The sequence below is a fragment of the Geotrypetes seraphini genome, chromosome 18, assembly GCF_902459505.1.
Source record: "Geotrypetes seraphini chromosome 18, aGeoSer1.1, whole genome shotgun sequence".
In the NCBI taxonomy this organism is placed as follows: domain Eukaryota; kingdom Metazoa; phylum Chordata; class Amphibia; order Gymnophiona; family Dermophiidae; genus Geotrypetes; species Geotrypetes seraphini.
Genome location: NC_047101.1, coordinates 1059145 through 1169937, shown reverse-complemented (window position 1 = coordinate 1169937; position 110793 = coordinate 1059145). Strand labels below are relative to the sequence as shown.

General features: G+C 41.7%; 5 protein-coding genes across 12 annotated transcripts in view; 2 read left to right on the top strand and 3 right to left on the bottom strand.

The window, feature by feature from the left end:
- Positions 1-15703, bottom strand: part of PRR7 (proline rich 7, synaptic) — a 20656-nt gene extending 4953 nt beyond the window's left edge. The window contains exons 1-2 of one of the 2 annotated variants that reach the window (XM_033926920.1): positions 15574-15703; positions 1716-2649 (exon numbers count right to left, since the gene is read on the bottom strand). In XM_033926920.1, the coding sequence (XP_033782811.1) occupies positions 1716-2004 (289 nt within the window). In that variant the 5' untranslated portion in view covers positions 2005-2649; positions 15574-15703. Of the gene's footprint in view, positions 1-1715; positions 2738-15573 lie in introns of those variants that run through there. The other variant, XM_033926922.1, reaches the window with a different exon arrangement.
- An 18314-nt stretch (positions 15704-34017) lies between these two features.
- On the bottom strand, positions 34018-59515 carry GRK6 (G protein-coupled receptor kinase 6). 6 transcript variants are annotated; one of them, XM_033927633.1, is made up of 16 exons: positions 59423-59515; positions 50416-50511; positions 49724-49836; positions 49166-49243; positions 48294-48394; positions 45731-45823; positions 41678-41741; positions 40610-40750; positions 38136-38326; positions 36952-36989; positions 36742-36831; positions 36358-36566; positions 35789-35926; positions 35535-35672; positions 35072-35206; positions 34018-34229 (listed from the first exon to the last, which is right to left on the bottom strand). In XM_033927633.1, the coding sequence occupies exons 1-16, from the start codon at positions 59472-59474 to the stop codon at positions 34179-34181; spliced, it is 1728 nt and encodes a 575-aa protein (XP_033783524.1). In that variant the 5' UTR covers positions 59475-59515; the 3' UTR covers positions 34018-34178. The 6 variants fall into 6 exon arrangements, with proteins under 6 accessions (XP_033783524.1, XP_033783525.1, XP_033783526.1 ...); XM_033927634.1 differs by lacking the exon at positions 45731-45823; XM_033927635.1 differs by lacking the exons at positions 50416-50511; positions 59423-59515 and having other exon boundaries at positions 49162-49243; positions 49724-49758.
- Positions 59516-62144: 2629 nt separating this feature from the next.
- On the top strand, positions 62145-88387 carry F12 (coagulation factor XII). The gene is made up of 13 exons (XM_033927660.1): positions 62145-62157; positions 65541-65640; positions 68291-68361; positions 69883-69990; positions 73144-73275; positions 74399-74503; positions 76250-76424; positions 80467-80576; positions 81239-81476; positions 82923-83059; positions 84305-84448; positions 86416-86564; positions 88144-88387. The coding sequence occupies exons 1-13, from the start codon at positions 62145-62147 to the stop codon at positions 88297-88299; spliced, it is 1638 nt and encodes a 545-aa protein (XP_033783551.1). The 3' UTR covers positions 88300-88387.
- Positions 88388-88627: 240 nt separating this feature from the next.
- LOC117351771 (alpha-2Db adrenergic receptor-like) lies at positions 88628-106371 on the bottom strand. Of its 2 annotated transcripts, none has more exons than XM_033927573.1 (2): positions 104724-106371; positions 88628-88804 (listed from the first exon to the last, which is right to left on the bottom strand). In XM_033927573.1, the coding sequence occupies exons 1-2, from the start codon at positions 105813-105815 to the stop codon at positions 88781-88783; spliced, it is 1116 nt and encodes a 371-aa protein (XP_033783464.1). In that variant the 5' UTR covers positions 105816-106371; the 3' UTR covers positions 88628-88780. The 2 variants fall into 2 exon arrangements, with proteins under 2 accessions (XP_033783464.1, XP_033783463.1); XM_033927572.1 differs by lacking the exon at positions 88628-88804 and having other exon boundaries at positions 104161-105916; positions 106057-106371.
- PFN3 (profilin 3) lies at positions 92692-93105 on the top strand. The gene has a single exon (XM_033927574.1). It carries the CDS (start codon positions 92692-92694, stop codon positions 93103-93105), a length of 414 nt encoding a protein of 137 aa, XP_033783465.1.
- Positions 106372-110793: the final 4422 nt, after the last annotated feature.

Genomic DNA, 110793 nt, shown 5'->3' with positions numbered 1-110793 from the left:
GTGGCTGCCATGGGAAATAGAGGCAGCCATTTTGACTGGAAAAACTTGGAAACTTGGAAGATTTTAAAGGTAGGCCTGGGAAGAAAGAGGTAGGAAGAGGATGGAGTTTGTGGGTGGCCCAGCAGGATGGGTTTTCTGAGGAGAGGCAGTAGGGATTGGCTTTTTAGGGGCATGAGGTGAGTGATGTTTTTGGCCTTGTTTCCGACCAAAACCAAGCGGCATATTTCAGCCATAGATTCAGTTTTGGCCAGGCCCAAAAGCTCCCGTTTTGGTCATCCTCTAACAGAGAGCTTCATTCTGTAGTTCAAGTAATAAGAGCAACAGAATATTAAAAATAGTTGAGAAAAAAGCCTCAGTGTAAAGCCTACACCTCACACTCAATCACTGGCATTAAAAAAAACACCATTAATTCAATAGTTGCTTTTACATATTTTTAAAAATAAATGACAAAAACTCCCCCAATGTTTGGTGTGTCTAAGTTAAATCTGTTTTCAGTTAAGTACACACTTTTTGGAGTTTTGTATGCCAGTGATTGAGTGTGAGGTGTAGGCTTTACACGGAGGCTTTTATCTCCACTATTTTTAATATTCTGTCGCTGGGTATTGTTGCTTTTATTACTTGAACTGTGTGATTTATTCGTACAGATTTCCGAGGTGACCCATTTATGTTTTCTGGAAACTGTTACTACTGATTTGTGAATGTCTAACAGTTATATTGCATTGTGCTGTATTGTTTCATAAAGTTTATCTGTTGCATCTCTGCATGATGTGAGCCTGTATGACTGAGCAGGAATTATGCAGGAATAATTGGTGAATTGCATTAGTACAGAAAGAGCAGCTAAATGTCATCTTAAAGAACCCCAACATAAAAGGGAACAAGGTGGAAAGGTTTGCTTTTTGACAATGGCACTTGATTCGCTCTCTCACTTGTCCATCTGCAATCTTGGGGCACAGTGGGAACCGTTGTTTCATTCACTGTGAACTTTTAAAGTACACAATCAAACTCTATTTCTGGCTAGAGAATGACACAGGTTCAAATTTTTCCCCGTCCCATCCCCGCAGCTTCTTTTCCTGGCCCTAATCCATTCCTACAAGCTCCGTCCTCATCTGCACAAGCCTCAAACGCTTTAAAATCCTAAGTGTTTGAGGCTTGTGCGGTTAAGGCAGAGCTTACAGGAATAGGGCAGGGACAGGGAAAAACTTGTCCCCGTGTCATTCTCTCTTTCTGACCTCTTGGGTTGCAATGAGATCTGTTCTGTCTCTTTCTATTTGGTGGACCTGTTTCCCTCTTTCTGGAAACCAGTCACCTTTGCTTTTGGGTATGCCAGGGCTGTGTTCTTTCTCTTTTTGCTACTGGCTACTCTGCTGTGGGGTCCTTTTGGTTTTGCTCCTGGGATTCTGTTCTTTACTCTCTTTGCACTGGGGTTGAACTCTTTCTGTTCTTAGAGCCAATTTCGGGCTCTTCTAGTCTCTGCACCCTTGGGCTAGCTGGACTTTTATCGTTTTGCCCCTTTTCTCTGGTTGTTGTCTGCTGAAAGGGGGAAGGAAGCCTACAATTTTAACATCAGAAAAAGGGCAAGTGCTTTTTACAGCACAACACTGCTTGGTTTCTAGCTTAAGATCACAAAGGATTTGTCCTGTGATCCATGAACACTATCCTAGTCTTCCTTATTGATCACCATCCCCACCTGGCACTGCTCTAGCAGAGTCACTTACCTTGTCTGTAGGGCCAGGGTTGAACATGCAGCACAGGAGGGGGAGGGAGCAGCTGGCTGCGGAGCCGATGCGCCACTGCAGCCCTTGGGCTATTCAGATACTCCTCGTACTGAAGGGCTTCCAGCTCCACAGTGCGCAGGGTCTGCTCACGCAGCCTCTCCTCCTGCCTGCGTTTCACTCGCCGCCGAATAAAGCTGCAGATGCAGCACAGCAGAACAATGAAGCCCCAGATCAGCCAGAATCCAGCAAAGCAGGTGAGAAAGGTGTAAGTGCCAGGGGACATCACCATTTTCAGAGGCCAGAGCCAAGGAAACAGGGGGTTCCAGGGGCCACAGAAACAACGTGGAAAAAAGGGGCTGACACAATTTAGGAGGATGGGATTCAGTGCAGATCTCTTATTCTTGAGGCCTCTGCTGAGAGTACGAATCCAGCAGCCCAAATTACTAGCAACGCAAGTTTGGTTCTTTCTGTTTTATTGATTATTTGTACTCTCTGCTACTTGTATTTCACTCTCAGTTCTCTCAGCTGAGGTTTTCAGGTGCCCAGGGATCATTAAGTACTATGTGCAATAAATTCTCAACTGTTGCCAGTCAGCACATCCTCATCTGCTAGTGTTAGGCCTTCACAGGTCCTCTAGAAAAAGAGACACCTCACTGGAGAAGTTCTCAGGAGGGAAAGGAGGACTTCTGTACAGGCAAGTTCTGTCTCTTCTCAGTGTTCCTGATTTCTGGGTGTTGTCATCTCTGGCAGGGCTACAGTGTTCTTGGATGTGTAGGAAGGGAATGACCAGTGTTTGGAAAGGCTCCTTTTCTTCTGAGCATTGGCGCTTTCTCTGCTATCCCTCTGAAGCCAGGAACTTTCTCCTCCCACAGTCCTAGGTTGGCCATGTTGCTTCCTCAAACTTTAAACTTTTCTGTGCATCTTCCTTGAGACACTAAAAGTTAATAGGAACAAGGATGGGGGAGGGGTGTCAAAGTGATACTTTCTGAAATTAAAATCTTCAAAAAAGTACAGTCCACAAAATGTGAAATAATCCAGTGCTCCAGAACGACACAGACAAAACCTTACACATGCACCCTATACACAAAGCATGAAGCCTTCAGTATGCAACATTCCCACAAACGCTTTCAGCCAACATATCCAATATTTGTTTCTGACATATCTACTGAACAGGGACACACACACACACAAGCCTAGATCTCAATACGATGTGAGATACGAGGCCTTTTAAAGGCTCAGTGGAAGCTGTTGTACTGTTTGAGCTTTTGTGACCTATGAGGCTGAAGGAAATATTTCTAGCTAGAGAATTTCTGCAGTGTGTTAAGTGGAGACTGGATTAAAACAGTAGCTGTTAAATCACTGGGGGTGTTAGAAATAATGTGAATATAGTATTAAGGGAGGGAAGCCTAGCACTTAACAAATACTGGCTAAAAAAATCTGTTGATATCTATGATCCCTGATCGAGAGAGACCGAGGAGCTCTGTTTCCAAACACTTGAATTTTCCCATGCTGAATGTACAGTGCAGAGACCACTTATGGTCTAGAGATAATATAATCTTTAGATGTCAGAGAAATTGGTTGCGCTGGGAATAATTTGGATGCAAAAAGACGGAAGGGGTTTAGCAGGTTGCTAGAAGTTTCATGTCACAGGTGATTTGTTCTTATTTTTATGGAATGATATGTAATCTCTGTTTACAGTATTTGTAAAGAAGTTTTGTGTTAGTGAACCTTTACCTGTACAGTTGTAAATAAAAGAATATTAAGCTTAGTACAGAAATTGCCTTGAGGCCAACCCAAGAGCATCTGATGCCTTAGGTGAACCATCAGGCCATGCTACATGAGTGGAATAGTTTTGGGGTAGATCTTACTGCAGTAGTGACCGTGGTTCTTCACAGAGCAGCTGCCAGCTATCTCTGACTCTGAGCCTGCCTACAGCAGTTTGTCCAAAGTGGCATCTCCAGAGTTCCTGCAATCACTCGAAATGCAGTTTTCCAGCTGCAGTGTTGCCTTTTGCTCTTGAGCTTTTCACTCCACAGGAAATGGCATCATATGCAGCCACCACATTTCAGTTATGAAAAAAATCATTTATACCACTAGAACTTGCTGCAGGTTGTGAGCAGAATTTAGCATCATTGGTCCAGGCCCATCAGAGGATCCTAGCACTGAGGTCAATCTGAGGGAACAGATGAGACGGCACTTCCCATCCAAGGTACACAAAAGAGAGGGTCCCTCAGAGGGCTGGTTCGGGGCAGTAGGGAGGCTCTCCTCCTTCAGACCCCTGGGCGAGGAGTTGCTCCAAGAAAAAAAAATACAGCTTATTTCCTAGTCAGCAAGATGGTACCATAAGAAAATGGATCCTGTTTACTGGACCATTATGGTGTTAATTCTAAACACTTCTATTCTGTACCCATAGAAATTCTCCTCACCCAACAATGAGGGCAAAATAGACCGAGGACATTTTCCCCCAGGACTCACTATATTCTGATTTCCTCTTAGTAACAGCAACATAACCCCTCTCAAGTAACCAATCCTGGTGCTTTTTTTTCCTAACCCCCCCCCCCAAAAAAAAAAAAAAAAAAAAGATGCTGGTGCTCATTTTTTTTTCTAATTATTTTATATATATATATATATATATATATATATATATATATATATTCTATACCGTTCTCCCAGGGGAGCTCAGAACGGTTTACATGGTATTCAGGCACTCAAGCATTTTTCCCTGTCGGGCTCACAATCTGTCTAATGTACCTGGGGCAATGGGGGGATTAAGTGACTTGCCCAGGGCCACAAGGAGCAATGTAGGCTTGAAGCCACAACCTCAGGGTGCTGAGGCTATAGCTTTAACCACTGAGCCACACTCTCCCCTTAGCTTTGAGGGAGGGGTGGGTGGGCAGGTGACTGCTCCAGTACTGGAATGGCTTTTTTTTTTTTTTTGAGAGTGGATTTTTTCCTTTCAGAATTGGAAGTTCCTTTATGTCCTATATATTTTGGGATATTGTACACCTCTCAACCTTACCATGTGGACAGGTACGTCACATACTAAGGACATAAACACATGCAAAAGTGAGACGTCCACGAGAAGGCAGATTGCAAATATTACCCTGCCCTGTAGAACAATCTCCTGTTGGAAAAAAGGAGAGAAGCTGGACTGCAAGAAGCTGCACACTCACCAAATACCTCAGCAAATGGATAGAACCTCATCATATGCAGACATATTAGACATAAAAAATGCGCAGACAAAAACTGATCTGGACACCCCAAGAAGCTGAAGAAACAGAAATGCAAAATACAAAGAGGTCGATATTCACAGCGATTTCAACTGGCAAGTTAAGTTGCTTGTTTGGGGATAACAATCATATTTCAGCAGCTCCTCACTGGTCAGTGCTGCTATGACTAATTGGTTATTGTCTACTGCTATTTTGGGGCGGAATCGACACATGACTGGCTAAGTGCCAGTATTCAGCATTTACTGCTTAAAAGTCAGCCCTGTCTTTGTGTGGTGCTGAATAGCACAGTTCACCGGCTATAGTTTAGCCAGCTCCAGGAATCCAGAAATTCAATGCCAGACCCCTAATATGGCCCACCATTCATCACGCCAAGTTCCACCAGTCTCAAATTTATTAGAGATGTTGAACATTCAAATTTCATCACTGAACCAAAATTAAGGATTTTCCCCCCAACTTTTATTGTCTGGACATTTATCTTTATTTGAATCTGATACCGCTGATGGTCATCGAGACATCACAACAGTTGACATCAAATGTAGATACACATAATACAATTACAATATTAAAAACCAACCAACCCCAAAGACACAGACAGTACAGCGGTTTACAATGACTACCAACAAGGCAAGTACACATTTTCAACTAAAGCATGCAGCACATAGCTCCAATCTAATATCCCACTGAATCCTCATAAATCAGAGTTCTAGGCGGATTACAAGCAGTTCAACCCCTGTAGGTTGTATCTTCCCCAGTTTGCAGGAGCCAAGTTAGCTGCTGGCTCCAGCCTGTGCCTCCATATTCTCCCATGAGCCTGCAGGAATTGGCTGATGCTGCTTAGCATTACAAGCTTGGACTCTTATTAATATTTAGGGACCAAAGATGAATTTTAGAAGGAAAAAGAAAAGGTGCTGGTATTGCCAAAAAGTCACTTAGAACCAGATCTCACACAAGGAACTACCTAGAAATACTGTAATGGGCTCTAAAATATCATGAAAACTCATTACTATAGATTCCCACAAAGACACGACATGTTAAAATAGGTGCCAACATTTTAAAATGATTGAAGGGGCTGAGCACAATTCAAATGATCACTTACTGGACACAAATGAAGGAGCTAAATTAAGCTAAACTGATAACATTTGTCCGCTTCTGCTTGTCTACTTTCCTGCATTCAGTTTTCTGTCTGTATTTGTGACCCACTATGGCAGGCCGAGGCAGGCATTACGAGGAACGCTCTCTCCTCTCCTTCCAAAGAGCCCTCTACCTACTTGCTGGCCTCAGTCTGTTTCTGCTCCTCCACTGCTTTTAGTTACTTGTTGCAGTCAGGATTTAATTTCAGATTCTTCTTTGGGCCCATCAGGCTATTTACACAGTGAGACCATATTGTCTCACATCCTGACTGACACCATATACTCCTGACTGATATAGATCTGCCTTCATCAATTAAAATATGGTTTTTAAGGCCTCTGCCTTTGCTTTTGCCATGCTTTTCTGTTTTATCAATTGGGCAGTTAGGCAGGGCTTTGTTTTCCCCGTGTTCCTTTTCATTAATTAATTAGGATCTAACACCTTTTTTGACGATATTCACCCAAGGTGGTGTAGAGGAATCACAAGAAGCAAGGTGAAAGCAACAGCCATTGTAAGACCAAGGGTAAATTTTATTATGTCCAGTGTCTAGTGGCACAAATGAAAGGACCCAGAGGGACAAGGGTCATGGATCTCATATACTGCCTTTCTGTGGTACAACTAAAGCAGTTTATATTTATTATATGTAGGGACAGCAAGACCAACCCAGACATAGACAGTAAACGACAACATCTGTAAAACATTGAAACAGCTGCACACGCTATGGCATAGTATGATACTTACCAGGTCAACACAATGCACATTAAAGTATCTTAATATGCAACAGAGGGGGTCGGCAGAGGTGGAACATATAGACAGATAACACAGTGGAACAGCAGTTTTGACCTGAGTTGCTTGTTCAGTGTCAAAGGAGATTTTATGTTATCTTATGAATTTACCTGTTTTTCCTACAGAGAATATTATAATGCCTTTGTATTGTTCCATGGTGTGACCTCACCTTAAGCGTTGTATGCAATTCTAGTCATCACATCTCAAAAAAATATTTAGCAGAATTAGAAAAGGTACAGAGAAAGGCAGCCATACTGTTAAAAGGGATGGAACAACTTTCCTATGAGGAAAGGCTACAGAGGCCAGGCATTTTCATCTTGAAGGTCTATAATATACTGAGTGGAGAGAAACAGGTAGATGTAAATCACTTGTTTACTCTTTCCAAAAATACAAGGACTAGGGGCATGTAATGAAGTTACTAAAAGTTGCACATTTAGAACAAATTGGAGAAATCAATTCTTCGTTCCTCATGTGATTTGTTGCCAGAGAATGTGGCAAAAAAGTTGTTAGTGGAGTAGGATTGTAAAAAGTATGGATAAGTTCCTGGAAGAAAAGTCCATAAGCCATTATTAAGATGGACTTAGAGAAATCCACTGCTTATTCCTGGGATAAGCAACATGGAATCTATTTTACTCTTTTGGAATCTTGCCAAGAACTTTGACTTGCATTGGCCACTGTTGGAAACAGGATACTGGGCTTGATAGCAACTGTATACAAATAGAGAGGTGACCCCCCCCCCCCACCCCTGCAGAAAGCACAAGTCACCAAAATGGAACAGTGAGTCCATAAAATAACCAGAGTCTAGGATACAAATGAGAATTTACTACATTTCAAACTTCAAAGACCCAAATTTGGTTTTTTTTTTTATGATCTAAGGAAGAAAGGTTACCTTTGGAACTTAATCATTAAATGCATTGTTAGTTGAGTAAAAAAGGGTATCACCTCTATGATTTTGTTTTATTTCTATATATTACCTTTAAAAGTGGACTAACACAGCCACCACACCATTTCACTCAAGATGGTTTTAAGAGGAATTTGGACAACTTTCTAAAGGGAAAGTCTGCTTAGGTTATAAGCAGAACAGAAATTTTTTTTTAAATAAATAAAACATTTATTCACTAGGCAAATTGAGAAAGTTACCACTTAGCACTGGGAGTAAACTGCAAAAAATCGATCTACACTTTGGGATGTGCCTGCTACTTTCTACTGACCTGGACTGATCACTGTTAAAGACAGGATGCCAAGGCTGAGGGACCTTTATATTCTGATATAAAGATATCAAGTGAGAAAGCTGAAAGCTCTGAAGAAGGACCAAAATGACTAGTTTTCATGAAGGAGAACTGAGGAGTCCTTGCTAAGAGGACATTGAGAAAACTAGTAAAGTGGATAGTCAACGTTATCAGTAGGCTGGTACAAGGTCATTTGAGAGACAGATCTAAAAGTGGTCCAAGCATATCTTGGAGTCCTGCAAAAACTGGGCAGGCCATGGATTTAGCTCATATCTTTTCAAGGCAAGTTACATATGAACAGAAGCAATCTCCTATTCTTGTATGTTTAAGGATTCTTGAATACACACCAGGCAGATAAAATCACAGAAAGACTGAACAGGAAGAGTCAATAAAAAGTTATTCTCCTGAATAAAGGTAGAATCAGCTGTGCCTAAACCATATAAAAGGCAATTAGTACTTGACTATCCTTACAGTTAAAAAGATCATTGATCAATCACAGAAATTGCAGTTAGGAAGAATGGGAGTCACTCAAGTTTCAAAAAGACATAAACAGGATGGAGTCAGTCTAGAGAAAGGTTTACCAAAATGGTCAGTGGTCTACGCCATAAGACGTATGGGGAACAGACTCAAAGATCTCAATCTGTAGACTTTGGAGGAAAGGTGGGAGAGGGGAGCTATGATAGAGACGTTTAAATACCTATGTGGCGTAAATGCACATAGGGTGAGTTTCTTTCAATTGAAAGGAAACTCTGGAATGAGGGCATAGGATGAAGTTAAGAGGTGATAGGCTCAGGAGTACTCTAAGAAAATTATTTTTTTACAGAAAGGGTGGTAGATGCATGGAACGATCTCCCGGAAGAGGTGGTGGAGACAGACTGTGTCTGAATTCAAGAAAGCCTGAGATAGTCACATGAGATCTCTTAGAGGAAGAGATAAAGGTTATTGTGGATGGGTGGACTGGATTGGCCATTTGGCCTTTATCTGCCATCATGATACAATGTTTCTATAACCAAAAAGTTCTATGACATCACAATGTAGCTGTAAAGAGCTCTAGCCAATAGGGAGAAGAGGAGATAGTGGATGCTCCGGATAGACAGACTGGTCTGGCCATTTGACTTTTATCTGCCTCATGTTTCTAAGTTTATTAAAACTTGATGTACCAACCATAGAGAAATACATCTGAGCAGTTTACAAATACTACATATGGGGAGAAAGTAATAGACATAAAAAAGGAATAGTGAAAGGAAGAGGGGGGAAATTTGGAAATACAATAAATGATAGAAAAGAGGGGAGAAAGAAGTAATGAAGTTCAATAATTATACTATACTCTGCAGATGAATGCAAAATAATAGAGCATACAGGGGTTAGGAGAGGAGATGTCCTAATCATAGGCACCTATAAACAAAAAGGTCTTAAGGGCAGTCTTAAATTTAGCCAGAGGGACTTCCCAATGAAGAGAAGGGGGCAGTGAGTTCCATAGAGTAAGGCCTGGTCACGTGATATCTGCCTGGATGTTGGAACAACTACTAAGTTCCAATGCTGTGAATGGAGAACTCAGTTTGTCATGTATGGGATTAACAGATGGTTAAGAAAAGATCAGTAGTGAATCTGACAGATTTTGAAAACCAGCAATAAAAGTTTATATGTACGACTGCGAGTTTTTGGGAGCCAGTGAGCTACTTTGAGGAGCAGAGCAACATGTTCAAACTTACATGTGCCCGCAATCAGTTGGAGGTGATGCAATCCTTATACCTGATGCCTTGATAAAGGGCATTGCAATCATCTAAATGGCAGATGACTAGGGAATGGATCAAAATATTGAGGGCCGAGGGCTCATGAAGTGGTTTGATTGAACAAATCAGATGCAGTTTGTAAAAGCATCACTGAACCACCAAAGAGATCTGGGCTTTAATATTAAGGTGTGTATCGAGTAGGACATCTTCAAAGAGCTGAAAAAGGCAGTTTTCAACTTAGTGGGTTTGAGTCGTAGCTGATTGTCAGAAAGCCAGGAAGTGATATGAATTAGCTTACGATTGATATCAGAAATGCCAGAAGCACCTGTAGGATTCAGAGGAAAGAGAACTTGGATGTCATCCACAAGTAGACAGGACACAGGTTCCTGTTGAGGCCCAGGCCTGGATTTAAAGGCAACTGCCTACAGCACCAAGTAAAGTACCCAGGTTAAAAATAAACCTCCCATTTTAATTATGGCTACCTATCACAGCCACTTCAAAGCAGAACCACCATGGCAATGCTTTCCAGCCTTCAGGAGATCCCCCATCTTGCTATTTGAACAACATGAGAGGATTCATTCTCTCTCCCTCCAGCCCTGCCTATGATTGCCCATTTCTACCCTAAGCAGCAGTTGGTATGAGAAAGCCCTGAATGGCCCATGGAAGTCAAAACAAGCTCACTGCCACCCAGATCGAGAAGGGCAGAAAGGTGGAGGTATTGCCCTATATGTTAAGGAAGAAATAGATTCTGTTGGAATGAGTACAACAGACAGGAAAGAGAAGCTGGAGTCCCTCTGGATCAAAATTCCTGGTCGCAATGGCGCAGATATAAAAATTGGCCTTTACTATCGTCCCCCAGGACAGGCGGAAGTCACTGACTCAGAAATGATGGAGGAAATCAAACAAGTATGCAAGACAGACAATGTAGTTATATTGGGAGACTTCAATTTCCCAGGAATAGACTGGAAACTAGGAGCCTCCAACTGCGGCAAGGAGGCCAAGTTCCTGGAGGTGCTAGGGGATTGCTTCCTGGAGCAAATGGTAAAAGAGCCGACAAGAGGCGACGCCACCTTGGACTTGGTCCTAAATGGTCTCACTGGACCGATAACAGAAGTAGAAGTCATGGTTCCACTGGGAACGAGTGATCACAATGTAATCAACTTTAAACTTGACATCGGGAAAGGGAAACATGTCAAAACCTTAACCACCACCTTAAACTTTAAAAAGGGTAAATACGATTGCATGAGAGCCATGGTAACAAAACGACTCGAGAAGATGGTGGACAAACTTGAAACAGTAGATCAGGCATGGTGCCTATTGAAAAATACTATTGCAGAAGCACAAGATCTCTACATTCCGAGGATTTCCAAAGATCGGAGAACTAAAGGCAAAAGAGAACCGGCATGGCTTACCATACAGGTGAAGGAAGCCATAAAGGTAAAGAAGGACTCTTTCAAAAAATGGAAATGCACGAAGACAACCGAAGCCTGGAACAAACATAAAGATGAACAGAAGAAATGTCACAAGGCGGTGAGGGAAGCAAAACAGGACTATGAGGAAAAAATAGCCCGGGAGGCCAAAAACTTCAAGCCCTTCTTTAGATACGTGAAAGGGAAAAAACCTGCAAAAGAGGCAGTGGGACCCCTGGACGACAAGGGAAGAAAAGGGTACATCAAGGAAGATAAACAAATCGCAGACAAACTAAATTCCTTCTTTGCGTCCGTTTTTACGAAGGAGGACACCTCAACAATACCTGAAGCGGAGAAAGTGTTTGCAGGAGAAATAGAAGACAGCCTCACCACAGTTGAAGTGGACTTAGCCCAGATATACTATCAGATCGACAAACTTAAAAGTGACAAATCACCTGGACCGGATGAAATTCACCCGAGAGTCTTGAAGGAATTGAAGATTGAAATTGGAGAGTTATTGCAAAAACTTGCAAACCTGTCAATCAGAACTGGTCAGATACCAGACGACTGGAGGAAAGCGAACGTCACGCCAATTTTCAAAAAAGGATCGAGAGGAGAACCGGGCAACTATAGACCTGTGAGTCTTACGTCTGTCCCCGGCAAGATGATTGAATCACTGATCAAGGATAGCATAGTTCAGCACTTGGACACACACGACTTGATGAAACCCAGTCAACATGGATTCAGGAAAGGGAAATCGTGTCTGACGAATTTACTCCAATTCTTTGAGACCGTGAACGAGCAAATTGATAGTGGAAAGCCGGTGGACATAATATACTTGGACTTCCAGAAAGCATTTGACAAAGTTCCACACGAAAGACTTCTCAGGAAGCTACAAAGCCATGGCATAGAGGGAGATATACAAAGATGGATAGGCAAATGGCTGGAAAACCGAAAGCAGAGAGTGGGCATAAATGGGAAGTTCTCCGACTGGGAGAGAGTGACTAGTGGTGTGCCCCAGGGCTCGGTACTTGGGCCGATCCTTTTTAATATTTATATCAATGACCTGGAAAACGGAACATCCAGTGAGATCATCAAGTTTGCAGACGACACAAAACTCTGCCGGGCAATCAGATCGCAGGAGGACAGTGAGGAACTCCAGAGCGATTTGTGTCGGTTAGAAAAATGGGCGGAGAAATGGCAGATGAAGTTCAACGTGGAGAAATGCAAGGTAATGCATTTAGGCAGTAAAAATAAGGAATACGAGTACAGAATGTCAGGTGCAACTCTGGGGAAAAGTGAACAAGAAAGAGATCTGGGTGTACTGATAGATAGGACCCTGAAGCCGTCGGCACAATGCGTGGCAGCGGCAAATAAGGCAAATAGAATGTTGGGCATGATAAAGAAAGGAATCTCGAGTAGATCGGAGAAAGTTATAATGCCGCTTTATAGGGCAATGGTCAGACCCCACTTGGAATACTGCGTCCAACATTGGTCTCCCTACCTAAAGAAGGATATAAAACTGCTGGAGAGGGTGCAGAGACGAGCAACTAAACTAGTGAAGGGTATGGAGAAACTGGAATATGAGGATCGACTTAAAACACTGGGATTGTTCTCCCTTGAGAAAAGGAGACTGCGTGGGGATATGATCGAGACCTTCAAAATACTGAAAGGAATTGACAAAATAGAGCAGAGAAGATTATTTACAATGTCCAATTTGACACGGACAAGAGGACATGAAATGAAGCTAAGGGGGGGCAAGTTCAGGACTAATATCAGGAAGTTCTGCTTCACACAGAGAGTGGTTGACATCTGGAATACTCTCCCAGGGGAGATTATTGCGGAATCGACAGTCCTAGGTTTCAAAAGCAAACTAGATGCATATCTCCTTGAGATAGGCATATAAAGATATGGTTGGCTATAAAATAAGCCAGGTGAATACCTAGCAGGGCCTCCGCGTGTGCGGATCGCCGGACTTGATGGACCGAAGGTCTGATCCGGAGATGGCGCTTCTTATGTTCTTATGTTCTCCCTCCTCTGAAAGTCACCACAGCACAGACAAGGCATTACAGCCAGGACACAAATACAGTACAAGGGTGCAGCAGTTGTGTATCTCTTATTGAGAAAGACATGGGGGAAGCCACTGCTTGCCCTGGATTGGTAGCATAGAATATTGCTACTCCTTGGGTTTTGGCCAGGTACTAGTGACCTGTATTGGCTACCGTGAGAATGGGCTACTGGGCTTGACCCAGTAAGGCTATTCTTATGCTCTTATGAGTGACTAACACAATGTGTTTGCATGTATTTGAAGCTCAGTGTATATGAATATAAAATGGTCCTCAGCAGTCCCATAGGCTCCTGAGTATATTTTCAGCTCCACTGATTGAAATTGGTGTCTCTCTGACATAGTTTCCCCCCCCCCCTCCATTGGCAATAATCTGTCTGTTAATGAATCTCCAGTCCTCCACAGGTTGTGTTACCCAATTTCCCTTCCCCCCCAGCAAGCCTGAGTCATCCTCTCCCAGATCTGTTCATCCCTGTCTCCTCTCCCCATGTCTCTTGCTAGCTACCACTCATCAGTCTGTGTCTTTCAATTTCCTTTTCCATGACCTGTCTCTTCCACCCCAGTCTGGTCATATTGCTCATAGTCTCTCTCCCCTCCCCCCCCCCCACAATATTTTCCCCTTTCCCAATGTCACTTTCTCAGTCTACAACTGTTCAGTCTGTCTGTCTCTTCTGTCTGATCAGTCTCTCTTCTCCTTGCTCTTTCCTTTTGCTGCTTGCTCTCTTTCACAGACTCTCTCTGTTTCTTCCTAGGTCTTCCTTTCTTACTCTTGGTCCTCCAATTTTCTCTCCCTGTCCTTACGCAATCTACCTTTCTCATAATCTCCCCTACCCCATCATTCTCTGGCGTTTGTCTCTCCCCAGATCTAAGTCTTCCTCAGTCTTTCCTTCTTACCTTCGGTCCTCTGATTTTTCTCTTCCTTTCCTCACACACACAATCTATTTTTCTCATAATCTCCACTGCCCCATCACTCTCTCTCTCTCTCTCTCTTTCTCCACTTCCTTTGTGACTCTCCATTCACCTTTCACTATTCTCATGTATCTCTCCCTTCCTCTCTGTCTCCCCCATGTCTTTGTTTCTCCCTTTCTTTCTCAGAGCCAGACTCTCTCTCCTAGGTCTCTCCAGCCTAAATCTCTCCTTTCTGCATTATTTTCCTCTTTCCTGCATCTCCTGTTCTCTTCACACACCTATATAGAGCAAGCAGGAGGGGGTAGCGGGAGCAGTGACAATCTTTGTTAAATTATTTTATAAGACAAAGAGAATTTCTGTAAGTGGAGCAGAGCTGGCGAGAATCCCTTGCTAATAAATGCTCGACACCTGGCTGATTGGAATGGGGTAGGGGGCAGGCTCTTACCTGCATTCCTAGGCAGCAGTGGCCACAGCTGGTCCCAGGCAATAGCCAGCACTTTCCTCAGGGGATCGCCCTGTCCATGAAAGCCTGATCAAGAGAAAGGGTCTATGTTCCTGGGCTCCAAGCCAATGCTGTGTGTGTTAGAACAGCTCCCTCCTCTCCTCTCCTCCTCTTCCCTCCTCCCTTTGCTTCCCTTGGTTACTCTCTCTGTATTCTATCCCTCCTTCCTTCATCTGAATCCTGTCATTCCTTCCTTTCTATCTATCTGGCTTGTCTTTCTCTCTGAAGATTCCCCATGTAGGTGACCCTCTTGCTCTGTATAATTTTTCTCCCTCTCCGCTCTATATATGTTTTTCCTCTCTCTTGCACTGTATAATCTCCCCCTCCTCCTTCCCCCAAACCCTCTATGTTCCACAGCTTGCTCTTAGTAACAGCATCACAATTTAAGGCAGATCTAGTAGCTCTTTCTGGTCCTGGGTACATCTTTCTCATCTAGATGCAACTAATGTACCATTAAGGATCTTTCTGCACTCAGATATCTTGTCTCTCGCTCTCACTTGTACTGATACCAACCATGTTGCCTATCCTTCATATAAAATTTGTAGATATTCAAAGTTATAAATTATTTTAAAGGTAATACCAGAATCAGTGTAAGACAATTGAAATAAGGAGTGGAGAAAAGCTTGCACCTGCCTAAAACAAATGAATAACTGTTTTGTATAACTGCATAATTAATTTGTTTAATGACATTCTACAAAATGGAGTTCAGGGTGAGTTACAAAGTAAATTCTAACAAAACAATAAAACAACTCTGAAACTTTACTGAGGGTAACCCTATCAATCTCACCACCCTCCAAATTACAACCAAACCTTCACTGCTTTACAAAACTACAAATAAAGTTCAAGAGGCAAAGCCTGCAAGCTCACCAGAACAAACTAAATATATACTCTCATCCTGGTAGCAGCCAATCGAATCAACGATGGACCAGGAACTGTCCTGAAGGTCTGCTGAAAGAAGCATAAATGCCAACATCACTGAAGATTAAAAAAAAAACCAACACACCCAACTATTTAGATCCCCCATAATGCAATGCTTTAAACATCAAGTGCACAGTCTTAAAGATTCCAGCTCAACCGGGAGCCATTGGAGCTGGAAAAGCAAAGTAAAAGCTGAAACCCAAACATTTCTACCATATTCTGATTTACATGTAAGCACCACAGGGTTTTCTCTCTGATAAACCCTGAGTGTGCTACAATAGTGAATCCTAGTCATAACAAGGTAAAGAAAAATTTTTATTTGAAAGACATAGCTGGTGGAAACAGGGGAAGAATACAACACTTAGTCTGTATAACAAAAATCTGGTCAGTGGAAAGGGAAGCCTCAAGGAGGATCCCTAAGTTCCAGATGGGCTGAATAGAACACAAATGGCACCCTCTGAACAGAAATCCCCTCCTTAACCTTCAGCTTGAGTTCCACCGGGAACAGCATGAGACTAAATAAAATAACATCCATCCCCAGGCTTCTTACTTTTTGATGCTATGTGTGGCAAAATGTTGGTTGGCCATGGTCCCAGTGGCCCATCCCAGTTTGCTGTCAATGAGTGCCCCCAACCAACCCATCACCACTGATAAGCATTCATTAAGCTTCTGCACAGAGGAATGAAGTTGAATATCAAATGCAGAAAGGTAACATCCTATCTACAGCAAATGGGTTGAAGCAGATGTTAAACAGAACCTTGCAGAATGTCCTGCAGCCTGTGATTTGGCCTCAACAAACAAGAGCAGAACTTTGCATACCAGATTCCTCAGCTTCCTTATCTATACTGAGCTACGGCCTCAACACTCTTGCCCTCATCATGGACTATACTGGGGCATCATCCACTCCATTTTTTCTGCTGCTGGAAAAGAATCCCAAAGTCAAGTGTTCGACATTGCCTTTTTTTTTTAAATTTCTCTCCTCTTGAATTCAAGCTTACTTTTTTCTTCGTATCTTTTCTGAAGACATTCAGTAGTAAAATCCCCTTTTATTTTTCTAAGCCATTCAGACTGAGAATGGCTGCTGGAAGAGGAGGATAACCACAGGCCTTCGGCAGGGAAGTCAGTGTGGCATGGAATACCAGCCTCTGCCCACCTGGTACCTCAGGGTTACAGATTCACGGAGAAGAGATGGAAGGAGTGGCCTATGAAGGCATTAGAGCAGTGGCCCCCAAACCTAGTCTTGGAGGCACCCTAGCCAGTCGGGTTTTCAGGATATCCACAATGAATATTCATGAGAGATTTGCATATCCACTGCAGTTATCTTGAAAAGCAGGCTGGCTTGGTGTGTTTGTGGATTAGATTGAGAACTCCTGCCCGTAGCTAAAGTTTAAATGCTCTGTCATTCTCACAATAGCAGCAAACCGATAACCATTACTTCACACTCTTTTTCATTTTTCTCTGTTTCTATGTATTTAATAGCTGATGTGAAACTTCTGTATTAGTTGCTGCTATTTCTTTACCAGTACAACCTGTCCAGCCGAAGGGAGAGCACCTCGGATAGATTTACGCTACCTCCTAGAAACTGGAACCTGGGACCATCTAACAGCTGTAGACATAGTGTGGTGTCTCCTCTCAAAGCCCCCTCTATTCACTCAGTAGCAGAAAGGTTAGAGCAGGTGGTATCAGCCTCACGATCACAAACATACATCACGGCTTCAGCTCTATTCAATCCTTTATTGCTCATTTGGATCACATTACAACGACAGTAGTTCAGAGAAATTGAGCACCATCTCAGTAGAGGCTTCACAGATAAATAAAGTACAACACAACTAAGACAAAAGCAAATGCCTGCACTTAGGAAGTGGGTCAAGCGCAAAGTGGCACAATGTGAACTGAGGTAAAAGGAGGATTCTCAATCCAATCTTCAGCACAGCACACTTTTCACAATACCCACAATTAATACGCAGATCGATTTGCATACGATGGAAGCAGTACATGATCAAGACGTTCAAATATGTCATGGGCCGTATCGAGGTGGAAGAAGATATCTTTTTTCTTAAAGGTCCCAAGGCAACAAGAGGGCATCCGTTGAAGCTCAGGGGTGGGAAATTTCATGGTGACACCAGAAAATATTTCTTCACCGAAAGGGTGATTGATCGCTGGAATAGTCTTCCACTACAGGTAACTGAGGCCAGCAGCGTGCCAGATTTTAAGAAAAAATGGGATTGGCACATGGGATCTCTTCATGGAGGAAGTTAGGGGGTGGGCCATTAGTGTGGGCAGACTAGATGGGCTGTGGCCCTTTTCTGCCATCAGTTTCTATGTTTCTATGTTACATACAGAGTTATTTTGTGTATTCATCCTGGGTAACCTGATTATCTGACAAGCTGTCGTCCATGGACCAGATTGAGAATGACTGGCCCACATTATAGTACTTGTGGGCATAATTTTCATAATGACACCTGAAGGCAAAGAATCCAATTACTTTGAACATTCACCAACATATTGGCAGATGTGAGAGTCCCCTACACGTTGTAAATTTGTTAACGTGTTTACAATGGACACACAGGGTGATCTGTATTTTACTGACCCCTGCTTGTGGAGGAGAGTGTGGCCTAGTGGTTAGAGCTACAGCTTCAGCACCCCGAGGTTGTGGGTTCAAACCCCGTGCTACTTCTTGTGACACTGGGCAAGTCGCTTAATTCTCCACTTCCCCAGGTACATTAGATAGTTAGCCCACCGGGGACAGACAAGGAAAATGCTTGAAGTACCTGTATGTAAACCAAACCACTTTGAGTGTGGTTGTAAAACTACAGAAAATGTGGTGCACAAATACCAATCCCTTTCTATGGTGTCATAATGCCTGGCAGAAACCCAGAGTAGCAACATCCCAGTATGAAGCAACCTCATCAGTGATGTCATGATGGCTTCATTGTTCTATACTTAGCTCACTTCTAATATTGTATTGGAGGAGAGTGTGGTGCAGTGGTTAGAGCTATAACCTCAGCACCCTGAGGTTGTGGGTTCAAACCCTGTGCTTCTCCATGTGACCCTGGGCAAGTTGCTTAATCCTCTACTGCCCCAGGTACATTAGACAGATTGTGAGTCCACCAGATTGGGAAAATGTAAGTCTCAATCCCTTTCCATTAAAATCAGAAATTCAATGCAGTGCAACATTCAGCACTTACAGCTACAGGGCATTGTAAATAGGACAATCTGCCAGTGAGCCTGATGTGGACTTTATTATGCTTTTGTTGTTTAGTTAAACTGGGGGTTGGAGAATTGGTTTTGGCCAAGATCCTTGAAATAGCTGTTATGCAAAACAGAGCCACTGTTGGCTCTGGCTGAAGAAATCTGGTTGGTGGATTAACATTGAGGACAGTCCAACAGTGCTCTCATTCATTTGAATTTATATTTTGAGCTATTTTGTGAACTTTTATCAAGTTTGACTTTTGTCCTGCATGAGTACAAGAAGACAGCTTTTGTGAACATTTTGTTTTGTGGAGATTTTTTGAGACCAAATGAATGTGACTAGCTCCATTTGCATGATGGGGTTGTGCTAAGGTGTTTGGGCATATTTGTCTCTGAGGTCTTTTTTCTCCACAATTTAAATATGTTGCAGTAACCTTATCATTAGGATCCTAATTAACTATATCATTATTTTTTTTTCGTGTGGTTATTATCTTCTGTCACACCATCTCTGTTTCTACATTTACTTGAAACTAATACTATGTGCAAAGGATATTCAAATTCTTGGAACACTCAGTCCATCCAGCCCATCTGATGTGTCCCTTCTGAACAGAAAGCTTGTGACCACAGCACACAGGCCATCTTCAGTGCTAAAACTGAACCCAATGAAACCAAGGCTTGATTGTTTTCTAGGAAACTGACAGAGCTCCCACAAGCCCTCTTAGTTCCATACCTGGCATGATTAATGTTAGACGTCAGCTTCACATTTCATTCCCATATTTCTTTTTTGACAAGGAAATATTTCCTTAAAATGATATTAATTAGCTCAATCAAGAGAAGACATTCCTAATAAAAACTCATACACTGATGCTCAGGAACCTAGACTTTGCAGTGAGTCAAGGCATCGACCTTCTTATTAGGCACCATCGACTCGTGTTCCGAGTCCTGGCGACTTGATGAAGTACAGTTCAAAACAGAAATTGGGTTTCTGCTAGTCTGGTAAGGTCATCCAGCGTCATCCCCATGATTGTTTTCAACGGGTCCAGAAGCAGAACTCTAGCACCGCTTCAAGGCATCAAGCTTACATGGCAATTAAATGCAATTCAGGAGCTTGTAAGTATGAGTGGGTCATCCCACTTCTGAAGAAGTGGCTAGCTGCCAGTGTCTTTGTGGGCTGCCATTACAAACATTATCTTGGTGCATAAAATATACGACAGTGGTCTGTCTTTCTTCCATTACTCATTCCATATATCACTTGTACAGTGCTTAGATCACAGCAAGACCTCCTTCCTCCATAGAAGACTGGGCATGATGTTGTGGCATGGACTGTCCACAGCACTAGGGCTCCTTTTACCAAGCCACGGTACAGTTTCTAAGTACTCTGAAGGAATTCTATGAGCGTCTGAGCATTTAGTGCTCTGGGCCATAGAGGAAACTCTATCATGGCTTAGTAAAAGGGAGGGTAAGACAGGAATCTCATTTATTTTCCACAGCGTCTATACCGCAGTATCCATGGTACTAATCGGTTTAAGAGCCATAATAAAAACAAGAAAAAACAGTTATATAAAACAAAATGAAAGTAATAAAAAATTAACACACAAATTATTCTGCCTTATAAGATATCTCTTTAAAGTATGACACCAGAAATTTTAAAAAGCTTGTTGAAGCAAATATGCCTTAAGTAGTTTATGAACTATAAATGGTAAGTCTTTATATTGAACAAACCTTCCTTTTGGTGAAGTAATTTCTCATCTTTCCTCTCTTTGGCTTAGTATCATAAATAAACACAGAGCTCTTAGATAGATACAGTCGTGAAAAAATTAGGACACCCCATGAAATATTCAGTTCTTTCTTAAGAAATGTTCACATATCGATGTCAAATCTTTTTTTTTTTATCTCTGGAAAATAAAGTGATGTAATTGCAGGTAAACAACAAAACTTTTCCTTGATTTATTCATGAAACAAAAGATATCCACAAAAACGTGTATTTTAACTGAGGAATAAATTAGGACACTCTACACCCTAATAGCTAGTTACCCCCTTTGGCTGAAATAACGGCAGTGAGACACTTCTTGTAGCTATCTACCAGTCTCTGACATTGGTCTGAGGAAAGTTTGGCCCACTCCTCAATGCAGAATTCTTTCAGCTGTGAGATGTTTGAGGGGTTTCTTGCATGTACAGCCCATTTCAAATCACCCCACAGCATCTCAATGGGATTAAGATCAGAACTCTCCATTTCTTTGTTTTCAGCCAGTTAGGTAAATGTATTCAGCAAGCTATGTTATCCTATTGCACTTTTCGGAAATTAATTAAGACCACTTTGTTCAATAAGTTTATTACTTAGTGAGTTTTATTATTGAAATTCTATTTTACAAATATTTGTATTTTTTTGTACTGTATTATTGTATTTCGCTGATTGTCCAGCTCTTTTTAGTGTAAACCGCCTAGAGCTTTTGGTTAAGGCAATATAAAAGAATAAAGTTATTATTATTATCATGTTTCTAATTTTACCATTTTACCTTCTCTGGTAAAGATCTGCTTTTATACTTTTCAAGTATTTAAATGTCTTCATCATATTTCCCCTGTACCTCCGCTCCTCTAGATTATAGATATTCAGGTCTTCCAGTCTTTTCTACTATTATTTCTAGAGCATTAACAGGTGCTTCTCATATGTCTTTTGGTGCAAACCCCCTACCATTTTTGTCAACCTCCTATGGACGCTTCAAGTCTTATATCCCTTGCCAGATATGGCCCCCAAAACTGAACACAGTACTTCAAGTGTGGCCTCACCAATGACAGGTATAGGGGCATCAACACGGCCTTTCTTCTTCTGGTTATGCCTCTCTATATACAGCCCAACATCCTTCTGGCTACAGCCACTGCCCTGTCATACTGTTTCATCACCTATCATCCCAATTTTCCTCTCCCTTTCCTTGCATATTAGCCTTTCACATCCCAACACATACAGCTCTCTTGGATTCCTACTCCCCAAATGCATCATTCTGCATATCTTTGCATTGCATTTTATTTGCCAAACACTAGAGCATTCTAACTTTGGGCAAAGCTTTTTATTTTATTTATAAATTGTATTTAATCCTTTTTTTACTCCTTTTTCCCTGTTGTGTTTAATTGGTCAAAAGTTGTATTATTGTCTGGTGCAATTAATGTGTTTTTATTTACTCTGATTTTATTGTTATTTGTAAATCGCATTGGATTAAGATTTTGCAATTAAATAAAATTTTTAAATAAACTTGAACCTTGAAACATCATAGGCAGCCATGATACAAGAGGCAAAAGTCTGTTTGAGGGGCAGAGCCTCATCCAGCTGACGTTTGGGAGTTGAAGTGTATGGCTGGTAAATTTTGATGTGAGGGATGGGATTATAAAATCATAAGAACATAAGAATAGCCTTACTGGGTCAGACCAATGGTCCATCAAGCCCAGTAGCTCATACTCAAGGTGGCCAATCCAGGTCCCAAGTACCTGGCCAAACCCCAAGGAGAAGCAACATCCCATGCTACTGATCCAGGGCAAGCAGTGGCTTCCCCCAGGTCTTTCTCAATTACAGACTATGGACTTTTCTTCCAGGAAAATGTCCAAACCTTTCTTAAAACCAGCCATGTTATCCACTCTTACCACAACCTCGGGCAATGCATTCCAGAGCTTAACTATTCTCTGAGTGAAATTTTTTTTACTCCTATTGGTTTTAAAAGTATTTCTCTGTAACTTCATCGAGTGTTCCCTAGTATTTGTAATTTTTGATGGAGTGAAAAATCGATCCACTTGTACCCGTTCTACTTCAATCATATCTCCCCTCAGCCGTCTCTTTTCCAAGCTGAAGAGCCCTAACTTTTTTAGTCTTTCCTTATACAAGAGGAGTTCCATCTCCTTTATCATCTTGGTCGCTCTTCTTTTAACTTTTTTTAGTGCTGCTATATCTTTCTAGGATAAGAGCAGAATTCAACCCAATACTCCAGATGAGATCGCACTATGGAGTGATACAGAGGCATTATAACATTCTTAATCTTGTTAACCATCCCTTTTTTAATAATTCCTAGCATTTTGTTTGCTTTTTTGGCCGCCACCACACACTGAGCGGAAGGTTTTATCGTATTGTCTACAAGCACCCAGATGCTTTTCTTGGGCGCTAACTCCCAAGGTGGACCCTAGCATCCGGTAACTGTGATTTGGGTTATTCTTCCCAATGTGCATTACTTTGCTTTTGCCAATATGAAATTTCATCTGCCACTTGGACGCCCAGTCTTCCAATTTCCTAAGGTCTGCCTGCAATTTTTCACAATCCGCATGCATTTTAACAGTTTAGTGTCATCTGATACATTATGTTTTTACTCTGCAAATTATCAGCTTTGTGGTCTTAGCTCAGTGGTCTCAAACTTGCGGCCCGGGGGGGGCCACATGCGGTCCTCCAGGTACTATTTTGAGGCCCTCAATATGTTTATCCTAATCACAAAAGTAAAATAAAACAGTTTCTTGATCATATGTTTCTTTAGCTATGAATGACAATATTATTATTAAGACTTAGCCAAAAGGAAAGATTTTATCTCATGCAAAATTGTCATTTCTTTAATAAGACATTAACTATTTTTTTCTGAGGCCCTCCAAGTACCTACAAATCCAAAATGTGGCCCTGCAAAGGGTTTGAGTTTGAGACCACTGTCTTATCTTGTGCTACATGTAACATTTTAACAGTTTTATTCATGTATTTATAGGCCATATCTGTATAGGGATATAGGAACATTTTCTGAGTCTGACAACTGGCTTTCTAACCTGAATCTGGATGAAAATGACTTTTTTATACTACTTGGCTAGAGCAGCGAGTTGAAAACCAACCATGCCAGGGTTCAAGTGCCACCTGTCACACTCATTCTCTTTGTGACACTGGGCAAATTATTCACCCTCATTGCCTCAAGTACAAACTTGGACTGTCGGCTTTTTGGGGACAGGGCAAAGCTACTGCACCTGAAATATAACTTGCCTCGAGTTGAGGTTTGGAAAGACAAGTGATCCACAATTCCAGTAATCAAAAGACGACAGGGTCATTTTCATGGCAGCTGGTTCCAAGGGTTGATCAAATTATCAGTGATAGAGAAGACTGCCACACAAATTTACACCACTGCTCTGAGCATGACAGAGGAGTAGCTGCAAATGTGAAAGAGGAAATATATATCTACACAGATTCCAGATTAAACATAAAAATATCAGCATTAGAAGCATAAGGAAAATTAGGAAATCCAGTTTCAAAATGGCAGGAAGTGCACCCAAAACTCTGCATCTAGACTGAAGACTGGAGGGTAAGTGTGCAGAAAGCCACCCCTGCCTTTTGACTAAGTCCCATCAGTATCATACAGGGGAACATGCCTTTTTCAAGCGCTATCTTACTGCTTTCTTCAAAGCCGACTGTGAATGAAAATTCCTGGAATTTTATTTTAAGACAGATTGTCCTGGCAGCAGAATTCCCGTCTCAGCAGGCTGTCATGGCAACTGTAACCAGGAAAAGCGACTCTTACTGAGGCATTATCCGCACTTCAAAAAACAAGAGCCAAGCGCCCACACATCCTCCCTTCGGCACGTTCACCCACACACATGCGGCACTGACAATATACTGCCTTACCATTCTCATACAAAAGATGCTCACTGAAGGCATTTGGGACCGAGGTAACCCTGGAACAGGGAGAAAATCATCTGTAACATACACTCTTCTAGAATACATACATACATGCAAGAAACTATCACTCATGTAGCCGACAGCTCGAAGGCAACAGATTCAGGTATTCACAACACATATGTGGTATACGAGACTTCAGATTCAGAAGACAGACACTCTGAATGTTGCCAGCAGTCTTTGGAAAATGCAGAATAAACAGTGTACTCACGTACTTCTACTGTACCCTGGAGGACAGGTTTCTATAACCAGTTACAGAGGCAAAATAGGAGGGAACCCTTGGATCCGCTTCACGTAGACATATGAGAAAGACTGGAAGAGGTGCAGTCACAGCTCAGTCTGCAAGTTGCTTCCTGCTCAACATGGTTCCCAGCAATGGGGATGGATGCTGATTTTGAGCTGTGGCTTTCACTGTGTGGGATTCACAAGTAGCTATGGGGAAGACCAGACCGCGTAATGTGCACAGAGAAAGCCCAGCGTAATGAAACCTGCCCTTGAGTAAGAGGTAGAAAGAAAGCACAAACCTTCCAAACAAAAACAGCTCTGCAGAAATAGGCCTAAAACCCTGTACAGTCTGTCTCTTTGAAATGTACAAAATAGAGGATTTTCCTATAAGCTGTTTCATACCAAGATAGTGGATTCCTATGGGAGACTTTTCTGAGCAACCTCCCCTCTCACACCAGCACACAAGCCTTTGAAATTCCTTTTTAAACAAACCAGAATTAAGAACTTGTCTCTCCTGCTCATGGAAACAGAATGTTATCCTTTAGGACATAATTCGTATCTTTGAAAATTCCCCATATTAACTATTCAATCTCTGTGTTTACAACATGCCCTGCCCCAGGCAGCTACATTTAGGCCTATAAATTCACTGGTTGAGCTGCTGCCTCTGCATCCAGACGTTGTGCGATCAAATCCCGGTACTGCTCCTTGTGACCATGGGCAAGTCACTTAATCCTCCAGTGCCCACCACTTTGAAATGCCAAATCCACAAAAAGGCATTACACAAGTCCCCATTCCCCCAGGAATATGCTTACGAAGCGGTGCTGAAAGGTTCTCAGCTGAGCCCAACCAACCAGCTTCCTAAATTTGTTATTTTGCCACTATAGCTGAAGAAGACCATCTTATTTCATAGCTGAAGAGTGTTAAATGCCGATTTGCAGACACAAAATTCTCTGTTTTGACATTGTTTCAGACTGATTGAACCATATGCACCTCATTCTCTTCATTCTCAATATGTAGATGTTGAATAGGGTGGGTGATAGTGGTGAACCTTGTGGTACTCCCGAGGGGTTTTTCCAGGTGTTTGAGTACGTCTCACCACTAAATACCCGGTATGATCTCTTTGTTAAGAAACCCTGTATCCAGTTCCTTACTCTTCCCGTAATTCCAATTCCATCTAGGCAGCGTAGGCCTTTGCCTAGCACTTCCAGGCTACAATTGTGGAATACTGTGCGTTAGGTATGGTGTAAGCGGTGCAATTGTACACAGCTGTCAAAACAGCAGTCAGAGAAGCCAAACTCCGAATGGAGGAAGAGCTAGCACGGAAAATTAAGAAAGGGGATAAATCTTTCTTCAGCTATATTAGTGACAGGAAAAGAAACAAAGATGGGATAGTACGCCTGAAGCAATCGGACGGTAACTTTGCGGAATCAGATTCTGAGAAGGCAGAACTACTAAACAAATACTTCTGTTCAGTGTTCACCCGCGAAGCGCCGGGAGCTGGTCCACAGCTGCAGACGGGAGATAACCAGAAAGACCCGTTTCAAGATTTTGAATTTACACCCAGTAGCGTCTATGACAAACTATCAAGACTCAAGGTAAACAAAGCCATGGGACCGGATAACCTACACCCCAGAATGCTCAGGAAGTTAAGGGAAGTCCTGGCAGAACCATTATCTGTTCTTTTCAATCTTTCCCTAAGCACAGGAAGGGTCCCCTTGGACTGGAAAACCGCCAACGTAATCCCACTCCACAAAAAGGGCTGCAGGACAGAGACAGCAAACTACAGACCAGTGAGTCTTACGTCTATAGTGTGTAAACTCATGGAAACACTGATCAAACAGAATCTTGACACAATCCTAGACGAAGAAAAACTGCGTGATCCACACCAACACGGGTTCACCCAGGGCAGATCCTGCCAATCTAATCTGATTAGCTTTTTTGACTGGGTTACTAGACAACTGGACGCCAGAGAGTCACTGGACGTGGTATATTTGGACTTCAGTAAAGCATTTGATAGCGTCCCTCATCGAAGATTACTGAACAAGCTGAAATCGATAGGATTAGGAGACACTCTAACTACATGGGTTGGGGATTGGCTGAGCGGTAGACTTCAGAAGGTGATGGTGAACGGTACCCCATCCGAAGCATCGGACGTGATCAGTGGAGTGCCGCAGGGCTCGGTCCTGGGCCCGATTCTATTTAACTTATTCATAAGAGATATGACGCAAGGACTTAGAGGAAGGGTATCACTGTTCGCCGACGACACCAAACTTTGCAACATAGTAGGCAAAAGCTTATTACCTGATAATATGACACACGACCTACTGTTGCTGGAACAATGGTCAACTACTTGGCAGCTAGGCTTCAATGCTAAAAAATGCAAGATAATGTATCTGGGTAAGAGAAACCCGCGTAGAACTTATGTACTAAATGGTGAGACCTTGGTTAGGACCACGGCGAAACGCGACCTAGGGGTGTTCATTAGTGAGGACATGAAGGTTGCCAATCAAGTGGAGAAGGCTTCCTCCAGGGCAAGACAAATGATGGGGTGTATCCGCAGAGGTTTCGTCAGCAGAAGACCTGAAGTTATGATGCCGTTGTACAGAGCCATGGTGAGGCCTCACTTGGAGTACTGTGTTCAATTTTGGAGACCACACTACCGAAAGGACGTGCTGAGGATCGAGTCGGTTCAGCGAACGGCCACCAGGATGGTCTTGGGGCTCAAGGATCTCACGTATGAAGAAAGATTTAAAAAATTGCGGCTGTACTCACTTGAGGAAAGAAGAGAACGGGGAGATATAATTGAAACATATAAGTACATCACGGGACACATCGAGTCAGAAGATGATATCTTCTGGCTCATGGGACCCTCGACCACCAGAGGGCATCCGCTGAAAATCAGGGGAGGGAAGTTTCATGGCGACTCCAGGAAGTACTTCTTCACCGAAAGAGTAGTGGATCATTGGAACAGACTCCCACTCCAGGTGATAAAGGCCAGCAGCGTGACGGATTTTAAGAGAAAATGGGATACTCACGTGGGATCTTTAAGGGAGTAAATTCAGGGGAGGGGATACTTGGAATGGGCAGACTTGGTGGGCTATAGCCCTTTTCTGCTGCTTTTTTCTATGTTTCTATGTTTCTATAATGGCCGATGTATAATTTCCACTTAGCACCCTAGTGAGTTTACTTGGTAAGTGCCAGGTTTAGACACACTTAACACATTAGGCATGAGCCCTTTGGCTAGCCATAGAGCTGGTTTGCTTGATTCTTGCTGAAGCTCCACCCAAATGCCCACCCCCTACAAATACACAGTGTGGAAGTTCAGCAGAATTGTGGCCGCAGACAAGAAACGTGAATAGGGAGGGAGGAGTAATAGGCCCTGATCGATTTTCAGAGGGTTGTGTTCGTGAGGAGAAAGCTAAAATAAAAATAGACAAACCGATGGGGCCGGATGGTGTACATCCGAGGGTGATGAAGGAACTTAGGGAAGTTCTGGTGGCTCTGCTGACTGACCTTTTCAATGAGTCTCTAGAGTCGGGAGTGGTACCGGAGGACTGGAGAAGGGCAGATGTGGTCCCTCTCCACAAAAATGCAAGTAAGGAAGAAGTAGAGAATTACAGGCTGGTAAGTCTGACTTCTGTGGTAAGCAAATTAATGGAAATGCTTTTAAAACAGAGAATGGTCAAGTTTCTGGAATCCTGTGGATTACAGGACAGGAGGCAACATGGATTCCCTAGAGGTAGGTCTTGTCAGACAAATCTATTCAATTTCTTTGACTGGGTGACCAGAGAACTGGGTAGAGGGAGTGCGCTAGATGTGGTGTATTTAGATTTTAGCAAAGCCTTTGACAGTGTTCCACACAGACGTCTAATAAATAAACTGAGTGCCCTCAGGATGGGCCACAAAGTGACAGACTGGGTCAGGAATTGGTTGACTGGAAGGCAACAGAGGGTAGTAATCAATGGAAATCTCTTTGAGGAAAGAAATGTTACCAATGGTGTGCCACAAGGTTCTGTTCTTGGGCCTGTTCTTTAAAAAACAATATTGCTGAAGGGTTGTCGGGTAAGATTTGCCTTTTTGCGGATGATAACAAAATCTGCAATAGAGTAGATATGCCGAATGGTGTGAATAACATGAAGAAAGACCTGGCAAAGCTTGAAGAATGGTCTGAAATTTGGCAGCTAAAATTTAATGCTAAGAAATGCAAGGTCATGCATTTGGGCTGCAAAAACCTGAGGGAATGGTACAATTTAGGGGGTGAAGAACTTCTGTGCACTACGGAAGAGGGGACTTGAGTGTGATTGTATGTGATGATCTTAAGGTGTCCAAACAGGTTGAAAAAGTGACGGTGAAAGGTAGAAGGATGTTAGGTTGCTTAGGGAGCATTTAAAATATTGTGTAGAATTCTGGAGGCTGCACCTTCAAAAAGATACAAAAAGGATGGAATCGGTCCAGAGGAAGGCTACTAAAATGGTGTGTGGTCTTCGTGATAAGGCATATGTGGACAGACTTAAAGAACTCAATCTGTATACTTTGGAGGAAAGGTGGGAGAGGGGAGAAATGATAGAGTCATGTAAATTACATTACATAAGGAGTTATCTGGACAGTTTTGGTGGTATTACATAGTGGAGCGGGTTGCTATTGGGGATTGAGATGATTCTTGCTGTGTTAGTTTGTCTTTAAGGGTTTCTTGAATAGCAGGGTTTTTATACATAATATAAATGTGCATGAGTCGAGTCTCTTTAATTTGAAAGGAAACTCTGCAATGAGAGGGCATAGGATGAAGTTAAGAGGTGTTAGACTCCGGAGTAATCTGAGGAAATACTTTTTACGGAAAGAGTGGTAGATGTGTGGAACAGTCTCCCAGAAGAGGTGGTGGAAACAGAGACTGTGTCTGAATTCAAGAGGGCCTGGGATAGGCACGTGGGATCTCTCAGAGAGAGAAAGAGATAATGGTTACTGTGGATGGGCAGACTGGATGGGACATTTGGCCTTTATCTGCCATCATGTTTATATAAATGTAGAATTCTGTAAGCTGGGTGCTAACAAGTGGACATCCACAAAAGGAACAGAAGCACCTACTCTCCATCAGAGAACAGACCCTTACTCTAGGCACAAGCGCTTATGTCAGCCATAGAGCTGCTGAAAGTGTATGTGGCGAGATGCATGCAACATGGAGAATTACCCTCCATCTGCTGATTTTCAGTCTTACTGTGTTTCCCCAAAAATAAGCTCTACCCCAAAAATAAGCCCTAGTTCCTGGATTTGCCTGGATGCACGTCATTTGAACATCGATCGCCATTTTAAAATCAGACAATGAATCAACCCACAGTGATCCACTCGGCTTGAGCAACCATTTTTAGTGTATCCGGGCCTAAGTTCAGCTTGAAGAGCTATGAAGACACAGTTGCAGCACTCTTTACAGCCAAATACCACAATGCCCCTCACTTATGTCACAGTGCAGAGAAAAACAAGTTTCCACACTTGTGGGAAGGTAGGAGGCATACTGTACATAGCTGACTCTTTCACAGAGAACACTAGTCACAGGTAAGCAACTGCTTTCTCCATGAACAGACAGGATTAATTCAACCGACAGCTGGGAATCTCCACATTAAATGTTTGTCTTGAATTCTTTTAAAGACAACCAGCTTATGACAAACCCCCAGGCATTGAGGAGTTGCATAAACCTTTTGCATTTTTGAATAAATTTATTAAATTAAATTACTTATCAATTTAATACCATAGTGTGACTTAAATGGAGGCACTGATTGCTATAGTTTTACTACTCTGGAGATAAGATGAACAGTGGCTTGTATGTTTATGACCTTAAAAAGCTACAGCAAACAGATACATAGCTCAAGGTCCAATTTGCAAGCGCTTTTTCAGTAACTGCTGGATCAGGTCTGTTAGGGTCATAAGAGATGATGTGGCGTGCAGATTTTCTGTATAGACAGAAGAGAAGTATTCCTTTACAGTCTACAGCAGTTCTTCTCAAAAAAACAGGTCGGGATTTGGGATGACTACAATAAAAATGCATAGATAGATTTGTATACAATGGGTCTCCCAAGATATGCAAATTATCTCATGCATATTTTCATGTTAGCCCTGAACACTCGCCAGGAGAGATTGGCTCAGCCCATAGTCTGGGAAACAAGGTTTAAAAATGGACCAATTTTAAATGAAAAATCATAGCTTTTCATGAAGAAGCATCAGAGATCCATGGTTGTGAATGAAGGATAAGTCTACTAGTATTTCACAGTTCACTGACTCTTCTCACAGATGTGATGGTACAGCCATTCGAAGCCTGAAAGGATACTCCCATCAGGTCAGTGATATCCCAGGAAATGCAGACACTGGTACAGAAGAATTGCCCTACTGGGACACACCAAATATCCATCAAGCCCATTATCCTGTTTCCAACAGTGGCCAACCCAGGTCCCAAGTACCTAGCTAGATCCTAAGTAGTTAAACAGATTTTATGCTGTTTATTCTAGGAATCAGCAGTGGATTTCCCTAAGTCATCTCAATAATGGCCTATGGATTTTAGTTTAAATAGTAACTTAGTAGATGACGGCAGATAAAGACCCGAATGGTCCATTCAGTCTGCCCAACCTGATTCAATTTAAATTTTTTAATTTTTTCTTCTTAGCTATTTCTGGGCAAGAATCCAAAGCTTTACCCGGTACTGTGCTTGGGTTCCAACTGCCGAAATCTCTGTTAAGACTTATTCCAGCCCATCTACACCCTCCCAGCCATTGAAGCCCTCCCCAGCCCATCCTCCACTAAATGGCCATATACAGATACAGACCATACAAGTCTGCCCAGTACTGGCCTTAGTTCAATATTTAATATTATTATTATTATTAAAAAGCTTTCTTAAAACAGATTCCTACACACTAAGAAACAATTGGTTTGCAATTTTGGGGGATGTGGTTACAGCAAGATGAATTCTGACTGAATTTACCTTTAAGCCAGATTTGGAAAAATGAAGATAGCTTTATCATTTTAGTATAGGACAGCAGAAGAGATTTAAATTTCTGCTTGTATACCAGAGTGTACTATAAAGCACTTCCATTTCAATAAGAAGCTCCAGCTGATTATTTTCTTCATCAAAACAGCTAAGTGAAGAAACTACTGTTCGTTAAACATTCAAGCCGCTTGAGTGAAGCAAAGTGTCCCTGGTTGATAGAAGTTTGTGGTAAGAGAAGCACCAGGTTTCAAAGAGGTTTCATGAAGACTGGATATTTTTCCCTCTGGCCAGTTTTTTGCCTATGCAACCAATGTCCTACTGACTTTTCTGCCTCTTTGGCCACCTTAAGATCATCAGATATGATTATGCCAAGGGCCTATACTTCTTTCATGTACAGAAGTACTTCACACCCCTATACTATACCAATCCCTTGGGTTATTGCAGCCAAAATGCATGCTCCTATATTAAGCATCATCTTTAGATCATTCTTCAAGGTTCGTTAGACGCCTCATCCTGGATTCATGCCATGCAGGCTACTACTATATTGCAGATTTTGAGATCATTCACAATGAGTCAAACTTAAGTGACAACCCTTCTGCAATATCACTCACAGAAACATTAAAAAGGTCTCACTTAAGAACTGATCCCTGCTGCACACCACTGGACCATCCTGAGCCTCACAGTAACCACCACTTACCATGGCACTTGTTGCTTCCCAGTCAGTCACTTTGGAGTGAATTCCAAGGGAGCTCAGTTTGTTTATAAGTTACCAATGCAGAACTGTGTCAAAGGCTTTGCTGAAATCTACGTGAACTGCATCTAGTTCACTTCATCTATTTGACTCTCTGGTCAGTCAGTCAAATTAAAGACCTCTCTCTCATGAAACTACGGTGCTTACTGAGAGAACAGTTTTTGCCCTGACTAGTAAACCGTAAAAGAGTTGAAAATGTCCACTATTGTGCATACATCCGAAAGGAGAATGCATTCTTTCTATTGCTCCACTCTCCCTAGCCTATGTCAAGCTTATAAAAGGTACAAAGAATTGAAAGCAAAGTGGCTTACCTGTAACAGCTATTCTGCAAGGACAGCAGGATCTTGGCCCTTACAAGTAGCAATTTTGTTTTATTCTCTGCAAATCGTCACTATGTTCTGTTGAAAACATTGTGAAAAATCATCTAGTTTTTCAAAACTGGTCTTCTGTGAAATACAGGCCCAAACTCCACCATGCACAACTGGAAGGAGGAATTCCCAGGACTCGTGCATAAGTTATAGAATAGATGCAGTAACCATATATATTCAAATATAAGTTGATCCGAGTATAAGAAGCGGTACTCTTTTCCCCAAAAAAAGGAGGAAAAAAGGTTGACTTGAATATAAGATGAGGGTGGTGATGGTTATTATTCATGTGCCTTGCCAGGATCTGTGCTTTGCTACCCTCCCCACTCTCTCCTCTGCCCCTCAGCCCCCCTCACTCCCTGCTAGGCTCTGCACCCAGCCCCACTCCCTCCCTGTCAGGCTCTCCACCCTGTCTCTCCTCCCTCCCTGCTGGGCTCTGCACACAGTCCCTCTCCCTGACCTATACCCTGTCCCCCCCTCTTTCCCAATATCATATAGGCCTCCACTGAGCCTTCCTTATGACTTGGTGGGCCAGAACAGGAGGGATCCCTCTCATCTCCTGTCCTGGCCGACTGTCAATTTTTTTTTTTTTACTTCACTTCCACCTCCCCCTGCATACCTTTTTCAATCCCTGGTGGTCCAACAGTGTACCGGGCAGGAGCAAGCTTTCCATGAACCTCGGGTTCACAAAGCCCAGCGGTGTACTGAGCTTTTTGCGCTCCTGCTTGGCCCTGAGCCGCTCCCTGAATGGCTGCTGCCAGTTCTCATGAGTCCTGCGAGAACTCGCAGCAGCCATTCAGAGGGGCACAGCATGGGGCAGAAGCGCAGAAAGCTCACTCCTGCCTGATACATTGCTGGACCACCAGGGATTCAAAAAGGAGGGGGGCAGGTGTACATTACAACTCCGGAATGGAAGTTCCAAATAGGACTGCTGTTACACAAGGTTTGGCAGCATTGCTGGAATCTACCCAAATGTGTACCCAGGAATCAGCATCTGAATCTACGTCTAATTCATAGCGGGACGCATAGTATACAAAAAGTCTCCAAGACACCGATGATGAAGACTGTGAAGGGCACAGACTCTCTATTACAGATTGAAAGAGAAGATTTAAGATAAGAGCGCAGGTTTTCTTATGAAATAAAATGACTACAGAGGATTCTTCTGATTCCTCTTGACTGAATTCATATAAACTACTATGTAGGCAAAAGCTGGAAAATATTCCTATATTTATACATTTGAATTTATATGTACAGAAACATTTTAAAAATACAAATGTGCAAAATGTTATAACCGCCACTGCTGCTCCCTTATCCTCCAGGTCTCAAGCACTTGTGGGGTTGTTCCAAGGCCCCTGGCTGCTCCCGTTCACTCTAGAGGCGAGTTGGCTCCTCTTCACTCTCACTACAGTTCCCACAACAATCCTAAAGAAAGTTTGGAGAAGCGGAAGACAGGGAAAAGATGAAGAGGTGGGACAGAGGGAGCAGGGCAAAATGAGAAGCAGAGCTGCTGAGTCACAAATTTTGGGAGAAACATTACTTCTGCATATGCTGATGCATTTAAGTGATCCTTAATATAGCACAAAGGATCTTCCACCCAAATATGATCTAAACCAAACTAAGACTACCTGCTATCCCGATTGACTGAAATCTCATCAAGAGAAGGTCATGGTCTACTAAACCAAAGGCAGCCATTAAATCCAATGACACTGTCAAGACTAGGTGACCCCTATCCAGGGATTCCCAGATTGCCTCTGTGCTATGGCCTTTTTTAAACCCTAACAGTCTTGGGCGCACAATATTGGTCTTCTCTACAAAATCTACCAATTGTTTTTACACCACTTTTTCCTTTAATTTTGCTGGTAGGCATATCCTGCATAAGGGGATCTTTAATTTTTGCCTCCTCCCCATCCCCCCTTGCCAGACCAGCAACGCCTCTTGAAGTACCTTCCCCTTAAGAACAGCACCAATTTCCTCTCCCTCCGGCCTACCATCCTGTTTCCAGGTGGTCTAGCAGGTTTTTAGGGAAGGAGCGATACTGGCTCTGGCCTCTAAATGGTACAATGGTGGAGTAGGACTAATCTAGAGTATTTCAGAACAGAGAAAGCTTTCTTCTGATGTCGCCTGTTATCTGAACCTCACTTGATACGACAACAGCTCTCCTATGTCACACTGAGGCAGAGCATTTAAGATTCAAGCCAGGGCTTGCCCAGGCCGAATGACATCAAGATAGTGCGTGTCTAAGAGACAACTACAAAAACCAATACCTGTCGGCTGAACAGCCGCTGCAACAGTCCCTTCTTTGGCTGTGGGGGTGGTTGACCTCTCCAGTCGAGATCTGGTGGCACACTGCCATCTGCAGCCAACACATTTAGTTCTTTGAAACATTCTGTTTCAATCATCTAAACAAAAAAGAAAAACAAATGCTTACTCTCTCTCTTTAATCCTGCAACTCCCATGCATCCTGATTCTTTCCATCATGCTCAAGGACAGCCTGGCTGGTTTCTGCAGCCTACTTTACTTAACTGGCTTTTTAAAATACAGAGAAAGTCATCAGAAGATTGGCAAGAGGCACAGATGCACTGTCGTACTGTGAGCTAGCCCTTTGCTGGGGGAGATGCCAGTGTAGCACAGTGTCGCAGTCAGGCAGAGAGGAGAGAAGCACTGATGTAGCCCTGCTTTTTCTACTTTGGCCAAAAGCTGCCCTATAGGATGCCGAAGGCCACCTACCTCATTCTGCCATGGAATAGATACACTTCCCGTAGCAAACTTCTGGTAGAAGTCCTTGTCTTTGGCCTCAAGTTCCACCCCCTTCACTGTGGAGAACTGCTCAATATCCAGTACATCCTTACAGTATATGGCCTGTGGCTGTGCAGAGGAGATGTGTCATAAGAACATAAGATGTGGCAAAGTGGCTCAGAGCAAAGGTCCATCAAGCTCTGCATCTGGGCTCTTACACTGGCCATTTCAGCTCCAGCACTTACATCGGGTTTGAAGGGAGGATCCAGCATTCCTGCTTCCAGTCTCTTGAAGTTCAAGTGTCTGAATACAGGATGCTCCTTCACTTCCTGGGCACCTCGCCCTCTACATCCCAGACGCTCCGTTGGGTCTTTGCACAAGAGCTGTGAACACAGGAGGAAACATTAATGGCCTGCAGGATTAACTACATAACTGCCAAAAAATCACACTATAATTCTCTGATTGCTGCACTGCTTTAAAACCTTACAGGCACAGTCCAGACCAGAGACCTACAGGGCATAGGATGACATTAAGAGGTGATAGGCTCAGGAGCAAATCTAAGGAAATACTTTTTTACAGAAAGGGTGGTGGATGCGTGGAACAGTCTCCCGGAGGAGGTGGTGGAGACAAGAGACTGTCTGAATTCAAGAAAGCCTGGGATCTCTTAGAGAGAGGAAGAGATAATGGTTACTGCGGATGGGCAGACTGGATGGGCCATTTGGCCTTTATCTGCTGTCATGTTTCTATGTTAAACCTTTTCAGTCTTAAGCTGACAGTTTTCTAAGATGAAGAATGGAGAGGTGCCAGTTCCTACCATAGAACAAAGGCAGCGGGAGTCTGTGCAGAATTTGGCAGAGTAATCCTCCTGCACCTCCTTCACCAGGCGCTCCACCTCCTCTCTCTTCATCTTCTTCTTCCTTTGTTGAAAGGGGGACTGGCCCTCAATCATTTCATACAGCAGACAGCCAAGTGCCCACCAGTCAGGGCTGAATGTGTACCTTTCATTCTTGATCACCTCTGGAGCTGCAGGAGAAAAAATAGCCAGCGTCAGCAGACAGAAAAAAAAAAGTGAAGATCATCAACCCTATTCACTGCTCTTTCAGCTCAGTCAGTCCAAGTGGGCATGTTGAGGAGCAACTGACTAAGCCGAATACTCCTGCTGCAATGTGAGCCTTCAAAGAAAGGGCTCTGCACTTACCCATATATCCCACTGTGCCCACCCTGCCTTTGATATTTCGCCCTTCTGGAATGTGTATGGCCAGTCCAAGATCAGAGATCCGGATGTGACCTGTGGAAGGAGTCACAAGAAGACTGGATAATCAGTTCTCACACTTCATTAGAAACCCGTTTACAAGCTGAACGTGCTCACGCAGGGCATTCTAGCTCACTCTCAGTATCAGAGGCTCACCATGGTCATCCAGCAAGATGTTTTCAGGCTTCAGATCCCTGGGCAAAGGAGACAAAGTGGAAAAATGGATGTTTCCAGCATAAGAAAGGAAATACTGAACCACAAGACTACAGAAACTACTTTCTTTCGCTCTTTTGAACTATGCTCAAACAATCCTGTATATGGAGTGTGTGAGGGTGGTTAAGTTTGAAGCATGTTTTACATGCAAAATTAAGGCATTTAAAAAGATCAGTTGCAGTGGTACAAAAAGTACACTCATGGACCGTGTGTGCGTATTTAAGCGGTCTGATTATGTCTTCCTTCTCCTATCTGGATTTTAGCAATTACTGAAAACATATTTGTTTGATAAATGTGTATAATAATTTGTCAATTTTATTGAATTTCTGATTTTGATAATGTAAATTTGATGTACCATCGCTGTGTTTGTGCAGTTTCTTTCTTGTTGTAAACCACATTGAACTGCGAGGTATTGTGGTCTACAAATAAAGTTATTATTATTATTATTATGTTAAGGGGACCGGCAGGTAAACATTCCAAGAGGTGTATTTGTGACGTACATATGTATTTTATAAAATAGATCTACACCATTTTTGGAGCAGTTGAACAATTTGTACTCTGGGGATCGGATCTGGGAGCTTATTTTTTCAAAATGGTACACAGGCATTTATGTTGCTTTTCTAGAATGGGCTTAAGACAGACACTTTTTTGGACTTCTCACCTAGAAGACCTAAGAGAAAAATTAGAACCCATAAGTTCAAAGAGCACAGTACATAGTATAGGAAGACTGAGTGGAAGAGGCCGTTCTCAGCCTTGAGCAAATCAGTGAATTTTACAAGGACTAATATGGGCAATATTCTACATTTCCAAAATATTATTTTACCTATATTTCTGAACATAAAGAGTCTTATTTGGATTTTCATGCCTCTAAGGGTTTCTCTTATAAAGGAGGAGTGCAAATCTATTGAAACACAGAGCAAAGTAAAAAGACACCCATGAGCAAATTGCCAAAACCTAATGAAATGGGCCTAAAAACAAGCACATATACTTATACAGACAATACTAAGTTGTCCAAAACACGGAATAGCTCCCTGCTTGAGTGCTGGTGTTATACCAAAGCAATGCTCCTCCTGTTCAGATGGACGTGATGGTTCCAGCACCCAGGATTTCGGGACAGGCTCCATTACCTGTACACAATTCTTTCTTGATGGAGGTCTTGCAAGCCACAGCAGATCTCAGCAGCATAGAATATGGCTCGATTCATATCAAACCCTTCTTCTCCCATGTGGTAAATGTGGAATTTGAGGTCTCCTCCATTCATCAGCGTCAAAACTAGATATAGTGCCTCTTTACTTTCATAGGCATATGCCAAACTAACCTGCAGAAAGGTGATAGCATCATTCATCATGAAACGGCAGCAGATGGCAACATATTACTTCTCTTAAGAACTTCCAAAGTTCTGAAATTCAACAGCATGGACAAGAATACAATCCAGATAAAACAGACAATACTGTAAAGCTTTACATTGTTAATGAACCATTTGACCAGCTGAGAGTAAAGGAAAGAAAATTAGTAGGTAAGAAAGAATATCAAGCCTTTGACCCTTTTCCTTTCTTCTTCCCTTTTCCTTTTCCTCCCCTCACTCCTAGCTGTCTTGTCTGTTGTTGTTTTGTTTTTGTTTTTTAATTGATTTGTTATATGTCAAATAAAACTGAACCATAAAGCTGAAACTAGAGGAACATAAACCCTAGGCTCCCCAGATAATTTATTTATTTATTCACTAACTTTTCTATACCATTCTCTCAGGGGGCTCAGAATGGTTTACATAAATTTATTCAGAAACTCCTGGTCTGTCCTGGTGGGCTCACAATCTATCTAATGTACCTGGGACAATGGGGGAATTAAGTGACTGGCCCAGGGTCACAAGGAGCAGTGTGGGTTTGAACCCACACAACCTTAGGGTGCTGAGGCTGTAGCTCTAATCCCTGCGCCACACTCTCAAACATAGTAGGGTAGCAAACATTGTCCGACAGAGAGGGCAAAACATAGTTAAAGCTTAGAATGGTGAGCATAGTATGGCAAAACATAGCATGACACGACTTGGCAAAATTGGTAAGGCAAGCGTTCCTATCCCAAGCACTTTATCGATAGTTAGGGCATCTCCTTTCCAGCATTAGCCACATAAAAACAAAGGCATTATATGGACAAATATTTGCAAAATTATCTTCATGTGTTTGTATAGGACAAATATGAAAAATCATCACCTGAATCTGCAAAATAGGAAAGTTCCCTCTGCAATGAAAATTAAAGGATCTTCCAGAAGTGGCTCAGAAACACTTTTGTCTAAATAAAGATGCAATTAACTGAACTTGCACTTGTGCTGGCTGCTTATATTCTGAGGGTTTCATGTCTACAGCAGCACACTGCAATTTCACAGCCTCATTTTTCAAGAAGAGGCCTTGAGATGTGGATTCACTGCAGGGACTACCTCGGAACTGAAGCAGCAGCTCCACTAGCTAACTGCTAGTCCTCTTTCTATTCCTTCCAACCTGGCAGTCTTTGTTGAGCCAGAATTCAATTCAAACTATACTGTCTACTCTTCAAAGTAATTAACGGCACTGCACCTGCCTATCTAAACAATCGCCTAAATCGTAACCTTCCAACCAGAACAAGAACACTGACACCATTCTCATACCCACCACTCAAAGGCACTAATCGCAAAAAGCTATATGATAACCTCCTAGCAACGCATGCAGCAAAACTCGAACCCTCCATCACCAGATTGTTAACCACAACATCTGACCTCAAAGCATTCCGTAAAGAAATCAAAACACTTCTGTTCAAAAAGTATATACAATCTATCTAATCTCCCTCTCCTCTTCCCCTCTTACGCCGACCATGCTCTGCTCACTCCCTGGCACCATACCCTCAATCGACCAATTAATAACCCCCCCCCCAAAAATGCCAATAAAGCTGCCTGAAACCTAAATTATCCTACCGAAACCGACTATCTACCAATGTAAGGAAACAGAATACTTGCTATGTAATGTAACCTGATTTATCTTCCAATGTTATTAAGTCTATACCCTCAATCTGTATTCTCCAATGTAATGTACACTCCTGGAAATGTCCAGTTCTCTTCTTATGTAATCCGCTTTGAATCACAATGTACAAACGGAATAAAAATCACTAATGTAATGTAATGTAATGTAATATTCCCCATCTCTCTATGGATTCTTCAAGCTCTGAGTTTCCTACTAGAGAATGACACAGTGACAGAATTCATCACTGTTCATGTCCCCGTGGATAACCACAGGAACCATCCCCGTGTAATTCTTTAAAGAGAGAGGGAAGAATTTGAGTGTGAACGGGCACAACCACTGACCCCTCAAGCCTTGCATTGAAGAATGCTGGTGTATAAGTACTGAGGTTGAGATAGACACGAAAGAATGACACAGGATGGTTTCCTGTGGTTATCCGCAGGGACAGGAACGGCGATGAATTCTGTCACCCTGTCATTCTCTATTTCCTAAGTCTTTATTTAATTCCCCACCTGCATACAGCAATTCAAAACATGAAGCCAGAAGTAAGACAGTCCTAGCATCACAGCTCCCATCAACAGTCTGCATCCTTGAAAAGATTCTTAGCACAATGTACTTACTACAAACCTGCTGTTCACCTTCTCCAGGATGCACTTCTCATTCAGAGTCATGGATTCTCCTTTCCGTTTCTTGATGCGTTTCTTCTCTAGCTTCTTACAAGCGTACATCTTACCTGTTGCTCGTACCTGGCAAGCACACACCTGTGGTACAGAGGCAGAAACAATCCAGGGTCAAAAAATACTGCAGAAAATAGACACCATTGGTATAGGTCCAGATCAGGGATTATGCTGGAACACCACACACAGATCATTCACCTCCCAGCAACAGATATGTCTTTTTCTCAGGAGCACGTAAACAGCAATATTTCCAGGGCTGTGAAGATATTGGCTAACTGCTGTTCATTTCTGCGAGGGAAAAATACATCTCTCTCACGTCTTGCCAAGAACCTTAACACAGCTGTTTAAGCACTATAGGTAATTCTCAGCAAGGTGATCACTCCAAGTGAAGTATGGCGAAGAGGAGACAGAAGAATCCAGACTGGTCACCCACTGCCCAGAAAGACAAGCAGCTCAGTTTAGCTTTAGCACTAATGCTGAAGGCAGGGCAGATGCTTCACTTGTGAGTCATGTTGAGCCTGTTCTTGGACCCAGTGCAGGATACAGACCACAGAAAATGAAAAAGGTTAAGACTAGAACTTGAAGGTAAAAAGGAGAAAGAACTACTAACACTGTTATGCCATAAACCTTGCTTTTAGGTCTACAGAGGATATAAATTTAGTTAGTTAGTTAGTTCAATTTATATCCCATCTTCTCCGAGGAGCCCAGAATGGGTTACATGGGAACACAGATAAGAGTTAACAACAAGGAACAGAAGAGAAGACAAAGGCCCACCAAAAACCGGAAGAGCACAAATATCGCAGGGAAAGCTTTAAAAGGCAACCGAAAGAAATTTAAGGTATCTGAGTGATATTACTGAAAAAAAGCTGAGAGAAGATGAAGACAATCATTGAAAAGATCTGGACAGGAGAACCAGAGAGTGCAACTTCATTAAATTATAAAGATGGATGCTTTGTCACCCCCAACATTAAGATCCAGCAAAAACTATTTCAGGCAGAATCTTCTCCTCACCTCACCAAAGCCACCTTTCCCCAAGATTCGGTACAGTCGGAAGTTGTTCTTACACACTGGCTGCCTACGAGCAAAACAAAAATCAGAGGCTCAACAGAAAACTAAATTAAAGGAAGATTGGTTACTGAATAGGCATTTTCTGACGAGCCTAACAAGTCACACACGTGGGTCATGCGGCCCTCTCATGTCTAGGCTTACACACAATTAGAAGTAAGCAAATTTCCTCTCAGAAGCAGATTTAATTGAACCAAAGCCCACTAGACATGACAGCTAAGGGCAGTCTTCAAAAAAACAGGTTGGAGGCAATATTTAGCCAGCAGAGGTACGATTTTCAAAAAAACAAACACTGGCCACTAAGAATATAAGTAATGCCTCTGCTGGGTCAGACCTGAGGTCCATCGTGTCCAGCAGTCCGCTCACGCAGCAGCCCAACAGGTCCAGGACCTATGCAGTAATCCTCTATCTATATCCCTCTATCCCCTTTTCCAGCAGGAAATTGTCCAATCCTTTCTTGAACCCCAGTACCGTACTCTGCCCTATTACGCTCTCTGGAAGCGCATTCCAGGTGTCCACCACACGTTGGGTAAAGAAGAACTTCCTAGCATTCATTTTGAATCTGTCCCCTTTCAACTTTTCTGAATGCCCTCTTGTTCTTTTATTATTCAAAAGTTTGAAGAATCTGTCCCTCTCTACTCTCTCTATGCCCTTCATGATCTTGTAAGCCTCTATCATATCTCCTCTAAGTCTACTAGCTCAATTAGACCCAGATACGTATTCAGGACTTTTGCAGAGATACAGAAATGCTTCAAAGCTAGTCCACGTTCAGACCTTTCTACAGCATGAACAAAGGACGAGGGAGACCAAGTCAAACAAGGGAGATGCTGGCGGAGGAGGTGCAGACACCGATGACAGTTCTTGGCTGGGGCAATGCACCAGGTTTTTTCCAGGAACACAGCTCTGGTTGCCAAGTATCACTGCTGAATGAAGATGGAAACTTCTGGAGGCTCTAAATGCTGTCTTCATGACATACCTAGCTGATTAAAAAATCAAACCAAGGTCCCTCTATATGTCAATATACAGCAGTATCACAGAGCCAGTGGACCACACCCTTTAAAAAACCCAAAATGTTACTGAATGAACCTGTAGTTTTATTAGGAGATATTCACCTGTTCAACAGTAACAAAACACAATTATAAAATCAACTTTAGTGAGGAAGAAGTTGGGCTCTGCCTTCCAAAGAGGCATAGAGTAATGAAAGGCCCAGAACCAAAAATAAAAGCTTTACCTTTCAAATTTACCCCCACCCCCCTCCCTTTTACAAAGCTGTATTAGGTTTTTTTATCGCTGGCCACAGCAGTATTACCTCCAACACTCACAGGAATTCTATGACCATCTGAGCTAACACGAAAAGTTAAGGAGTCTTAATGTTATCTGGGTTTTAACTTGTCACAGTTTGATTGCTGAATGTTTAATTGATAAGATGTCTGTCTATTGTTTGTTCATATCCATGCGACTAAAGGGCGATTAGTATATTATATGTGCAACCAATATGCTAACTGCATAATTTTATGCGATATATAAATTTTTAAATAAATAAAATCTGCCTTTAACGTGCTTGTTAAACCAGTTCCAGCCAGATGAGATGCACCAGGGAGAAACCTAGGCCAATCAGAGCCTCAGGCTATTGCACTGGGGAGGAAAAGGCCCATCATTTTAAAGAGGTAGGCCTGCTGGCCGGAAGGAGTAGGCATCCCTCCGGCCAGCCATCTAAGGTACGGTAAGGGGGAGAGGGCAGGGGTTGTTGGAGGCATGGGGGGGAGGGTTGCTTGAAGGCGAGAGAGAGTGGACATGTCTCCCGCTGTTAGTTGGAGGGTTGCTCGACTTCAGTGGCTCGATTTGTTGTTGGGTTGTTTTGGGGGGTTTTTTTTTGGGGGGGGGTTGGGGGATGCGTTTATTTTGTGCATGTGCCCTTCCCTATCACCAGTGATGGGCACATGCAAATTTAGCAAATCTTCACCACTCTCTGCCAACTTCATTTGCATGAGCGTTTTTGGGAGAATGACTTATTTTAAAACTACTACTATAATGGCTACAATAGTGGCCCGTCGGTTTTTAACATGAATTTGAGAATCTAGCCCCTAGTGCCAAAAATCAGTGCTATGCACCTAAATCCCCACTCCATCCTAAATTTATCTGTTGCCACCCATTTTTTAGCAGCCTGAAATTAAGAGCCCAGAAAAACTATGAGCATATAACAAAGTCAGTGTTCTGAAGACAGCAGGACAAATCATCACTCACAGGTGACATCGCAGAGAGCCTGGCATGAGATACTATATTCCAGTTGTTCCCACCACTGTTCCCTCTAAGCTGAGCAGGAGTTCTCCTCAGTGTGGGGTGCTGTTTCATTATCACATGTTCAGTACTGAGGGACAGGTGGGAACCTGCCTGACCCATGGGGACTGAAAACACCATATTGAAGCAACACCTCCACACACACTGCCAGCAATGCATTGGCAGTCTCACTGCTCAGCTTAGAGGGAACAGTGGTTTCCCTCCGTCAGAGTTATGCCAAACCATGTCAGTTCATTACAAGCATCTGGCCTATCCAGTCTTCTTATTAATACCATCTACTCATTCTAGCCTTTCCTCTCCATCTGAGATCTTATGTGCTTCTCCCAAGCTTTCTTGAATTCTGAGATTCTTTTTTTCTACCACTTGCACCAGGACCACAAGATGAAAACAAGGACAAGCCCTTCCTCTCTTTGGACAGTGACCAATCCTGAGGGCTCTAGGTCAAAGGTGATGGAGACCATTTGATTCCACTGCAGCCCCAGCTTGCTGAACTGGTTTGAACAGCCTCTCCTCCTGCTTTTCTCTAAATTCCTCTCTGACATATAACAACAAACTACAATGAGGTTGCGGTCAGGTCTCAGGCACAGGTACCAACTATGAGTATCTGTTTTAATGCTGCTGACGGGGTCTTAGAAGTGCCACAGCTGCAAGTATAAAGCTTTGGACATGCAAGCTAAGGCAGTTATATTTATTTATTCATTCAGTTTTCTATCCCGTTCTCTTAGGGGAGCTCATAACAGTTTACATGAATTTATTCAGGTACTCAAGCATTTTTCCCTGTCTGTCCTGAATGGCTCTCAATCTATCTAATGTCCCTGGGGCAATGGTGGGATTAAGTGACTTGTTCAGGGTCACAGGGAACAGCGTGGGATTTGAACCCACAACCTCAGGGTGCCGAGGCTGTAGCTTTAACCACTGCACCACATATGGAAATAAAATGTCACCAAGAGGAACTTGGTTGCAAAGGGATAAATATTCATCTGGGCCAACAAAGAAACCGATTTATTAAGGTGTGAGTTTGAGAACCAGAGACCATTTTGGCAGATACAGTTCAGGAGCTGAATAAATGCACAGAAGGTGGAATGTCTGGATGAGTTCACAAAGCATCGAAATGCAGATAATCGAGTATAAAGTCAGTGTTAAAAGTACACAGCAAATATCGGCCGTCATCTTCCTTTCCCCTTCATGAACATTTTCCCACCTTTTGATGAAGTAGATATATCAATGGTTATATGTCTGGCATATAATCAAGCACAGGAAAAGGTTTCAGGAGGAGCAGAAACAGAGAGAGATGAATAGCAAGTGTTAGCCAGTATGACTGTAAAGAACCACACGGCAGCACCTCAGTCTGCAATAATTATGGACAGTATTCATCACGCTTTACAGATTAGTCTTCAGGAACAAGCATTCATTTCAGCGTTTAGTTAGTTCTTACCTTGGATGATACAATATTTTATTATTTTGCTTTTCCCAAATATAATTCCAGGGTGTCACGAGTAGATTGCATAAGGAATGATTCCAATCACATGCGTTTGGGGAGTCTTCACCTTGAAACCCAGGTATCTGCTTGCTCTTTGCACACAGTATGTGAGCACAGCTTCACTAAATAGCCTTTGATACATACTCGTAACCTTCAGAGCCATAGTTCAGGATTTGTAAAAATACCAGAGCACAATCCCTCACGGACATAGCAAGTATTACCTTTCCAGCCATTTCCACTGCAGGAAGCGGTTGAAGTAGACGCTGTCAAGATAATCTGCAAAGGGAGCCACACTCAAGTAGTCACGGATCAGCCTAGTTAGGGGGAGATGGTGGGAAAAAAAACCCTTCAATGTAAGGCCTGTCCATTCACTAACCAGAAATCCAAATAAAAACATAAGAACAAAGGTCCATCAAGCCCAGTATCCTGTTTTCAACAGTGGCCAACCCAGGTCCAAAGTACCTGGCAGAAACCCAAAGATTAGCAACATTCCACAGCTGAGATCGTGATATGGTGCCATTGTGGCACCGGTGTGAGTGCTTTAGGGCAATTGTTAGGTGAGGGCAAACAGAGCAGCTGCCCTGGGCCCCATAGCTCCAGGGGTTCCTCGCGGTCTGGGCATTTCTTCCTCCAGTTGGACCATCTCCCTCCCTCCCCTTCACCTTCGCGGTCACCTTTCCATTTCAAAATTGATGTTTTCTTTTTCAGACGGGATCTGGGATCGATGACAACCGTTCTCTTGCAAGCGGCTGCTCGGCCCAAAACTTCCCCTCTGATGCAGCTTCCTGTTTCCACCTTGTATGTGATGATTTTAAGGGGGCCAAACAGATTGAAAAGGTGACGGCGAAAACTAGAAGGATGCTACGGTGCATAGGGAGAGGTATGTTCAGTAGGAAAAAGGAGGTTTTGATGCCCTGTTTAAGACTTTCATGAGACCTCATTTAGAATATTGTGTACAATTCTGGAAGCCGCATCTTCAAAAAGATATAAAAAGGATGGAGTCGGTCCAGAGGAAGGATATTAAAATGGTGTGTGGCCTTCGTGATAAGGTATATGGGGATTGAGATTTAAAGATCTCAGTATGTATACTGTGGAGAAAAGCAGGAGAGGGGAGATATGATAGAGACAGTTAAATTCAATAAACAAATTGTTATTAGCCAAATGGTGGGGATACCTCAAAGAAAGCCTATTATGATGACACATCTAGTTACTTGTGAAACCATTGGGGTAGTTTACACAATACTCTGTCCTTGTGATTTATGCTACATAGGGTATACCACACGGAGTCTAAAAACGAGACTATTTGAGCACCGTTCAAACATCACACATAAAAGACAAGTGGATGTACTCACACGAAATTGCGTTGAAAAAAATCATTCCTTTGAGGAGTTTAGGTGCTTTGTATTCGACCACATTCCTCTTACAGCTCGTCGTGGTGACGTGAAGACGTTGCTGTATCAAAGTGAACAGCGATCCATTTTCTTTTTAAAGACCATCTGGCCTAATGGACTGAATCAGAAAGTAGAATGGTGTGCCTTTTATTAGTTTTGCGATGTTTGAAAGAGTGTCTCAATGAATAAAGTTTAATGGAAGTGACATTATGAAACCGGAAGTATAAATCCGAGTGCCAGGAGAGAATGTGAATTTCCCTGACGCAGCCATTGATTGGCGAAACAAGAGCCTTGGTGGACGGTAACATTCAGTTCCTTATCTTCATCCAGCATGAGAATTGCTAAAGCAGGAAGATCTATTCGCTGTAAGGAACATGATACGCTCCTAGTGACATCTACGAAGATAAGTGAACTGTGTTTCTTATTCTTTTTCTTGGTTCCCTGTGCACAGTGGTGGCTTTGTTCCCGTTTTGAAAAACTACATTTGAAAATTTGTGGAGTTTTTTGCCTATGATACAGAGCAGGACTGGCTTAAAAACTCATTGGGTTGCAGTCCGTACATTGTTGATAGTTGAGGCTTTTTCTTCACCGAGTATAAATGGTTTTCATGGGGTATCCCCACCACTTGGCTAATAACAGTTTGATTGTTTATTGAATTTATATTTTGTTATAACAACTTGTATTCTTGAGAGACATTTAAATACCTACGTGGTTTAAATGCACATGAGACGAGTCTCTATCATTTGAGAGGAAACTCTGGAATATGGGGCGTAGGACAATGGTGAATGGGGTTAGACTTAGAAGTAACCTCAGAAAATACTTTTTCACAGAAAGGGTGGTGAATGAACAGGCTCCTGGTGGAGGCGATGTAAATAAAAAAAGTGTATCTGAATTCAAGACAGCTTGGGATAAGGAAGAAGAGGAAATAGTAGATGGCATGGATTGGCAGACTAGACAAGCCGTATGGCCTTTATCTGACTTCATGTCCAATGCCTTTAAAAAACTAGATACAATGTACTGAATGGTGCTTCATTTCTGTTGCCTTCCAGTCTTCAAATAGTGCTAGATTTTAGAGAGAGAGTACAGATTAGGTACAGTCCCCTCGTTCTGTTGACATACAAGCATATATGCATACTCGTAAAACTGCCTTAGCATGTAAATGCAAGGGGTATACACATGGGCAAAGCATGGATGGGACACGGGATTTTTGTGTCTTAAGAAGAGCGATGTTCATGTGAAATTTTGAAGAATTTTAGGGTGTTGGTGATTTTTTTCTCAAGTTAAGTGACTCTTCTTTTTACATGAATGATGGCTTGGACATATTTTTTTGTTCTGAGACTTGATATGCAATTCAAAAACAAGTTATGACCAATGACTGAACACCGTCACTCACTTAGAACATTCTTTGAAGAGTTCCTTGCAGGCCTCCTGCTCCAGCCTTTCGGAACATACACCAGTCATCTGAGGAGGCACCAAAGACATGTAATCTTCACACTGCGAGAAAAAGACAAGCGTCATTTGTACACAGCATCAAACCTTCCATCTGTTTCTACTTCTGCCTTAGACTCGATCAGTCCCAACCCATTAATTCAACTCTAACCCTTCTCATGTCCCCAATATGTCCCAATTAGAGGCAATAGCTAGCTAGCTAGTTAGAGCAGCAGCCTCAGATATAAACTTTGATTGTAAGCCTTCTGCTTAACAGGAAATATGAGACAACCTGATAATTAAATGAATTGATAATTAACCATCAAGCCAATATTTTCTAAACAAAACTGTTTTAATTGCTCTTCTAAATGACAGAGTAAATATCTAATTTCAATAGGAAGGGAATCCCACACTAAAATAATTCTATACACGAATGAGGAGTTAGCATGTTTACGAGAACTAATCCCTTTGGCTGTCAGAAGACTTAACCTCATCCGGTTCCTAAGATAATAGCGAGAGTTACCACGAGATGTTAAAACAGAACCCACTAAATAGGCTGGAGTTGTACCATATAATATTTTGAAAATATTCATTACAGATCTTAAAATTTTATATGAGTTTCAATCAAGCGCCATTTCAACTGAACCAAGAAAAAAAGAGTTTCTCAATCAAATCTGTTAGCAGAAAAGATAAGTCTAACAGCTGTATTCTGAATTGTCTGAAGTTGTCCTTACATGTGAAAAAATTCTTCATATAATTTTCCACTTCACTACTCCATCAGTACAGAATTTCAGGCCTTGCCCCCCCCAAAGTGATCTACAGTGAAATACTACCTACAGAGGAGTTCAAATATGTATTGATCAGATGCTGTCCACAGTCCTTTCGTTTCTCATCTGGAGTCACTTCATATTCAGCCTGTATTAAGGAAGAATGTGAAAAAAAAGTAAAGATAACTCCTACAACCCCTTGAGGCATCTGAGCTGGGAACAAAGAGGGGAGAAGGCAATATCTGAAGATCAACGATGCTGGCAATAGTGATACATCAGAGAGACCAAGTTGGTTGCTAGCTGGAGAAAAAGCTCCAGAGCTCAACACCCTACTCTACCTGTATAAATACTAAAATAATAATAATAATTACGGAAGGGAGGGGAAGAGTGTTTCAGCACCATGCCAAGATGCCCACACTGTGTAGAAGGAGGCAGGGGGAGCGCATGGAAAGCAGACCAATCTTTTTACGCAATGAGAAATGCAAAGAAAAACTTCTGAATTTTAACTGCCTTTGATTTCTTCTATCAATTTCAATCCACATCATTTCAAGAATCTCCATAAAGTTAACCTGAAAAGTAACAAAAAAAAAGAGTTGACTTGTTTTCTGAAAATTCTTCCCTTACTTACTACAGCATCCAGGAACTTAACACATCGTGATAGCTCAGGCTGCGTTTCACAGAAATGACGGAAGAGCTTTTGCCCAATCGGCTGCCGCTCACACAGGGTCTGGTAATCTCTCTCTGTTAAAATACAATTACAACAGGTTTTTATGGGTTGGGAAAAAAAAATGGATGCCAGCGGAGCCTGCCCTAATGTCATGGATGGTTACTGCAAAATTAGAAACCAGATATTACAAACTCAGACAAGCATTTAATATTAAGCTATAATTTTTAAGAGAATACCGGAAAAAGACAAGGATCTGAAGCTCTTCCCCACACCTGATGATCTGAATGCAGCAGACAGCTGAAAACAGACGCAAGCATCACAATAGAAAACATGTAGGAAACAACTTTCCAACAGAGTGCATCACACCATAGCTTTTTAGCAGTCTCTGACACTAACATGCCGGGTTTTAAAACAGTGCAGTCACTTTACTGGCACCCCTGGACCAAGTGCCTGACGCGGGCAGCAAGTTCGTAATGCTGCTTGCACAGGGAAAATTAAAGAGATATGAGGGAAGGGGAGGAGCACATGTGCACGGCGAGGTGGGGTCGGGAAGGAGCAGGGGAAGCAGAGAGGAGGATACCCAAGGCGGACCACCCCCTCCTCTTACTATGCCCCTGATAAGAAGGGTTGCTGTTGAACTCCCCTGCACTCACCCATGGCAGATCGGAGGTCCTCGCAGAGGCTTATGTGGGGAAACTGCAGCATTTGACGCCATTTCTTGCTCTTCCCTTTCCTGTTCCCTTCACCACCTACAAAAGAAAAACGAGATTGCAAAAGTCTAGATTTACAACACAGCCAGAGCTATACATAAGAACACAAGAGGGGGCAGGTCTTCGCCAAAACGTCCTGGCAATCACAGCCAGCTGGGCTTTTAGTCCACCCAGTTAATATGCAAGAGACAGGACAATGCTGCAAATTTCTCTCCGTTTCTTCCCTCCTGAGCCAAACCCACCCCCACCTGCGGGACTAAAACTTTCATCTGAAGGAGGAATGGATGAAGGTGAAAGGGGATAGATTCAGAAATAACCTCAGAAAATACCTTTTCATGGAAATTGTGGTGTATCTGAATTCAAGACAGCTTGGGACAAATACGTTGGATCCCTGGAGGGGATTGTAGATGGCGTGGATAGGCAGGCTAGATAGAAATATTAAGGCAAAGAAAGACCCTATAGCCTAGAGGTCTTCACTAATTTTTAAGCGAGGGCCATTTTGGGTCCAAAAGGGCTGAAAGCCAACAAAAATCTTCCTACTTCCTATTGACATATTTCTATCACTAAATAGAAAATAAAATCATTTTTCCTACCTTTGTTGTCTGGTGATTTTATTTTTCTACTCATCTTTTCCCAGTCTGGTTGTACTTCCTTCTGTCTGTACTCTTAACTCTGCTTTGAGGGTTTTCTTATCCATTTGCTGTTTTTTCTCTCCTTCACTTTCTGTCCTACATCCATCTTTGGCATTAAGTTTTAACATTCAACTTTCTTCCAGTGTTCTGCTTCCTTCTCAAATCTATCTACTTTTCCATGTGTTCCCTTCCTTTCTATTCATGTGCACTCTCCTCCATCCCTCCCTCTGCCTTCCCCTCCATCCATGTAAGCTGTGTGCCATCTCTTCCCTCTTCTCCACTATTTTCATCTATTCATAAACATAATTTCTTTCATCTCTCTTCCCTTCTCATCCCTGGGCACCCTCACTCTGCCCTTCCCCTCCATCCCTGTGTACCATCTCCTCCCTCTCTTTCCCTCTCCCATGGTCTAACATCTGTCTTCCCCCCTCCTATGGTCTGGCATCTCTCGCCCTTCCTTCCCCTTCTGTGGTCTGACATCTCTATAATAATAATAATAACAGTTTATATACCACAAGGCTGTAAAGTTCTATGTGGTTTACAATAGTTAAAAATACAACAAATTGAATAAAACTAAAAAGGTAAAAGCCAATAACTAAAAACCCTAAAAAGATCTATCCGCGAAGGTGGTATGTACAGAAGATAAAGATGCGTTGGCTCAGCTGATTACTAGAGACACAAGTGGTTGATTCTTCTGTTCTCCTCCATGGACAGTTTGCTCTGTTATAGCCTATTTTGTGAGATGGCTTTTGTTTTCCTGTTATGCTATTGATTGCACTAACAATAAAAATTATTTTTTAAAAAAAAAGATCTGATTATTGCCTGATAAAATTCTACAAATCAGCTACCTAAGTATTTCAAAAACAGATATGTTTTTAGATGTCTCCTAAATTCCCCATAAGTATCAGTATGAAGAAACAATTGCTCTAGATCTTTGCCCCATAATGCTGCCTGATATGAAAAAAGATATTGATGATGTTTTTTAAGTTTACATCCTCTAACCGGCGGAAAAACAAAATTCAGGTGTGAGCTTCTCTTATGTTTGTTGGTTGCAAAAGATAAAAGCTCAGTTATGTATTTAGGAGCTAAACCAAATAAAACCTTAAAACAAAAACAACCAACTTAAACTTCACACGCACCTCCATCGGCAACCAGTGCAGCACTCAATAGAAAGGTGTTACATGATCGTATTTCTTCAACCTGAAAATTAACCTGACCGCCCTATTTTGCACTATTCGCAATCGCTGCATATTCTTCTGAAAAATTGCTAAGTAGGCAATATTGCAGTAATCAAGTTGACTTCCTTCAGCCCCCCTACCTTAGCCTGTAATCTCTCCCTTCTCTTTCCCTTGGCCTGGTCTGGAATCTGTCTCTCCTTTCCTCCCTCTCCAGTGGTCTGACACCTCTCTTTCCCTTCCCTCCTCTCCTTTCTGTGGTTTGGTATCTCTTTTCCCTCCTTCCCTTTCATCCCCTTGTCTAGCATCTCTCTCCTTCCCTCCCCCTCCCGTGATCTGGCATCTCTATCTGTCCCTTTCCTTTCCATTCTTCCCCTGAAGGTTTCACATCTTATGTTCCCTTTCTTTCCTATCCACACAGTCCAGCATCTCTCTATTACCCTCCACGTATCTCTCTTCCCTCCTTCCCTTTCATCACCTTGTCTGGCATTTTTCTCTTTCCCTCCCCCCTCCTGTGGTCCGGAATCTTTATTCCCCCTCCTTCCGTTTCTTCCTCTAGAGGTCTGGCATCTTTCTTTCTCTTTCCTCCCCATCCCCGCTATCCAGCATCTCTCTATTACCCTCCCCATATTTCTTTCCCTTCCTTCCCTTGCATCCCCTTGTCTGGCACCTCTCTCTCCTTCCATCCCCCCTCCTGTAGTCTGGCATTTCTGTCTTCGCTTTCCCTTTCTTCCCCTGGAGATCTGGCATCTTTCTTTACCTTTCCTTCTCATCCCTGCTTCCTCTTTCCTACCCATCTCTGCAGTCTAGCATCTCATTCCCAGCAATGCTGCTCTAGTACTCTTTGGGCCGCTGGCTCTGTGAGTGATGGCCCGAAAGCTTTCTCTTTGTTACTGCTTCCTGTCCCCACATAGGTGGGAAGCAGTAGCAGAGAGAAAGCTTCACTCATACTGCCGGTGGCCTAAAGAGGAAGAGCAGAACTGCTGAGAACGAGAATGGTGAGCAAGCACTAGATCTCATCGGGGGAGGGGTGGTGGTGGTGGAGAGGGACTCCAGATAGGTACATGGGATGTCAAGTAGGAATGGAGGAGTAGCCTAGTGGGTAGGACTGCAGCCTCAGCACCTCAAGGTTGCAGGTTCAAGCCGAACACTGGGCAAGTCACTTAACATTTCATTGCCCCAGGTACATTAGTCAGACTGTGAGTCCGCCGGGACAGACAGGGAGAAACACTTGAGTACCTGAATATAAACTGCTTAGTTTATAAGTAGTGTAAAGGTCTCCATGGGCCACCGTTGAAGACCACTGATATAGCTTCTGTTTGTTTTGAAAAGGAACTATAGTCTAAAGCAAGTCTAAACCAAAAAAAGATGCTATTACTAAGGAAACTCCAGCCTACCAACAAGTCTTATTTACTCTCACAGTGAGTCCTGTGATAACACAATGTGCACCCAGGGATGTACCAGCTTGTGCTTTAAATAAGGTGACTCAATCAGAGTGCTTTAACTTCAAAAGCAATAGTTTCAACTGAGCTAAAAAAATGTGTTTGCTTTATTATGGAACAGGCTTGAAGGTCAACCTTTAGACCTGCTCTTACCAACACAATTTTGAGGACCTCAGAGCCAGACAGATTTTCAGGATATCTTCTATGACTTTGTATCAGGTAAAATGTTTACTCTTTAGAAAACTAAGGTCAAGTTTTTGTCACACATCTTTACTGTGGATATCCTGAAAACCTGACAGTCAAACATGAAGACTGCTTCAGACTAACTTAATACATGTGTGACTTAACATTATAAAGACCTGGTTCTTCATCAAATCAGTAAAGAAAAAGCTAATACTCCTGAGAAAAAAATCTCTCCAGAATATTTGTTGCCCACCTGCTTCTTTTAGGTATCAACTTGCTATAGTTATCCAGAGCTTCTCCCTGCCAGTTTTCCTTCCATATTACCTTGCTAACTTAAAAAAAGCCAAAAGACTTGAATCTTTCTGTCCTGGCCCACTATCACCCAGTTCCAAACTTATGTTTTCTTTCCAAAATCACTGAAAAAGTTGTGTTTCTCCAACTAAATCATTTCACAGAACAGATTTCAGCCCTTCACCCTCATCCATCTATTCTAGATTTAGACCCAACTGCAGTATGGAAACAATTATAACATCAGTTCTGAGTGATGTCCATTCCAACTTGGATAACCATCGGATAACCCTCGCTATCTCTCAACACCAGTCAGCAGCATTTGACCTTGTTGATCACTCACTCCTCTTATCCTGACATTCAGATTTAGGCTTGACGGGTATAGCGTTGCAGTGGTTCCAATCTTTTCTTCAAGATCGATCTTTTCCAGTTGCCACCCCTTCCTCTGCATTGCTCTATCCTCTCTCCTTTATTATTTAATTTGTTCCTAAGCCTGTAAGCAACTCATCCAATAATTTGCAATTTCATTTCATGCTTATGTTGTTGACATTCTCCTTCTGTATCATATCCAACAAACCTCAATGTTAGATCTTTACGAATTTGCTTAGACAGGATTGCTATATGGTTGACAGATAATCAGTTAATTCTCAATCCGAAAAATGACAGCTGCTTGTGTTTGGGGAACCACCATGTTTGATCGAGGAGTTGATTTGAGAGATTGACTGTGACTTCACATCCTGAGGCAGCTTATAATTAGCGAAACGCTGGCCACCGTCGATGTGTGGTGTCTTTCTGTTTACTCAATAGAATTTGGCTTTTCAAATCATTTTCAGATCATAGGGGTCCTGATACAAGGCAGAGTATATCCCACTTGCATTGCACAAGGCTTTTCTCTATTGAAATATTATTGAGGAGGTTTTTTATGCCAGTGACTTTATTACACCCTGTAAAACTCCACCTGTTTTCAACCTGAGTTTCTCAGTTTGGTGGAGGGGGGGATCTGAGGCTTTTACCTCCTCTTAATAATTTTCACAGAAGCGTTGCTGATGTGCGAATTGTGGGTTTTTCTGCCTTGTTTTGGAACTCTATGCCTGTGGAATGTTTAGTACTTCTCTTTGTGGACTCTGCAGATCTTTCATGAGTAGTTGTGCTGTGCTGTAAACCAGGTCGAAAGTGTAGTGAGATTATATTGTTTGGTTTTTCGAGGGGCTTGTGTTGGAGCTGCTTGTTGACTTACAGGATCTTTATCTCACCCAAATTCCGTTTTATATCTCTTAGGCATAACTATTATTCCAGTTGACATTGTACTACTCGAAAGGATCCAGAGAAGAGTGACTAAAATGGTTAAGGGGCTAGAGGAGTTGCTGTACAGTGAGAGATTAGAGAAACTGGACCTCTTCTCCCCTGAAAAGAGGAGACTGAGAGGGGACATGATCGAAACATTTTAAGATAATGAAGGGAATAGACTTAGTAGATAAAGATAGGTTGTTCACCCTCTCCAAGGTACAGAGAACGAGAAGGCATTCTCTAAAGTTAAAAGGGGATAGATTCCGTACAAACGTAAGGAAGTTCTTCACCCAGAGAGTGATAGAAATCTAGAATGCTCTTCCGGAGGCTGTTATAGGAGAAAACACCCTCCAGGGATTTAAGACAAAGTTAGACAAATTCCTGCTGAACCAGAACCTAAGCAGGTAAGGCTAGACTCAATTAGAGCACTGGTCTTTGACCTAAGGGCCGCCGCAGGAGCGGACTGCTGGGCACGATGGACCACTGGTCTGACCCAGCAACGGCAATTCTTATGTTCTTATGACTCATTCCATTACCTAGGAATTATTTTTGATCAATTATCCTTTGCTCCTCAGGTTTCAGCTCTAAATAGAGCAGGTATCTTCACACTGCATCAACTATATACGGTCTGTAATTTGTTTGATCACAGTTTCTTTCATTCTCTCTTACTTGCCCTTTTTATGACTAGACTCGATTACTGCAATATTGTTTATTCTGGTCTCTCTCATTCCCTTCGGAAAAATCTTCAAACCAGACAGAATTCTGCCATCCGTTTGCTCTGTTATTCTGATCGATCTGTGCATATGACACCTCTGCTCAAGGAACATCACCGATTACCAGTCGAATTTAGGATTAAGTTCAAGATTTTGCTTCTAGTCTTCAAAGCCTTCCGTATGGAGGACATCTTCCTCGTTACATTCCTTAAAACATGGCTAATTCAACAGGTTTACCCTGGCTGAGAACCAGGTTACTCTGGTCTGGACAACTCACCCGTTTCCCTACTGACCTATTTATGGCTTTTATGTCTGCTGTCAAATGTTGCTACTTTGGTTGGTCAGTATGAATAGTAGGTTTCCTATTGAATTTTGTATATCCTTTCCTTATGGATCTTGTTTTAGAACAATACACCACTTTCTCCTGTTTTGACAGCTAAATGCAGTGTAGTAACTCTATAACAGATATAAAACCTATTAAAATTACAACTAGGTCAACAAATTACAGTTTCCTCTTTTTTTCTAAAGCAAGACTAGTTTCTACTTAAGAAATATTCTCTTTCCTGTGGAACACCCTCCGTGTTGAAATTCAGATGGAAATGATCTGAATTTTTGTAAATTACTTAGAATTTGTTAAACACCCATAATTTATGTTTAATACTTTCATCATTTGCTACTGTAATACTTTAATTTGGTTGCTCTGTTTTGATTCTATCTTGTCTGCTTTGTTGTTCTTCTGGATTTCTCTTATGTTGTTTTAATTTATTGTAAACTGTTCAATGCCACTGGTTTGATGCAGTATATAAGATTTGCTATGTTATGTTATGCACAGCTGTGAAATGCAGAATTCTCCTTCTGTGTAGAGTTCTTTGCTTTGTGAATTCTGCATGAGGTTAGCAGCAGCATTGGTACTGGTCTACATATCTTGAAGAAAAAGGACTGTAGCCACAGATGTTGGACCGCTCTGGGCCTAGAAGGGAGGAAACTGCAGACATGAATGTCTGTGAGAGAACAGATCAGCTCAAACAACCAGAGCTGGAAAGTTGCTAAACAGAGGGTAGAAGCGAAAATCAGCTAGTGCTCTTCCTGCCAAACCCAACTTATTTGCTCTTTGTGTGTGTGTGTGGGGGGGGGGGGGGTAAGGGGGATGGGCGGGGACAACAAGGTAGCAGAATAGCAGAAGCAGATACAGGCCAGGAAGCAGATGCACCAGCAGAGGAAGATGACACACTGCAGCCCTACCTTTCATCATATCTTCAACCAAACATTATTGAAAGAAAAGCATCAAGGCGAGGTGATAATCAAGTCAGGCCCCCCTTTATGAGAAAGATCTAGGGTCTACAACTTGTTTGGCCTGAGTTTTCTCCTTGCTGCAAGATGTCCACACAAGATCTGCTAAGCAGTGGAATATTTGCAGAGATAGTCAGAAACAATTTTGTACAATGCTCACTAAATTTCATATCATTACTCTCCGCCCTCCTTAACTCCTTTTGGCCAAAGCCAGCAGCTGTCATCTCCTGTGCACTGCTTCCCCCACCTCATGCACCTTTTCCTCCTTTGCTGACCAGCAGCACTCATCTCTCATGTCCTCCTCCACCCTCCTCTATGAGTTGTCATCTCATGTGCACCTCCCAGCAAGGGGCTTTGCAGACAGGTCGATAGCTCTCCTCTCTTTCTTCCCAAGCCAGGATATTTTACCCCCTATGTATGTGCACAAGTTTCAGAACCCATGTATTTGTACATGTTCCCACCAGCTGCCCCCTTTTCTTACCTACACAGCAAGAGAAGCTTGCTGATACCAATAATAGGAAAAAGGAACTAGAAGCTAACAAGGAGACATAGAAGTGAGCTGGGGTTGAGGCTAGAGTTAGCAAAAAGGGATCTTACGCTTTAAAAAGGTGCTTCTAAATAGTTCCGGGACTGGGGATTCAGTGGGGTAGCCATGCCAGGGCCTGGGTCTCCCTCACTGTGGGTTTAGGTGACTCAAAAATTGCAGCAGTGTCTGCAATGGCTGATGGGGATCCCCAAAGCCTGCCAGCAGAAAAGGTCCTCCGCCAGTGTCCTGGAAGTCCGTTTCATGGACCACTATTGTGATGCACTAACCCAAACACCCCACTCCAATGCGGCAGTGGCGGCAGCCCATAGAAACAGCTGCTGGTGGGGGCTTGGGGAAAGGAAGGGGAAAAGTTTTAGGGCCCCCCCTTCAAATTTAAAGGTTTTGCTGAGTGACTGGGATCAAGCAATGTATGCATGGGCAAAAGCAGAATCAAGAAACCACTAGAAACCCAATCAGTCTGTCTTCCAAATTGTAAAAGAAAACAAACACATAAAAAAGAGCTGAAAGAGGAGGCAGAAACACAAATTTCTAATTGAAAAAAATCCACCTTTTCAGTCTGTGGAATGTACAAAGCGACAATTTTATGTTCATTGTAAATTGTCTTGACAAAAATAGTCAATCCAGTGGAACCCTAAACAAAGATTTTTCTGCATAACCTTCTTGCCCCCTTCAGCTAGGCAGTAAAAGCACCATTGTAACGAGCTCAGAAGAGCGGACATTTCTTTGGGGCAGAGGCGCTAAGTCGGGTTTTCAGGATTTTCCCAATGAACATGGAATTATAAGCTGACCGAGAGTGAGGCTGACGGGTTCATTTTTAATTTCGTTGGGCTGGTTTAATTTTGCTATTTTTTTCCAGCTTTTATTTTTAGGATTTTTCTTTGGGGTTTTCCCTTCTGTTGTGCCTTTTACATACCTATAGTATTGAATTTATTGTATTATGTTTTCCCTCTTCCTTCTCCTTTATAGGTAAATGTAAGTAATTATTTCTTTCATAGGTACTAGATTTTTGGCCATTCCATAAGTCAATTGAATTGTTTTGTCCCCCCAGCGTTTCCCACTTTTTTAAGAAGCCGATGCCAGTGGCTCCTTTTCTATTTCAGTTGGATTTCTACCCCTGTATCCTGTCAGTTTTTCTGATTTGCCCTTTTTATGAATGTATACAAGCGATAGCCTCAAAGGTTCATTGCGGCCCCGGGAATCCCACTAAGAGCGCTTTGTCAGCAGCAAAATCTCCATTTCTGGACCTTGTGCAGCTTCGCGCCACTTATCGGACTCCGAGGGCAGCAGGGCGCCTCCTAGCGGTGGAAGGCAGGCCGGCGCAGGCGCAGGCAGCCCTTAAGCCGGCCCCCACCCCGGTGCCGCCAAAAGCAAAGCACGCGCCGCCGCCGCTCACCTTCGCGCGCCTTCAGCAGCACCGTGTTCGCTACGATGTTCTCCAGCTCCATGACAGAGGCGCGCGCGCTCCCTCGCAGCCGAGCAACCCAGCGCGCGGACGCGCCCCCCCAGAGAAGCAGCCAATCGAGAGAGCCGGCCGGCCCCAAAGCGGAAGCCCCCGTCTCATTGCTCGGAAGTGGCAGCGGCCTTTAGGATGGATTTTTTGCCCCTTAGCCCTTATGCTATTCCTACGCTGTAAAGTTAGTTGATAACCACTTTGAGCACTACTATGCAAAACCAGATGGTTTAAATTATATTATCAAAATGTATGTGCAACGTATTGTGAATGGTATTTAGTAGCAGGGACTCATTCATACCACATTTACAAAAATTATTATTGACATCACACCATCGATATGGAAAATGATAAAACAACGGAGAAAAATAAACCTCAATGAACCCACTCACATCATCACTGATTTATGAAAAAAAAAAAACTCCGTGTACATTTAAATAAATAGTTTCCATTCATACAAAGTTTTCATGTTTTTCAAAGATTTTTTTCAGTGTGAGCAATATAAGCAAAGTCCAATATACTGGAACATATCAAAAGGATGAACAGGCTCCCAAACTGACTAAAATATTAGCAAGGGCTACAGCTCAACTTTACTGATATAAGCGGTTGTTAAGGCATGGGGTCTAGTACAATAGTAAGAGAGAAAACATCCACTCATCTGAAGGTGTGAAGTGACTCAAAAAACTCTCAATTCGATTGTAATTCCTAATACATTTACGGTAGTTAAATTATATTATAACATTTTATTGAAGAAATGCAACAAATACATAATAATATAATACACTAAAATAGTCATTACATTTAAATTTACCATATTAACTGCTAATGAATGTTTCTTTAATTTTATTTCTTATATAACGCTATACCGTGAGGTTCAAATTACCTAACACATCTCTCAATATATTCCCTCAATTTCCAACCCCCTTTATCCTCTATCCCCCCATTGCTTTATTATTACAACATTATAATAAATGAATTAACTAGAAATACAGTTCAAGTAATTGAACACATATTAAAATCATCCTTCCTATTTCCCCCCCTACCCTAGAATGAAAGGTGATATGAAATACCACATGTACATTCTCTCCAAACATATCCTGTAATAATTTTAGGCAAGTGATGAATAGCTTGACTGAAACAGGAACATCATTACATTGATTAAAAAATTTTAAATCCTTTTGTGTACACCCAATGATTTGACTCATATAATGTTGTACTTGTACATATCCATACAATGACCCTGAACCACTTCCAACAATTAAGGATAGTTCTGGAAATCTATGTAATCTCCCAGACTCATCTAAAAGCTGAGCAATAAATTTAACCCCTTTATTTGCCCAATATGTAAAAGTAACATTAGTCATACCCAGAGAAAAAATCACTATTTCCTTGAATAGGCAAAAAATCTGTAACAAATTGATGAAATTCCCATAATTTCAATAATTTATTCCATACTGATCTTAATGGAATCAGAATAGAATTACCTTTTAAATAATCTGGCAATCTTGAACTTGGCACTTGAATAAAAAATAATAAATGGTATGGGTGAAAAAATGCCTTTTCATACGACAAAGGGGTAAATGAATCATCCTCTAAAACCCAATCCCTAACATGCCTTAACAAACTAGCCCCCTTTTATTCCCGGACCTAGTAAAAAATCAAAAGACAATTTAGGTTTTTTAGCAGCCCAACAAAATTTTATAATTAAGGTTCGTAACTTTCGCTAATCACCATTAATACCAAAAGGATTATCTGGAAAACATATAGCCATTTTGGAAAAATTATTTTAAATAACGCAACCCTACCCCCCAAAGATAAAGGTAAATTCTGCCATTTTTGTAATTTTAGTTTAGTATAATTAAGCAAAATTGGAATATTTACCTCATATAACTTTTTAGGATTCCCCGGCAAATAAATACCTAGATATTTAAAATAATTTTCTGTCCACTTTAAGGGAAAATCTGGGCCCCATTCTCTATTTAACTTATCATTAGTTGCTAACGCTTCAGATTTGTCCATATTTAATTTAAAACCAGAAAAATCTCCAAATTCTTTAAAACATTCTAATAATGTAATAAATAATAATAATAATGTTTAAATTAAAACGTCATTTTTTTAGTCAGTGCTGTAGCCAGCCCTCATTTATTTATGAGGGGGAGGGGGGACCTCAGGCCAAAGTAAGGAGGCACAGAGGTGTGGATACCCTCCCCACTCTCTATCTATTCTAGATCATACTCGGTGTGTTCCTTCTGTGACCCCCAACTCAACCTTTCAATACCTGAGCTGGTGAGGTTTGGGGAGTTTCCCAAACCTCACCAGCTAAAAAGGTTCTCCACTGGTCAGAAATGTTGGCACTCAACACATTCCATGGGCAGCTGCATCAGTGGCTTTTTCTAAGTTTTTCTCAATCTCATTTATGGACTTTACCTCCAGGAACTTGTCCAAACCTTTTTAAAACTCAGAAACGAGGGACGTTCAATAATTTATCTAACTAAGTATGAACATAGCAAGCGGGTTCAAACAAGTCTGTGCCCTTCCCTTCCCTCGTACCTTTTTAAGTTTCCTGGCATGCGCAGTATCATGAATTTGCTGCCCGCATCGGTGTCGGCTCTCTCTGACATCACTGCCACTTCTAGGAAGTGACATCAGAGGGAGAGCCGACACGATGCGGGCAAAAAGTTTGTGATGGTGCTCAGGCCGGGAAAATTCAAGAACAGGAAGGGAAGGGGGTGCGCGTGTGATGGGGGAGGGGGTTGGGAAGGAGCAGGGGCAGGGGCAGAGAAGAGGGTGGGGGGGAGTGCCACTGCCCCGAGTGCCTCTCACTCTCGCTATACTACTGTCTGTGGAAGCAACTTCAGTGCTGGTGAATTTCTGTTTTTTTGCCATGGATTGTGGGAAACAGGCAGCTATCTATTGGGCAGTACCTCTTTCCCATAGACGGATGCCTTGACCAGGATCCTATAGACTCAGGGCATTAGCAGGGTGACACGCCTCTTCTCTTCCTTATGCTGACACCATTACCAGGGTCACACATCACCTCTGTCTGACAGACTCATGCCATTACCATAGTTACACTGCATACAACTACAGAAAGATGGTATATCAGTTCCATGACTTCACCTCTCTCCCAGAGATTGATGTCATTACCAGGGTCACTTGCCACCTCTCTTTGTAGACTGATGCCATTACCAAGGCTATACAGCACCAGGTCCTTAGAGTTAGACTAGTAGGAAAATCACCCCCTCCCCCCCTCCCAGAGATTGACAGAAGTTTCAGGGTCATGGCTATCTCTCCCACACAGTAAGGTCCGCACTACTGATCTTTGCTTCCATGTATTGATTTGGGAAAGCTTGCTGTGCCCTTTGTCATTTTACTTTGGCTTTGTAGCTGACTGGAGGGACAGAATGGAGTTATTACTGAAGGCTCTCACTCTTTTCCTCTGCTCTGCAAATCATCTGGTAAGCTCTAAGTTTGCTGGTTGGATTTCCTATGTTCACAAATGACTGCACAGAGAATAAATGCAACTCTTAGTGAAGCAGCCAGATGTTTGCATTAAGATGTGTGTGAGGAAAGAACTAGAGCTAAGTTTAGAGAGATCTAATGGGAAGAACCATCACACTTTTACTCTGTAAAAACAACAAAAAAAAGGACAGCTGATCCCTTGAAGACATATGCCAGGATGGAAAGGGATCTTATCAGCAGGAGGGGAATAAGAGGCTGTGAAATCCAAACTCAAAGCTAGCTGCCTCTTTAAGGATTTCAGACTGAAGAGGCCAGGAATGTGAATTGCTTACATTGAAACACCAGGTTAATGCACTAATTTAAGGACTAAAATAAATATTTATTTATTAGGATTCTTTTACCATATCTTTGAAGAAATTCACCCAAGGATGGCAAAACTATCTACAGCAATAAAAAAATATCCTAATAGCAGTAGACATTGTGGCATATTATGCTACTAGTAATATCAGCAACAAACACATTAAAAACATTTTAATAGACAGCACAGGGTTTTTAAATCCACTGTTTATTCCTAGGATAAGCATCATAAAATCTGTTTTACTCTTTGGGATCTAGCAAGGTGCTTGTGACCTGGGTTGGCCACTGTTGGAAACTTGATGGACCTTCAGTCTGTCCCAGTATGGCAGCTCTTGTGTGAGCCAAGTATAGAACAATGAAGCCATTGTGACATCACTGATGAGGATGGCTCTTGGGCATTGGTGGAATGAGGCATTATGGCATCACAATCTCAGCTCTGGAATGTTGCTACTCTTTGGGTTTCTTCAATCAGAGAAAAGGGGGTATAAAGGATAATTTATACAATGCCTCCTTCAAGGATTTTTCTACACATCAGTATAACTTTGTTATAATTGATGTATTGCTTCTATTAACCCACTATTTTTTTTATCATTCAAATGAAACCTCATTATAACAACAAACTCACCCCAGCACATAAATTAAGAGGTTGAAGTATCATAAAGAATGCATTGTTCTCAGTAAAGAGACCTCTTATAACATGGATGTTATTTCAAGTCTTCATCCTGAATGCATGTAGTATGATCATTTACTTCAAAACCTCCTTCCTAACCATCCCTATTAATATTTATTTATTTATTTAATTAAAAAGCTTTAAACTAACTAAGGGTTCAAATCTATAATTTATTTTTAAAAATGTTATTTCTTTGATTTAATTATGGTATCCAAACCTAAGATCAATTCATCAGTATATATATTGAAGAAGAACAGCAACACTTATCTTAATGGCTTCCCAGCCAAAACCAATGTTGGTGGTTCATGAACTATCCGACAATCAAACTGCTTTAGAGCGTTTCAGCTGTTGATCAGCCTTTATCGGGGGACAATATTGCTGCTGTACCACATAAAATAAAAACCAATGAATTATATATGTATGTATGAAAAAAGTTTCTGTAGTAAGAACTAATAAGTTATAATCCAAATAACTTGTCAGATAAAATCATGCTTGCATTCCAATAAGTTAAGTTAAACTGCCTCTCATTCATATCACCCTCCGTTAGAGAAATCACCACATTTTTAGAAAGATATCTAATACCATACTATCCCATAAAATCCTTAAGATCTGAAGATAAAGCTCTGCTAGTAGTGCCTTCCTTAAAAGTTATATATTTTAGGAGAGATATGATCTTTTCTGCCACAGCCCCTCAAATCTGGAATTCACTTCCATTTAATTTAAGAGAAGAAAAATCACTGAGCAAGTTTAAAAGTCTCCTAAAGAGCTGGCTATTCAAGGACACTTTCCAATAGATTTGTTATAACCTTTAATAGCTTCAGAAAGACGATCTAATAGAATTAAGTGGGTACCTGTTCCCCAACCTTCTGTGTCTTGACCCTCCCATGGTTTTATTTTTACTTTTATTTTTTTTAGAATTGTATTTATGTCAATTGCTGTCAACCGCCTCCCTCCTTACATGTATTACTGTATTAGTAGTGAATGTTATGTTTGTCAGTTTTTAATATTTTACTTAATTTTTGAACTTATGTAAATTGCATTGGATTTGGACTATGCGAAGTAATCAAAGAAATTAAATAAACTTGACACTCCAAGTTCAAAGAGCAATCATCACAGACAACACACTCAATTATTAGGCCTCTGCTTGCGTTTTAAGTTAGTATTGTCAGCGTATAATGCCACTACTTGCATTAGGAAGCTAAATGAACAAGGTCCCTCCCAATACAAACTACCCTACCTTCTTGGTTTATCGACCTTGCTGCCATATCTTCTAGATGAACTTTGTAACAGCCTGGAACTCTTTTTTGGTAGTAGATAGCTTGTACAAGCAATATGACAAGGATCAGAAAGGCTTTCATCCTTTAGATAATGAGAGCTCGTTTGAAGGGGGAACCTATATTTGCATTCATATTTTGCTGAAAACATTTCTTGATTCTAATTGAGTTTCTTTTTAAGGGTCTGCTCAAGAAACCAGAAAAGAAGGTTGACCTGGGTAAGAGACTATCTCTCAGTTTATGGTTAGGCCTCCTCGCCACCCATGTTCAGTGAGTGCTTCTTTTTCCTCTTTTGCAGTTGTCACTCAGAGTGGGCAACTCTGCCACTTCCCCTTCCAGTACAACAGGAAGATGCATTATACCTGCATTAAGAAAGGGAAGCAGAGAGGGCAGTACTGGTGAGAGCATACACAATGCATTGCACACTCGTGCCTTATAGGGAAATTGCATGACTGCCTCCAAGTCCCCTGGCTTTGACTTTAGCACACCAGGATTAGAACAAGGGTCAGCAGCCAAATTGGTTTCTGCTTAGTTTAGATTGTAAGCTCTTTTGAGCAGGGACTGTTTTCTTACTCTTTGTGACTCTGTTCAGCGCTGAGTGCGTCTGGTAGCGCTACAGAAATAATTAATAGTAGTAGTTGTATCAAGCTGCTCGAGGGGGGCAGAAAACAATAGGAAATATGTGAGGGAGGGAGAAGTGGGCAGTTGGCAGTACACTTCTCCCTCCATATTCGCGGGGGTTAGGGCAGTGCCAGCCCATGAATATGGAAAAATCACGAATAACTTTTAGGGCTGCCTCTGACTTACCCCCAGACTTCTCCACACCTTACCTAGAAATGGCTGCGGTGCGTTCCCATGGTCTCATGAGACTACAGCGGAAACTCACGGCAGCCATTTTTGTTGATGGCTCTGCACAGGGCAGGAGCATAGGAAGATCGCTCCTGCCCTGGTTTAATGATTGGTGGGGAAATGCTGAGGGCTGCTTGGGGAATGGGCCCATGCACAGAGCATGTGAGCTGCAGAGAGATCAGAGACAGAGTCTGCAGCAGGAAGCTTAGAGGAAGCTGCACAATAGCAGCTCTCCCATTAAGAGCTCCAAAACAATTCCTGTGAGCTACAGGAAAGTAAAGGGCTTAAGGCAGCACAAGTTATTGGTGAGGAAATGGTTGGTAGCTGTTGGGAGAGAGTTTCTAAGTCAGCTCTGGAGTGAGTGGAGTGGAAGGAGTGCATATTTTTGAAATAACATTTCCTATAAATGTTGGATGTCATGAGAAATGCTGCAAATTAAGCCTGCTTATGGGCTGTTGAGCTAAGGTGTGGAATGAGAATACTGTGAAGGAGATTTTTAAAATAAGTTTGGAATTGATATATTTCAAAGGAAAATTGATAAAAACTTTTAAAGTGTGTTTCAGAATTTAAACTGTATTTTTGTGACTCCTGTTGCTGAAAAGAAGTGTTAAGCACTAGGGAATAGAGGATTTTAATCCCTTTACTGTAGAAGATCAGATTCAACTCAGATTGCCTAATATTGGTGTTTAAGGCAAATGTTTTATATTTAATTTGGCATTCAGCTGGTCTCTGCTGCAGTGTTGGAGTGCAATCCTGCAGACTTTTCTGATTGCTAATCTGCTGAGTCCTCGACCAGTGTACACAGTTATGTGAAGTCTGGAAAATCTGAAACTATTTTATGAAAGGTAAATGTTCTGAGAATTGAAGGTCTAAGGCAGTGGCGTACCTAGCATATGTGACACCCGGGCCCATCATTTTTTGAAACCCCCCCATCTGTACGAAAAACATGATTTTTAGTAACAAGCCACATGTCACACATGAGTACCTAGGAAAAGGCAGCATCTTACATGAGCAGTGTACAACATGCAGTGAGCAGTACAACATCAATACACCCATTGTAAAACTAAACAAGCCAGACTAGTACAGATCAATCCTACACTATCAATCCTAACAGAAAACCAAGTTTTTTGAACACACAAAACACCTTCGCCTAGTATGAAATATGTAATCACAAACTAATCCCTCCCTCTTTTACAAAACTGGCATCTCGGGGGACTTTGTGCACTGGGTATCTGCTCTATACTCCTCATCCAAATCGCAACTATTGATTAATGGAGGGATCTCTGATCCTTTCTTTCTCGGCCGAGGTACCAGGCAAGGGTGCCCCTTATCACCTCTGCTCTTCCTTCTTTCCCTCGAGCCCCTTGTTATCCGCATTCGCCAGGACACGACCCTGCAGGGCCTGAGTGTGTGAATATGTGTGTTGAAATTCTGTGAGCTGATTTCATATCAGAAGCATTTCTATGGGGTTTTCCTCGGAGGGTCAGCTTAGAGACATAAGAATTATCTGTTCTTTTGCACATGTAATTAGAAATACTTGGCCTTAGCCTTTGAGACAACTTTTAGCCTGCATTCATTTAGAGAGGTTAGGGTTTTGCTTCCTTTCATTTGTTTATGGATAGGATAGTAACAACCATCCAGATCTTCAGAGGAGCTGCTGGTTTCAGACAGGTGAAGGGATAATAAATCTGTAGTACCCAGTGCAAGAAAGCTGTGATACCGGTGAAAACCATTTTTTAAAATACCTTATTTTTGTGTGCACACAGATACACACAGTTTGTATTTTATTGAACTTTGGGACTTAGAAACACTCTCTGGTTTTAAAGGAATTTGCATGCTATTTGTGCAGAGCATCACCCGTTGGGGAAAAATTGCTCTCACCAGGATAATTTTTACCATGGCGTCGGAGCATTCTGTATCATGCTCTGGGCCTCTAGGATGGCTGCAACCACTCTAAGATCTCAGTTCTTCAGCCTGGAAGGCCTAACCGTCAAGATCCCTCCAGGCCAGCCTGTAACTGCGCAGATGTAAGATAGCTGGGAACACTTCAAACCAGTAGCTCCCAGTCTAAACTAGACTGGAGGGACGATGAGTTATTAAATTAAATGAAAATTTACAAATACAGCTTTTGGGAGTGTTCCTAATCCTTCTGGCATCTCCCTTATTATGTGCTGATCTCTATGGAATCTGTCTTTTCAGGTGTGCTCTGACTGAAAACTATGATCGGGACCAGCTGTGGGAATACTGTAATGAGGAAATGAAAGTACAAGGTACAACAGCCCAATGAGTACCAAGAAGCAGCATTAATTGGGTCCAGTCACTTTTGACTAGTGATCTGGGTGCCCCTGCAAGCAGCTCCAAATGGAGACACCGTTCCCTCCCTCAGACTTCCTCGTTGTTTCTCTCATGTAGCTTCACAGGACCTGGGTTTGATGTTGTTTTCTCTCTGTTTGCTTGTGGCAGGTTGGGGGAATGCATTGATTTGTGTGTATATGTATATGTGTGACATCATTGCGTCACATGCGTGGATGAGCAAGCTGAGGAGGCGGGGCTAGGAGTGTGGCATAGGCGTAACAGGGCAGGGATGAGTGGAACTGGGTGGGCCTGAGGCAGGGCTAGGGGGGGGTCCAGATTTTACATATGTAAAATCTGGTAACCCTATTCAGAGCCCTACATTGGTCAGTAGTTCCTACCTAGGCTGAATGGCTTCCTTTCTGCTCCCAATTAAATTGTTGTACATATGTTGTTTTCAAAACTCCTGATCTAACATATTTCCTTATTGAGTGCCATCAAATTGATTCATGTGTGGAAGACAAATATAGTTGACCCTTGAAACAGGCACATCAGTGAAACATGTACATGTTGGGCCTCTGAATAAATTCAGTATTTGCACACCAATTCTTTTCTGCTGTGCGTGTTCACTGCTCTATTGATTCTCTCTCCTGTTGCTCCCCAGAGTGTACTTGACCAGGTAGGGTGCCTTAGTGAAATCCACAAGTATAGCCCAGGCTCCCTTCATGTGTGTGTGTGTGTCAATTTCTGCCCCTTTCTGGAAAATAACAGTCACAATAGAAGTATTATTTTATTAGTGCTTATTATCTCTTATGAGCTTTTTGAAGATTTGATTATTCAATTAAAAATTTATAATAGTTATGGGATAGGATGGGGGAGGGATATAGATTGATTTGTTTCTTGAAAGAGTATTAAGTGATGTCTTAAATATAAAATGTATTTAATTTGTATTGCACTTATTGAAAATGTTGAAAATGAATAAAGAATTTAAAAAAAAAAAAAGAAGTATTATTTTACCGGTTTAGAGTAGAGGCCCCGAGAATTCAGACAAGTTTCGTAAAATACAGACAGAATCGAGGGGGAAAAACATTAGGGAGTATAATTACATGGCGATTCAAATAAAACAAAAGGGAGGGGGGTCACTTCTTGGGTTTTAAGAGCACTGGTTCTCTGCTCAGTGCTCAAGATCCACTGAGATAGTCAGATGCTCAGGAAACCCACATGAATACGCATGAGATAGATTTGTATATAATGGAGGTCGTACATCCAAATTTAGCTCTTGCACAGTCATTGCAGGTATCTAGAAAACCTGCCTGGCTGAGACAAGGACCCCTGATTTTGAGGACTTTGCTGTAACAGTTATGAGGAAGCCTGAAAGCTGTGGGCGCAAGAATTAGTAATAGCCGTCTGCTGCTAATTTGTTTGTCCAGGTAGCACAGAGGTTCACAAGTCCTCCTGAGGGGATGCATTCCTATTTACTGCTTTTCTCTTGTCCTTAGATCATTGTGAGAAGAAGCCTTGTAGAAATGGAGGCACCTGTGAGAACACCTTGAAGAATTATCACTGCGTTTGTCCAGCCCGCTATACTGGGACACAGTGCCAGAAAGGTTGGAAAGGGGATGAGCAGGATTTCACTAGGAAACACACCTAGAGAGAGGGGTGTAATTGGTAGACAGGTGACGAGAACCAGATCCCAGCTTATGTCCCCTCTATTAACCCTCAGTCAATCGATTGTTTTTTCTGTCTATGCTTATGTTGACGACCTTCAACTTCTTCATACCATTGACCCCACTAACCTAAATGATATTGCCACCATTAACCTTAAATTAGCTAAAATTCACGATTGGCTAAATTCAAATATGCTTTCTTTAAGTATCTCAAAAACAAGTACCATTTTTTTCCCATGGAAAGAAGGTTTACAGTTAGTCACACCGGTTTCCATTGACAATATCCCTCTTGAATCTACTCCAGCTACCAAAATATTAGGTGTCATCATTGATAATAAACTTTCATTTCGTCCCCAAATCAGTGCTCTGTTCAAAAACTGTTTCTACAAACTTAGGATGGTAAGATCTTTGGTCCCTCTTCTTGATTCAAATTCTCTTAATATCATAATTCACTCCTTCATAATATTCAAAAATGATTATTGCAACTCATTATATAAAGGGTTGTGTCAAAAAGATATTAAGCGCCTTCATCTCATACAAAATATGGCCATCAAAATCATCTTGGGTTCCAAAAAATTTGATCATGTCCCCCCTTTGTTAAAGAAAGCTCATTGGTTGCTTATCCCATACCTGATCACCTATAAAATTGCTCTTCTAACTTTTAAAACTCTACAGGCTCCTGCATTTATAGATAGATTATTGATTCCATATGACTCCCCCTGAACTTTAAGATCAGCTTCGCAACACTCTCTTAATGTAAAATAATTGGCACCTGTCATACTGTTCTTTTCTCAGTTACTGCCCCATCAATTTGGAACCTCTCTCCTTACACCTCAGAGCTGAACATTCAAAAGTAGTTTAAATTGCTTTCTTTTTAAAGATTTATCACTTATATATATTTACTTTATTATCGCTTAATCTGTCACATTTTTTCCCTTTTATGTGCTCTTTCTTAATAAATTGTAGTTCCTGCCTTTTTTCCCTAATGTTTTCATGTCGCAACCCCAACCAAGTATGTCTGTCTTGGAAGGTCTATGTTTATTATTTGTTGTTTGTTCCCTATTTATGTTTAAAATTTATAATGCCAATATGAACAACTGGGTATGTGTCAAAAAGAATGTTCCTAAAGGGCCATAACGATGGAATAACATATAAAGGAACAAAGCCTACTTCAAACGTCTTTATCAGAAAGGGCAAAAGCCCTAAAGAGACTTAAATGGTATCGATCATTGCACCGGGTTGTAAAAGATGTTATGAAGTACTAATAGGTGGTTTATAAAGTTCATAAATCCAAAGATTGCAAAAGGTTAATAGTCCAATTTTTAAGCAACTTTGTACGGTTAAAGCTTCAATGAAGTAAATAACTTATCGAAAACAAGCATAACAAGCAGTGAATATATTGATTGCGAGTGGGTTCTCTGAAGAAACCATAGCGGCGAAACGCGTCAGGACCCAGCTACACCTATGCATTCTCTATATCTCAGCTAAGTTATTTATTTCATTTACCACCTATTAGTACTTCATAACATCTTTTACAACCCGGTGCAATGATCGATACCATTTAAGTCTCTTTAGGGCTTTTGCCCTTTCTGAGTTCTTTAACCTTCCATCTTGGAATCTGAGCACCACTGTATGATAAAAGACGTTTGAAGTAGGCTTTGTTCCTTTATATGTTATTCCATCTAAAATTTATAATGTACAACGCTTTGTATTCCAGAAGAAGCGTTTTATCAAATTTTTAATAAACTATGAAAACTATGAGGGTGCAGTGCCACAAAACAGCAACCCCACAAGGCAGAAGATCACAAACACTAGCTACAATACAATAGAAACATATTCTGCTATATTGTCAAAAGATTACAATAAAATAAAAGGAAGCAATCCTCCCTTAACATTCATAATTCCCATAAACATCCTAAATAATAACAAATGATACAGTCTCAGCAAATACAATTATCTCTTACCCCACCCCCATTTTTTAGCAGCAGCCGCGAAAGCAACAGCTTCGATGCTCATAGAATTCCTATGAGCATCGGAGCTGTTTCTGCTACAGCCGCTGCTAAAAACCACACTAAGGTTTTTTAAAAGGGGAAAGGGGATGAAAGAGGTATATTGTCAGTAATTTACAGAACCTCAAATAAGAAGGTTCTGTTCTCAGAACCGCTAGAAAATCATTCCAGAGTTTAACACCTTGATATGGAAAGGACACCTCGAAATATCACTTAAATCGAAATTTACAAGTAGATGGAAGCAGAAGTTACAAATCTTTTGAGAGACGATTACTCCTTTAGAAGTAAGAAGGTTCTATACCATGAAGAACTAAAAAGACAGTTGAGCACATCTTAGATTTACATCGAGCATGAATTGGTAACCAATGAAGTTTAGCTAAACAAAATCCTCTTGAGTCTTGTTTGTTACAATAGGTCCAGATTTACCTGGACATGTTCTCCTTTTAGAGGACTTTCCAGGGGTCTGGACGGTTTCCTAGAATGGGGGGAGTTTGTCTGGGTTTTGGACTCACTCTCTCCAGCTCCACAACCAAAAGTCGAGTATGGCTTTCCCTTATCCCCCACCTACCTCCTCCAGACTCCGGCGTTGTAATTTCAGTCTTAGGGCATCTAGCAGCATCAGTGATGTGAGCCTGCTGCCTTCAACCTGCCCTGGAAGCATTCTCTCTGCAGCATCCCACCTACACAGGAACAGGAAGTTGCTGTAGAGAGAAGGCTTCCAGGGCAGGCCAAAGGCAGCAGGCTCACATCACTGATGCTGCCGGCTGCCTGAAGACTAAAATTGCAGTGCTTGAGTCCAGAGGAGAGAGGTGGGGGTCAGGGAGAGCCATACTCACTTCCGGAGTAGGGGGGGGCTGGAGTGAGGGGATTGGAAGGAGCAAGGGGGAGATAGAGAGAAGCACTAAAAGGGTATAGAGGACAGGAAGGAGGACCATGGAAATAGGTGGGGGGGGGGGTATGGGTGGGGGGTGGGGCAGGGAAGGGTGCATGTGTCTTCTTTTATGTCTTCACAAATATGGTAACCCTAGGTAGAAGAGGGAACGGGCAGCCAGAGTGCCTGCTGATTTCTCTCTCTTTGCTGCAGAAAAGTGCTTTGACTCTCTGTTGTTGCAGTATTTTGAAGAAGGAGAGCAATGGCTGCGATTTAAATCCCAGACCCCGGAGGAGTGTCACTGCACGGGGAAGGGAGCGGTCTGCAAACATGCACATGTCAAAGGTATGAATAGGAAAAAGGGAGGGATTAGTAAGAAGGGATATCAATGTTCACTGCAGATGTATTAAGCAAATGGAGAGGCAGATACTTTGGGAAGATCTCAATAAGTCTTACCAGTTGTGGAAGGACCACAGTCCTGTGAAAAGCACATTGTCAAGGTCTCACTTTCCAGCTTGTGATCTTGGGTTTTGAATCTGCAACTCTCTAGATTCCTTCCAGCTAGAGCAATGCAGAGCAAAGAAGAAAACAAGGAAACATCTTTTCTCTTATAACAGTGTCTCTCAAACTTTTTTAGCTCCGGCACACTAAACAGAGCAAATCTTTTTCATGGCATATTATAATTGAAATTATAAAATTGCAAAACCAACAAAAAATTAAATTTGAGATTTATTTACAGTTCATTAAGCTATGTATGGGAAATTGTAACAACGGTGAAATAATTGATGCTATGGATGTGCTTGATTTTGAGTACAAATTAACTCAAAATGCGGCTTGATGGTTGACATGCAAACACACATTTCATCATCCACCACCCATAATCATGCTCTTTTTTTCAATTTAATTTCTGTCAGAGCCGAAAATTCAAGTTCGCAAAGATAAAGATCCAAACAGTAACAAAGCCTTGATTGCCTTGGTGTTACTTGCTGTTAGTTTTCAAGGACTAATTGTGTCAAAGAACGATGCTCGTCTGGGCAGTTGTATCCTTACACACATAGACACTCATAACATTGACAGACTCCTGTGTACTCAACATACATGTCATCTATTCTAGTGTATATTTATGAAGGGCAGTTTTAAAAATAAAGTACAATTTTGGAATCTCTCGTGGCACACTCGGAATTTTTTCAGGGCACACACCGCTGCTACTGAAGCCTGCATAGATAGGTGCAAGCAGAAAGGAAAGATGAACAGCAGCAAAATGGGAAGGGGGTGGGATCTAATAGGCCACCTTTCGGTGGTTACAATCACAGCAGTTTACAGATACTTATGTTGTGTCTGGGGCAATAGAGTGACTTGCCCAGAGTCACGAGGAGCTGCAGTTCCCCAGGCCCCTACATTAGCCACTGGTCTACCCCTCCACTCCAAATGTAATCCTGCTTATGATAAAGCTCTGTTCTTTCTTCAGAATGTCTAAGGAATCCATGCCTGAATGGAGGAAGATGCGCTGCAGTAAAGAAATTGCAAGTCTGTGGCTGTCCTCAGAATTACAGAGGGGAGTTCTGTGAAACAGGTACATATACTTCCTGTGGAGTTTCCCTTTGCAAATTCAATGTTGTGGGCATTCGTTAGCATGGAATCTACCAAAGTCTAGAAAATTCTTCACCCACAGAATCAGGTATATCTCTACCGTTTGCAGATTGTGGTATTATCTGCAAGACAGATCCTTTTACAAAATCGCTTACAAAATTGTGAAAAAGTATTGGACCATGGTCCCAAGTACCAGGCAATAACCCAAAGAGCAGCAACATTCCAGAGCTGAGATTGTGATGTCATAATGCTTCATTCCACCAATGTCTTATACTTGGCTTACAAGCCCAGTATCCTGTTTCCAATAGCGGCCAACCTAGGTCAGAAGTACCTGGCAAGATCCCATGGAGTTAAACAGATTTTGTGCTGCTTATTCTAGGAATAAGCAATGGATTTTCCCCAAGTCCATCTCGATAATGGCCTATGGATGTCTCTTTTAGGAAACTATCGAAACCTTTTTTAAACCCTGCTAAGCTAACTGATTTCATCACATTCTCTGGCAATGAATTCCAGAGTTTAATTACATGTTGTATGAAGAAATATTTTCTCTGTTTTTTTTAAATCTATTACTTAATAGCTTCATCACATGCCCCCTAGTCCTAGTGTTTTTGGAAAGAGTGAGCAAGCGATTCACATCTACCCTTTCCACTCCACCCAGTATTTTATAGACCTTTATCATAGCTCCCCTGCACCATCTCTTCGCCAGCTGAACATCCCTAGCTGCTTTAGCCTTTCCTCACAGGGAAGTTGTCCCATCCTTTTTATCATTTTTATTTCCCGTTTATGTACTTTTTCTAATTCCGCTACATCTTTTTTGAGATACAGAGACCAGAACTGCACACAATATTTGAGGTGCGGCCGTACCATAGAGCAATACAAGGGCATTATAACATTTTCATCTTTGTTTTCTATTCTTTTCCTGATAATTCCTAATATTCTATTTGCTTTTTTAGCAGCCACTGCACATTGAGTTGAGGGTTTCAACGTATCCTCAACAATGATAGCTAGATCCTTTTCCTGGGCAGTGTTCTAAATGTAATAATAATAATAAGTTTATTCTTGTATACCACCCATCCGTGAGGTTCCGGGCGGTTAACAGAGAAGAAGAACTGTATAATCAGTGACATATACATAAAAATTGGTAAAACTTAATAATAAGATAAATATGCATGATTATTTGACAAACTTAACAAACAAATGGGGTAATAACTTGGTTGATTGAGAATTCAAATACATGTAATTTCCCTCCATTTATACCCATCTGCAAATATAGTGATGACAAAATGCACAAGTCATTTCCTCTTTAAAATTCCCTAGACCAGTGGTTCTCAAACCCCCAGCTAGTTGGGTTTTCAGGCTATCCCTAGTGAATATGCATGAGACAGATTTGCATATATGACTACCATTTTATGCAAATATCTTTCATGCATATTCATTAAGGAAATCCTCAAAACCCGACTGGCTGGGCATCCTTCGGGACAGGGTTGGGAGCCACTGCCCTTGAATATACAAGGCAGGAATAAAAGTGTCTGTGCATTTTGCTGTTATGGGGCTTAGGGAAAAATAAGGAAGATGATAAGTAAGAGAGAAGATGGAGGAAAAAGAATTGAGAATGAGAAAGAAAGAAGCTGAGGAAAGGATAAGGAGAACAGAATGAAGGTACAAACTAGAAAGAAAAAGGGAGAAGGAAAGAGATGAGAAAAAGCTCCCAAACTGGTTTCTTCCTTAGATCTCAGTGAGCTCTGTTACCAGAAAAATGATGCCAGCTACAGGGGACCTGCAGACAAGACCATCTCCGGAATGGACTGCCTGCCATGGACTTTGAACATTGTGCAACTAGAACTTTCTGTGCACTTCAAGAACCATCAGCAGAGCCTGGGACTGGGCAGACACACATTTTGCAGGTGGGTGGGGCAGGTAATGAACAGGGTGTAAAAAATCAAGTATGGGGTGTTCAAGTATCGCAGGTGAGTAATACTGAAGGGTGAATTGACATTTTTTTAAACACTGGCCACTTCCAGCTAAACCAGACCTGGATATTCAATGCTGGTGCTTCTAGAGGTTATCCAGTTACAGCTGGTAATCAATGCTAACCAGGCATACTGGCACCAATGCCACCATAACTCCTGGCTGTGCCCTGATTCCACCCCTGGACCATCCCAGATCAGAGATGGCCAGGAGCCTCTCCGTGGACCCCAAGGCCTATGAACACATGCTGTGGGGATTTTGCTAAGCAAGATTATGCTGGACAAGTTCTGCAAGGCAGGAGTAGGCAGACTTTGCTGGGTCTTTCCCACAGGAGAAGCTGAGGGTGGCCTTGAGAAGGGGGGTTGTTGTTGCTTTGAATGCTCTCCACACATTCCTTCTCTTCTGAAAGCTTTCGCTCAACTCATTCCTTTTTCTCTATATGTAATTTTTTTTTGCAACAGAAGATGGATCTCTTTCTCCCATGGAGATGTATTGGACTATTTTTTAATTGATGGGGAGGGACTTATTTCTGTGGAACTCTTAAATCAATTTGGCCCATTTTCAAACTGGATATTCTTTGTCATTTTTTTTTTTTAAAACAATAAAATATGAAAGTTTATTGAGTCAATTTAAAGAAGAAAATACCAGATGTAATCAGAGCTAGTATCTTGTTTAATATTATCACTGGTCTAAAAACACGTGACATTTTACATTCGTGAGTTATACTGACTTCCAGTGGAAGCACGGGTTATTTTTTAATGTGGTTGTTTTTTTCTAGAAAATATTGCGTGGTTTATCACCGGATTATCTAATGGATCATTTGATCTTTTTCTGTTCCTGTACTACCACAGCATTATTTGGCCTTTTCTATATTTCCCTCGCCCAAAGGTTGTGTTTATGAGACATATAAAGCTGCTAATTGAGAATCCGAGTTACTTCTGTTTCGTATTTTCATTTTAGAAAATTATTGAAGACTTGTTTGTTTAAAAAGTTTGGGGGGGGGGGAATACTGATGACTGGTTGATATGTTTTGTTTTATTGATTATAGCTTTGTAGCTCATTCTGTACAATTTTATTTTACTTTATTTTTATTCCGTAAAAACGGATAAGAAAATGTTATATTATAAGAACTTACGAAAGACTCCTAACATTCATGATTTAAAGAAACTTTTATAAGCCTGGTTAGGAGCATCAGATCAGGGTCAGGACAGAGGCCAGATGGCACTTTTCATGCACTCACCCCCAGATTCTATAAATGGCATCAAAATTGTGCATGTACATCGGTGCACAACCTAATTGACTAATAGGCTTAATTTGTGCTGATAATTGGTAATTAACACCTCATAATTGATGTTACTTGAAATCAATTGGACGTTATGCGTATAACTTGGCAGGCACAATTTTGGAAAAGTTATGTGCCAGTTGCAGCATACAATTCTGAAATGTGGGCATGGTTAGGGGAGGATCACGGGCATTGTCTTAAGAAGAATATGCTGCGATGTGTGCACAGCTTAGGCGCAGGCAGACCTGGGATTTGCTGGCTTAAAAGATATGACTCATAAGTAGCACTGAGTGTGATTCTACAAGTTGAGCATAACTCTTATAGAATTGCACTTTGTGCTGCAGTAGTTGACACAGAGTTTTTAGGTGTGATCTATAGAATCAAGCACTCAATGTGCTCCACACTCCTCTCTTAATCAATGAGCCAAGAACTTGGAATTTCATTATCTTGTATCTTTCAGTATAGAAACTGTACATCTTCACTTCTCTGCTGAGCTCTGCCCCATAATGAGACCTCTCTGTCAGACCTTCTCTCTCTTGCCCGATCATACAGTTTTAAGGATTTGAAGATAACAGATGCTCTAAAAACTAACGAAATAATCCTAAATTTAATTCTCCAATCGATAGGAAGCCAATGTAACTCAATGAGCTGGGATGATACATGGGCCATTCCTGGTAAGACTTCTCAGATAAATAAATATAAACACTAACAGAGCATGAAGAAGGGTATATAATGTGGTCCAATTGAAATGATCACGAATAGCACGTAGACATTGAAGTACAAAAACTTTTCTACACTACTTCAGAAATCTGAAATGTAAATGATAACTAAACGCCAATAGTAACTCCCAAATATTTGAAATAAATCCAGGACTGGTATGGATCAGCCAAAAAGAAAAGGGATCAATATAGGGGTGGAAGATATCCAGAAATCCAGCAAACCCTGACCAAATGATGATACATAAGTAGAAAGACAAGGCTAAAGAGAGAACAAATCTGCTTATCTACCAAAGCGTAGTTCACTAGCAGAATATCATCTGCATAAACGAACACACATGCTCCAAATTCTTGAATGAAAAAACAGCCTTGCCATCACCCCAGAAGTCAACTGAGGGACCTCTTCCACTTAGCTAAATTGATTTAAACTTTGACTCCATAGAGGATAGAGTCAACTCCATTTCGATACACCCTTGTAGTAATGTTCTGAAACATGGATAATATCAGCACACTGATATTATAAGGCCCTGTGAAAGAATTATGAATCATTCCCATTCCCTCTCCCCTCTTGCCACGTAGCCATTCTAAAGCAAGGGAAAATGTTAGTACCTTGTGACAGAATGCTGAGGCATTCCACCCTCCCCTCTTGTCACAAGACCCCTGTCACAAATTAACCCTTATCTTATTCCTTATCTTGTTTAAGTATTCCTTATATGGGCAGCAGACAGATTTTGCCTACGTGCAAAAGCAGGCCTCTGTCACATGCTGAGTTTAAGGCTGATCACGAGGTGCTTAAGAAGCATGCATTATAACCTTCAGATTGTCACATGCTATAGTAAGCTTTTAGATATATTAGATGTGTACACAAGGGAATCACTTTATTGTAACCGTTATAATGTATTCAGATGTCACATGAGATAGTAGCTTTGAGAATCACATTAGATATGTAAACAAGGGAGTTACCTTTGTATCCTGTAAAATGCATGATGAAACTGTAACCTTGCAAAGCATTAGATAAGTAATTAAGGGAGTTAAGATACTCAGTAAAAGGGTTAGAAGGCTCCCATTTAGAGACGCCTCATCCCAATCTGAGTCCTGTCTGAAGCCTCATTCCTACAAACGATTTTTGTATTCAGCCATCTAAAAACTGATGAAACTATTTAAGGACTACTACACCACCTCTTGTGAATGTTCTTTTGTACCCCGTTCTGAGCTCCCTGGAGGATGGGTTAGAAATTGAAGCAAATAAATAAATAAAAATTCTTTACTTCTAAACCCCACAACACAAAATCAAGCATGAAAGTTATTAGAGTCTTTATACCATGTTCTCAGTTCAATCAACTCTCCTAAAAATGCCAGTGTGGAAATCGGATGATAATTAGCACACTCTGCTTGAGGGATAGTAAGACTTATTATAAAAAGCCTTTATAAGGCCTTTTTAAGTGAGGCCAGAAGTTAAAAATGACCAAACCAAATCATGCAGAAATTACACCAAATTGTTTTTAAAATACAGTTGAGATATTATACAAAACATGCCTAGTTGACCGCATTCTATCCAATAGATTCACAACCATTTCCTCATCTATGTTTCTATTATACAGCTTTTCCCAAATAGAGTATGAAGAATGTTTCATGGTAGACTATATTGCTAACTTCTTGCTAGACACCTGTAGTGTTTTACTTTGACTAGGAGTCAGGGTCCATGATTACAGGGTTGTAGAAGGAGCTGTGCTACCTGGTCCTGTCCCACGACCACCACTATAAAGATCAGACTGGGTACATTGGGAAGGAGGAAGGGGAGACATAAGTCATGGAAAGAGATCCTCAGCTAATACGGTAGTTGTAAATATGGGCTCATGGTGTCAGATCTCAGCCTCAGAGCTGAAGTACAAAGAATCAGGAGGAAACTGGCAGGTTAAAAGCAAAGATGATTTTGAGCTGTCTGAACCTCCAATTCTATGTCTTTGATTCTCCTCCTAGAAACCCTGATAATGACACACAGCCCTGGTGTTACGTTCTGAAAGAGCACCAGCTCAGTTGGGAGTACTGCAGCATTCCACAGTGCAACGGCACCCAAAATAGTGAGCAAGGTATTGTCCAATGAAGGAAACACATCACCGTGAAGACCGATGTCTGTTGCTAGAACAGAGAAATGTTAGGGAGATAGTCAATCAGTAACACCGCTCAACATCAGCTTTAGAGAGCTATAAGGGATTTCAGATTCCACAATTTCATTCTAAATTGATAATGATGGTAATCTTCATTATTCCCTTGTGTAACATTGCTGCTATCTATTCTTTCATGTTTTCATATTTACTTTTATATTCTTATATATATAAACGTATTATTTCAATATAACTTATCTTTTCTCTTTGCTGGCTCCCCTTCCCGACGCGTTTTGCCAATCTTTCTCAAGGTCAGGGGAACTTTACTTAAGGTTGAATTTATGGGAAAGTTCAACCTTAAGTAAAGGGAGGATAACGCTCTCATCCTCCCTGTCATGTCAGCTCACAACCTCGGACTCATCTTTAAATCATCTCTCTCCTTCTCTTCACATATCTAACAGACTGCTAAAACCTGTCATTTCCTTCTCTACAATCTCTACATACTGCTAAGACCCTCATCCACACTCTGATCACCTCTCACCTAGACTACTGCAACTTGCTTCTCAGCTCTATAGAAATGATAAGTAGTAGCAGTAGGCCGAAGGTGCCTTTGTGAGCATGAGTTTCTCTCTGGTGTTTTTCTGCAGTGCCAAGCACACCCAACAAAGAGGAGGAAAAATTGGAGGAAGGCAGCAATCTACTTGGGGACTGTGGAAAGAGATATAAGAAAAGCCCCTCCCTAAATGCTCGCATTGTTGGAGGCCTGGTGGCACTTCCAGCTTCTCACCCTTACATTGCAGCAATCTATATGGGAACAAAGTTTTGCGGAGGAAGCCTGATTGCTTCCTGCTGGGTCGTGACTGCAGCTCATTGTTTACAAGACAGGTAGGTCCAGTTTAGTCCCTCTCTGGGCAATTGCATTACTGTTGCTTCAGAGATGGCAGTAAAGAAAGCCACATATGTCCATCATAAAGTATAAAGCCCCGGAGAAGGCCTTAGATTAATTACAGTGTAAGTTACAAACCAGAGTAGCGATTGCTCTTATATAAAGGACACCTGGTTACAGTGGTGTTTATTCCCAGCTCAAAAAGGTTCTGGATAACCCAAAGCAATCCAAATGGACATTTATCCACGTCTCTATATGTCTGGTATTTATGCATTCCTAGGCAATATAAAATTATAATTTTAACACAATATACATTAAAACATCCTGATAGCATGTGGCAGGACTACTCAGTTCCGATCCTTGAGATTCACAGGCAGGCTGGGTTTCAGGATATTATCCACAAAGAATATGCATGAGAGAGATTTTCATACCAAGGAGGCAGCTCATGCAAATCTCTCTCATGCATATTCATTATGGCTATTTTAAAAACCTGGCCTGCCTGTGGACCTTGAGGACCGGAATTGAATCTTAGTAATATGGACATAGGGTTTAAGCAGAAGTGGAACATATAAGATAGATTAGGAGTTTAAGGAAAAAACTACATATAGGGTCAGAAAGGACCTCAGCTAGGATAGCAGTTGATAAGTCCTGCTACGGTGTTTGCCCTTGTCTGTGTGACATGCTACTTCTTCCATTAAAGGCTTGAGAGAAGAGTCCAGCTTTCGCCTGCTTAAATGGGTAACTAATCCACTCAAGTTGTGACTGCATTTATCCAGAGAGCATCTGAGTAAGGTATTGCCCCGAGCCCAGAATGCCTTGGTTCCTCCTTAATCAAATATGGAGAAATGATGTTTGGATTTTAAGTTGCCTGGCTAAAATTTCTATGAATTAGCACTGAATTATTTTTTTAAATGCTTATGCAGTTATTATTGTAGCATAAGTGTCTTTTGCTCACCAATTGGATGAATTTCCATGGTGTGTGCTTGCAAAAGGTAAGCCTCAGCCAGCTGAAAGACCCAAGTTAGTGAGCTATTCTGTGAGGATCGATGAAACAGCTACCCAGAGGACCTTGTTTTCTAAAGAGGTCAATTTTAATTTATTGGTCCACCATCTGTTCAATATCATAACCATACACTGACTGAATTCTAGAAATCATTCTTTACCATGAGTTACTTATTGGATATGATAAGAAACCCTGGATGCTTTCTCCACAAGTTGCATATGCATGTTGTGAAATATTGGTGAAAATAAGGAGCTCTGCAGAATTCAACATTAAAGCAGATGAGATTTAGATGAATTTATTTTATTTACAGGTATCTTTTAGACTGCTCCACTGGGGAATATCATCCAAAGAATTATGTAGCATAATATGTCGTTTCTATCAGAAAGGAACCTACTAAGCAAAGGCTAAACTTGTTATACCAAAATGTGATGTTTGTCTGTAGGCCAGATGTTTCCCAGATCACCGTTGTGCTCGGACAGAGCAATTACAATAGGAGCAGTGCAGACTCAGCGGAGTTTGAGGTGCTGGGATACACCCTACATGAGCAATATTCCTCCTTCACCTTTCAGCATGACATTGGTAAGAGCCATTTCAGTCTGTGCAAGTTGTCTTTCAACTTTCTGCCTGTAAAGTTTTTAATCTGCTCTCTGGGCTGCAATTAAAAGGGCCAACCAGGACAGTACTTTTCAATGGCACCTAGTGTCAACAGCAGTCTTTGAAGATCGTAGAAGCTTTGGGCAGCCCAGCAAAGCAGCAGCCAAGAGAAACAGCCAGTAGCCACCAGAATGCAATTTATTAATAAAACAACCTTCAACAGAAGTGCATAATACTGTGTCTCTATTGTCCTGTTATTAAAACACTCAATAGCTACCTGACATGTTTCAACTTTCAACAACAGGTGCCTGTGTCAGGGGCAAAATCAGTCTCTGTCGTAAGGAGAATTGCCACATTTAGATTTGTACCTATTTTTATGTTTTTGTGCAGGGGGGTGGCCTCTCTGCATACACAAGTTTTATCTGGAACTTTCTGTTTCCTTAGTAGTTCATACTGGTCCCTTGGGGTCCACTAAAGGCAACCTTGGTACCTTTGGGTTCCCTTTTTTAAGGCAATGCCATTCCTCTTTAATGTGTGCATTGAGTGATTGGATACTATGGGGTCAATATTCAGAGCAATTTAACCAGCTAGAAATGGCTCCTGGCCAGTTAAATGGTTTGTTTGGATCTAAGCACAAAGCTGGGGCTTATGCAGTTCAGTGCCGATACTGAGCACTTAAGCACCTAAGTTTAGTGGTTAAATTGGACTGCATAAAAGTCTTGTTATATCTTTATGAGATGTTGCTTAGGCAATTAAGTGCTGACTTCAAAAGTCCAGATATTCAGTGCTGTACAGGCCTGGACATGGCTCAACAACATTGACTATCTGAGCTAAAATGCTCACTGACAGCAGCTGAATTTCAGTTCCTATGAATATGCAAAGTACATTCACCCTGACTGAGAAAAGATGTTGCCATTAATAGAGAACTGAGCAGAGTGATCCTCCCTCACCATCACTATGGCTGGCAGTTGTTTAGACGAAAAAGGAAACACCAGTCCAGGCTTATAATGACTTAAGGGTTGGAGGTTCATCTAGGTTGAGCAGTAGAAAACTCATAGTGGTGGTTATATTAAGACCTTTGCAATGTCACAGTAATTCTGCCCCCCCCCCCTTAGTCACACATCTATCATTTAGTTCACTAGAACAGCTGTGAACACTAAATGAAGAATGAGGCTCGAACATACTGTGGTACTTTGCTAAAAGGCTCTGCTTTTCTTGGTGTGTTCTCAGCACTTCTGCATTTAAGAGCAAGAAGCGATGGGCAATGTGTCGTGTTCTCAAGGTTCATTATGCCTGTGTGTCTGCCAAGCACCTCTGATCCTATCAGCCCAGGCACACCCTGCGAGATTGCTGGATGGGGGTATACTTATGAAGGTAGGACACCAGAGCAAGAAGATATGGAAGAAACTGTAACCTAGGAGGAGGCCCAAGTGGACGCTTCTGCTAGAACAGGACCTGGATCCTTTGTGGAATCCTAGAATAACCCAATGTCAGTGATTTCACATCTAGACACCTAGAGCTGGCATCACTTTGGGCACCACTTGAATAAGTAGGAGATTCTGCCCAAGTCCTGCCCCATAATAATAACAGTTTATATACCGCAGGACCGTGAAGTAATGAGTAAAAGATTCTACAAATTGAGTAGAATTAATAAAGTTAAAAGCTAGTGATTAACAGCTCTAGAGATCACTTATTGTGGACTAAGATTGTACAGGTCAGTCACCTAAATACTTCAGGAACAGATATGTTTTTAGGCGTTTCCTGAATTCCCCATAAGTAGTAGGCATAAGCAATTGTTCCAGAATTTTACCCCATAATACTGCCTGATACGAGAAAAGATGTTGCTGATGTCTTTTAAATTGACATCCTCTCACCGGTGGAGAAACAAAATTCGAGGGTGAGGTTCTCTTATGTCTGTTGGTTGAGAAAGAGAAAAGGTCAGTTATATATTTAGGGGCTAAACCGAATAGTACCTTAAAGCAAAAACATCCAAACTTAATGCTAGTATTACTAAAATCGGCACAGAGAAAAATAATATGTGGTGTTATTCTGTAAACCAGGCCTACATTTAGGCTTGACCTATAGACCAATGAAAACTTGGCGTAAATCCCCATGGATCCGCCTAATTCTGTAACAAGCTGTAGGAACGCCTGTGCTCCGCCCACAACCCTCCCATGGCCAAGCCCCCTTTTTGGATCTGCGTATTAGAATTTACACAACCTTGTTATAGAATACACCTAAATTCTAATTATTGTCAGTAATTGCCCAATTATGGGGTTATTCAATTAAGTTGTGTGTCCCTCAAAGCACCATAAATAGACACTGGGGGTCAATGCACACGTAAATGTGGGTGCCTAGGGAACAGAACTGCCCTCGCACTCAATTAAAGCCTAGGATGGCAGGACAAGACATCACAGACGGACAGGATGTGTCCATAAAACTGCGGGAGAAAAAGTTGGCTTGTCGTATACCAATACCTAGTGTGCTAAAAGAGTCTGTCATTGTGATTGCCTGGAATGCACACATCTGGGTCTGGCGCTGGGATATTCCCTTCCCCATGTCCTCAGTGCTGCTGCCTCCTGTCCTCTTCCCAATTATTAACTGACAGACATAGCTGGAACTTTTCTGCAGCTGATGCACAGTTGACAATTTCATTAAGACTTCATTGACATGCAACACAGCGGTGTACGATTTTTCAAAAACAAAGGAGGATAAGAATGCCAGTCCAAAATAGGACAGATGTCAGCCATGCCAAGGAGGTGGAGAAGAGAACGGGAAAGTCTTGAAATGACTGGGATAAAGGAAAAGGAGGGGCCGAGGGAGGACGGCAAAAGAGGAGAAATGGTGGGAAGAGGATTGCCAATGGGGGAAAGGGGAAAGTAGAAGAGAAGGTTTGTGGCACATTACAATTGTTGGAGCTGCCGGGTATTTTGTGTACACTGTGATTACAAAGCCAGATTTTAAGTTCCACCTTGAAACTTTCAAGAGGTAAATCACTGCACAGGGAGAGAGGGAAGTTGTTCCAGGTTGCTGAGGCAAAGAAGTAAAATGCATTATTTCTAGTGGGTTCAGGTTCTGCAGTCGTAGGATGGGGAGGGACCACCTGGTGGTGATTTTATTTTATTTATTTGGTTTTATATCCCGTCCTCCCCAGTTTACAATCGTAGCTTTACAATATGTTACATTTCTAGCGTATTTTTCTATATACTGTACATGGAAGAAGTTGTGCAGGGCAGTAGGGAATAGTGAAAGTAGAAAGGTAATCTGGGATGCCTGTGTGGAGGATTTAAGGAGTGATATGATTAAATAGGACCTAACTCTGCCTCTCCTTTTTCCTGCAGGAGCTGAATATCATTCAGACTATTTGCAAGAAGCCATGGTTCCCATTCTCTCCCAGGAGCTTTGCAAGTCCCCTGAGCTTCATGGGAGCCATCTCGGTGATAGCATGCTGTGTGCTGGATATCCAGAGGGAGGGACAGATGCCTGCCAGGTGATTCCAGTTTCTTTAGTTGTAGCTGGGATGAGGCTGAAAGCCTCATTGTGACATCATTGTGACATCTATCTACAGACTGAAAATCCAGCTGTCAGCATGCAGTGCAGTTCCATAAGATCATAAAACTAGCCATATTGGGTCAGCCCAATGGTCCATCTAACCCACTAGTCTTTTTTCACAATGGCCAATCCAGGTCACAAGTACCTGGCAAAAACCTAAAGAGTAGCAACATTCCTTGCTACCGCCCATGTCTGTCTTAATAGTAGACTACATGGCCACATTACATTTCCAAGACTGTGTACAGTATGTTATTTCCCTAAGAAAAAGAGCTTTGTGAATACTGTTTCGATACCTACATCTAAAAATATCATATACTTAGAGCTGAATTTTAGAAAGAATGTCCAACTCAGAATATGGATATCCAAGTCTGTACATCACTTATGGAAGTCCATTTCGTCTATATTTTAGAACAGATCCTGCTGCTATACAGCCTATTTTATAATAAATGATAAATGGACACCCAGGTGCTGGCTACATCCATCATGAAAACCCATTTTACAAGCTCCTTGATAGCTTCAGATGTTATGGCCAGTCCTAGTAGAACAGCAAGCAGCCTCCTGGAATAGCCTAGTGGGTGGTATAGTCAACCATAGAGATAGGGATTCAGGCCTAAACCCCACTCTGGATGGACTGTGTGACCCTCCCAAATCCCACTGTCCCTACATCTAGGTTTCACCTGCAGGCATAAGGGTTTTGGTGAGATGGGTGATGTTCACTGCATTGCCCTCTAGCGTGGCCCACTGCTCTACTGAGATATCTATCTGGCCAGTCTACTAAAAAAGTTGCCCCCCCCCACCTCCTCCATCCCAATGGCTTGTTTAGTGCATTTTTCATTTGGATGTGGGTTTTTTTCAAAAATGTTTCAAAAACATAGATGCATTGAGGACAAGCACATTTGAGAAATAGCCATTTGAAAATGGTCATGTTTACTACAGGATTTTTGCGTGTGTTCTGCAAAATGGCCAAACTCGGGTTTGGTTGTCGTATCGAAAATGCCCCCTAAGGCAGTTAACTTAATCAAGAAAAAGTAGTTACCGAATTAGGAGGGAAATGGGTATGTAAAGCTTCTGGTGCTTGTACTTGGGCTCATTTGTACAAAGAGTGGAAGGACTATATGTTCATTAGTTTCAAGTTTCTTAGGTATTTATATACCGCCTATCAAGGTTATCTAAGTGGTTTTACAATCAGGTACTCAAGCATTTTTCCTATCTGTCCCGGTGGGCTGACAATCTATCTAATGTACCTGGGGCGATGGAGGACTGAGTGACTTGCCCAGGGTTTGAACCTACAACCCCAGGGTGCTGAGGCTGTATCTCCAACCACCGTGCCACAGCCTTAGTTCTCTTACATTTTTTTCAAATTCATTGAATATTGGCCCCTGAATGTTCTCTGATAATTGTCATCCCTTCCTGTCTGCTTCTCTGTCTGTCAGTCTCCTGCTTGTCTTTCCCTGACAATTAATAGTTTGCTCTTATTCCGTTCTCTCTGTAATTGCCGTGTTCTTCTTTTTATACAGGGAGATTCAGGTGGGCCACTGGTGTGCGAAGATGGAGAGAAGATGGTACTGCATGGGGTGGTGAGCTGGGGTGTAGGATGTGCACTGGAGAACAAGCCAGGGGTGTACACCAATGTTACGAGCTACATTGACTGGATCAAAATGAAAATACACTAGATCATGACCTTTCTGATGCGCAGTGATCCACTATCATCTCCTCACAATGGCAATCCCACCCTTTGAGGTGAAGAACGATCTAGTGGTAGAGCTCCTGCCTCAGCACCCCAAGATTGTGGGATCAAATCCCAGCCCTGCTCCCTATGACCTGGGCAAATAATCTAATTCTCCATTGCCCCAGGTACAAAATGAGTACCTGTATATGATATGTAAATCACTTTGAATGTGTAACCACAAAAAAAAAGCAGCCTTAGTCCCTTTCCCCCTTTAATTGCATTGGCTTCCTGTTACTGCCCAAATTCACTTTAAAACCTGTACAATGGTTTTTATATGGATTGTCTCCTTTGTATTCACTGGATTTAATCTCTTTACAATCAGGGAGAACAGGTCATCAGTCTCGAAATTTGGGACCTGGGTTGGCCACTGTTGGAAACAGGATACTGAGCTTGATGGATCTTCGGTCTGTCCCCGTAGGTTCTTATTATATTATGTAAGTTTCCAGGTCCTAAAGAGATAAAGCAGTTTAGTCATTGGTTTAGGTCTCTCTATTTTTTTTTTTTTATCAGGCACCTACAATGTGGAATAAACAAAGAAAAACAATGACTAGGATTAAACCCAGTTAAACAATCATAATATGAATAATTTGTCTACAATTAATCCCTTAAATAAATGTGTTTTTAATCATTTTTTTAGGTGATTTGTTGTAGTCAAATGATTCATATTATGATTGTTTAACTGGGTTTAATCCTAGTCATTTTGGTTTTCTTTGTGATCTCTTTGGGGTCAGAGCAGAATATAAATCATAATGTAACATACTGTAACTTCTTTGGAACACAGAAAATGAAAACTGAGAATTCAGGATGGAAAAGATTCCCTGTTGGAGAGAATGATCATTTTAAACTCCTTTCATAGCAAGAATTGAGCTTTCTATCAGGAGCTGACACTACAAACCTTTAGGTGTCTGTCCGTCCTTCGTTTCTGGTGCATAAACAATTGAAGGGCTTTTTTCCAAAACCCATTAGTTGTATGAGAAGAAAATTCAAATTTTCATGTAAATTCAAGTTTCAAGTTTATTAAAATTTTTGATTAATCGCTTAATCTTGCTTCAAAGCGATGTACATACATAAAAGAAAATATTTAAATTACAACTTTAAGATAAAATTGCATTTTTAAAATTAATAATAAAACATTAATTAATATATAACCATTAAATTAAAAAAAAAAACTGTATACAAATTAACAAACATGAATGAAGGGAAGAAGGGGAAGTGAAATACAATTTATAATAGAAAAGAAGGTAGGGAAAAACATAAGGATGGGAGTTCAAAGAATTGTCGAAAGCAGCATTATTGAATTCAAGGGAAGAACTTGTTAATCAAAAGCATCTTTAAAAATGTATTTTTCATTCCCTACAAGAGGTGTAGTAAAATATACATTCAAAAAGCTGAAACATGATAATTATATGTGTTATATATGTTTAAAAAATGTTGAATTTGAGAGAAACCTTTATATTTCATTCTATACCAGTCTTATTGCATAAATCTTGAACTGAATCATTTAATATGCCAGGTACAATGTGTTAAAATATTGAACTAAGAACAGCAAAACTTTTTCTGTTGCCTGTTTATCCAAAAGGTCACATTAGATGAGCAAAGAAACTAAAGTTGTAGATGCTGAGAGCAGATACATGTCACAACCCAACTTTTAATTCTCAGTTGAGAACATGAAATACATTTCCAAGTAGTTTGCATAGCCCTAGCACACTGCATTATTGGCTCTGGCGTGCCATGCCTACCTGGAATGTTACAGCCAGAGAGTGGCATTCGCTTTCCTTGCATCTTGCTTTTCAAATAGTTTCTTAAAAGGCTGACAATGTCAGTGGAGGACAAGGCCGCAACACAGAAGCTTGGTTGATAACTGCACGAGATAGATGGTGGTTTGCCCTGAGTAAAATGCACTTTCATCTTTTTTATGTTCGTCTGCTACTTTTCTGGACATTGTGGGCCAGATTCTGAAAATGGCGCCTACAAAAACATGGTCAACACCAAAAAGTCCAACAGGACAGAGAGCCCATGGGTATAAAACAGCACAAAAGGAAGTGGGAACGGACAATGAACGCTCCACTGAAGATCACTGATGTAAGACCAACTTGTTTATTTCAGAAAAGGACACAAACAGCGGAGTGTTCATTGTCCATTCCCACTTCCTTTGTGCTGCCTACATAAACATGTCAGTCGCATGTAGGCGCTGTTACCAGAATCGTGGCTTATGTCTAACAAAGGCGCTGTAAAGTACACCAGGGTTTTGCGGGCCTACATTACTGGCACCTATGTTTGATGAGAATTGCGTTTACAGAGGCACCTAAGGTCATTTGTGGTGTAAACCAAGCCTACGTTTACCTCAAATGCTGTTAGGCACCTTTGTAGATGCGATTACTGCATCGTTTTTTGTAGGTACCTGCAGGCGCCTACTATTTTTTAAATGACTTTTTAATTGTTTTTAAATGATGCGATCAATTATGGCGCCAATTAATACAAGTTTAAACAATTAAATGAGATGGTGGTAGGGCGCCTCCTGCCATCTCACTTACTTCGCCGTTACTAGAATCAGGCCCAGTGTTTATTTGAAGGCCTGATGTCACATTGGGTCAGTCACGTGACTTGCTTGAGCCTCATCTATTGGCTACAAGACTTCCCTGGTTTGGGAATTAACATCCTCTTGAACTTGGAAACAAATATATTTTTTTAACTGGCTGCAGACAAAGGATAAACAAAGTTTTGATCTCAACAATTAATTACACTGATAGATAACAATATCCGATGTCCATAAAACACTATAACCCTTTTTGTTTTTTTGCCAAAAGTGGACTTAGTGGGTTTTGGATATAAGCCCTTTCATTGTACTTCACAAGTCACATTCAGTATACAAATTCTGTAGTTATGTCAGTAACAGTAACACAATTCCCAAATGGGTTCGTTTGGAAATATTAGAGTAATGAACATCAGTCCTAAGCCAGGACATGCAGGGTGTCATCTCTGTCACGCTAATTTGCTACTAATACTCACCGTGGCACCTGCATTGTGCCAAAGAGCTTCCCTTTGCAGTTCACAAGTTGTAGCTTTTGATTTAATCTAATCTAACCTTGTACATTCATGTTCTGCCAACTCCCTAATAAAAGTCCAAGGTGGATTACAATCAAGAACAAAAAATTCAGCACAACAAATTAAAAGAAAATAACTTACAGAATCAAGTTACAAATTCAAAGCTTATTGAAGTGTGCTTGAAAATTCCTTTTTAATTAAGCCTGTGGCACCCAAAACAATGGGAAATATTTCTGTATCGTTTAGCCCCATTTTCATGGTCTGGGACTGCATTTCTTGGTAGGTGAGAATTTTCTCAGCACAATTCATAATCACTTGGGAGTGACACTTCTACGATCAATGCTGTCCTGGAGCTTTTTTCTCTTTTACTATTATGCCTGGTTTCCTTGGAATGAGGATGTCCCATTTCTCTTAGGGTTGTGAACCCAGTCCTTCTCTAGTATAGCAATGTTGAAATCTGCCACCTTATTGTGCCTTTCTGAACAGAAATGGTTGCTTTCAAAATTTCACGGCCAGTTATGAGATAAGAATCATTATCATATCTTTCTTACAAAATCTACAGATGTCAAGTTCTGGTCCTTGGGTTTCACTTCACCTCTCCTTACTCCCTGTCTTCCTGATTAAACAGCAGATTATAGAGACTGGGGTAAAGGCAGAGTTGATTTCTGTGCTCAAACACTAGTGACATTTTTCAGTGGGGTCAATTGTGCATCTCTCTCCCTCTCAATATCTGTGTCTCTTTTCCTCCTCCATCTTTGTGCATGTCTATCTGTCTCTTCCTCCATCTCTGCATATGTGTCTGGCTGGGTCTATATCCAGCTGAGTATCTCGTCCTCTCCATCTATGTCTGCTCTGCCTCCGTATGTCTTTCCTCTCTCTGTGCCTGTTTCCTCTATCTGTGTATGTGTGTATTTGTATACACTTTCTTATGGGAGCGGTGTGATATAAATACTTTCTGTTTTTGAGCCAGTAAAATCCACTGGTACAAAAGTATCTTCTGTCTGCAGATTTTGCACCTGCTTTGTGAGCCCCAAAATGACGAGGACACCAAAACAGCCACAGCCCTGGGTACTGCTGTGTTCAGTAGCTGTTCAGGCACTTGGAGACATGCAGTCAATCACCAGAGTTACGGAGGTTGTTCTGCTGAAGTGACATCATAATGAGAGTATGATGTCACAAGTTGCTGCCCAGAGAACCCTAGTGCGGCTTCAGCACAGATTTACTGAGCTGCAGAGAGTTAGTTCGGCTTTCAGCTTCATATTTCAAAACGAATTTCCAGTTCCAGGGTCTGATGGGAGACTGGAAAACTTATATCAACACATTCCTGAAGGAGAACAATGTGGAAGACATGGCTATTGTTGGACATGCTGATAACAGATCAGTGTGGGCTTCCAAGCCAGGGGGGCTGTTGGCTGCCATCTCCCCCCAGGAGGTGGGAGTGATCACAGGGCAGGATCGAAAGGGTTTTCTGCAAACAGGCATTACGGTGGCGGGTAAGAAGTGCAGTGTGATCCGTGACAATCTTCTAAAGGAGAATGACTCTGTAATGGACATCCGAACCAAGGCAGGTGATGGCAGATCCATCTGTGTTGGGATGACCCACAAGGCTCTGGTCTTCATGATGGGACAGAAGGGGGTCCATGGTGGAGCTCTGAACAAAAAGGTGCATGATATTGTGAAGGTCATGAAAGCCAGTGGAAGCTGAGGAGTGATGACCCATATGAAATCCAGGAGAAACCACACAGAAGCTCCATTCTTTTGGAGGAAGAATTAAAAAACAACTTCATTTCCCACTACTGCTCTTGTGTGTCTTCAGTGCTAATTAAGTTGGGCTGATGTTTGGGATAAGGATGGCTACTGAACACATGAATCTGTAGTAGTGGACGAGAGTTGACATTTTTAAGCAGGATCGTTAAGCAGCTTCTGGATATTCAAATGCCGGGAGCCACAGATGCCCCAACATTGAATAGCCAGAGTTAGATCAGCCTGTGGTCAGAACATAAGAAACGCCTTCACCGGATCAGACCTTAGGTCCATCTAGTCTGGCGTGTGCGGGTCGCCGGACTAGATGGACCTAAGGTCTGATCCGATGAAGGCGTTTCTTATGTTCTTATGTTCTGACCACAGGCTGACCTAACTCTGGCTATTCAATGTTGGGGCCTCTGTGGCTCCCGGCATTTGAATATCCAGGTATGTCCGTCCACTGACTTGAATGTTCTCCAGGCACCAACTGTTTTGCTGTCTGAACTTCATGCATTTATGAAGCCGGGAGCCCTGTAATGACAGGGTCATAAATCTAACCACTAGGTGTCACCGCTACACCATAATAACCATGGCTCTGTCCTCTCAGGAGCTGCAAGTGTTGCCTCCATAACATCCTCATCCCCAGTCTGCATTGTGAATTGAAAACCTAGCCTAGGGGAGTAGAGTTGAACCCAGGTCCGGAAGTATTACTAGACCAGTCTCAGAACTCTTTAGGTTTTAAACAGAGATGGAAAAGGGACAGGAGTGGGGTGGTGAGAATATGATGACTGACAAAATGCAGGGAAGAGCTACAGGCTGGAGAAGGTGAGACTTACAGCTCTGTAAAGGAATGCTAGGGCAAATTCTAGAAGAAGCGTCCAGATGTTAGGCACTGTTCAAAATTGGTGCTGTTTAATGAATCATGCTGAGCGGCACCTACATGAGTGCTTAAGCACACTTAAGAGCAGCAATTCTCAACAAGCCACGCCCACGCCTCTCATGCATAGGGCCTATGTTTTTTAAGGCCGCCTACATTTTTAGAGGTGCCTTGTTGCAGAATTGCTCGCTCTTGATAGGCGCCTACGTTTCAATTGCTGATTAAAAAGTTTAATTGAGCTCATTATTCAATTTAGATAGGCGCCTATCTAGTTTGGCGCCTCCAGAATAGGTGCCTAACATTAGGCGCTGGTTACAGAATTTGGACCGATATGGTAAAAACTGTGTGATGGAAGGAACTGGAGGAAAAGTGATGTGAAATGTGAGGGTGAGGTAAGGGGTGAGACAATGACGACTATTTATCACTTATCTAGTGATGAAAGGCGTACGCAGCGCTGTACATTTTGAAATTTATAGATAGTCCCTGTGCAGAAGAGCTTACAATCTAACTTGGACAGACAGACATGACATATAGGGTTGAACTTCTCCAAGACAGAGTGGTAGATCAGATGCCAATAAACAAAAACATATGAGAGGTGGAAGAGCAGGTTAGCACTGGGAAGGACCAGGCAGGTGGCAATAAAGACAGGTTTGAGATCAGAAAGGAACAGAGTTCCAACAGCACTGTTACATCTGTAATAAATAGTAATGTGCAAAAAAGAGCATAACCTGCAGAAAGACTGAAAGAGAGTTTAAAACCATATGTCCCGTGGATTGGATCTTTAGAGTACAGGAAGCAACTCAGTCTACTTTAAAGCAAGTCTCATTAGACTTGCACAAGAGTTCCTTCCTATACCGCAGAGCTGTAAGAAGTAAGATTGTGAGAGTTACAGAGCTGGAAGTAACAGCTCAGAAGAGGCGGGAGACTGGCAGAAGTGACAACCTTGGCAACTTGGGGTGGGATGACATGAGCAGTTCAGGGGATAGAATCAATTCAGTTTGCACCAGAAATACCATACTTTACAGCCAGCCATGCAAAAAGCATCTAAAAATCTTTTTCTATTTTCATCCTTTTGGAGTTCGTAAATCTGGTCAATACTGCCTTCTAGAATTTGCCAGTGGGAAAAAAAGTCTAGTTACTGATTCATAGAAAATGGAACCTGACCATGAAGTATTTTATGAATCAATGTGCTAAGTTTAAAAATAATACACTCCATGTAGAAATCTGGCTCGCATCCTTTTCTGAATTTTCTCAGATCATTCAGTGTAAATAACATATTACATTTATTGATTTAAAAATGAAAGCCTGCACTATCAATGAAAATTGATCACATTTTTGCCACAATTGTTCATAGTAGAATCTAGTACTACCCCTGAGAAGCTTCTAGTGGGAAATGTACTCTGTCAGTAGTCAGAGCTACATGAGGGTCTCAGTCTGTGAGAGCCAGGAGCTCTTTGCACTGACGTTTCACCAACTGGGAGATAATCATATCTGCAGCACTTACCACAAAAGACAAGGTCCATTGTGTGCTATTATTTGGAGTCAGCATTTGGGGTTTTTTGGCTGCTGCCTGCATCATGCCCAGATATTTAATGCAAGGCCATGTCTGGACACTGGCATTGAATAATCAGGTTTATGCCGCTGGCTATCGCTTTAGCTACATGGGAAAAAAGCCTGCCTCCCATCCCCAGAGCTCCCCCTGTGTCCACACTGGGAAGGGGCTGTCTCTCTCCTCACCTCCTGAGCTTCCAATCCAAAACTGGAAGGAGATGGTCTCTCTTGTTCTTACCTTCATAGTGGGTGACCTACCTGTTCTACATTGAAAGAAACTCCATTTTCCAGAGCTCTCTGTGGTTGAGCTCCCCACATCCCTTTTTTCTATTTTCATAATTAGTTCTCAAAAAAGGAGTCTGCAACTAAATTATTTACAATACAAACACTGTGTGACAGAGGATTTCCTGATGGTGAAATGGGAGACAAAGAGCCATGTGTGTCTGATGCCTTATGCATGGTTTTAAGCATTCAGGTCTGAGTGTACATGAGTGTGCAAATGTTGAGTTCTCCATGTCTGTGTGTGTGTTCACGTGCATGCATGTGTGTTTTCTGTGGGTGATTGTGCAACCTGCTAATTGCTTCTGAAGTTCTGTAAAGCAGGTCAAAGCCACAACCGAGCAGCTGTAGCCACCCTCATGCAGATTCCTTCATTTTAAGATTCTGACAGCTGTTTAGGTCAGAAAATGTTGTGAAATTGTGGCATTAGCATTTCAGAGAGAATCCCAGCTTATTTTGGCAGAAAGTTAACAAGCAAATTGTCAATGGAGTAATTGATCTGAAATTGGAAAGATCTGGGCAACTGAATGCTAGCCAGTGAATTTTCCAAAGATCAGATGTAAGAAGAGAACCAAATTCAGAGCATAGGACCAGGGCAGGATTAATTTGTCGAGGGCCCCTAGGCACACAAGTACACTGGGCCCCACCCCACCCCAACATGCGCCCAGGCAGAAACAGGAAGCTGCGTCAGAGGGAAGCTTTGGACAAGCAGCACCGCTTGCACAATTACAGTTCCCGTTGCCTTTCTTACTTTCCTTCGATTGGAGAGGACGCGTTGCCGATCGGGGTGGGGCCTGCATTGCCGATCAGGGGGGCACATGTTGCCGATCGATGCTGGAGGGGCCCATCGCCATTTGGAAAAAACAGTGTTGATGCCCTCCATCGGGCCCCCCTGACCATTTCGGGCCTAGTCATGTGCCTACTTGGCCTATTGGTTAATCCTGCCCTGCATAAGACAGGACTTCACAGGCAGAGAGATCTACGAGAACACTGTGGGATGCAGCAAGGTCTCATTTCCTCCATGGGATGCACATGCCTGCTCTACCTGTGGCATAGAGCAACTCTTGTACACCCCTCTCTATCCTTACAAAACTTGTTGCATCTCTATCATCAGATCCAGTAAAGCTAGTCTGCAGTGTCTGTAGCTGGTGCAGAATATGGCTGCTAGGCTCATTAGTGGAACCAAAAGAGTAGAACATATTACGCCAGCTCTGTACCAGCTGCATTGGTTACAGAGCATATACATATGGATTTAGTCAAGGCCAGTCTACTATATTTCTTCAAAGAGGTCAATAAACATGTGGATAAAGGTGAGCTGGTTGATATTATGTATTTAGATTTTCAAAAGGCATTTGATAAAGTACCTTATGAAAACTTCTGAGGAAATTAGAAAGTCATGGGATAGGAGGATGGATTAAGAACTGGCTAAAAGAGAGAAAACAGAGAATAGGTTGAAATAGTCAATATTCTTAATGGAGAAGGGTAAATAGTGGGGTTCCCCAGAGGTTTGCACTGGGACCGCTGTTTTTTTAAACATATTTATCAATGATCTAGAGATAAGAACATAAGAATTGCCACTGCTGGGTCAGACCAATGGTCCGTCGTGCCTAGCAGTCCGCTCACGCGGCGGCTCCCAGGTCAAAGACCAGTGCTCTAAATGAGTCCAGCCTCACCTGCGTATGTTCCAGTTACCCTTTAGTTGGGTAAACTCTTACAGAATCCTGCAAGGCTCTCCTCTTTCACCTACATTGTTCAACATATACCTTGCCCATTGGGGAACTTACTACAAAGCTTAAAAGTTAAATTTTATATCTGTGCGGACGATATCACCATTGTTATTCCCCTTACTTCTCTGACCCCCAAGACTAAGATTCATCTAACATCCATTCTAAAGCAAATAGAACTATGGATGACCAAATTCAAATTGAAGCTCAACACTGACAAAACCAAATTTTTCCTTGCAAGCCCCAACGACAAAATCAAAGACACATCGATCTCCTTGAATGGTCAGGACTTCCCTATTGACCACTCCATTAAAATCCTGGGAGTCACCCTGGACTGCCACCTCACTCTAAATGCTCACACAGATTTATTGGTTAAAAAATGCTTTTCGGTACTATGGAAACTCAGAACCATCAGAAAATACTTTGATGCTACAACCTTCCGCTTACTGGTTCAATATTCCATCCTAAGCTTGCTCGATTATTGCAACATCCTTTACTTGGGATCATTCAAAAAAACCATTATAAGACTCATAGTCATTCAAAATTCGGCAGTTCGACTGATTTTTGGGATGAAGAAATGGGAACACATAAGCCTCTACTATCAAAAACTCCATTGGTTGCCCCTGGAGGAGCGAATCCTGTTTAAGTTCTCTTGTCTATGTTATAAATCAATATTTGATCCGGCCCCCGCTTACCTAGTTTCCCATTTTAATCTGGCAAGTTCTTTTAGGCCCACCCGAAGAATACATCTGTTCACCTACCCATCAATGAAAGCCTGCCACTAGAAAAGATTCTGGGACAGAACTCTTGCCTTCCAGGCAGGCAAATGGAACGATTGGCTTAGTAACTTTATCACGCTCTCCTCATCCTATTTCAATTTTAGAAAATGAGTAAAAATGAGTTTGTTCAATCGATTTGTAAACTAAGAATCTATACAGCTCTGCTAAGATCTATATAGCTTTCCAATTCTTTCATTAAGAACATAAGAACATAAGAAGTTGCCTCCACCGGGATCAGACCAGAGGTCCATCGCACCCAGCGGTCCGCACCCGCGGCGGCCCATCAGGTCCATGACCTGTCAAGTGTTCCCTGCCCTAAAAAAAAACCTATCCTTACTTCTATCTGTATCCCTCAATCCCCTTTTCCTTCAAGAATTTATCCAAACCTTCTTTGAATCCCTGTAGTGTCTTCTGCCCCACCACTACCTCCGGGAGTGCGTTCCATGTGTCCACCACTCTCTGGGTGAAGAAGAACTTCCTGGCATTGGTTCTAAACCTATCCCCTTTCAGTTTCTCCGAGTGCCCCCTTGTACTTGTTGTTCCCCACAGTCTGAAGAATCTGTCCCTGTCTACCTTATCTATGCCTTTCAGGATCTTGAAAGTTTGTATCATGTCTCCTCTAAGTCTCCTCTTTTCCAGGGAGAACAGCCCCAGCTGTTCTAGCCTGTCGGCATATGAAAGGTTTTCCATACCTCTTACCATTTTCGTCGCTCTTCTCTGGACCCCCTCAAGCAATGCCATGTCCTTCTTGAGGTACGGCGACCAATACTGGACACAGTACTCCAAATGCGGGCGCACCATTGCACGGTACAGTGGCATGATGACTTCCTTTGTCCTGGTCGTGATACCCTTCTTGATGATACCCAGCATTCTGTTTGCTTTCTTTGAGGCTGTCGCGCATTGTGCTGATGCTTTCATTGTTGTATCCACCAGCACACCCAGGTCTCTTTCAAGGGTACTCACATCTAGCAATGTTCCCCCCATTGTATAGCTGAACATCGGGTTCTTTTTCCCAACATGCATGACCTTGCATTTCTCTATATTAAAACGCATCTGCCACTTTTTGGCCCACTCTTCCAGCTTCGTTAGGTCCCTTTGCAGGTTTTCACAGTCTTCCGTGGTTCTAACCCTGCTGCAGAGTTTGGGTCATCTGCAAATTTGATAACCTCACATTTCGTCCCTGTCTCCAGATCGTCTATAAATATATTGAACAGGAGCGGTCCCAACACCGACCCCTGCGGAACTCCGCTCGTGACCCGTTGCCAGTCTGAGTATTGGCCCTTCACTCCAACCCTCTGTTTTCTGCCCGCCAACCAGTGTTTAATCCATCGGTATACATCCCCCTCCACTCCGTGGTTCCACAGCTTCCTAAGCAGTCGTTCGTGGGGTACCTTGTCGAAAGCTTTTTGGAAGTCGAGGTAAATTATGTCTATGGGTTCCCCTTTGTCTATCTGGCTGTTTATTCCCTCAAAGAAATGTAGTAAGTTTGTGAGGCAAGACCTTCCCTTGCAGAAGCCATGTTGGCTCTCCCTCAGCTGCCCATTTTTTTCCATGTGCTCGCAGATGCTGTCCTTAATAAGTGCTTCCATCATCTTACCCGGAACCGAAGTCAAGCTCACCGGCCTGTAGTTTCCCGGGTCTCCTCTTGATCCTTTCTTAAAGATAGGCGTGACATTTGCTATTTTCCAGTCCTCCGGGATCTCCCCAGTTTTCAATGATAGATTACATATTTGCTGGAGTGTTTCCGCTATTTCCTTTCTCAGTTCTTTTAGTACCCTTGGGTGGATTCCATCCGGGCCCGGTGATTTGTCGCTTTTTAATCTATCTATCTGTCGTAGGACGTCCTCATGGCTTACTTCTATTTGCTCCAGCTTTTCATCTAGATCCCCACTTATAATCTCCTCAGGTTCTGGTACATTGGATGTGTCCTCGCTCGTGAAGACCGACGAGAAAAACTTGTTTAACCTGTCTGCTACCTCTTTTTCCTCTCTTACCACCATTATGTAAGATTGTACTGTTAACTTTGATTGTAACCTCTTCACTGATTGTCCAGCACTTCATGCTGTAAACCGCCTCGAACTTCCATGGCTTTGGCGGTATATAAGAATAAAATTATTATTATTATTTAGCAGGAACTTGTCCAACTTTGTCTTGAATCCCTAGAGGGTGTTTTCCCTTATAACAGACTCTGGAAGAGCGTTCCAGTTCTCTACCACTCTCTGTGTGAAGAAGAACTTCCTTATGTTTGTGTGGAATCTATCTCCTTTCAACTTTAGAGAGTGCCCTCTCGTTCTCCCTACCTTGGAGAGGGTGAACAATCTGCCTTTATCTGCTAAGTCTATTCCCTTCAGTATTTTGGGAATAGCTAATGAGATAATTAAATTTACTGATGATACAAAGTTGTTCAAAGCTGTTAAATTGTAAGAGGATTGTGAGAAATTGCAAAAGGACCTTGTGAAACTGGAAGATTGGGTGTCAAAATGGCAGAAGACATTTAATGTGAGCAAATGCAAAGTGATGCATGTGGAAAAGAGGAACCCGAACTATAGCTATGTGATGCAGGGTTCCACATTAGGAGTCACTGCCCAGGAAAAGGATCTAGTGTCTTTGTTGAGGATACTTTGATACCCTCAGCTCAATGTGTGGCGGCTGCTAAGAAAGCAAATAGAATGTTAGGAATTATCAGGAAAGGAATGGAAAACAAAAGATGAAAATGTTATAATGCTCTATGATATGGCCGCACTTGAATACTGTGTGCAATTCTGGTTGCAGTATCTCAAAAAACACAGCGGAATTAGAAAAGATACAGAGGAGGATGACGAAAATGATAAAAGGGATGGGACGACTTCCCTATGAGGAAAGGCTAAAGTGGCTAGGGCTCTTCAGCCTGGAGACAAGATGGCTCGGGGAGATGTGATAGAGGTCTATGAAAATACTGAGTGAACTGGAATGGGTAGATGTGAATCACTTGTGTACACTTTCCAAAAGTATTAGAACTAGGGGTCATGTGATGAACCTCCTATCTGTTCCCTCCTTGAAAATCATAGACATCAGAAGGCACGAAATGTTTTCGGTGGTAGCCCCACAACTGTAGAACGCACTACCACATTACATTAGAGATGAAAAAAACATTTCTTTATTTAAAAAACTGTTAAAAACATATCTTTTTAAAGATGCGTTTGGCATCTAACACTGAGATTTAACCCAGGAATCTTCTAAATTTTCTTTCTTTCTTTTTTCTTGTTCCCGTCCCTTTGTTTTTTTCCTTTTTTGTTTTTCTCTTTCAATTTAATAAATTGTAACTTCTCCCCGCTCTCCTTATATTTCATGTTAGTCTTGTTGAGTCAAAAAATATATGTTCTACCCTGTTAGTCTTCTATTCTTGATTTTATAAAACTGTACATCGCTTAGTAAATTTTAAATAAGCGATTTATTAAACAAAATTAAAAAAAAAACTTGAAAAAACTACTAAGTAAGTAGTATATTTAAAACAAACATAAGGTGGATAAAATATTTCTTCACTCGGTGTGCAATTAAACCGTGAAATTCATTGCTGAAAAATGTGGTGAAAGCAGTTAGCTTAGCAGGATTTTAAAAAAGTTTGTATAATTTCCTACAACAAAGTCCATAAGCTATTATTAAGATGGATATGAGGGAAATCCATTACTTATTCCTAGGATAAGCAGTACAAAATCTGTTTAATTCCTTGGGATCTTGCCAGGTACTCAAGACCTGGGTTGGCCACTGTTGGAAACAGGATATTGGACTTGATGGGCTTTCCATCTGTCCCAGTAAAGCAACTCTTATGTTCTTATATTGATGTTAGCAATTTCTAGTTGAATTGATTTTAAACTCTTATGTTTGGTCATAATAACCTGAAGCCCATTTAGCTATAGGGGACAGAGCCTTGAAACAGCAGTGGGTGAAACATGAATTCATGTCAGCTATCACTCCCCTCCAGCATGCTTTGACATTTTGATGCTGACATAAGTTATTTGCACATAGGAATCACCGATTACACTCATTATATATTTTGGAGTCAGCTGTTTGTTAAAATATGATGATTATATGGTGAGTGAGGGTGGACTGCTGTCGCTCTTCCAGAAGTGGCTCGTGGCAAGCTAGCCCATTCACAGTGTGGTGTTTTCTCAGCGTGGAGAGTCCATTGCAAAGAAGCCAGCTATTCAAGCTAAGTGGAAGGGTTGATTACATACTGTAAATGCTCTTCAATCTTTTTTTCACTATGTCCTTGTGTTGCTGTGTTTACATAGTAACATAGTAGATGACGGCAGACAAAGACCCGAATGGTCCATCCAGTCTGCCCAACCTGATTCAATTTAAATTTTTTTTTCTTCTTAGCTATTTCTGGGCAAGAATCCAAAGCTTTACCCGGTACTGTGCTTGCCTGAAAAAGTTGAGTACATTTTTGCTCTGCCATCGGGTGGGTAAGCGCAGGTTTTTCTCATTCAGAGTTTGCCAATGAGTTTTTGACTGCACCCTCCCTGATGGTAGGTTGAGGAATCAATAAGCTTTTGAAATACTTCGAGGACTTGTGTGCCTCTTGGCTGTCTAAAGCTCATTTATTTGATTTCATGGTATGCCCATTTTCTGGTTTAACACAGTTAACCAATAATCTGTCAGTGAGTAAACAGTATACTATACAATAATTTATGTAGTAGTTACACCCTGATTTATATAAACAATTATATGGTGAAATCATTCTGGAGACCACACCTTCAAAAAGATATAAACAAGATGGAGTCGGTCCAGAGGAAGGCTACTACAGTGGTCAGTGGTCTATGACGTCATAAGGCATACTGTACAGGGTCAGACTCAAAGATCTCAATATGTATACTTTGGAGGAAAGACGGGAGAGGGGAGATATGATAAAGATGTGTATGCTTTCTTGTAACCAGTTCTGTGCTCTAAAACTAACTAACAAAATACTGTAAAAACAATGTATAAATACACATGAGGCAGGTTCTGTTTGAGTTGAGAGGAAACTCTGGAATGAGGGAACATAGGATGAAGGATAGATTCAGAAGTAACCTCAGAAAATACTTTTTCACGGAAAGTTGGTGAACGCTTGGAATAGTCTCCCGGTGGAGGTGTTGGAGATGAAATATGTTGGATCTGTAAGGGGAGGAGGGGATAGAGGATGGTATGGTTGGCCAAACTGGATAGGTTATATGGTCTTTATCTGCAAGAAATGTCTAGGAAGCTCACCTCTGATCTTCCTCTGTATATATTTTTCTATATGGGATATTGTTTGTGATGTGGATGACAGTTTCTGAATATCCTGCCCTATCCCTCACAGCAAGATCTGTACTCTCCTGCCTTCACAAGGAACAGGGTAAAGGCTAGTTACACTTCCTTTCCAAATTAGAATCTTGGATACTTTCCCAGTTAAATATCCCACATGTTCTATTTGTTTTCCAAGTAAATAAGTCATCAGAAAAAGTAGAAATCTTTAATGAATATACCCCTCCTTTACAAAGATGCAGCAGTAAGAACCCTGACCCTCATAGGAATTCTATGAGCATAAGAGTCCTTACCGCCACGGCCGGCGCAAAAAAGGCTAGCACGGCTTTGTAAAGGAGGGAGATAATTATTAATGGTAATTAACAGAACCAAGTCGCAATGTTTAAATCTCTTTATAGTGCAGTGTTTGCGCAGAAGTTCAGGGTTCAAATCCCAGGCCTCCATTAGAGAGTGAAAACATTTTTTAAAAATTTCTAAAACCATTTTATTTAGGTTTTCATTTTGTTGTTTAAGTATGTTTTGTTTTTTTTTCTTTCACATAGACACCAGTTTTGAGCAAATAATAATAAGTATAATATTTTTAAACCATTTGAACCTACAGCTCAAAATGCTCACAAAGCCAACCAAGAATACTTCCACACAATCCTTGTCACAATTATAAAATCACATTTTAAAAATTAGTAGCATTAAAACTAAAGAATAAATCCAAATCTTCTGAAAGTATTTGGTGAATAACTAGATTTTCAATGATTTTCAGAATAGAAGAAAATCTTTTTCACTTAACTCTGTCGGCAAAGAACTCCACAAACTCTGAAATGCTGCACTAAAAGGGTTTCTCAAGTATTGACATCAATCGAGTGAAGGAGAATGCCGGAAGCTCAAATTGATGTAAAGGCTCTGAAACCTAGAGTTGTTTAGCTGAGTAGAACTCTCTTAGCTTGGCTCTTGCTTCAGATGTTCTTCAGAGAAAAGAGAAACCTAGCATTGTATCTGAGCTTTACAGAATCCCCTGTCATGGATGGCAGAGAATCCTGTTAAAGGCCTTTCGGAAGTCCCTGTTGAAGACAGAGTAGAAAATGGGGTTCAGGCAGCTATTACAGTAACCCACCCAGAAAAAAAAGTTGAAGAGTGGCTTGGAGACGTTGCAGCTTTGCCCGCAGACTGAATCCAGGCTATATGTGAAAAAGAAGGGGAACCAGCAGATGACAAAGCCCCCAATCACCACAGCCAGGACAAAGGTGAATCTCTTCTCCCTGAGCTGTGCTAGCCGTACCTTAGAAATAAATATGGACTGCTCTCTCCTTTGCTGTCCAGCACTCCTGCTGAACTCCCAGAACAGCCTCTTTTTTTGTGCCCTAGACACTGGCGGTGGTGGCCGTAGCTGGTGATTTGAACAGGTACTGGCACCATGATCTCGGCTAGCATCTCCCAGGTCTTCTTGGAGCTGGTTACTCTCGGAAATGTGGATATTTGTTATCTCAGCCTTGTGCCTGCTATTGGCACAGCAGGGCTCAGTTAGGTAGGACGGCCCAGCTGCTGAGCGGTTTTTAGCAGCAAAGACTGTAGATGTCCTTTGTTTAGCAACTTGGTAGATCCTGCAGTAGACCAAAATCATGATCAAGCATGGAGCGAAGAAGGAGATGGTACAAGAGGCAAGCACGTACCACATGTCATCGTTCAGCAGACACTCCCAGTCCCGGTGCTTGGACGTCACCAGTGGTGGAAATGAGATAGCAGCTGATAAGATCCAGATCATTGCAATTACACTTTTGATCCTTTTGCGAGACCTCTTTAGACCGTAAGTGATTGCCTTGGTCACTGACCAGTACCTGTCTAAGCTGATAGCACAGAGATGGACAATGGAAGAGGTACAGAAGAGAATATCCAATGTGAGGTACAGGCTGCACCAAATACTGCCAAAATGCCAGTACCCCATAACTTCATTTGCAAGTGAGAAAGGAATAATCAAGATACTCACTAAGATGTCAGCTGAGGCCAGAGATACCAGGAAGAGATTCTGTGGTGCTCGAAGGGCTGGACTTGAACAAACTGCCACCACTACTAAAGCATTACCAAAGAGTGAAGATAGGATGATGGTTAGCACTGCCAGGATGATTAGAGCTGTCCCAGCAGGGGTATATGGAAGGCTCCAGGCTTCCTTACCAGTGAAATTGGAGGTATTCAGCATGAGGTCAGCCATCCCAGTTACAATTTCCTTCCAGTTCAGGTCTTGAATTTAGCCAGTTCAGCATGAGGTAATGTGAGGAATACTTGCAGAATCCTTCCTAGATGCAAAGTTACCTGGGCAGACAAAGCGAGATTCCCCATTTTCAAGTTTAAGGAGGAATATGAGAACAGCAAGAAAGAATATTGCCAAGTTAATTAGATGAATCATTGTATAGGAGATGTGATCGTTAAAACCCACATAATCCCAGAAATACCTCAGTCATTTTTGAGAGGACCCTGAGCTGCGACAGGTGGGACTCGCCTTGGCATGGAGCATCGCAGTGCTTCCAGTAGGACTCTGGTTCTTTGACAGATGATTCATTCCTTACTGAGGGGCCCCTGGGCTGTGACAGGTGGGACTTGCTTCATTGTAAGACCCAAAATAATAGCAGATGGGATTCTTCTTGCAGAGAGGCCTGGGGCAGCTCCAGAGTTCTCTTAAAGTCTTCTCGGGAAGGACGAGTGATCACAGAGCAATCTCCTGGAGTTTTAGTGGTATCGTATTGTCAAAAGAATTCCTCTTCTGTTGCTCTTCTCTGCCTCTGGGCTTGATCTTCTGTGTTTGCTGGTGCAGGATACGACAAGCGGCAGCCAGTGATCCCTCAGTACAGCCCAAAAGCTCTTCCCACTCCAGGGGAGGGGGGGACCTGACAAAGAGAAACCCAAACACCTCAAGGCCAAATAATAGATGCTTTTATTATATTCTTAAAGGGACACCTCACTTCTGCAGTCAGACTCCATGCATGCGGTAACCTGGGATAATAACCAAATCTGAAATATAAAGAACTGCATCCCCCAATCTCATATACACAAATATCTGAATTATGCTCTATGATTTCATTTGAAGCAGAGAAATAATAATATGAATCATAGTTTATTAAAAATTTCATAAAACACTTAACATAACATTTCAAAGCGTTGTAAAGTTAAAATAAAAAATAAACAGAAGACAAAAATAGTACGAAAACAGACTTACTTGGGGAGGAGGGCAGAAGAAAAAGGAGAGCAGGGGGAAAAATTACAATTCTTAAAAAATAAAATGAACAAAGGGAATGGTTGGGAAATGTTTGAAAAATCGATAAAAGATAAAGATAAGTGAAAAGAGCTAGGAATGCATCAATCATAAAAAGAAAGCATTTCAAGCTGTTCTTGAATTTTGCCAAATTTTGTTCTGCTCTTAAATGTAATGGAAGTGAGTTCCAAATAGAGGGTGCTGTTACTGAAAAGATGGATGCATGAAGAGTGCCAATTATTTTAAGGGTATATTGGGATGAGGACCTTAAGGTTCTGGGGGGATCATATGGGAGAAGAATTCTGTCGATGAATGCTAGTCTGTTGGGTCTTAAAAGTAAGAAGGGCGATTTTATCAATGATCCGATGATGAATGGGTAACCAGTGAGCGTTCTTCAGCAAAGAAAGAAGTAAGATCCAAATAAATGTAGAGTCCAGAAATAATATTTATCATCAAAACTCAAAAACAATAGACTCTAAGGTGACACCTTTTTATTGGAGTAACAATACATTTCTTGAGCTGTTTTCAAAAGCACCTTCTTCAGGTCACAGCATAACAAGCAGCTTCGAAACCCATTGGGCACAACTTGAGAAGCAAAGCTGATTAAGGACAGCATCGTGTGGACAATACTGCCCTCTACTCACAGAAAGTAGGTGTACCGTAAAAGGGAGCAATAGGACCAGCAGTATTGCACGTACTTCAAGTTTCCGTGGCTGCCAGGAGGGCAGAGAAGAAAGGAGGAGAGGTGAGAGATACAAGAAGGAAGGAAGGGGAAATGTGGAGTTGAAGATTGAGAAAAAGGGCAGGAAGAAGGCCAAATACGGTACTAAAAGTTCCTCTACTGGGAAAAGAGGAGAAAGAAAAGTAAGTGGACAGGTCGAGAAAGAAAGAGACTAGGATCCTCCAGTGACCCCTGCCAGAAATGGATGCTTGATGGACTTTGGTATGATCCAATAAGGTAGGTCTTATATTCTTATGACACTAGGGGAGAGATATAGGAGGGAGGGAAGATGAGGAAAGGGGGAAAGATGAGCGAAGTGTGGAAAGGGAGAGAGGGCAGAGGAAAATATGAGAGAAAGAAATGAAGATTGAGGGAAGTATTTGCATCAAGGAACAAAGGCGGTGTGAGAGAGCAGGAGGAGAAGCAGATGAAAATGGAGGGTTTTAGGGAATATAAGGAAAACCAAAATAAATGAACCCAGAAATGAGGTAAGGAAAAGATGACAGAGTGAAAATGTAGAGGAAATAGTGAGAGAATAAAATTGGTAACAGAAGATGGAAACTTAAAAATCAGAGGGGACAGAAAATGTGGAAAAATTTAAAAATAATTATTAAGGAAAGGCTAGAGAAATAAAAATAAATCTAAAGTAAAATAAACTGAAAAAGAATATGAAAAGGAACATAAAGGAAGAGGAGAACGAGAAAAGAAGATTACGAAATACAAAGGTTTGAAAATATTTTACTGAACAGTCTTGCTACAGCTACAGCTCAACTGATAGGTAGAGGATGGGCTGGTGGGGTTCGAAAGAGAGATGGAGAGGGTGGAGGGTAGGAAAGAGATGTTTTTGTCTATCTGCTGGAAGGGACAGATTTAGCAATCCAAAATCACAAATAATAGACTGAGCTTTATGTGGGTGCTTGATCCAACTCCTTAAATGTGTCCAGGGAAGGGTAATTTCCATTGGGTTTAGCACCCCCAATCACTTTGAACAATTGACTCCTTTGTATCGAGCCCTTTATAAAGAAATCAAATCTGAAAATCTTTCAAAAAAGGGAAAACACTCTCAAGAGGCATTACATCTACTGGAAAGGATTATGAGACAAACCTATAACAATACCAGAAATTAAAGATTGTCTCTGGATACTTAAACCCAGAATAGCTTGTGGTCTGATAGAATATAAAACAAAATGCAAAAATGTATCAATCAGGAAATAGAGACAAAACTAAATTTATTCTATGGTCACGTCCCAAAGATATGGTCAGAGGGACTAATTACTCCAATCTACAAACCCAAGGACCCAACCCAAAGAATTAGGGAGGGATCTATGTCAACAGTAGCATTAGCAAACTGTTCTTTAATGTACCCAAGAAATGAAGAGTCAAATTCATACTGGGCTCCTTCCAAACATCAAACCACTGATCACATGGTTACCTTACAGAAACTGATTAACAAACATGTTAAAAAAAACCAACCCCTTCAGGAAGAACATTTGCATGCTTCATTGACTTCTCAAAAGCTTTCTTGGCTTACTTTGTTCCCCAAATTCCAATTCCTCTCAAAAGAGAAAAGGAATTTGGTCTCTCAAAACAAGAGTGCATCCTCAGTAACAGAAATCACTCTTTGAAGTTATCTAGATAAAAGAGGATACTTTGATGTAAAACAAATCATACCATCCTCCTGATTTTTATTTTTTACAAATTTTCAAATATATTCAAGACAATTCTTGATAACAGAAATATTATGAAAAAACCCCCAAACAATCCACCTCATACATACCAGCAAATACTCATAACAAAGATCAATTAAATCACACAAAAAAGAGGAAATATTAAGGAAATTTTAAAAAAGGGGTGGAGAGGGCAAATAAAGAAATTACTTCCAGTAAGCAGGAAATTTAACTGGAGCAAAATGGTAAATAAAGGCAATTTCATATAGAGGTAGAAGACCTAAATTTTAAATGGGCATCATCTTGCCAAATTAGGAGATGGGATAGAAAATGTCACAACTTTAGGAGGTTTCCTTGCTTCCCCAAAATCCTTAAATTGTTCTGGATCTAGGAAAACATATGATTCCAACTCAAATTTGACAAAACATTTACATGGAAACTGAAGGAAAAAAGTCCCTCCTAAGGCCATATAGGGAAATACAATATAAACTGATACGCAGACAACAATATCACAAAATTAAAATAAAACAATCAACAAGAACCAAGAGGAAAGGGGGGAGAAATACATTTTCATAAAAGGAAAGAAAAACACTTAGGACTCCTTTTATGAAGGTGCACTAAGGGTTTTACTGCATGTACCGGATTAGCGTGCGCTAGCCAAAAATCTACCGCCTGCTCAAAAGAAGGCGGTAGGAGTTAGCGCATGCGGCATTTTAGCGCACACTATTCCACGCGTTAAGGCCCTAGCGTGCCTTTGTAAAAGGAGCCCTTAAGCTAAAAACAACATGGTTGGGTAAAAGAAAAGTGAAAGGAAGAAAAAAAGAACATAAGCAGTGCCTCTGCTGGGTCAGACCAGAGGTCCATCATGCCCAGCAGTCCGCTCACGCGGCGGCCAATCAGGTCCAGGACCTGTAGAGTAATCCTCTATCTATACCCTTCTATCCCCTTTTCCTTCAGGAAATCATCTACTCCCTTCTTGAACCCCAATACTGTACTCTGTCCTATCACACCCTCTGGAAGCGCATTCCAGGTGTCCACCACCCTTTGGATGAAGAAGAACTTCCTAGCATTAGTTCTAAATCTGTCCCCTCTTAATTTTTCCAAATGCCTTCTCGATCTTGTAGTTTTCAAAAGTTTGAAGAATCTGTCCCTCTCCACTTTCTCTATGCCCTTCTTGATCTTGTAAGTCTCTATCATGTCCCCTCTAAGTCTCCGCTTCTCTAGGGAAAAGAGACCCAGTTTCTCCAATCTCTCAGCGTATGAAGGAAAAGGGGATAGAAGGGTATAGATAGAGGATTACTATACAGATCCTGGACCTGATTGGCCGCCGCATGAGTGGACTGCTGGGCATGATGGACCTCTGGTCTGATCCAGCAGAGGCACTGCTTATGTTCAACAAAACTACTCAAAAAGCATTTTTCACCATGCGCAACCTACGAAAAATAAGAAAATTCTTCGAAAAAGATCACTACAGGATCATAGTCCAATCCCTTGTCCTAGGACTAGTGGACTATTGCAATATCCTCTACCTTCCATGCCCCACAAACTTGAT

Excerpts from the sequence above, each read along its gene's own strand:
- LOC117351771 (XM_033927572.1), bottom strand. The coding sequence starts at position 105,815 with ATGGCTGACCTCATGCTGAATACCTCCAATTTCACTGGTAAGGAAGCC.
- PFN3 (XM_033927574.1), top strand. The coding sequence starts at position 92,692 with ATGGGAGACTGGAAAACTTATATCAACACATTCCTGAAGGAGAACAAT.
- F12 (XM_033927660.1), top strand. Across the intron at positions 65,641-68,290 it reads AAGCAGAGAGGGCAGTACTG|GTGTGCTCTGACTGAAAACT; the intron begins GTGAGAGCATAC and ends CTGTCTTTTCAG. Across the intron at positions 86,565-88,143 it reads GAGGGACAGATGCCTGCCAG|GGAGATTCAGGTGGGCCACT; the intron begins GTGATTCCAGTT and ends CTTTTTATACAG.
- GRK6 (XM_033927633.1), bottom strand. The coding sequence starts at position 59,474 with ATGGAGCTGGAGAACATCGTAGCGAACACGGTGCTGCTGAAGGCGCGC. Across the intron at positions 35,673-35,788 it reads ATCCTCCCTTCAAACCCGAT|CCACAGGCCATATACTGTAA; the intron begins GTAAGTGCTGGA and ends TCCTCTGCACAG. Across the intron at positions 34,230-35,071 it reads AGCGGCTGTTCAGCCGACAG|GATTGTTGTGGGAACTGTAG; the intron begins GTATTGGTTTTT and ends AACTTTCTTTAG.